General features: G+C 37.4%; 2 protein-coding genes across 2 annotated transcripts; both read right to left on the bottom strand.

Moving 5' to 3' along the window:
• Positions 1 to 56,744: 56,744 nt before the first annotated feature.
• On the bottom strand, positions 56,745 to 58,671 carry Pou4f1 (POU class 4 homeobox 1). Its single transcript, XM_076872563.1, has 2 exons — positions 58,549 to 58,671; positions 56,745 to 57,887 (listed from the first exon to the last, which is right to left on the bottom strand). Exons 1-2 carry the CDS (start codon positions 58,669 to 58,671, stop codon positions 56,745 to 56,747), a joined length of 1,266 nt encoding a protein of 421 aa, XP_076728678.1.
• Positions 58,672 to 69,266: 10,595 nt separating this feature from the next.
• Positions 69,267 to 115,399, bottom strand: Obi1 (ORC ubiquitin ligase 1). The gene is made up of 6 exons (XM_076872334.1): positions 115,299 to 115,399; positions 99,929 to 100,064; positions 97,750 to 97,841; positions 92,747 to 92,995; positions 89,193 to 89,281; positions 69,267 to 70,893 (listed from the first exon to the last, which is right to left on the bottom strand). The coding sequence occupies exons 1-6, from the start codon at positions 115,368 to 115,370 to the stop codon at positions 69,351 to 69,353; spliced, it is 2,181 nt and encodes a 726-aa protein (XP_076728449.1). The 5' UTR covers positions 115,371 to 115,399; the 3' UTR covers positions 69,267 to 69,350.
• Between the last annotated feature and the right edge of the window lie 28,780 nt (positions 115,400 to 144,179).

Genomic DNA, 144,179 nt, shown 5'->3' with positions numbered 1-144,179 from the left:
GGGAAGCTACTGAACGGTTTGAGCAATGAGAAATTTTAACAATGCAAAGCGCAAATTGGATCCCTATTTATGTGGCTAAAATATTACGCTATGCTACTCTTCTTCCAGATTTATTTTCTCTTGTTTTCATCTTTGCAGAAGGCTTAGGCCCAGGGTTGGATCAATTTAGGGCAGACTTTGTGTCAGGACTTGGATGTGAAGTGTCCCCAAAAAGCTTACATGTGAGACAATGCAAGAATTTTTAGAGGGAAAAAAAGAGTCTCAACCCAATCAGTGAATTAATCCTCTGATGGGATTAACTGAGTGGTACCTGAAGGCAGATGGGGTGTGGCTGGAGGAGGTTGGCATTGGGGGGGTGTGCCTTTGGGGTATATATTTGCATTTGGAAAGTGGCAATCTCTGTCTGCTTTCTAATCATCCTGTGAGCTGCCTCCTTCTGCCACACTCTTCCACCATGATGTTCTAGCCCCGCGGAATGAAGCCAGCTGTTTATGGATTGAGACTTTTGAAACCAGGAACCCCCAAATAATAAAGTTTTCCTCCTCTACAATTGTTCTGGTCTGGTCTTTTAGTAATGGCAGTGAAAAAAAAAAAAGCTGTCTAAAACACTTTGGAATGACTTTTGCATGTCCATGTAAGATTCATTTTGCCATTCCCCTGGTATTTGAAACAGCTTTTGTGAAAGTTGTTCAAGTGACAATGGTGGAAATGTTGACCATTTGGAAATATTTATCTGTTACAGAATGCACAATGAGAAAAGTGAAGTTGTCTAGGCCCGAGTTCCTGTGCAGCCACTTCCTATGTATAAAACCATGAGAAATATCATTTAAAATCTTCCCTCTGCAGATACCTCCTCTTTAGTATGAAGACAGAACAATGGCCAGCCTACTTTCTGCCCTTTGGATTCTGTTTGACAAATAATGAAGGCAGGCAATTCTTATTTCATACCACTATATGTTTCCACAGGCAAAGAAATATATGTTGACACAATAATGTTCATGCCTCTAGATTCTACATTAGAGCAAACAGACATAAACTCTAAAACCTAATGCATCTGACTTTTATTATTAACCTAATATTTAAAATTGAACTTTATAAGCAGAACTAAACATGCACACATATTTCCTTCCCTCATTTATTAGCTAGTATAAATACTTTTAAATTTGAGGATGGAGGCACTTAAGTATACTGTTTCCTTTTCATGTAAACCAGGTATACAAATGATTAACAGACAGAATTTTTGGTAATTTTTTTCCCCCATCTCAAATCTGTAAGGAATATGTAGCTAATTTAAGCTTCATTGTATTAAACTATGGAATAGGCCATAAAATACTGATACTACAACTTGCATCAAACAAGTAAACATTTGTTATGGGGACAGTAAAATTTACTTTTCACAAAAGGAGCCTACAGTAATAATGCATTCAATTCTATTTCCCAGAATGCTTCTTAAGTATGTTAATAAAGTCTTTATTGTGTCTGCTTATAAAAGTCGCCACCATTTCCCATTAGAAAGTCTCTGTTTATTCATCAAACATTTACTGACAGTGACTGCTGGGAGCAGCCTCAGATTTCCACTCCATTACACGTTTGTGGCATAAAGCACATTAATTATAGATATATTACAATATTCAACTCATTGAGGAAAAATTAGATGATCAAGGCTCATTTTCCTTGACAATAAGCAAGTTAATGAAAATACTAATTACCTGATGATGAAGTGGAGCCTTCAGGATTGAATGCTTAGCATCTGTAAAAGAGTTCTGTGAATCTAGCACAGAATATTAAAGCCAGAAGCATCGGGAGCCTATGAGGTGGCCCTTGCAATTGTCCAGTGCCCTTCAGTCAGAGGAAAAAAGATAGTTGGTGGGGAGGCAGAGTTCTATCAATCATCTGGGGGAATTCATTGAAAAGTCATTTACCTGAATTCTTTTTAGTGCATTATTGTTACACATGTAGTGAGAATCATTTTGATGTATTCATAACCCACTTAACATAGTTATCCATTTCCATCCTCACTCCTTCCACTTTCCCTCCTGTGTTCCCTCCCACTCACCCCCGCTTCCTCTACTCTAATGGTTTTCCTTCTATTTATTTATTATTGATTGGTGCATTATAGTCATACATAAAATTGAAAAGTACTGTGATATATCCATATATGCACATGGCATAATTTGGAAGTATCATTCTTTAGTTCTTCCCCTATTTTAATTAAAAATTTTTTTTGGTTGTATTTTTGGTTGTAGTTGAACACAATACCTTTATTTTATTTATTTATTTTTATGTGGTGCTGAGGATGGAACCCAGTGTCTCACACATGCTAGGCAAGCGCTGTACCACTGAGCTACAACTGCAGCCCCTTACCTAAATTTTTAAAATCAATATTATCTGGAACATAAATCAACTTCATTGAAAATATTTATACAAAGAATAGATTCTTTGTCAGTAAGCACATTGGCATCTCACTTTGTAATAATGTCAGAACAATTTCAGTTATTTTAAAATTACAAGGGAGAAAGCATCCATTAAAAATTCCATTCTCTCAGGGCTGGGGCTGTAGCTCAGTGATCAAGTGCTTGCCTCGTGTGAAGACTGGGTTCAATCCTCAGCACCACATAAAAATAAATAAAAATACTGTGTGTTCATCTAAAACTAAATAAATATTTTTTTAAAAAATTCATTCTCTCAATTTCTACAAGTTTGGACTGAATAGTAATAATCTCTTGGCACAAGAAACCCAGTTTACATCAGATGAGATTATGTGGACCCTTAAAAATATGCTCTTTCTAAATAAAAATATGAAAAGATGATCAACATTATTCATTATTGGGAAAATGTGAATTAAAATTACAATGAGATACCACTACATACCTTTTGGAATTACCAAAAAAAAAAATTGACAATACCAATTGCTAACTAGGATGTGATACAACAGGAATTCTCATTTGTTGTTGGTGGGAGTACAAAGTCTACAGCCACTCTGGAAGAAAACCTGACAGATATGTTACAAAATTAAACATAGTCTTAATAAACAATCCAGCAATCAAACTTGTTGGTGTTTTCTTAATTGATCATTCTACTGTCATATATAACTAATTAGAACAAATTTTAAAAATACAAATTACTTAAGGATAAACCAGAAAAGAAAACATGTTTACACAAAAACCTACACACAGACAGGCACAGTGGTGCATGCCTGTAATCCCAGTAGCTCTGGAGACTGAGACAGGAGGATCATGAGTTCAAAGCTAGCCTCAGCAAGAGAGAGGCACTAAGCAACTCAGTGAGACCCTTTCTCTAAATGAAATACAAAATATGACTCAGTGGTTGAGTGCCCCTAAGTTCAATAGTTCAATCCCCAGTACAAAAAAGAAAAAAAAATACACAAATACTTGTATCGACTTTTTCACAATCACCCACCCAAAACTGGAAGCAACCAAGGTGTGTGTGTGTGTGTGTGTGTGTGTGTGTGTGTGTGTGTATGTGTGTTTTCTTTTATTTGGGGGTGGGGACAGCTCAAACCCGGACTAGCCTCATGCATGCTAGGAAAGCACTCTACCACTGAGCCACATTTCCAGCTCCAAGATGTCTTTCAATAGATGAACAAGTAAACAAGCTGTGGTATATCTATTCATTAGTAATACAAATAATATGCTATCAAGCCACAGAAAGATCTGACCAAAGTTAAATGATATTGCTAACTAAAACAAGCCAGACTGAAAAGGCTACATGCTACATGATCACAGTTATATGACAGTCTGGAAAAGACGAAAGTGTAGAGATGGTGAAGTGGCCACGGGGTGCCAGGAGTTGGGGACAAATGAGGATTGACTAGGTGAAGCTGTTCAATTATTAGGGCTGTAAAACTATTCTGTATGATACTGTAATTATGAATCAATGACACTGTGCACTTCTCAAAACCCAAAGAACTTTACAGCACTAAGAATGGACTTTAATTATTCAACACTTTTAAAAGTCATATAGGAGGTTGTGGGATGCCAGGATGAAATGCAGAATGTGACGAAAGAATCAGAGAGTAAACATGTGAATCAACCTAACTGAAGGGATTGACAAACAAAAGAGCTGCTAATCTAAGTCATTTTGGAAATGACTAGAGTCTGTAAGACTAAAGTCAAAACACACTATGTGTTAACACCATGCCTTAACTGATCGAGTTGCTTCCCAGGAGAATATGGACTTAAAACCCTGAAATCACAATGGAATTTAAAATGTAAATGATAAGTGATGAAAGACAAATTCTCATCTTTGAAATAAAAGTTTACAGATAGGCCAGAAGAGGAGTTTGGAATGACCTATATGGCAAGATAGTTAGATTCATCATATATCTTTTTTTTTTTAAAGAGAGAGTGGGAGAGAGAGAGAATGGGGGAGGGAGAAAGAGAGAGAGAGAATCTTTTTAATATTTATTTTTTAGTTCTCAGCGGACACAACATCTTTGTTTGTATGTGGTGCTGAGGATCGAACCCGGGCCGCACGCATGCCAGGCGAGCGCGCTACCGCTTGAGCCACATCCCCAGCCCCCATCATATATCTTTTGCTTAAATAAATAATCAGAGAGTCCATGCATAAATAAATATATATAACATACAAAATTGTGTTATGTGCATGATATTATGCTTATAAAAACAGAAACACAATGATGAAGGTATGTTATAGGGGCAAAGGAGCCAATGAAGAACTCCCAAGGGCCAAGACTGGAATAATTTGAGTAAAAAAAAAAAAATACAGCAGTATTAGATCATAGCCTAATATATAAAATAATTTTGTATAAGTCCATACTGAAATAATTAATAAGTGAATAAATAAGGGAGAAAAGGCAAATCTCCCATGCAGAAGAATTCCACTTTTTTACAGGAGATGGAATTTCACTCCCTTCTACTTAACTGGGGATGCATGTAAAAACATCCTTCAGAAGAGCATAGTATGGAAAGAGGGAGAAAAGAATGACTACAGTAAAGAGAAACCTGACAAGCATCCCCTCAGCCAGATGATTAAGGTCAACATCAACAGTTACGTCACATGGACCATATTACCTTTGATATATGATGAGAGAACTCTGCTTCTACAGTCTTTCTTTCAAAAACATGTTATTCCAATCTAGTCATTAAAAATCCCAATCAAAGGACATTCCACAAAATACGTGACAGCAATCCTCAAAACTGTCAAGGTTATAGAAAAAAAAAAAGAAACAATAAGGAAAATCTGAGACACTGTCCCATCCAAGAGGAAGCCAAGAAGACATGACAACTAAATGTAACGTGATGTCCTGGAGGGGCAAAAGAAAATGACATTAGACAAAAACTAAAAAAAAAAAAAAAAAAAAAAAAAAAAAAAAGTATGCATTAGTTAATAATAATGGGTTTCTATTATCTCACTAATTGTGACAAATGACATACCATATAAATGAAGGATAATAATGGGGAGGTCAGTGAGAGGTAAAGAGGTAAAGGAGAACTCTACATAGCATCTTTGTAATATTTCTGTGGCTCAAAAAGGGTTTTTTAAAATGTAGACCCTTTCCACACTTGAATTATTTCTCCTATTTCTCAAACTGGTAGTCTAACTCAGAGTAAGCAAACTGCTGAGTATATTTTTCTGGTTTAGTTCCAGCATCAATATATATTTTCCATGTTCTTTTGATTCAACTAACAGCTCTGCACAGCCTCTCCCTTTTCTTGTGCATTATCCATTGAAAGAATTCCAAGTCACTCTGCTGTGGAGTGGCCAAAGATCCCATTTGATGGATGGCCACTTCACACACCTGTTTGGGGGTCTTTGATTGATGTGCTAGCATACCTCTATATAACTTCTTCTAATAAGGAAGTGAGGAAAACATACATTTGTGCAAGCTGCAGTCCAGTTTGCTGCTCATCCAAAAGACTCAATTTAGAAATAGTTTCTTAATAATTCAACATGAACAATTCCTTGATTCCCATTGACTTTCAATTTAATCAGCAAAACTGCCTCTTGGATTTTCCATTATTATGAAGACTGATGTATTTTATAAGAGCAAACAGCTGTTCTGGAAGATTAATGTTCCTTCTCGTCACCCTGCAGTGGAAACTTAACGTGGAATTCTTCTCTTATGAAAAGCAGTTTGGATCCAAAGAATTCAATCAGACAACCATCCATGAATTTAACATGCTCCTCTGCCCCTGGACCAGTTCCTACAGCCCTTGCCTAACAAAGTTCATCAAGATCTGTGGAGGGATGGCTTCTCCTGAGTTAAACATCACATGTAAGAAATATGCAAGCACTTGGAGTCAAGAGAATTGGGCTCTCTCTTTTCAGACTTTCATTTGCTCTGGACAAGTTACCTAAGTTCTAAAGGCTTTACTCTCCTTCCCAAATAACACTTGCCTTGCCTGATTAATAGACATATAGGAATATCATACATTTATTCAACAAATATGTCTTGAGGATCTACTATGTTGTGGGCAATGTGGAAGACACTGGGGATATAATGGTGGAAAAAATATTACTGATCTTAAGGAACTTGCATCCTAATACAAAGAAACAGAATAAAATATGTGGTACTTTGATGGTTATGAGTACAAGTTTTAAAAAATAAGCACAAGGGTAGGGACTCTCAGGGAGGAGGAAAGAAATTTTAGGTATGATCAAAATAGACCTCACTGAGGAGTGACATTTGAGCAAAGGAACTGAGGAGCCAGTTATGAGGAGAGTTGAAGAAAGAGCCCTTCAGGAAAGGGAAACAGAGAGTTTTAAGGCTGATGCTGAAGTAGGATGGAATATCCAAGAACAACTGGAAGGTTAGTGTGGCTGGAACAGAGGAGGGGGTCATGTGAAGCATAGGAAGAAAAGAGATAAGTAATGGAGAGGACAGTCTGACCATGTAAACTTTTTGTGCCATTGCCTGGACTTTCATTTATACTCTGTGTGAGATGGGGAGCCATTCTGAACAGGGTGCTAACGTATTTGTTTTGTGCTTTAGCAGGATCACCATAGGTAGAGAATAGATGAGGAGCAAAGGCAGAAGCAAGATCAGCGAGATGACTCTAATCTACAGAAGAGATCATGGTGACTTGAACTAGAGTCTCGGCGGAGATGTTAATGAAAAGCAACCACACTCTAGATGTATTTTTACGCATCACCAATAGAATATTTCTGAGAGATTAGATATGAGACATGAGAAAGAGAGAGAGAGAGAGAGAGAGAGAGAGAGAGAGAGAGAGAGAGAACTCTTTCCAAAGAGTTCTTTGTTCTTCTTGAACAAAGTTGCCATTACTTGACACAGGGAATACACTGTGAGTGATCTGGTGGGCTAGGAAAGAGCAGAAGTTCAGTTACAGAAATGTTATGCTTAACTTGCCTGTTAAATATCCAAATAAAGACTAAAAGTAGACAACTGAGCATTTGTCCACTGTTTGCAGGACAAATCAAAACTAGAGTTAGAAAATATGTAAATCAGCTAGGCATAGTAGTGCACAGCTGTAATCTCAACTAGTCCAGAGGCTGAGGCAGGATCACCAGTTTGAAGTCAACCTGGGTAACTTAGTGAGACCCTGTCTCAAACCAAAGAATTTGAAAGAGATGGGAATTTAGCTCAATGGCAGAGCTGCATTACCGAGCTTGCACAAAGCCCTGGGTGCTATAACAATAACAACAAAGATAACAAAGGTAGAAGTCATCCGAGTATAGATGGTATTTAAAGTAATGAAAGTTTATTGGTCACCCAGTCAAATCAGGTAGGAAAAAAAAAAGAGGACCTCCTAGGATTCAGCTCTAGAGGACTCCAATGTTAAGAGGTTAAAAGGTTAAAAAAGAAGCAGCAGAGAGCATTGGGAAGTTGCACTGACTACAAATGAAGCAAAAGCAGGGTGTGGTATTGAAGACCCAAAATCCAAGGGAAGAAATTGTGCTAAGGGTAGGGGAATTGTCAGCCAGGTAAAATGCTGTTGATAGGTCAAATAAGGTCAGAAAATTGACCTTTGGATTTAGTGATGTGGAGACCATTGTGACCTTACTTGGAAGCAAGAAAGAGAATAACCGCTGCAGTTCAAGAGTAAATGGGAGTTCTTGGTTTTGATCACTGCACCATGGTTGCGTAAAATGTTAACATTAGAAGCAGATAAGTGAAGGACGTACAGGAATTCTCCATACTATCTTTGCAATTTTTCTGTAAATCTAAAATTGTTTCACAATAAAAAGTTAGAAAAAGTACATGGGAAGAAGTTTTCTTGAAAAGGTAAGAAAAAAATGGACAAAGCAGGAGGAAATGGGGTCAGAAAAGGTTTTTGCTTGTTTGGCTTGGTTTTATGTTTGTTTCAAGCTAGAAGAAGCAACACTGGGTCTACATGCCAAAGGGAATCATCAGGAAGAAAGATAAAAACTGGTGATGCAGGAAAGAGACTGAAACAATGTCCTTGAGAAGGAAAGAAGGATGCAACCTACTGCCCCGTGGAAGGCACAGGCCACAGCCAAGGAGGGTGGGTGCTGGATACAGGTAGATGTGCAAATCCCCCTGTCTGACTCTTCATGTTTCCCACCCAAAGGGGAAGAAGTGGAGGGTGAATGTAGCTAAAGTTCAAGAATGTTGAAATTTTAAAGAAGGAAAAGGAGCAAAACTCTCTCCTCCAGAGAGTGAAAACGAGTTTCAGTGACAACATTTGAGATGCTTGAAAGTGATTAGCATTGGGGCTGGGGATGTGGCTCAAGCGGTAATGCGCTCTCTTGGCATGTGCGGGGCGCTGGGTTCGATCCTCAGCACCACATGAAAATAAAGATGTTGTGTCCACCGAAAAACTGAAAAATAAATATTAAAAATTTCTCTCTCTCCCTCCCTCCCTCTCTCTCTCTCTCTCTCTCTCTCTTAAAAAAAAAAGAAAGTGATTAGCATGCATGTAAACAAGAAAGACTAGAACTTGGGAATGCTAAAGGTGAACTGGATGAGGATCCCCTCTTCTCCCATCTGATGATTGACAACAGTGGGAACTTGAATTGAGACACACCATGCCAAGGACAGTTCCTGAGGCAATGACAAAACCCACCTCCACAGTCTCACTGACACTTTCCTTTTACCTGCTATGAGGCAGATGTCAGATTATGCTGCACATTCCCCTACAGGAACTGACCAAGGTACCTCACAGATATACACATTTAATACTGTACCTTTAATAGACATAAATTTTTGAAGCAGTGGCTTTTCTCATGAATAGAAAATCTAAGAAGAGAGCCTAAAATAAGTGAAAAAGTTCCACCTTTGGCAGATCAAGTGCTGCCCTGTGACATTAAGTGCCCCTGCTAATTTCAGAGAAAGGGCATATTTCCCCCAGTTACCAGGTCTCACCTCACAAGTAGGGCTGGGAAGAGAGGTGTCCCAGGAGGATTATGTCTGCACTGAGAAGTCCAGGGGAGGATCCTAATTGAGTGACATTTCAACCAAGACTCAGAGAGATTGTTACCACCTACCGAATAAATAAAGCTCCTTGTGCTTCAAGCTGGTTCCTGATCCTGGGTGGGGTCCTGGAGGGCAGGTAGTGTTTGTCTCAAGTTCCTTGTGCTAGTGGTTACATTTGTCTCCTACGGAAGTGAACAGAGGCTAAAACCTAACAGGATGAGATGGAGAAGGTAAACAATTTTTCTTTTTTTAATAATTTGGACTAAATGCACCTTTAATGAAGAAAAAAGAGAAGTGTAGGAGTTCTATGGAGCTCCGGAAGGAAAATCAGATTTCCAGGTAATTAAAAAATTGCCCATTCCACTGCCATTGAAATAACTCTGAATAGATCCCTCTCTCCTCAGAAATCCAAATTAAATTGGGAGTCATTTTACCCTAGAGAGTCCTCACACATCTCCCACCTGCTCTGGCAGCTAACAGTCTATAGGAGCCTGGCTTCTTTCTGTCCGCAGTACAAAGTAAGTGTGTTTCTCACAAATGTAATCACAAGAAAGACACTGTTTTTCTCAGTTGTTTCATTTCTAACTCCTATCAAACCCTATCAGGTCCAATGCCTGGCCCTAGATCTTTCTTAGTATCTTGCTTTTGACCTGAGCACTTTTCTATAATTTTACCCCTCCAGCCTGGCATGTTGCAGTTAAGTTTAAAAAAGACCATGGGACTATTAGAAGGAAATTACGGAGCTGGAATCTCAAGTACAATTCCAACAGTTATCAAGAACGAGCTGGCCAGGAAGCCCTAATGCCTCCATTAATAAAGCTATTAATTTTGAAAAGCTTTGACAGCTATAACATCTTTTTTTTAAAAAAAAAAAAAAAAAGCAAAAACACTTTTCCTTTATCTCCAAAATGCCTTCTTCTTTGTATGTAGCAGCTGCCTCAAGCTCCCTTCCACTGCCTGTTTTAATTTGTCTTTAATATCAGATGTGCCTTATCGATTTCTTCTGTGTATATTTTCATTCTGAATAATTCAGAGGCACGAATTTTTTTTTCCCCATTATGGTCAATAGCAGGAGCAAATTTTGAGGATAATCAATTGAGCCCTGACTGACGATTCCTGCTGTTGATATCCCCAGAAGTGAAGGAGGGGGAACAGCAGGGGATAATACGACCCAACAGTCAATCACAGCTATCAGCAAACGAGCCAACACGGGTTTGTGTGAGGGATGGAGATCCATACGGCAGGCCCAAAAGGCCGGCTAATAGTTTGCTCTTTTTACTTTTCATCATGCAGCATTCCAGCTGTGCCGGGGAGAGTTATGGTCGGTTTTCATATACATTTTCCTCTCCACTAATGTTTTTTAAAAATCATGTTTTAAAGGCGTCATATTTTATATGAATATGTACACCATTCATGCATCAATTCTTAATGATTTGTTCATATTTTAGCCAACCTTTTTCCAAAAAAATAGGATAGGAAAATTGGAACGCTTCCAGGAAACCAGTCCAGGGAATAAATAATTGTCACATTTTAATTCAGATAATATGGCAGAAATTAATTATCATAGAGATGACAGAAACAATACAAGTTTGTCTAGTCTCCTCTCACCTGCAGTAAGAACACGTTTTCTGTGCCTGTTTTGACGCTGGCGCTCATCCAAGTCTTTGACACACTCAATTTACTACAAAATTGGCAGCCCTCTGTCTCATAAAGGACTCCAAGTGTGACGATAAATATTGGTCCCTACGCTCAATAAGACTAATGTAAGTCTGAGTAGACCTAATAAGTATCAGATCATTGGGTTCAATGATTACGGTACTTTTATATTTTCCTTCTCTTTAAAATATTTTTATAAGATCCTGAATTAACGGGATGTGCTAGAGGCAGGCAGACTTTTACATTCTCTTAGCCATGTTGAGATCAGAACTAAGCGAGGAAAAGAGGCTGGAGGTTAACACAAGCAGTTCAATTTCAATTACGTGGAGTAAATGGTGTTTTTCAGGTCTGATGATTTCTGAAAACTATTTGAAGGTCTTGTGTCATTTACATACAGTTTGCCTTTATCTGTAAAAATAAGGGCTTTCACACTACTCGATTCAAGAATTTGAATGTAATTATTATATGTCTGCTTGTCATAAACAAAAATTCCGAAAGTAATATTTTAGCAACAAACCAAGAAATTCCTCACAAATTATTGGTTATAAAATAAAGGCTACAGAATTAGTATCTTCTGCAACAGATATCTGGATTTGTGTATCTCCAGAGGAGACTCATAAAATTTAGAAAACATCTGTAGTTAATTGCTAAATAGCTTATAGTTAAATAAAATTCCAATGTATGCAAAGTGAAAGAGGAAATTAGAAGTCTTGGTTTAGTTTACCATAGATAACTTATTTATAAATCCCTGTAATTTATTATTAATATCCTTATACAATAATCGCTCATGCATATAAACACAGTTAACCTTAAAATTTCATTCTGATTCCTGTTTCTTTACAAAAGAGGCATTTTGGTTTTAGAGCTCATTAGTCTTAAAGGTTTTTGAAAATATTAAAGAAGTATGTTACCATTATGTTTTAACGGGGAAAATAATGGTACTTTTCATAATCTTATTTTAATTTCATCAAGAAAATATTACTCTCAGTAAAAACTTGATTTTCTTGGAATTAATTTTAGGATTAAATCTTGTACCTCAAAAAAAGAAAATAATAACTTATTTGTAATTTAGGATTTATTTTATTTGCTTTTCAAATGCAAATTACAACAGTTCTCATATGCTCCAAAGGTTTCTTCAGAACAGGTGATTTTCTGTCTTTTTCTGATTCTCAAAGGGAAAAATACAATTTGAGGTTGACAACTCTTAATGAGTCAAGTGTTATATCAAGCTAACATGTTGCATGAAAATGGAGATGGTAATATATCTGGCAACAGACATTTGCTAAAGTTGATTGAACATTGATGTAAATTTGAGATATGTAATTGATGGCAAATGGCAATCACAGACTATTATAAAGCAAAAACAGGAAAAATTTAACAAAACAAAAATAATGCTTTCAGCTTGTTTTTCCTGGTCAGTTCTTAATATTATATAGACTAATATTAAAAGTCTATATATCCGTTGGTTGATTGTATATCCTCCTCTGAGAAGTGTCTGTTCAGATCCTTGGCCCATTTATTGATTGGGTTATTTGTCTTCTTGTTGTTTAATTTTTTGAGTTCTTTGTATACTCTGGAGATTAGAGCTCTATTTGAAATGTGAGGGGTAAAATTTGTTCCCAGGATGTAGGCTTCCTATTTACCTCTCTTATTGTTTCTCTTGCTGAGAAAAAACTTTTTAGTTTGAATATGTCCCATTTGTTGATTCTTGATTTTAACTCTTGTGCTATAGGTGTCTTATAAAGGAATTTGGAGCTGGACCCCACAAGATGGAGATTAGGGCCAACTTTTTCTTCTATTAGATGCAGAGTTTCTGGTTTGATTCCTAGCAAATGTATGATATGTCAAGATCATTGTAATGTTTTGAGCAACTAATAAAAATTTTTTTTAAAAAGTCTATATATCCATTTTAAAACTGAGACATCAAAAGTCTTTAATTCTTTTTTTATTTTTTTATTCTAATTTTTTATATATGACAGCAGATGCATTACAATTCATATTACACATATAGAGCCCAATTTTTCATATCTCTGGTTGTATACAAAGTGTATTCATATCATTCATGTCTTCATACATATACTTATGGTAATGATGTCCATCTCATTCCACCATCTTTTTTACCCCCTTGCTCCCTCCTTTCCCTTTGCCCTATCTAGAGTTCATCTAATCTTCCCGTGCTTCCCCTCCCAACCCCACTATGAATCAGCCTCCTTATATCAGAGAATACACTCAGTATTTTGTTTGTTCTTTTGTTTTGTTTGCAATTGTCTAACTTCAGTTAGCATTGTATTCTCCAACTCCATCCATTTACCTGCAAATGCCATAATTTTATTCTCTTTTATTGCAGAGTAATATTCCATTGTGTATATATACCACATTTTCTTTATCCATTCATCTACTGAAGGACATCTAGGTTGGTTCCACAGTTTAGCTATTGTGAACTGTGCTGCAAAACACTGATGTGGCTGTGTCCCTGTGGTATGCTGTTTTTAAGACCTTTGGGTATAGACCAAGGAGTGGGATAGCTGGGTTAAAAAGAACTGTAAAAAGCTAAATAACAAAAAAGTCCAAATAACTAAATCAGTAAATGGGCCAAGGAACTGAACAGACACTTCTCAAAAGATGATATAAAATCAATCAACAAATGTATGAAAAGATGTTCAACATCTCTGGCAATTAGAGAAATTCAAATTAAAACTACTCTAAGATTTCATCTCACTCCAGTCAGAATGGCAGCTATTAAGAATACAAACAACAATAAGTGTTGGCAAGGATGTGGGGGGAAAAGCACACTCATACATTTCTGGTAGGACTGCAAATGGTGCAGCCAAAATGGAAAGCAGTATGGAGATTCCTTGGAAAAGTCTTTATATTCTAATATGATCTTGTCAGCAAAACTATAAACTAAAAAATATTTCTCATATAATTCTAAACTAGAAAGACACGACTTGTAATTGAAAAAAAAGAAGTCAATATCAAAAATATGGATGTTTGGGGATGAAATAAGCAGGAAAGAGAAGTGGACTGAGTCAGAAGACCTTATTTCTAACACTAGTCTTAGAAATGCTGTGAACTCATTGTTAGGTATTAGTTGGACCAGTAAATAATAACAATAAGAGCCATAATTAGTCAGAAATTTTCTTTGAGTCATAGATAATTTCAGCTAATCCTCGTAAGAACTATGTGAGATAGGTACCATTATAATTATTCCTATTTTGCAGATGAGGAATTAGGGCACATGGAGGTAAATAATTTGTCTGAAATTGCACATTTAAGTAGTAAAATCCAGAGCACTAAGTCTCAGGTACAAATATTGAGAGTGAAGCAAATGGTTGACTTCTACTACTAGAATCTTCATTGTTCATTTCTACATCATTCCCAAGCAGAGAATTTCCTGACTTCTTTTTTTTTTTTCTTCTCCTTCTTTTTTTAAATTTTAAAGTAGGAGCTACTTTTTTTGTTGTTGTTTGTTTCTAGATTCTTCCAGTCACCATGGGGGGGGGGGCGGTGTGTGTGTGGATGAGCCCTCATAAGAAAGTCATTGAAAGGAATGTGGAATGGTCACCATGGCCAGCTCAAAGCCCTCCCTTCAGGAATGTTTGAAAGATACAGAAAAGCTGTGGTAGCAGTAGTTCTTTTCTCTGACTCCTTTTTTATACTGTACCCTGCTACAGCTAGAATATCCTACCCACTACAAATGACCTTGAAAAGGAGAGGCAGCACTATGGCAAGGGATGATAGTATGTGGTGAATGAATAGATGGAGGACCTGCTTCCTTTCTGGCAATGTCCTCAGGTCATGCTTCCTAACTCAAAGCCAGGTGGTACCCTGGCATTATAAGACAAAGCTAATACATTGCCCCACTTTGTATTAGACAAAGCTAATACAAAAAGTGTACGTCTGTTCAAAGAACACGCGAAGCTTCAGAGAGTGAATTGGGAGAGCTCAAGAGACCTCAATCTCAGGTAGAATTGTAGGGGCAAGAGATAAATATGGTAGAATAAACATATGTTTCTGTCAAACCCCTTCTGCCATGTCCTATGTGGTTTGGGCCAATTTATATGATTTCTTTGAGCTCTGGTTTCCTTATCTAGAAAAAATATTTTAGCAAACTCTCCCTCATAGGTACATCATCCAAATGTATACAATATATTTTGATACATAGGGTGTTGTGAAGAATTAGCAAAATAATGGGTACACAGCACCTGTTATAAAGCAAGAGCTCAATAACTATCAGTTCTCTTGCCTCAAATTCCCATAACAAAGCTGTGTCTATCAATGCTACCTTGCAAATTTACTCAAAAATTGAATATCCCTTACAGAGGAGGAAGTTACTACTCCAGGTCCTGGATTAAAAGATGCTAAAAAAGGGGAAAACAAGAAGATCAAAGTACCATTAAGGCCTCTTAGTTTTCTATCCACTTTTCCAAACCAATTCTGAAAAACCAAGCTCATTATAAACTGTGCTCTAAGAAAAACATGGTGCCATGATCATGTACTGAGGTCCAGACAAGGTAACTTCTTACAGGCCCCATGGATCCCCATATAACCAATAAGACACATCTGTGTGTATATGTTTCAGTTTATAGTCATTGAGTTGCATAGAAATATATTGAAGCATTATGGATAAAATTTCAGCAAAGTAAACGACAGATTTTTATATGTGCATTCAAGAAAGAAAAATGTGTCTCTTATGCAGGCCATAATTGTGGAACTTATGCTAATGGAAATCATTGTAACACTTTATTCATAAGGGTCATTTATAAATGATGTATGAATGTCCATAAATGTCTCTCTTATTTGCTATTAATAGTTAGGAATGCTATTATTTTTACATAAGCCAAGTGTGAGGCCTTTCAAATGGAAGCAACAATAGGTATAATGTGTTGGAACGAGTCTACAGATAGAATAAGCATATTTTTGCTTGGTTATTAACTACAATAAAGTATTTCCACATGGGTTATTTAAGGTTTTATTTAGATTTCATCTTTAATTTGGAAAAACCTCAGGGTGCTATTTTCAATGAAATGTATCAATCATAACACTTGGAACCCAATTATTACACTTCAGCTAAATTACTTACTGTGATCTTACCATTTAAAGCACGCTTCAAAACCACAAGTGAGTTGTCATAAAAAGATTTTCTTTTCTCTGACTCCTTTTTTATACTGATAAAATTCTTTAGTCAAATTTGTTTGAGGAAAAGGCATCCTCATACACTGACATCACCTGGCACAGTGAGGGGAATATAAAACCCACAGTTATTGGTCTGTTAGTTTGCCCTTTCCATCAGAAGGAAAGAGTCAAATACCATCTTGCCCTTCTTCCCAACATAGAGGAAGGATTGTTTGAGTGTAGAAGTAGAAGTTCTTGAATGATCTTTTGGGATTTGGCATATCTTGGTAATTGTTAAGTTGACGGTCTTTCATGAAGTGGTTTGTTCCAGATATAGAGGAAAAGGTAAATGCTCTCCAGGGTCAGTTATCTAAAGATTATTCAGTCGGTATTTTGCTTGGTGAGCCATTCAGAAGTAGCGTGAACAACATTCATTCTGCTCTTCTAATTCACTATATCCCACAATGTGAAAGCTCTGGCTACGGAGTTCAGGGATTGCACCCACCCCTGTTTGAAAATTGGTGGATGAGCCCCAAAGGGAGGAACAACCATCAATATCCTAGCTCAGAATTAAACGGTGCCATGCCACATGAGATGGGAGAGGGGAGGGAAGGGGAGAGCATGGCTTCCTCATTTGTCAACTGATCCTGATCTCTATGACACTTTATCATTTCCCTCTGTATCCAAAGTCAGACCTAAGGTAAGTCCAGAATAGAGGCTGCCCTGAGCTGAAAACCATTTCCAAAACTATGGAGAGAATGAAAAATATCATGGATACCAGGGTTTAAAGGTGTGGGGGGAGGGTGAAATAAGAAAAACACAGAGGACTTTCAGGGCAGTAAAATGATCTTGTATGAAACTACAATGTTAGATACCTATGGGAGATACAACACCAACGTGAACCCAGTGTAAACTATGGACTTCAGATGATTGTTATGGTCCATAACATAAGTTCATCAACAGAAACAAATATGTCAGTCCGGTGGAGGACATTGATAATGGGCAAGGCTATGCATGTTGGAAGAAGGTGTATTGGAGGTTTCTGTAACTTCTTAGCTGCTGTTGAACCTCAAATTGATCTGAAAATGTAGTTTATTTTAAGTCATATGGTACCTGAAAGAGCACTTTTAGTTTCTTATGGGCGACACAAAGGATGGTGAGCAGCATATTGTGAGAGTAGGAAGTAGGAGTGGATAATACAGAAGGAAGGATCCCAGGCTGCCAGGCTGCTGTGTAGAAGATGATCTTAGTCAAATTCACATTTTTGCCCTGGGCCAGATGTGTCTAAAAGCTTCACACTTTTGCACAGCTCCTCCCCCAGGAGTATCAACTCACCAAGGGGTCATGTACTCACTTCCCCAGTTTCACCCCTGGGAAAATGGCAGAAGATCTGCTGATGGACCATTCAATTTCACTTCCATCTTTTGCTTCATATGGATGATGGCTACAGTGGGGGTGACAGAGTTTTAATAACACATAAACGTTTCAATTCCTGTGAAGACTTGTCAACACTTCCCAGGGCTGTCAAAGACAGTGGGCCAGGCAGACAAGCAAAGACTCTCGATGGAACTTTGTTTCTTCTTTTAGGGACAGAAGCTTTCTTTCTCTTGCTAAACTTCATTTCTTTGACCTTTAATCACAGAAATGCAATACCAGGTAAAAGGAAACTGTACTGACCATCTGTCATTCTCTACATTAGGATGCCCTACCCAGTGCCTGACACATAGTAGATTCACACAAATATTGAATGCATAAGTAGAAGGTAAATGGATGAATAAATGGACTCAGTGTACCTGTACATTCTCTTATTTAACACAATCCTATGAGGCAAGTGCTATTGCATCAATATTTCTTCCCTATCCCAAACCATCATTCACAAGAGGAGAAGGATGTAAGAAAAAAGATGAGGAAATGGAAATCAATTACAAAGGAGTTAATACCAATACACAGGTGTTAATATGCACCCCCCAGTCTTTCATATTCCAACATCCATTTTTGTTGATGTTATGCTTACTCTACTGGCATCTCTCGTACACATCAGTATGTCACCTCAGAAAACTGGAGTAAGTCAAACCCTAATGGGCCAGACTCTAATCCTGATAGTGCTGCAGGTGTGAGGATAGGAGGTAAGAGAAGGCTCTTTCTCTCTGATCACCCAGGAGACACAGTACTTCCAGTAATAGAGAGAGCAGAGCATCTTGGCCCATTCATTGCTCTGGTGTACATGATGCAACTAAAAACAGACTAAGGAAACATGGTACTTGTGTTGTGTTGTACCTTTAACATCTTTGATTTTTTTTCCCTTGCTCATGAAGAAACCCACTTTAGACTTGACCTCATTTAAAGCACTGTGCTTAGGATCCTTCCTTACCTTGGGAGTTACTCAAATATCTAGAATTCTAGTGTCTTCATCTGGAGAAGAAGATTGTGAGAGGGGAAAAGCAGCAAAATGGGAGAGAATAACAGGATTGCTGAGAAAATTGGACAAAAAAAAATTTAATATGGAGGGAAAAACTGAAAAAAAAAACAACCTATGGAGAATTAATGATAAGAAAGACATGATCAAACAGTTTCTTCACTTTTCTATCTGAATAAGAGCATGAGATTAAGCTGTCCTGAGAGGAATGCAGATAACTTTATGCTTTTATCCCTTGGCTACCTGGAAAATTCCTACCTAGGTGTCAAGTTTCTGAGCTACTAGAACGATCTAAATCGAGCAGTTGTCTCCAGTGGACTCTCCTTTTCTAGAGGAAGTATTAATAGAAGGTCTTCATCAATTCACCCAAGTCAGACCCAGGAAAGGGAAGCACTGGTCAGCTGTAAGCCCTTGGCAAGATATTAGCGTCCAGTGAAAAGGGAAACAGGACAAGGACACACTAAATCTACCAAATTCTACCATGATCATTGAGAAGAACGAGAGTAATGGCTACTACTTATTGACAAAACCCAGCCACAGCCTCAAGGAATTTAATCTTTGTAAGGAACCAATTGGTAGGCAACATTTTTATCCCCATTTCAACAATAAGAGAACTTTCAGTCATTATTGTATACTTCAAATATATACAATAAAAATAAACTTTTTAAAAATAGAAGGCTCAGAGAGGTTAAGTAACTTACTCAAGCTTATATCAAGTGTGGCAAATCTATAACTCAAATGAGGTCATTATGACTTCACTAATGTCTGGATTTGAGCCCAAGTCAGTCTAATTTGACGTTCTTTGCTGTTTGTTTGATGGTACTGAGGTCTTTTCTTGTCCTGTTCTTCCCTTTCAGATATTTTGGCTCTAATCTTAGGTTATTTTCTTCTAAGTCCAAATAACCAACTACCCAAATGAACTTAATTAAAACGAAAACCAAATAATGAGATAGTCAGGATTTAACCTTAAAAAACAAATGCAAACATATTTAAGATGTGTTCTCGGAGTCAGCCGTATTATTACTTCTGTTTTTTACTTAGTAAGTCACTAAATAGGACTTTATTAAGAATTTATGTTTAGTATAATGTGTCAAAATACACCCTACTGTCATGTATATCTAAAAACAACAAATAAAAAATATATGTTTAGAACAAAGATCCTGAATATATTTTATATTATTAAGAACAAAGATCCTGAATAGACAATCTATTATATTTATTATACTATAATATATGCAATGTATGCATATGTAAATCTATATGTAGATCTACTATAAATTTACTATATTCATCACTAATGGGAAAGTTATACAAAATATTTTAAAACAATGTTAAGTCACCAAATAAGCATATTCTAAAAGTGAGGGTTTCTGATTTTTCACACAGGTGAAATCAATTACCCAGTCCCTGAAAATTATAGCTTACTGCGGTTGTAACGTAGTGGTTCATGTATACTTAGATAATTTGCTAATAACAACTAAGAAAATGTCCAAAAAGTTACTAGGGAAGTTCAACTATCTCTAAGCTTCTAATTAGTAAAATCCTGTAATATGTCAATCAATACCAAGATAGAGAGGAAGGAAAGGAAAAAAGTCCCACATGAACAGAAAATACAGCTTCTCTTATGATGATAGACAACTAGTTTCAACTTACTTTGTAGCTAATTGGAAAAATGCTTTTGAGCTGAAGGAAGTTGAGGAGATATGACTGGCCACTATCCAACTACAGTACGGTTTCCCAAAAGGGCTCACCCATCAAACTAGAATACTGAACCCCTTCTGAGGAACCTAGGGAGGAATTGCTGGAAATGGCAAAGCATATTAGATTTCACATTATCCAACAACATAAAATGATGTATTAACATTCTCCTTGAATTCAAAATGTTTATTGATTTTTTTAAATCTTAGATAATTTAACTAGGTTACATTTGCATTACGTAGTATGAAATAAATGCTTTAAGTTATTTCTGCTCGCATCTCAGATTGAGCATTTAGTCCAAAATATTTCTTCTTTGCCTAAATTGATAGAATGAACTGAGGCAATACAAGTAAACCAAAGTTAATCATCAAATATTTATGTGTATTAAACACTGCATTAATTCATAGTCAGAATCCAAAATAATTTTAATGGAATAGCATGTCTGATAGTAATATGAAATTGATTGACAGCAATTTGTGAATTGTGTGGCATCTAATAATTAGATGAAATCCAATGTTATGTAAAAGAAACAATTTTTTTAAGTGAGATTGACAATGTAAGTATACCAATATCCAGTAGCATAACACATACCTAAAGGTCATGTAACCTGGAGCCCAAATATCTGAAAGGGAAGAACCAGGCAAGAAAAAGATCTCAGTACCATCAAACAAACATCAGTTAGACTGACCTGGGCCCAAATCCAGGCATTGCTACATAGGTATGCTTTGTATTCCAGTCATTCCCTCACCTTCGGCACATCTTCAACCTATAAGGCTGATGTTGGGATTAATGGAAGTGTCTTAAAAGTGCAAGCAGGCCTTCCGTGGAAACTCATCAGTACAGTGTTATTGGCTAAATTATTTTCCCTCAGATTCACACATCAAAGCCTTAACCACCAGTAACTGTGAAAGTGACTCTATTTGAAGATAGGGCCTTGAGAGAAGTAATTAAGGTAATATGAGTTCATGCAGGTGGGACCTATCCAACATGACTGATATCATTAATAGAAGAGAAAATTTGGACATAAAGAGACACAAGGAGTACACATAGAGGAATGTCCTTGTGTAGAAATAGCAAGAAGGTGGCCATCTGCAAGCTAAATAGAGCAGCCTCAACAAGAACCAGGTCTGTACTACCTTGATCTTCAGAAGTCCAGTCTCTAGAACTATGAGAAAATAAATTCTGTTGCTTTAGCCCAATATGGAAGTGTTTTTTGATGGCAGTCCAAGTAAACTAATAGGTATAGTCTTTGCCATCTTTGAAATATGCTTGAGGGAAAAAGAAAAGGCTAGCAACTTGAGTGACCGTTTGATTGATGTAAGTTTCTAGACTTTTCTATGTGTTCAGCATGTACCAAATCTGGTACAACGGTATACATTCTCAATAAGTATTTATGGAATGTATCAGTGATGGAATGTGTGAATGAGTGAGTGAATATTAATTAATAAAAGGGTAAGTTCTAGTGCCAGGTATGCTACAATAGTCACTGACAGTTCACAGGAACAATAGCTAAGTGCATATTATATGGCAGGTGCTTTGCAGTAAGTACCATAAAAAGCAAATTCAAAAATCCTTAGGAGTCTGAGGGCTTTCAGAGTAAGAAAGAATGCTCCATATTACCCCTTCTTAATGTTTTCAAGCACACTGAGTAATCACCGATCTAGGGAGGCAGTATTGTTTATTGGGAAGAAACACCAGGCTGGAAGCCAGAAAAATGGCTTACCTTCTTGTATTTTAATAGTATCAATGAGCATGTTCCAGTGAAAAATAGAACGTATTCTATTGAGCAATAGTGATGTAGGGGGGAAAAAAGACATCTGTGCAAATAGCCGTGTATTTAGATTTGTCTGTCATTTATTTTTAATGTGTTTATATTTTACTTTCCACTTCTAAAAATCTAACACAGAAACATAAATTATTCCATAGACATAACTACAATACATTTTTACTTAATTATACACAACTAATAGGAAAACAAAAAAATAAAAAATAAAAGAGAAGGAAGAAGGAAAACAGAGTAAACTATAAGAGAAAAAAACTCAATGTTTAGCAAAACCCGAAGGTGTAATAACCTCATTCATTTTTAAAGTATTGGTAATCCTTTAACCTTTTAATAAATGGTAGCAAAAACTTTAACAAATGTTTGGATTTCTACTTTAATATGTGCAACATAATCTTGACTTCTTTATTTTCAATAGAAATAATATCTGCTTCATTCTGAAGCTGTGATATCAGAATCATGTGGCCTATTATGAAATCATAGCTGATAACTAAATTCAGGCTGCCTTTCACAATTATGGGCATAAACAATTTAAGATATCTAACAATAACATAGAAGGTTGGATTACTTTATCCAGGGTTTTTGTTGTTGTTGTTGTTGTTGTTGTTTGGAAACCAGGGGCACTTAACCACTGAGCCACACAACTTCATCCCTTTTTATTTTGAGACAGGGTCTCACTAAGTTTCTGAGTCCAGGGTATTTTTGTCAAGTAATTTTCTCCCATCCTGGAAAGGTTGATTGACAGGTACTAAGTTACAATTGGGCAGGAAAAATAAATTATGGTATTCTATGGCACAGCAGGGTGACTATAGATAGTAATAATGTACAGTCTAGGTCTGGGGATGTGGCTCAAGCGGTAGCGCGCTAGCCTGGCATGCGTGCGGCCCGGGTTCCATCCTCAACACCACATACAAACAAAGATGTTGTGTCCACCGAAAACTAAAAATTAAATATTAAAAAATTCTCTCTCTCTCTCTCCCTTTCTCACTCTCTCTTTAAAAAAAAAATAATAATGTACAGTCTATTTCCAAAAAGCTGCAAGAAGAGATTTTGAATATTTTCACCCCCCAAAAAGGATAAATGTTTGAGTAGACAGATATGTTTGCCCTTATACGAACATTACAAAATATCGACGTATATTGAGAGATCACATTGGTACTCCATAAAGATATAGTTTAGTGTACCAAATAAATAAATAAAGTTCCCCCAATTCACTTTATTAGGCTCGGAGTGATTGTTGGTTTTAGTTCCACATTTGTAAACTATGCACCATCAGGGTTGTAAATCAATGAAATTTCTCCATTGATAAATGGAGAGAGAAACTCTTGACTTTTTTGCCTTTCATAAATAATATGTCAATAGAGTTAGATGATTGGACATATTGGCAGGTAGACCTATTTAACTAGGGGTGCATTCAAATTAAGAAAACAAAGAATGTTTTGCAAATACAATGTGATATTAATATAATTTTCCTGAGATCTCTCAAAGCATCATTCTGTAGACTTGTCTTCAAACCAGGAGGATGACAGTCTATTTTGGAAATCTAATAAAATTTGATTTATTTAGTAAAATTTGATTAAGGAATATCAAGAAAAAGTCTTAACTTTCCTATGTTCTGACAATCTTTGAACTGCTCCTTTTATTATGTTAATTTCATTTCCTTTTGAGATAAATTTGTTCCTGTCCTTCCCAATGTCAACAAATCAGTCAAAAATTTTATGCTACTATTGATATAGTATAGATAATTCTTCTACATTATCAGTAGCTTATACTTTTCATAAATATAGAATTTGAGTATCCTGCATACATTTCCTTTATTAAATGTTTTTAACTAATGAAAAGTTTCAAACACAATTACTTGAAAAAACACAATGAATACTCTCATACTTTCCATTTTGATGGTCAAATGAGGTTAGTTTTTTCATATTTACTTTATGTTTTCCTGCGTATATATGTGCATAAGGACATCATCAAATATAACACAACGTTATTATACCTAAGAAATTTTTATAATTATTACAGAATTTTTGTGGGAAAAGTTATTCCATAAATATCACCTAATGTCCAGTCAATATTCATGTTTTCCCCATAGTCTTTGATCTCCCAAAAATGTTTTATAGCTCATTTGCCTTTGCTCTTGCTGTTGCTATTTTATATATTTCTTAGGCTTTTTATGGTTGTCTATTCTCTTTTAACCCACAGTAGTTTTCTATACCTCTTTGTTTTTTAAAAAATAATATTGGACTTTTTAAAGAATTCAATCCAATTGTCTTTTATGGTGTTTGCTACATTATAAAATAAAACCTGCTATTTTATCATGGTGCATGTCAACTCCAACCTCCACCTCCTGTATTTCCTTAAACTAGAAGTTAAGTTGGAGACTTGGATTTAGATTAAACATTTTCTTCAGGTATAGCTCACAGGTGATGTTAGATAGTTCACATTTTATTATATAGCAGTATATAATGTCAGGTTACCCATCTAAGAGTTGTGCTACATATGACCACTTGGTAAGGGAGAAACCATTTGACCTCTTTATTGAAAACTCACATTTTTTCAGTTAGAACATGAATATACTATTCCTCAGCACCTTTTCATCCAGTGGCTGATCATATTCACCTGAATCAATTATACATTCAGGACTCTAAAATGGTGATTTTTTAAATATATTTTATATTTGTTCTAATTAGTTAGACATAACAGAATGCATTTTGACACATCATTCATAAATGGAGTATAACTTCTCATTCGTCTGACTATATGTGATGTAGAGTTACACAGGTCGTGTAATCATATGTGAACATAAGATAATAATGTCCAATTCATTCTACTATCATTCTTACTCCCATGCACCCTCCTCTTCCTTCACTCCCCCCTGTCTAGTCCAAAATACTTCTGTTCTCCACCCTGCCTGGCTTTTTGTGAATTGGCATTCACATATCAAAGAAAATATTTGGCCTCTGGTTCTTTGGGTTTGGCTTATTTCACTTAGCATAATATTCTCCAGTTGCATCTGTTTACCAGCAAATGCCACAATTTAATTCTTCTTTAAGGCTGAGTAATATTCCATTATGTATGTACACCACAGCTTCTTTATCTAAAATGGTGATTTTTTTGATGTTATAATTCCTTCTACATCTATTAGTTGGTATTTTTCTCTAAATAGTTTTCCTTTGCCTTATTTCCCACCTTTCCATATTTCAATGGTTATTTTTTAGATTTTATTTTGTAATCCTCATAATTTCTCTAATGTAAATAATCTCATAACTATTTTTAAAACGAAGTAACAGAGCCACAAAGAAATTCAATAACTTGTGCAGCATAGCTAGTAAGTAGCAGATGCAAACCTGGAATTCAGATCTCTGACTTGCATAATGGCAAACATTACAATTACCTCAGATGACATGAGGCATCTGCTTAACCCCTCAGTACCCAAAGTTTCTCTCCAAAAGTACCTCAGCTACATAACTGTAATTTTAAGCCTGCCCTTAGAGAGTTCCAAGAAAAGATGTCTAAATGTTCCCATTGTAGGCTTGTAGCATTATAGGATATTATAAATGAAAAATAGAGAATAGGAGATGTGCTAGTCAAAAACTGGAATGATATTATTCACCTCACACTCTAGTACCTAAAAGTCATACTGAGTCTCTGGAAAACTCTTATAGCATGGGAAATGAGCTATTAACTCATCCCATTTGGGGCCAAACCTTGAAAACAACAGTCACATCATTTCCAGATAATTTTCTTATTGGTATTCTCAGTGTGTGACTAGGAAGAGGTGATTTTTTTTTCAACATGGGCTTGTTTTGTTCTATTATAATTAAACCTAGAAATGGCAGACATATTCCTACCTGGGCAACCAGTAGATTTCCTTCCCCTCTTTTTCTCTGACTCTCCTTATTTCTTTATCTACAATAAGTTATTATTATGTATGAGGTTATGAAAGATAATAATACATTGTCTTCCAGATGGCATGCTGACTCTACTCCTCTTTGATTCTTTTTTCCTTTTCTCTTTTCCTCCTTTTCACTCTGCTTCTATTATTCTCTCCTGAGAAGAAGGAAAAAGTTTGATCATTTTTTTTTTAAAAGTAACAAATTTATTCCTTTATTAACGAAGCACTCAATACTAAATGCTTATGACTAGACAGATATGATACAAGATCTTAAAGACACCAAGTAGTGGAATTTTTCTTAAGACAGTATCCATTATAATGCTGCAAAGTCAGAAATAAAGGTACACCCAATGGCTTGGGCAGCTCAGCGGAAGAAATATCCTTAGCAACATGACTCAAAGAGATTTTGAAGACCTATTTCTCCTATAAGCACTTATGGGGGATGAACAGTTGCTTCATTTCCTTGTAACAAGTTTAAAAAAAAGTTTCTGGTAGTCTGTTTATTTTAATTAAATAAGAACCTAAAGCAAGGATTATTATAAACAAGCTGAGCTCAAAGAGTAGGCCTGTAGGAGAAGAGATATCCTGGCAGATTTGTTCAACAGTGAGAGCAAAGACCTTGGGACCCTATAAATAATCTTTCTGAGGATAATTTGCAAAATCACAGCCCAGCACAGGCTATAGTACTGAGTTTCCAAAATAATTCTTCCTGTCATAAGTGCTCCATTTACCTGACTTCCTTTAGCAGCAGGAATATTTGAGCTTATTTCATTGAAAGATCTCAGACCTACATCAAGCCACATTTAGACAACAGAGCACCAGGATGAATGAACACTCCTTAGAAAATATCCCTAGTCCCCTGGTCCCCACCACAGAAAGCCATCTTCAAAAGTTCAACTAAAACCACCTCCTCCTCCGTGAACTTGCTATGCAACCTTGAGTGAGTCACTTAACATCCCTTGTCTCAATTTCTTCATTTGTACAATGAGGACCACTGAGGCTGATCTTCCTCCTAGGTCCACTTGGAAAAATAGCTCCTTAGCTATTGAAAAGTACTTTGAACCAGGTGTACTTCCTGTAATTACAGTGGCTCAGAAGACTGAGGCAGGAGGATCAAGAGTTCAAACCCAGCTTCAGCAATTTAGTGAGGTCCTAATCAACTTAGTGAGACCAGTCTCTAAATAAAATACAAAAAAAAAAAAAAAAAGGCTGAGGATGTGGCTCAATGGTTAAGTACCCTGAGTTCAATCCCCAGTACCAAAAAAGTACATTGAAAATGTAAATGCTAAATTATAATTTTTACCAAGAAATCAACCTTGGGGCTTCCCACTCACTCCTTCCTGAACCTCTGGCAGACTCAGGCACTTCTGAGCTCAGATTTTACCCCTTGTTCAGAAAGGGATTCCCCCAGTTATCCATGGGATCCCTTTTAAATCCCTGTCCCCAACATTTCAGATAATTTTCAACTACTGATCAGAAAACAGAAACCCCAAATGGGAAAAGTATTCAATCCCATGTTTAATAGGTCCCAAGGAATTTTCCCCAAGGAAATTCTTATAAAGAAAATAGCAGGTGTGCCCCTAGTGATCTAAGAACCACATTTTCTCTGGGTTTGTGAAGGTTTTGAGTTATGGAAGTATATATTCATTAATCGTTCTAACAAATATTTGCCAAACACCTAAAACATGCATATTAGAATGAAATTCTTTACAGCTCGGAATCCTGCAGGAATAGCACCTATGTCCACTGGGCCAGGCATCCTTGCTAGAGGACTGAATCATACTCTGAAAACCAGGAAGTCGTTTACAGACATATTCAATTCCTAACAAGAACTGAGTGACAGCCAGGATGAGACTGCACAAACATACAAACATCTAAATCCTCAAAGTACCTGACTTTGCCTGCCATCAGATCTCTCAGAGCAGCTAGTGGCAAGCATGTCTTTGTGAAAATGACTCTTCAATGTAAGTAAGGCAATCAGTTGGGTCCTGGATTGTATTTTAACTAGAAACTCCCCAGTTTAGAATAGTATATTTGCCAGTTCCTCCAAAATCAAATATACTTTGAGCTGAAACCAGAGATATTTCATTTATCATCTGTTGAATAAGTTGAGCCATAAATCTAAGATGAAATATGTGCCAATAAAGTATCCTATTAATAGGACATGTGTTTTACTAGGCTTTATAAATAGCTTCAGATGGAGCAATATTTAGACTCAAAGTAGTTGTATTTTCTTTCAAAATTTATCGGAGCCAGTTTAAAATTAATCCACTTACTGAGTCACTCAATGCTTCAAAGCCTATTATTAGTATAAAAAAAAAGTATGATTGCATCTGTCATGAATTTTGTAAAATAAAAACAGTACATAGACTGGGCTAGGAGTTAGTTGATGAATTAGGGACTCAGGCATAACACTCTCTAACCTTGTGATCCTCAGAACCTGAATCTCCTCCTGTGTGAATGAGAATAGTAACAAATGCTCTTCCTACATGGGGGCATAGTGAAGCACTAATGGATGAGCTACGTGAAAATATTGTGTAAAACCGTAAAGCACTCCACAAATTTAATAGATGATGATGATAATCACTTCTTCTCTCTTCATGGAATAGGTGGATTTGGAAACCTCTCAGTGAATGAATAAAAAAGGTACACAGATATTAGCACAGTGCCTGTGGGTAGTAATAAAAATGCATTGATTATCATGAGGAGAAAGATATGAAAAAGTATTTTCTTCAGATTCTGTCTTTGATTAAAAAGATATAACTGGCTTCAGTGTGCTTTGCTCAGCTATCACAGTTATGATCCTTGCAATTAACTTCTAAAATATTCATATTTAAATGGCATGCTATAAAAATAACGGATTCAGAAAAATCACCATATGTAGCAAGAATAAAGATAAAAACAAAACATTTCTCTCTATCCCAAGAATTTTCAGAAGTTTCAGAGTTATAGTTAATAAAATTGAATATGCTCTCAAACAGAATATACTTACAAATAGAATATCATTTTGAAGATAATTTAACTCCCTACTATTACCAAAGCCCACAGAATCTTGCTACTTGCTCTGATTAGACACCTGACAAAAATAAATGAATGAATGAACTGGCAGGTAAATGAAATGTGGATTTCCAAAGAGTCAGGAAACAAATTCATATATGTTGGCAAATATCTACAACTGTTGGTATAAATAAATTAAGAGATTAAAATTACATTTTAGATGAAATCACATAATACATTTTATAACAATGTAAACTTAGCCTTTTACTTTCTTTTAAAAAATATTTTTCACAGTTTACTAAATAATCATGAAAATATTCATGTGCCATCTATTGTTGATTTAGAATACTAAATTTTTGTTTTATAAGCCTACCAGAAGATTCTCCTATTCTGTATACAGAGAAGATGTAGATTAAGTTTAATAATTTTCTCTAAAAACAGCCTTTATATATTTAAAGACATGTTTGGAAGCAAATATGAAGTCAAGTCAGCTCTAAGACTGTGATTTTAGAAGGCAAGGAAGATACAAAATTAGGGTCGTTGGTAGAGTAGAAGGAAAAAGACTCCATCTGTGTGTCTCTCCCCCTCCTCTCTTTCTCTCCTTTCTCCCTTCTCTCTCTCCCTCTTCTTTCCCCACTCTTGCTCTTGCTCCCTTCTTTCTGTCTGTCTTTAACAACAGCAACAAAAAACATTTTACCTGAGTGTTTTTTTCCTCTCTCTCTCTTTTAACTTAACAATATACTGGTTATCTATTGTTACATAACAAATCACCCACAAACTTAGCCACTTAGGACAAAACAATTATTATCCCATAGTTTTTATGGTTCAGGGATTTAAGATATGGTTTAGCTAGGGTCCTCTAACTCAAGATCTTTCATGATGTTGCTATCAAGCTGCTGGTTGGGGTCATGATCATCTCAAGGCAACTAGAGCTAAGAATCAGCTTATAAATTTGCTCCTATTATTGTTCACTGCCAGGCTGAAAATCTTCATAGGCTGTTGAACAAAGGGCTTCCTCACCATGCCACATGGGTCTCTCCCTAAGACGGCTCACAACATGGAAGCCTGCCTCCCTTGGGGCAAATGATTCAAGAGAGTGTTCAAAAGAGCACCACTAAGCAAGTCTGTCTTTTTATAACCTAGTGGCATAAATAATGTGCCATACTCTTGCTGTATTCTATTATTAGAAACAAGTCTCTAGGTTCAGAATCCCTTCTCTTCTCAAGGGGATAAGACTACCTAAGGCATGAATACCAGGAGGCGGAAATCATCTGTGACCCTCTCATAGCCTGCCTATCATACATAATATTACATATCATTTAGATCACCCAAGAAATGCAAAACAATGATGAGTTGATTTATTTGTGGTGAGAATGAAACAGAATTAATAGAATTGGCATGACTGTTTTAATCAGCTTTTTCACCTTTGTGACCAAAAGACCTGAAAAGAAAAACAGAGGAGGACAAGTTTATATGACATTCATAGTTTCAGAGGTCTCAGTCCTTGAATGGCCAACTCCATTGCTCTGGGCTCACAGTGAGGCAGAACATCATGGCAGAAGTGTGAGGCGGAGGAAAGCAGCTCAGGGCAGGAAGCAGAGAAAGTTCTGCACATCAGGGACAAAATAGATGACCCCAAGGCATGCCGCCCACCCCACCCCCGTGACCCACCTCCTCCAGTCACACCCTACCTTCCTACAGTTACCACCTAGTTCATCCATTCAACTGGATTAATGCACTGATTAGGTTAAGGCTCTCATAGCCCAATTATTATACCTCTAAACTTTCTTGCATTGTCTCACACACAACTTTTAGGGGGACACCTTATATCTAAACCATAACAATGACTTACTACATTCATAAAATGCATTTGATGAATCCATTTTTCCAAAAATAACCTAATTTAGTCATGCTCAAAATTGTTTTATATTAAGCACTAAACACTAGAGAGTGTCTAAGAGGTACCAGGCTCTGGGCTGAGAGCTGATGGCACAAAAAGCAAGTGAGACTTCCTTTAAGGGGCATTTAGTTTTGAACTTCACAAATTCTTTTTAATTTTTCAGTTATTTGATCCTTATTTTATTGAGATAAGGAACAATGACTCTACTAAATGAATGTGGACTTTAGTGTGACTTTTCAAAAAACTTAAGTACGCAACTATACTTAACTGAACCTCAAACTTCCTTAATAAACTAATGGGGACTGAGTTTGTAGTTATACAGACTGATGTATAAAGAAATTATATTCCTGACCTATGCCCCGGCAAGAAACAAGATGGAATAAAGAACACAATATGTCTATCTATTTAGTTTCCTATTCTCTAGGTAGTATTGCATTTTTCTGAATTCAATGTGTGTAGAATCATCACTAAAAAACAACAACAACAACAACAAAAAACTACTGGTGCAGTTCATTCTATCTTTTTAACCTCTTTTATCCCCTCATTTACTATAAGCAGCACTCCTCAACTCTCTGTGTCAGCATTAACACAGTCAGCTTTTTCCAGCCTTTGTCCTTGCCCTCAATGTTTAACCATGGCACCCATAATTGTCCATACTTCTTCTCTCTTCAAAATAGACCATGCTTTACCATAAGTATTTGAGCCCATTTTCAAAAAACCTCCTCAGATATACTTTTGTTCCTTGGAATTCTTATTTTTAAGGGACTTGTAATTGGTTCAGCTTTGATTAAGTCTCTCTTAGATGACAACAGCCTACAGAACTGAATTTCCATTGTAAAGGACCTTGATCTTCCTCTTCATGCAGTTAACCAAGTCATGCCTATTCCAGTAGTTTATATTATAAATTCCAGTATTTCAAGAATTTGTTTCCCCTTCTGAAATCAAATAAAGGGATGGTCTACAGATGAAGTACAGTCAGTAAGGCTAAATACCTGTTTCTTAATTCAAAGTTGGCACTTTGTCTACAATAATTTAAGGAGAAGCATAATATGGTATGCTGGCAGTCCAGTTACATGAAAGTAAATTCAATTATGTTTCTTATGTTTAGTATGACAAGGTGAGGGTTACAAGAAATAGTTAAAGAGTTCTGGTCTGTTCATGTTGCTTTTGAGTCAACATTTCCATGGCAATATAAAATGTTGTGCAGGATACATTTATGGTTTTTGACACCACATCTGCCTAAACTTGTGGCCTTGAAGTCTACTTCATATGAATAAGCAGGCATGATGAGCAATATGATTTCCAGGGACCTGGAACTCTTAAAAACTCAGAGGAAAATACTTCTTTAATAAAAACGCTATAAAGCAAAGACAGTTACTCATATAAATGAACTATACAAACATCACGGGATCCATGAGTTGATACCATAAAATCTGAAGGCATACAGTAGTGAGTAAGTCATGAGAGCATAAGTTGCTGTCACTGACAATTAGGAAATCTGGGACCTGTAGGGAAACTAGGTGTGTTGGTGGTTTCTACTGAGGTTAGTAATAAAAAATAAAGAGCAAAACTGAGTCTCTGGAGGAATTCTGCAAAAGGTTGTAGACAGATGTTCTGAATCTTAGAGTCCAACTGGAGTGTATTTAGGTCAAAGAAGAAGGTTGAACAAGGAAAAAAGAGCAGAAACATAATTTGTGTGTTACTTCTAGAAGAGGTTTTGGTAGAAAATTGTCTTGATCAAAAGAAAATTGTCTCTCTGAAAAGAAATGAGATTAGCTCTGAACTACAGTTAAACTAACATTAGAAACTGGGATTTAACTGGAGCTACATTTTAAAAATGTTATGTCTTTGAGTGTTTTATACATGGTCTATAGAACGTGGACTATTTTAATAAAAACAGGATTCAAGGCCCCAAACAGCAATGTGATTTTCTTAAAGGAGGTTTGTTTTCTATCAGTTATTTAAACTTAAGTTAAAACTTTCTTTGAAAAATGATTTTAATTCTTCTACATAGCCTTCATCTTAATAGTATCCATTAAAAATACAGGTACTGATGTAGTAAATAAAAACAAAAGTCACCTAGCAGTGACTGGGATTTTCAAAGTTATCTTTGATTCTTCCATGATAATAAGAGAGAGGAGTAGACTCATGTGAACTCTGTATCTTAGATGTAATGTTACTACCTCTATACAGAAGGACACCTTTTGGCTTCTAAAATTCCACCAAGAACTACAAGATAATTATATTTGGAGACTACATGACCCTACTCTCAAATTTCTCCATTTCTGTCACAGAGAATATGTCATCAGTTGTCCCCACTTGGGAAAGGATCCATTAAACTTCTTAGCATTATACAAGGAAGATCAGTTCATATTTTCAATCACGTTCTCCTCCACTTAGAAGAATGAACATGGCAAAGAGTTTTTTTTTTTTTTTTTTTTTTTTTTTTTGCTATTGGTCAGGTATGAACTCCACAGGATTGGATTTCTTTCACAAAGAAACCCATGTACTAGCTGCAGCCTTGATTGTTTTTTTCTCTTTCTGGAAAAAAACACCAGAGTATCATCAGAATGTCAAAACTATTGCCACAATGTGCTCTGTTATGAAAATAATAAAAATAAATAAATTTGTGCATGTAAACTATGTTTCTACTCCCACCTTTGGAGCGTAAAATTTAGGAATACAAAGAATCATTTAATAAAACATAAAAGTGACAAAATAAAATTAGTAACCAAGAAAGGTAGCTTGTACTTTGTTGGAATGACGATTTCAATTTAGTTTTGATTCAAAATTTTTTAAAAGATTAGCAATCAAGAATACAACATATCATTGCCAACGGGTTTTAAGTGTGGAATTTTTATAAATGAGACAAAGCTAAGAACCACAAACTCCTCAAATATGTAAGGAAAATTGAAAGAAATGGCTCCTATCAGACACCAAAACTGAGTTTTTTCTACTTTTACTTAAACTCCTTTTTGCAGTTCTAGTTTACTCCTTTTGTTGACTTAATGTAAAAGTTACTTTTTTTCTTTAATAGTAAGAAGGAAACCCAAACATAAAATCAGAGTTAATTGCATGTTGATCATGTACCTGGTGGTAGCAGACAAAAGACAAAAGCCCACAAAATTCTTCCACCACCTAATGATGCTGAGTATATCATTATCTCCACATCACTGGAAGGAAAAGTGATGCATAGAGAATTTACATAATTTACTTAGTTACACAGCAAATAAATATTGAGTCAGGATTCAAACTCAGGCATTCTGGTTCTCCTGTCTATGCCACTACCTAGCATATTATATTGATGTCCAAAATAGTTAAAAGTTATATGAATTTACAGAAAAAGAAAAAAATGTAGGGCTGGCCAAATTACAATAGGCTTCATGAAGAAAGTCAACTCAACATGGAACTTGACAAGACAAGTTCCATAGTCAGACAAGGAGCAAGGAATCCTGGCAAGAAGAACAATGAACATCACTATCCCCAGGGGAGTGAAGAATCCAATCTTGCCAGAATAGATAAGAATGAGGAAAAATTAAATAAAATAATTAGAATAGAGACAATTATGAAAATTCAGAAAATTTGTAGCAAAAATTGAATTCCTAAAAGGATAAAATCAAAATTGGATTAAAAGATGTTATCTCGTTGGATGTGGTGACACATGCCTGGAATCCCAGTGGCTTGGGAGACTGAGGCAGGAGGATCTCAAGTTCAAAGCCAGCACCAGCATCTTATCGAGGCCCTATGCAACTTAGCAAGACCCTGTCTCAAAATTTAAAAAATAAAATAAAAAAGAGCTCAGTGGTTAAGTGCCCCTTGGTACCAAAAAAAAAAAAAAAAAAAGACATCTCAAAAATGTATTTTGCTACATTCCAGCAGAAACAAAGCTTCTTTTGAGGTGTAGAGATCGCTAAATGCTTGTTTCATTATTAGCAAAATTGCACAGGAGAAAATACAGCAGGGTAAGGATCAAAAGTTTTATTTTTGAGGAAATGTGAGAGAGTAGCACCCCAAAGAACCAGAATTTCAGTTTTGAATATCAGTCCACTTTGATTTGTACTCCGTCTTTGTGATCACCACCCACTAGAGATATAGCAAATTTGCTTTTAAGCTGAAATGTTTTTAAAACCATGAAGCCTGCTTGGAGGAAAAGCAGACTGAGGGAAATTTTCTCAATGCTAAATTCTTTTTGGAAGATCATTATTAAAGGAAAATCAACTGTGAGGCATTATAAAATGTGTCCTATCCACAAAAAGTGGGAAGGAAAGTGAGGAGAAAGAGAAACACATCTAAATTACATCTAGGGGCTAGGGATGTGGCTCATATGGTAGCGCGCTCGCCTGGCATGCGTGCGGCCCGGGTTCGATCCTCAGCACCACATACAAACAAAGATGCTGTGTCCGCCGATAACTAAAATAAAATAAAATATTAAAAAAAATAAAAATAAAAATAAATTACATCTAGAGAAAAGGTGACTCTAAGTACAACCTGGCCAAAAACATAGCTGAAGAAGGCAAGAGTGTCTAAATGCATCCTCAGAAAAGTTTAAAAAGAAGGTGAAATAGGCTAGCTCAGGAACACTGCCAGAATACTGGCAGGAGAACAGGGAGCAATTTCACAACCTCTCAGTTGTTTCCAACTTCTTACAGTGTTCTAGAAAAGAAAAAGTGTGCTGGATTAGAATGATTTATGGAGCAATTATCTCTTTCCGCCCTCAGCTCTGTGGAGCTGGACAGCAGACAAGTCTGTGAATTACATTTGTGGAGTTCTCTGGAAGAGCTTCTTCTCAAGGATATGGGCGCAGACTTCCAGTTAGTCATGAGGCAGAGTAGGACTCCCTCTTTGTGCAATAGGGTCTACTTTCTACACACAGTTTCTGAAATTTCCATTTCCTTTATCTTTTTCCTACTGCATGACCCACTGATTTCGGATTGTTCACTGCCACACATACACTACAACCTGCTTGCTCCCCTCCCACATCTCCCATCCTTCCTTCATACACTCCAGTGTAATGGACTGTTTGCTCCCAAGCAAATTTTATCTCTCCACGGGCAGTTGTGTCTCCCTTCTCTCCTCCTCCACCCATGCTCTCTTGGTTTCCCCATCCACCTGCTGGCAAACACCTTACAGATGTGGGATTTTCTGGGCTCTTCTCCTCTACTATATAGCTTCATGGCCCAGCTTCCTGAATCTCCCCTCTCTTGGCCTCTGGTTTGGGTGATTGCTGTGGTTAGGGCTGATGAGCACAGGAGGAAGTATATGGAAGAAATGGTGCTTTTTTGGTTGGGAAATTACTTACATTTGATTTGGTCACCTGAGTGCTAAAAAGTATGTTTCATCTGAACAGACTAAAGCCTTAAATGTGGTAAGCTAGTCTCAATTTTCATCTGCTTGTCATGGTTAGCTGGCAACTCCTGGGCTCAGATGACTCTCTGACATGTCAGGCACACAGGTGAAGAGGACTTCGAGAAGAAAGCCAACAGATGGCAGATCACCAGGTTGTGTATAAGCTGAGTCCACATAGCAGGGAGTACAGACCAGCATCATAGATCACTTCTGGAACATTGTTTATTTTAGAAGTTCTGTTCCTGAGCTGCTTGGCACCTGTCATTCTCTGCATTACAAAACTGTTAGGAAAACAGGTTTGGGGATGAGTATTTTCAATCACCAGTGACTTGGTAACAGGTACCAAACTCATTCCACTTAAGATTGCAGGCTGAACTCATATTGGGGTCCCTGAAGAGAAAGACCAGTCCTTTCTCTAGTAGGTTAAAGAAAGCATTTCTTATTTCTATTAAACAACTAAGGAAGGAAAGATCATGCAACTGCTGGAAGAGCACTGCAAATACCAGGGTTACCAGGAGTCACCCAGAAACCTTTAAAATAATTTAAAGTTGTGATAGAACAAGTGACACACTGTGCTTCTACTGATGCAGTAATCCTTAACCCTTGAACCTAACTCAGACTTGCACTAAGAAGTCAGAAAGACCATTCCTCCTCGATCCACCAAGACAATTTCCCAGAGTTTGATTGAGAACAGTGTGATTATTTTCTCATTTCAATTATCTACCAAGTGTTAAAAGATGTAACTCTTTTTAGAATTTTCCTCCAAATAAGAAAAAAATAAGAAAAACTTTTTTAGAACTAGAACTTTAGAACTAGAATTTTACAATAGATGACATTGCACTGTGAGATCATCAAAGATATGTGAAGGTACCAGATTTACTTCATTCTTCACAAGATAACCAAAATAATTTCAAGAAGTCTTACTTCACTAGAAATGAGATTTCTTCAGTATTATCTCCCCAAGATCATAGTAAGCAGACAATTACCTTGGAAGTGGGGTTAAGAGAAGGTTTGAAAGTAAAGGAGAAGCAAGATGCTTTGAATCATTAACTGCACTACATATGCATCCAGAGATACAAAAACAGCTAAAAAGGCAAGGACAAAATTAAACAGTAATGATGATTTATAGAAAGATACTCTGAGACATGACAGAAGTCTCAATACACCAAAAGGAAAATCTTGTTTGCTCAAATTATTTGTTTCTTCTGTCTAATGAATGTAATTCTAATATACAAGTGATAACACTGGCATTTCTTTGAAATGTTGATTCAGTTTAATTATGAAAATCACCAAGGTATTTTCTAGCTGCTGCATCACTCCCTGTACTAAGATTAATCACATCAACATCATTCATTTAATCTTCAAAGAGGAAGCAGTTGTCCACAAAAGCCTTCAAATAGCTTCATTAGTGCAATTTTTCAGTCTCAAATACTTAGCTGGCAGCACATGATTGAGAGTAAGGTCATTATATTCATCTATTTCCTAATCTAATTTTTTAATGTTTCTACATTTAAAGTAGAAATGTGTAAGTGTAGAGTTTTTGCCTTCTCTTTGTTTGGCAAACAGCTCAAAACATGAAGAAAATATGGATTTTGATTAACAAGATGTTTGGTCACTATAGCTGCAAGTCATGAAATTTAATGTACCGGCCCATAACTGTTCATTTCCCCTTTTGGGGTTTATTTAATGCAAAAAGAATTGGACCCAGAAACATTGTGTTTTCCTGTCTCTTGTAGACAAAGAAAAATTTGGAGCATGAAGAAACATCCCCTCAGTGCTGGATCTAGAATTTTAGCAGGCATTACAAATAACATTTCTCTGATGTTTAAAAATGCAAGATGGATTTTATATTTAGAAACAGAAATGATCAACGTCATTTATGTTTCTCTACAAAGACCCACTTAAAGCATCCTTTGTTAAGAGCTTTAATAGTCCTTTCCCTTATTGGAAACCAATAGGTATCACAGTTCTATAAAATAACATTGTAATATTTGATGCACTGGCTAAATCATAGTATCAATCATTAAAAATTATTCAGTTGCAATCAAAAACATTCTCATAGAGACTTGGAGCAGAACCTTGTACCTGTGAAGTGTAATGGTAGAGTCATTTGTAATTACTGTACCTACTCAGAAGGGCTATAAAATGTGTCATAAAGTAAAATTTGCTGAGTCCCATTACCAAGAAGCAAAACTTGCTAACTGGCGCTTTAAACTTTGCGTCTTATAAAGGAATGATTTATCTGGCATTTGACTGGTCCACTTGCAGAAATCATTACATTGCAATATTCAGTGACTGTGCAAAGGGGAAAGAAAGAATAAATCATGCAGAGACATTCTCAAGTTAATATCTGGTGACCACATAATGCCAAATTTTAAGGCAATATATGCTCATAGTGGCATAAATAATGGGGTAAGTTTGCAGTTCAAGGGGTCAGGGCTTTTGCTCATAAAAATAGTCTACAACTAATTGCAATAACGTGATTGCAATTACACGAATTTAATTTCAACAAATTATATAAATAAAATTAGAACATTTATAATATTAACTTCACTAAAATTGCCTTAAAATAAAACTGTGGGTTTTGTTGGAACTGAATTCTAATTGGCAGAATATAATTTTAAAAGAAAATAAAAATATGAGAAAAACTACAGCTTGAAAAGGTCAGTGCTGCCATTTTTCCAACTACATGTGAAACCAGCAGGGTAAAATGGAACTATTTGAAAGAGGAGCCAGAAACTGCATTATTTACATGTGTTCAATATGATAATAAGAAAAAACTGTGTGTCCCTTCACATTTTCATGAAATTGTATTATATACTTCATGTAACATATTCATATTCCAGCATGTTAGTCATGTTAGTCATGCTGTAATATATAAACAAGAAAAAATAAGAATCTCTTCTCCCGAGAAGAAAGCAGTATGGAGTAGGTGAGAAAAGACAGGAAGTTCATGCCCAAGAGTTCAATCATACATTCTTCCTAGCTGCAAGACCAGGGAAGCCTCATGGCAATGCAACATCTGAACATGGAAGGATGGACGATATGCTGAAAGGTTGAGATTAGGGAAGATAAGGTTAACTTGTACAGTGCAAAATATTATATCTGTTCTTTCCGCCACTTAATGCATTTGTGTCTTCTGCAGAGACAATGAACATTCTTTTATGTTAGAAATATTGAGAATTTTTTATAAAAATAAATTCAAACAGACTCGATGCTCATTGTAGTTGGCATTTTTGAAGCTGAACCTAAAACATTTATTTTAATCATTCATGCCAGACAGCCCACATAATTCAAAGATGAAATAATAACATTATAATACATAATAATAATAAACTTGAGTAAGTACCATCAAATGGTCCTTAATTATATCCTGAAAAAAAGATGTGACTACTTTTCAAATAACAAAATAAGTTTACTCCTAGTCATATTAAATCTAACAAAAAATTGTTATAATTTAATGAAAATGTTTAAAACTATGAATCATGTGGTTTTGTGGACTGTTTATTGTTTCTTTCTCTGAGATATATATATATATTTTTTTTTTCCAATACCTGCCTGGATTTGAAAGTAGAAATTTAGTGGTGGATAAAGGTGAATCCATCAAAACCTGTAGTAATATAGGAATTCAAATTTTATTTAATATAAGATAAAAAATAAATAGTACAACTTCCTGAGTTTATCTCATTTGCGATTACTTCTAATATGCTTCTGGTGATTTCGAAAATCATCTTAAAAGTAAAGAATCTATTTTGCCATACCAGAATATATTGGGAAATGAACAAACTAAAATAGTTCCAGGCATTACGAATGTTTACTACTGTTTGCAAGCATATAAAGGATAAATACTTCATATTGATAAAATATGTAGAGTTTGGGAAACAAAAATGATCTTATACAAACTAATGCCTAACCAGGGTCTCATTCTGAACCTCTCAAATGTGTCTTGTTAATATAAGAATATGCAGGTGTCTCTTTTAACTCCGTGAGTAACAGAGAAGCCTCCTTCGCAGAACTCTGAGGAGCTTAGAGTCACCTTTCTGACCATCTTTCCTGTCTTCTATATATCCTCATAAAATATTTACTGTTCTTCTGAATGACCACTCTGATTATCCTTAGTCTCCTTTCAGATTCCCTGATGATGTCATGGAAATGTTAAACCCATTATGCTAAGTTAGGCCCTCCATCTGCAGTGACCTCTTGGCACAAGCTCCGAGGACAGCATGATATTTTTACATAAAAGTTAGTCTTCATTCAAATCCTCGAGGTCTGATCCTGAAAAAAAACACTGACAGCTCAATCAACCCTAATAAATACTTAACTAGGTCCATGGAAAAAATAATAATACAATTTGCCCAAAAAAAATCCATTACACATTTACAATTGAGTCATAAAAATGTCTATTAAATGTACAATTATTTCACCACATTTTTATTGGAAAATAAGCATTTATCCTAATTTACAGGTTTAACCCAAAGGTGATACATGACATTCCTTTTCATTAAGCTATTAGGGGAGTGAAGAGTGATGGTGCCCCTCTCTAATTATCTTTAATGTAGTGTTTCAAATTGATCATGCATAATGCAATTACAAATCACAATTAAATTAATTTATATTGATTTAAGATTTTATAAGTTGTTAATAACTACAGTACAGTACATCTATTTCCACAAGCTAACATAAATGTTTTTTAAACTGCCAAGGGACCTCCTCCTTTTTACTCGTTTTGCTCCTATTAAAAAGTTTACAAACTTTCATCTACTTTTTGCAGATAAAAGCTAACTTCTAAACCCTGTAGGTAGGAGTTGTGGATGTAGTTGAGAAGCACAGAATGTGCTTTGAGAAGGAGAGGCCCTAGATTCAATCCATTCCTGGCACCCTCCACAAAATGAAACACTATAGATAAAAGTTTTTAGTACTTAAATAAGGTCCCTCCAAGAAATGCCATCTAATGAATTTGTACATTTAGGAGGTCTGAGTTTTAAAATATGTGTATCTTGTAAATACCTTATCTTGCTCTATCTCTCCTCCTCTATTTCCCAATGATCATTCTTTCTGCCACAACTTCAGGAGGCATAGTCCCCGTTCATGATAAGGACAGCAGTTTTTTTGTACTGTTCTGATTGAATCCATAACTCAGAAAACCAAAGGAAAACAGTGTTGAGTGAAAAAGTCCTTTCCTCCTGTTTACTGAGGTTGGAGAAGAATCTAGAAAACAACTGGAGGCCCAGGCAAACTCTGCACCACACAACAAAGCCTGGGGGAGTCGGGACTTCCCAGCTATTTCCCTGATCTCCTCATCAACCATAGTCAGAATAAAATTCCTTCGGAAATCTCCACATCTGAAGGCAGAGTGGACAACAAGCAGTTCAGGAAATCTAAGAACCCCTGGATCCCCTTGTTTCTCTCTAGAACTAAAGGGGAGGTTGAGGCAAAAATGAGTTAATGATTCTGAAAACCTCATCATGATGTTTTTGTAAAAGAAACAAATATTAGACAAATTTGTCGCTTTATTTTGACCGGTTTTGTTACATGCTAAAGAATTAGTCCCTCACCTCCTCCTGCTTCCATGCTCCACAAGCCTTAGAACTGGGAGTGGGTCCTACTGGTTGTTGCTCTTACACACAAGGGTGGGCCTAGGCTGGATTATATTTTCTTCAGGATCTTTCTCTGCATCTGCTAAATACCTTAAGGTCCTACGAGAGGGAAATGAAAATCAAGTTAATCAGATTCAGGAGGACCAGCTTGGAAACGTAAGTGACATATTTTAAGAAAGGTTCAGAAACGAATATAATAGGAATTGTATGGGATCTTAGTGGACTCTCCATGAGACTTGTTATTAACAAGCACCTACTAAGCTTGGGGCATGCATGCTCAACGCAAATTGAGGTAGGAAGTCCAGGAACACCCGAGGCTGCTGGGCTGCGTGCAGCTTGCTGCTCACTAGCGACCCCTCTAGGCCTTAGGGGGAAGCAAGCGGACATAGGAGCGCACCTGGGGCTCTCGCTCCGGGCCGGAGCTGAGCTCCCTTGGAAGAACCCCCTAGGCAGGCGGCTTCATCTGGGGGCGTCAGTAAGCCTCGGAAGCGAAAGCTTCTCCGCCTCCAGCCAGCCCTGTCCTGCGTAGACGCGGCGCCAGAGCCTGGAGCAGGGATCGAGCTTCCGGCGACCCTAACCCGGGAGCGCGGAGACGCGCGGGAAGAGTACCCACCCAAAACCCCAGGTCTCACTCAGAGCTTCAGAACGCGCACTGAACAAGAGGAAAATTCCAAGGAAAATGTACCAACGCCGAACTCAGCCAGAGCTCGCGCAGGGGCTGCGAAGAGCAGGAAATTCAGTGCAGAGAAGGGGCCAGAGATGGGGCGGAGGCATTGGGGTCAGGGTCCCTCCCCCTTTATTGACCACCTTTGGCCTAAAATCTCTTCTATATGGAGTCGAACCATCGCGATGATTTCAGATACACACACACACACACACACACACACACACGCTAAAGCAACACTTTCTCTACAATCTCCCCCTAGTTTTTGAATAGTACACAACACAAACACGCACTCACGTACACGGCCTGCCAAGGGTGTGTAAAACTCGATCGGGTCACCAGGCCCTGGACCTCTCTGCTGAGGTGATCGGCCTGCACCCCCCCACACCCTACCCGGAGGCGCGGGCCCGACTGCATCCCTAAGACTACTAGCCGGAACCGCAGCACCCATTGAGTTGCCTCAGGTTTTCGAGACCCCTGTTCTCCCAGCCTTATCACCAACTGGCAAAGTCAGTTTTCCAGTCTGATTTCGGAAGACATGTCTTTTTACGCAAGCTCATCGCCACAACAGATGTGGTGGTATCTCATTTCCCCCAACACTGCACAAGAAAACTCTTGAATGTGGCGTGATCAAAGATTTCGGAAAGGTTCTTAAGTTGTAAAGAGGTCTTTGTACTAAAAGGTTCTGCAAAGAAGAGTGATAGGAAAGGGTCATTTGAATATTTTCAAGCACTTTCTAAGCAGGTTGCGGACTAGAGAAGAAAACTACTAATTCGATCCACTGTAACACTTTATTTTCCTTAACTAATACTACCCAGAGATGGTGCTGTGGGTTTCCTTGGACTTGAGTTACAGTTTGGCAGTAGACTCAAGACTGCAGTCCTGAGATTGGAAATGCCAGTCATGAATTCTGTGTGTGTGCTGTCTCTGGGGTTGGGGTAATGAAGCCTTGTCCTCCGTAAATTAGTGCATTTTTCAGGCATGTGGGGGATCAGGCAATTAATAAATATTTTAGATTTTTAAAACATAACTTTCATAGAGTATCCCAATTGAAACTCAATTTGAGCGATTGCTGAAGAAAAAAGGCTTGGTACATTGTAGAGGATGGTTGGCTTGCTTTTTTTTTTTTTTTTTTTTTTTTTTTTTTTTTGGCATCGGTATGTGTGAGTAGTAGTCCAGGTTGTTAAGTTTCCAAGCAGGAATCAGCTTAAAATGCATGGATTTTATTATATGTACAATTTAATCACAAGGTATTTAAAATAGACATTTCCATCTAAAATCCAATCAGAAATCAACACAGTTCCTCTAGGCATTAGATGATCATCTCGATTTTGCATTTGTAAACTGGGAGAAATAAATGTGACTTGTGGATACCAAGAGGTCAAGTACGGCTGCTCAAATATTTTTCTTACAAAATGACGGATTTATTAGACAAATAAGTAGCCCGGCTGATGCAAAACCCCCAGTGATTGAATTTTGACGTTAAGTCAACAACAACTCGAACTACATCAGTGCTTCAAGATTTAGTTATGATGGTAGAGATTACTGAACAAATAAGAGCCAGAAATGAATACAGATTTCTGAGGATCTGCCCCTGGCACCCTCTTCTTGACATTCTCCTCCATATGCTCCCCCTATTCATACTGTATTATAATTAAAGGACTTGTCTATGCCTTGCAATTGGAAAGGAACTTTAAAATAATTAGGCATATTTTTTTCTGTTTTAAAAAAAAAAGAAAGAAAGAAAGGACAGGCTCAGGGAGAAAGCCATTTGATTTTCATAATAAATTCCTCCGCGGCCTGAAAGCCACCCACAATTAGAATGAAGGGAGAATGCAATGAGTGTTTTTCTTTTCTCTTTTTTAAAGATCTTATGTTCATTAGGAGTTTTGTTAACCTATTTGCCCCTGCATCCCACTATTCTATAAAACACAGCTTTCTGAAAGGTTTGAGGACTTGGGCCACGTTGATATCACACTTTCAGACCAGAATCGACTGCTAAATAATCAAATTGCCCCTAGAACTTCAGAAGTATTCCGAGTTCACCTTCTGGGGTCAAGGACCCTTGCTCCTCCTGGATCTGGCCATGGTACTGAAATCTTACTTGAATTTTGTGGGAAGGAACCACTGGCTGAGACTTTGGAGGAATTACTTACCTTTGCTCCTCATGAAAGGAGTCTTAAATCATTAAGACTACATTTAAACATAAAACAGTTCATGGAGAAAGGGACTAATCTGCTCCTAGTGTGAAAATCTGTCTTTCATTTATTCTATGTGTGGTTTCTTCATTGTAGTAGAAAATTGACTCAGTTTCCATTTGAGTCCTGTTGAGTCAGGCAAAAATTCATTCCTCTACTTTCTCCTTCCTTTCCTCCTTCTCATTCCTCTTATTCCACTATTTTAAGCTATAGTGTGACTTCCCCCTAGTTTATAGAACTGCTTATTTTGCAGAGGCAAATCTATATTTGATTTTAAGGTTTTGTCTGATCAAGGGCTTGAGATAATTTCGCTTTAATGCTTAGAATTTGCTTTCTGGGTACTCAGGCACAGACCACTAGAGGCAATAACTGCTACCAGATCTTTATTTAAACACAATAATTCCACTCTGTAAAATAAGTTGCCCATCCAGTCTTCTCTCCAAGTTTGTCATATTGACTTCCCAAATTAGTTTGTTACCCTAATTTGAATGGATGTTTTCATTATGCTGGATTTTAAATCTTGTATTAAGTATTTTCTGGAAATTCAAAATGTTAACCCTAAAATAGCAATAGAATTCACTAAGTAGAAATTCTTTATAATTATTTTGCTCCTCCATTAAATAATAAGTTATGCAAATAAAATCCTTCTATTAGGGAGGGGAATGTGGTTCTCTCTCTCTCTCTCTCTCCCTCCCTCCCTCCCTCCCTCCCTCCCTCCCTCCACCCTTCTTTAAAATATTGAATAATACTTTCAGTCCAACAATAGTTCTGTTTACAGTATCCCAGAACTTCTTTCTGGATTTATGTTTCAATATGCTCTTTAGGATGCAAAATTCCTGTCAAATTAAAGAGTGCTCTTGTCCTGCCCGCTTCCAGCAAATCACTTGCAGCACCTAATAAATCCAGCTGGGGTTCCTTCCATGGCTGATGCTGCTGAAATCATTATTGTCCTGCCTTGTTTCATGTCAGAGGCCTCTTCGCCTCATCTGTCATGAAACCAATTTCACTTTATTTACATCCATTTGCTAGTTTAATTACTGTGCTGATGAATAGCCTGAAGGAATTAAGTTACGAGTCTTTGGAAACCCAAAGCGACAGATATATGGGCTACCTTTCAACTACAAGGAAAGAAATGAAGGCTAGTGGCATGCTCCAAAATTTAAAGATAATAAGTGTTTCTCCCTTCCCTGATACTCTTGAAATTCAGGATGATTCTTTCTTTATGTATTCATCATCTCCTGGATGAAATACAGTGCTTTGGAATCTTCCATATTTACAGATTTACTGCAGTTTTCTATAATACAATTCTCTATTTTCTAAATGCCTTCTTTTAAGTGAGCCTCGCATGATTTTCCAGTCAAACCAAATAATGTAAAGTGGTGGTGTTTTTTAATTAAAGGCAGCTATCAATGTTAGCCATTCCCTGTAACTGAGAACTCACTTCTACATAAAGATAGATAGAGTACCTTTATGAAAAAAAAATAAATAAAGCATTTAATACCTTGAATCCAATATATAGTGAAAGGCTACACTTTAATACTATAAATAATAGCACTCATTGTATAATTTTTGTTTCTTATCATTGAGCACAATTTTACAATCATCTTTAATGTATTTTTAAATCATAAGTAACAACATTCTGCTGCCTCCCTCTTTTATAGTTCCAATATAATGGGGTACTGTGAGTGTATGTTAATGATGTGGGTTTGTGATATAGGCAAACAATCTGTGCTTTCCAATATATATAAATAGTCAATCATTTGCATATATATTTTTAAAACCTAAGATCAATAAACTTTTCAGTTATTCCATTATCTTCTAAATTAACTTCTGCAGTATAAGCCTTCTAATCAGGATAATATTTAAAAAACATTTTCAGGGATATTTCTTCTTAAGTTCTGTCACTAATTATAGATTTTAAAGCTTAAAATTGATCCAAAAATTAAGCCTTCGTGTGTCTATTATTATTGACTGTAATTTAAAACAACTAGTAAATATCCCCAAATTGACTTTTGATTTTTATATTTTCTCTATTGCCAGATAGCATCACACATGAAAAGAATGCAAATTTTAGATTTAAGTACTACAGTGTTCTCCTTTCATTGTTTTGTTTCTGATACAGTTTGTTGATAACTTAAAATCTGCACATTAATTTGATTTGCCTAAGAATGATGTTTTAGTCATATGATAAATATATTAAGCATTTCAAAAGGAATTTAAATATTTTTCTTTTGGACTTAGTATTCTTACTCATTTATAATTACTTCATCCTGAGTACATAGTTACTTCTAAGGTTGTACAAACTTTCTAAAGTAGATATCTAACCAAAAATTATTTTTGACATTCAAAAGCAAGAGATACTTCTAAACAAAGCAAAAACAAGAAAGATGAGTGTTTTAGGTGCTTTCTCACTTAACAATTTTTGCTACCCTGTATATTCTGCAATTCCATTTATCATAAGTCAACTTAAAGGAAGGAACAAAATGTATATGTGTTACATTTACTATCAGAAGAACTAAAGGTGATGAAAACTCTACTGATCATGCAGATAACATATTAATAAATTACATATTCATTACAAATCCCCTAGGCACCTGCTTCCATGCCCCCCTTACATCTCCTAAACACACATTTTCCCTATTTCCCACCACCACTTTAAATAAAGCTTATCTGCCAAACATGAATAACAAAAACAACTCTTTTTTTGGTACTCAGAGTCCTGCCTATAAAAGTTTTGCAATAAAGGAACACTAAACAGGACCCTCCAGGTAATTTTTTTTTCAGTAGAACCAGATACTATGTTGATTATCTGATAGACATTTGTGAATAGTTTGTAACTTGACAAAAAAATTATATTGGTTTAATTTTTATACACTTTTACTCATTTTTTTTTCAAAGAAAAAATAAAGGAAATGGACTGTCAGGAGTTTTAAATGTTCTCTTCCCTCTCCCCTCCCCCATGTCTCTCATTCTCCCCCTTTCCAAGACCTTCTCCTCCCTCTCCAGCTCCTTTTGATTAATAGATCCATGTGGCTAACGGCCTGACATATGGTGTGCGAAGCAGCTTGAGATAGTACCTTAGGCATCCCCTACGGCCATTAACATATTAGGGGCTTATGTGCAGTCAGACAGTCAGACCTCATCCAGAGCCAGCATTTGCAGAAAGGCTACACCCCAGAGCTGTTTGATAGAGAGTTTCAATAATGCACCACTCTTCCATTTTAAGGGAGTTGCTTCTGGTGCTGAAACACTGAGACAGAATTGAATAAAGTTTAGAAATAAGACTCAGTTACATTCAAACAACAGAAAAAAAAATGTGCTTACATCTGTTTGTATATGGATATGCACGTGGAGGCACAGCTTCAAGCTCACAAACACTCACCAGCTCCGGAGTATTATCAGTAAACAGGCAACATCGGCTGCCTGGATTTATTTTGTTTAAAGACTTATTTTATTTAAAGTCTTATTTATACCCAGAACACCAACAATACAGTTACTGACAGAAATGATTCAAAAGCAAAAACAAAACACAGCATGTTTAAGAAAGCTACTGCTCTGACTCATGTAGCTTAATTTTTCTCTAGTAGAAGAAATCAAGTGCACTTTTACATCTGAGGCCCTAGAAGAAGAAGAAGAAGAAGAAGAAGAAGAAGAAGAAGAAGAAGAAGAAGAAGAAGAAGAAGAAAATAATTAAAGTTTAACTTTAAAGGATATGATCATATTTTTAAAACATTTGCAGTTACCCTGGAGGGGTAACCAATCTGACTCTACAAAATGTAAAAGTTAACTAAAAAAGGTCTTGACAACTCTGAAAGGTGGGGAAAGCCTCTAGGATGTGTGTGTGTGTGTGTGTGTGTGTGTGTGTGTGTGTGTGTGTGGTGTATTACATATAAATTTTGGACACGGGAGATGATGTTCAAAATCAAAGCGTACATCTCACTTGAAGCTTATTTAATTCACTTTAACCTGGCAACTGAAGCTTAAAATTCACTTTGCCCCACATTCTTCTTTTTCCAGCCTCCTGCTGATAAGCCACTGTACCCCTTTTGAACTGTACTCTGGCTGTTTGCTTGGCAAATAAATGCTGTTCCGCCCTATTAAACCTTTTAGGTAGTTTCATCTTCAGATTTCTCAAATACAGAGCTAATAAGGAGTTGCTTTGATGCTGTTTTACTTTCAAACTATAGCCCTGAGGCGTTAAAACGCGCAAAAGGTAACTGGAAAAGTAAATTGCCACAAGCAAGGCACACCCTCCCTTTCAAAACCATCCTAACCCTCCTCAGTGCACTGGGTGGCAGGGAAAATCGTTCTGTTCCTGTGTGGATCTAGGTTTCCTTTGGCAGTCCCTGGGGTCCTGAAGTGGTGCCACTTTACCAAGAGTGTGAGGAAAGCAGAACCACTTTTAAGTTTTAAAACCTTGGAATCCCTTGGAGTGCAGGGAAGACAGAGGTAGAGACAGAAAAGCTTTCCAAAAGTTGTTTCTAGGCAAAACATAAAAATAAATAAAATAAAATCAGGTAGAAAGTAAAGATTAGGAATCTAGAAACCCCGACTTGTTTAACCAACCAATAATAACCAAAACTTTTGCATTAGACGTGTCAGCAGTGCTTCTGAGTCCCTTCACAGGAAAAACTACTTTCAAATCTCGGATTCAGATTACATTTTGGAGAAAAGAATCCGGGAGCACTCACGCTTGGATTATACTTGTTCCCCGACGCCCCAAATAGGCGTGTGCGCACACACACACACACACACACACACACATACACATACACACACGCGCGCGACCTTAGTTTAATGTAAGCAAATAAAACAATTGAAACAAATCTGTTTTATTTAAAATTGGGACGAAATCGCCTGTCGCTCAAAGACTGCCTGTCACACCGTCCTCATTTAGGTATGTTTTAGGAAGAAATGCAAGCCTCCGGGACATACCTCAGCACAGCGTCAAATGCACACTACCTGCTCTTTTAAATGCTTGCATTTCCATTGCTAACCCATAAAACACGTTTTTAACGTTGCGCAAAGCACAGGACACTTGAGCTCAGATGCCAGCCTCAGAGCCCCTGGTCGAATCCAGCTTCTCTTTCTTTCTCTTTCTTTCATCACGATTTGGTAAAGTCGCATAAGTGATCAAAATTAACATAAATCATTATTAGTTATTAGGATTTGCTCTAAATTACACTGTGAATCTCGCACCAGCCCCATCTGCCGCCCCTGCTCTCGCAGCAATAGATTGCAGATAAAATAAATGTCCTTACCCCATTAGAAGGTTCCTGTCTCTGTAGCCAAAAGCCAAACAAAAGCAATAAATACCGGGCTTTTCCTCTCCACTATTCAGCTGTGACTCTTTTCATCAGCTCTTCCTCTAGAAAAGCTCAATAGCTGCCTGAAAATATTGCATTTTATATCACCAAAGGGCGATTAATATTGCATTAACTGTATTTAACATTTTTTAAGCGCGAGTAATCTACAATGAGTTAGTTTCTGTTAGTAAGTATAGGGGGTATCAAAACTACTCCAAACCACTTAAGATATCTAATGAACGTATTATTTGTCTCACACGTTGTATTTTTTTTTTTTTTAATAATGTTAGAGTGTACCGCGCGATGTTTGAATTGGAAGAAGTGGGAGAAGCCGTGCTAATGGTCTGCTTAAAGTATTCTGACACTGTCTGGAGACAGCCAGGTCTCTGCCTTCATTAAATGTTTATTGTCAACACTTGGCGGGGGCGGAGAGTGGGAGAAAGAGACTGGCGTAAGTGAATTTTCCACGGCTGGAAATTGTCAACACTTTGTTTTATTCTGATCCACGTCTACAAAAGTTTGTATACATTATGCTGCACCGAGGCCAGGCGTTAGAGTTATCAAACAAACTTTTGTTTGTAATTCGTTTTACTTTCTCTGTGCAAGAAGTCTCTTCCCCCTCCATCCCTCTTTTTGCCAAGTCTCCTTCCAGGCTCTCGGTTAACCCCTCCCGTTTCCCTTCACCTGTTCCTATCCTCTTCCTCTTCTAAAATCTGATAGAAGTGACCTGCCGCGAGTGCCGGTGGAAAAGAGAGCGATTTTCTGCCCCACCCTAGTGTTAGCGGAGGAAAGACACGGGTCTCCACACTTTTGCTGGCCATCTTCTCTCAGACCCGAGATTTCAACCTTCGCTTTGAGATTTAAAATTCCACTAAATTCCCTGGACGAAAACCTATCAGCCAGCCAGCCAGCCAGCCCCTTCACCCCCGATCTAAATCCTTGCCTGATAAATTCAAATCTGTAGCAGGGCTTTGGTGTTGTTGAATCTTAGCAACAAAACAAAACCAAGATTGTAATTCCTCTCAAATCTAAAACGTGTAAACCAGTTTTGAAAGTTTTACTGCGTTTAAGGTGACTGTTGATTTAGGCAACCTGGGGATGTGGGAACTATTTTTAAACTCTGTGATATTTCGATCTGTTCCCTTCTCTCTCAGAACGTCCTCAGAGGCACTTAGGAGTGGGAGGAGACCTCCGGCAGCGCCTAATTTTGAGCTGGGGAACTGCAACGCTCTCTCCTAAGGGACTTGGATCGCTCAACGCGCATGTGCAGACTGGGCGCGCTCCCAGCGCGCTGGGTGCGCGCCAAGCCCGTCGCAGCTCGCGGTGGTCGGCACCCGCGGACTACCCCTGCGCACGCGCGCGGGACGGCTCGGGCCATTAACCCACTTGGGTACTTCTGGACCTGGCCCAATCCTGATCAGGGCCAACAGGCCTTTGGCTATCCAGCCCTCTGAGCTAAGAAGCGACCTCAGGCAACTAGAAGCCACTGGGTTGCGAATTTCCCGACCGGCGGCAGAGGGGTGCAAACTGGGCACGCCACAGTGGCTTAGCCGCAGACCCAAGAGCCGCGCACACGGTGGCGCTGGGACCCACGGGTGGGTAGGTGTTTCGGTGGGAGAGCGAGAACCTTGCATGGGTGGTCCCCTCCTGGCTGCAGATTGGACCCAATCAGCTCTGCCTGTGGTTTAAAACGGTACACGCCAACCCAACCACCCCGAAGCCCAAAAGTTATGTGGGGGAGACCAGTTAGTTGCAGACAGCAGCTGCGGAGGACGAAGCAACCTAGCGAAGTCGCCTGCTAAATAACTCCGGAGGAGCGCTTGGCAGTTAACGTCCGGACCAGTGCCCCGCCCTACGGATCCACCAGTTTTCAGCGAGGGAATCTGGGAGGGCTGTCTGACTCCCATCAAGCTGACTTGACAACAATTACGAAAGTTTTTAATTAGCTTCTTGTTATCATTCATTTTATTAATTTCCAGAACTCTCAGGCCATGAATTATTCAAAGGGCAAGCCAACCCTAGTGAGGCGGCCGCGCGTCCCCACCGCACGTGCCCGGCTGGACTCTGGTCGCGCGGCTCGCCAGCTGCCCTGTGAGTCAGCCCCGCACTTGAAGCAGTAGTGGCGTGAAGGTTTGATCAAATATTAAATAACGTAATTATTGCGACAAGGCTTATCTCGCAGGTGGAAAAGAGGTCCCCGTGAGAATTAGATTTCGGCTGCTATTTAAAAAAAAAAAAAAAAAATCAATTAAGCTTGTGGTCTCCTTTGAAACAGCCGGCAAGGATTGTGCGGTTCTCACGGTGGGGCTGAGACTGCGGCTGCAATAACACCAATGCAGAACCATGTCAATAACAATCGTAATCATCATCTTTATTATCCCTCTGGCCACCAAAGTCCTTAGAATGGGATGAAGAACGCTGGTTTAAGGCAGAATCAGAAAGTCCAATTGCAACTTTAGGGGCACTGAAAGCCCCTCAAATCTGAAAGATGTTTCACGCAGGTGAGACGAAGAGAGGCCCTGTCGGTGCAGCAAGGGCCAGGGCTGAAGGACTGACAAGTGAGTCCTCCCAGCTTACAGTGTTCTGTCCTCTCCCGGTGAGTCCCCATGTAGGACCTGGACCCAAGTAGTCTTAATATCACAAGAAAGCAAAAATCGATACAATCACCGCAGTGGGTGCCTACGGTTTATTTATGAGTATAATCGAAATTGAGAGCAATTTCAGAACACGCATTAAACAAATATCTATTCAGAAGTTAGTGGATGGATCTTGAGGACATCATTTGTTAGACCGACAGAAGAAGCAGGACCCCGTGCTTGGACTGGGGAAAAGACACAATTTAAGATGCATGGATTGCATTAATGAGACAGATGGACTTAATGCTCCTGTTTCGTGTTTCTTTTGCCTTTCCTACTCTGCCGGCTGGATTTCCGGAGAAACTGAAATAAACGAAGCTCAGTTCTCCTACTCTGTTAAACTTATTTTGAAATTATTCTTTAAAAGAACTCAGCATCACACATTTTATTTCCACCCACTGACAGGTGTGGAAACTACTTAAGGAGAAGTTCCTTTCTACCAGAACCAGAGAACTTTGAAAGGCCAAACTATCTCTGAATGGCAAGCCTTTGCATTCTCATTAGGAGGATTTTTTGTTTCTTCATTGGTTAACTGTGAAAGAATAGTCTTAGTATTTCTTCCAGTGGTACACAGGTTCATTCAACAGAAAACAAAACATGTTTTTTTTTTTTTTTTTTTTTTTTGTTGTTGTTTTGCACAGTTTCCTACTGAATAAAATAGGAAACTCTGCAAAGCATGTGTTTTCATGATGTTTTATTAACATAATAGTCTTCTTTTTACTTTGTAAGGATTTTACTTTATACAAAACAAATGCTTAAATTCTTAATGCATACATTACCAATTATCATTTAATACAAATGTATTTGCCTGCAACATTTTCATTTGGGCAGATTTAAAAAAAAAAAAACTCGTAAATCTTTTGTTCATTCCTGGCTCTCCAACAATGAAATCTGGTCATATTTTTCTATAAAATAATGTGATTTTCTTTACAAATGCATTTTATTAGAAACTTTGTTGATATTCATGTCAATAACAACAGAAACAAATGAATCTTGATGGAAGAGATCTATTTTTAAAAATATCTCTAGTGCTTTTTTTTAAACATTAACAATTGTTTAAAATTACAATTTTTAAAATGTACTATTCTTTTTTGAACATCACGTGTTTTGTTTCACAGATTTGCCGGTGAAATTAAAAGATTTAGCTAAAATAGAATGACTTCAGAAGATATAATCCCAGATATTAAGAAGCTTTGTACATTTGGCATCTGATCTTGTCCCAGATCACCAAGAAATAGATATATTTCTGGTCATTCTGGAGCAGTAGGTGGCACACTAAATTTTCCCAATGAACAGAAGCATTAAAAGGGTATTTGGACAGATCAGTGAATGGTTTTTAAATTTATTAACCTCCAAAGAAAAGTCACTCAGTTACAACAATTTTAGAAGTGTTTTTTAGGCAAGAACAACAAATACAAAATCCAAATGCAGCTGTTCCTGACCCTCAATTTAAATGTTTTTGAGTGCCTGGTCATTTATTACCTTCCACCACTCTGATAGAGTAATGTAGTTTAAGAGTTTCTTCAGTTGAAAGAAAAACTTTGATAAACACAGGCAATTAATATAGAATTCATTTTATTCAGAGCACCACTTTTCACATGAATTATCTGAAAGTGAATTCTCATTCCGGGGCGGGGTGGGGGGGAGAGAAAAAAGGGGGAAAAAAGAAAGAAAAATGCAAACATCATTTTCACCCTTTCTCTTCTTTTGATCCCCCTTTTGATATCCTCCCCTTCACCCCACTTTTATTTCTTTATTTGTTGTTGGTTGAATTTTTTGGTTGAATTATTTGTTGAACGACTGCCAGGACTTGGCTCAATATAAACACAAAAATGCACCCAAATCATAAAACTGCTCTTCTTTCAGTTATGTTTTATTTGTAAGTGTACTAGGACACATCCCCCTGTTGTATTTTGGCGCACAAAAATGGTTCTGATAGAAGTGGGGGAAGAGGCAGGTAGGAGAGCAATGACATAACCAAGGAGAAAGCTCAGCAGACATACATGGACAGTTAGATCAATCCGTGAGACATTTCAGGATTAACACTGGCAGTTTGTAACCACTGTGTGTGTGTGTGTGTGTGTGTGTGTGTGTGTGTGCATTAAATAAAATATTTACAATAATCTTCCTTTTTTCCTTTTCCTCTAAATACAAGAATATGACAAGAATGTTGTGTTTTCAGTGGAAACAGGCAGTAGACTGTGAAATCACACTATCCACAAAACGGTCTACCAGAAAGCTAGCCCAGTTTAGTGCTCAGTTTCAAATGCATAGAATGTTTGCGCTGCAAACAATGATATACAACGTAATTAAATAAATAATACCTAATCAGAGTGAGACCTAATTGTGTTTCTTTCTGCACCTTTCAGATCATGCATGATTTCAGTATTGTTAAATGGCAGGGGTTTTTTCTTCCTTTTCTCATTTGTTCTGTAATTTTTAGTTATGGTTTAAGGATGGTAATAAACCATCTCCACATGAGATCCAAAGAGTATTTTGTACACAAAGGCATTTTACCTAACCACCTTTAACTGTCTCATTTTCCCCCCAATCCATCAGCAGCTTGGAAGGTACCTTGATTATTACTATGAAATACTATACATGATTTTCTATTTGAGCAACTGATAGTGCAAATTAAAGTTCTTGCTATCCAACATTTATCCCCAGTAATAAATGACTCTTGGTTAATAGTAACAAAAAGGAAACAGTTGTTCTGCTTTCCCCCAGGGGAACATGCAGACTTTTTGGAAACAAATGAGTTGGGGGAAGACCTTTAAATCTGTTTTCCTCTCTTCTGGGATTTAGGTGATTTTCTCACAGCCAAGTCCTGCCCCAACTGAAAGCAGAAACTTCTCAACATTTCAACGACTTCAGGTTCTCCAAGAGAGGAAGAAAGGGGACCTAGAAGAGCAAGATGAGCCTTATTCAGTGACGAAAATGGAAAATGAAAGTATCTTTCCTAATATTTTCCACCCCCGCAGGCTATTTAAATAAATAGGAGGGGGACCTCCCCCGCCCCAAAAAAGCTTATAGTTTGAAATAAAGCACACTCTGAAAAATAAAAGGGCAAGCTAAAGTATCCTAAGTGTGTGTGTTGGGGGAGCTTATTTTGAAATAGTCTGTTTTCTAGATCTTAGGAACAAAAATTAAGAGAAAAATCTTGCTATAATTTTACTTTACTAGAATAAAATATTTACTTCAGAGACCCTAAATTCTGCCTTTTAGACAGCTCAAAGACAGTAATTCTCACTTTCTAAGACTTTCACCAGACTGGGATAGACCACAGGAATGTAGCCACTGTGTGGAAACTTGGATTCCACCTAAACAGCCTCTGGACCTCAACCCTCTTTGAGCTGTGCTCCCACTCTCTTCCCTGGAGTGCAGCCTTTGGAGTCTCCTTCGAACAGGGAAAATAAAGAAGATATGGACAGGCTGGAGGTGAGACTTAAAGGGAAAAATTAAACACGCAGACAGAATAACTAGCTTCCCTACCCCAAATTTCACCTTTCCTTTCGTTTGGTTTTCTTTTTTGACTCAGTTCACGTGTGTAGGGTTGGGGCGGTGGTAATATTGGTAGTGCTCTTTTTCTCTTCCTTGGGGGTAAATGAAGCTGCAGGTTATGGCTCTTGGACGTAAATTTTTAAAGCATTTTCTTTGCTTTTGTTTTTGTTTTCTTTTATTTGTCTAATTTTTGGTGGTTGGTAGGGGTTTTTTTGTTTTTAGTTTTTTTTTTTTTTTCTTTTTTGTACATAGTTCCTTGGTCCCCAGGAGATTTTGATAAGTATCTCTGGTCAAAAACAGTCCATTTCCCAACCCTTCCCGTGTCGCCCCCCCCCCCCATCCCCCAGAACCATCCTGCTTCTTAAAACTCCCCTGCTCCAGCCTCACTTTTTTTTAACCCCCATTCCCTTGCTCATCTAAATGCTCCCTCCTCCCCCGCTGTCTTCTTTCTCTACACCCAGCACTCTTGTTTTCTAGGCTGGGGGAAGGTAAGGGCAGGGAGAGTAGATTGGGGCCCAGGAAAGAGCAGGGAGGGACTCCCCAATTGCAAGCAGGATAACGGACACTTCAAAAGTGATAGGAAGCAGGTCAGAGGAAAGCCCCCTGAAACGCCCCCTCAGCTTCTCGTTCTGCCCCACCCGGCACCACCCAACCCCCTCAGTAAGTGGCGGAGAATTTCATCCGCTTCTGCTTCTGTCTCTGGTTGCAAAACCACACCCGCACCACGTTCTTTTTGAGGTCCAGTTTCTCAGCGATGGCTGCAATCTTCTCTGACGAGGGCCGGGGTTGTACAGCGAAGTAGGCCTCGAGGGAGCGCTTCTCTGGCGCGGCGATGGAAGTCCGCTTGCGCTTCTTCTCCCCGCCGTTGAACAGCTCAGGCTTGTTCATTTTCTCGCGCTGGGCACCCTCGGCTTCCTCTAGCCAAGCCTGAAGGATGGGCTTGAGCGCAATCATGTTGTTGTGCGAGAGCGTGAGCGACTCGAACCTGCAGATGGTGCTCTGGCTGAGCGATCCCACGCCCGGGATCTTGAGGTTGGCCAGCGCGGAGCCCACGTCGGCCTGCGTCACGCCCAGCTTGATGCGCCTCTGCTTGAAGCGTTCAGCAAACGCTTCGAGCTCGCGCGGGTCCGTGTCCGAGTCGCAGATCGACGCCAGGCCCGCCGCGCCCACCACTGCCGCCGCTGCGGACGCTGCAGCCACCTGCCCAGCCGCTGCCGCTGCCGCTGCCGCTGCAGCACCATGGTGCGCAGCTGCTGCCACCAGCCCGGGGTGAGGCAGCCCGGACGGCATGTTCATGGCAGCCGCCGCTGCCGGGTGCGACAGGTGGCCCAGGCCGTGCATGTGCGGATGAGGGTGTGCTGAGCCGCCTAGGAGCCCGCCACCCGGGCCGCCGCCACCGCCCCCTGGGCCACCACCGCCGCCGCCGCCCCCGGGGCCGCCGCCACCTGGGCCACCACCGCCCCCGGGGCCGCCACCGCCCCCGGGGCCGTCGTGGGCGCCTCCACCACCACCCGCAGCGCCCGCGCCGCCAGCTCCAGCCATGAGCGCGAGCGAAGGGGACGAGATGTGGTCCAGCAGATCTCCTGGCTCTAATGCCTGGTGGTGGTGGTGATGGTGGTGGTGGTGCGCCAGCGGCACGGTGGATGTGGACGTGCATGGCACGCTGTTCATCGTGTGGTAGGTGGCATCCGGCTTGAAAGGGTGGCTCTTGCCCTGGGACACCGCGATGTCCACGGCCGCCAGCGCCTCGGCCCGCGCCAGCAGTGTCTCGTCCAGGCTGGCGAAGAGGTTGCTCTGCAGCTGCAGGCGACACAAACCAAACCAAAAAAAACCACAAAACCAAAAAAGCAAAAACAAAACACACACACATACACACACACACACAAGCCGGAAAGCACAACAAGCAAAAGGCAAACACAAAGCAACCAAAATAACGACGGGGGTGGGAAGAGTGGAGAACGGGAAAGACGGAATGGGGGACACAAGCAGGGGAACAGACGAGAAGGGAAAGGAGCGTAAAGAGGGGTACGGAAGCAGGGAGAAAGGGTGACACAGGAGCACATTCCGGGAACGGGCGTGGGAGACGAAAAAAGGAAGGGGGAAAGAAGAAGAAGAAATGGAAATGTAACTCGCAGCTGGGGACCAGTGTCACACACCCGGGCACGCATAGAGACCGCCTTTCTGAGGCGTGAAATTAGCAGAGAAAGTGGAGGGAAGTCGAGAGTCACGGCCCCAGAACTCCCCACTGGTCGCAGGCGCTCGATATAGAGGCAGAGGCAGACCGGAACACAACCTTAAGCACCGCTGAACAAAACGTGCCTCACAGCGGGATTTCTCTAAAAACCCCTGCCCCGCGATCGCCCGCACCCGGACCTGCACACACCAGCACCCGACATGCAGAGTCTCCGAGAGGGGGAGGGGGCGGGCGCGCGGGCCGGGGCCACGGGCGCGGGGCGCTTACCGGCGGCGTGGGCAGGCAGGCCCGCCGGATGGCCTCCGAGCTGGAGTGCAGCGACGGATACTTGTGCTCAGGGAGGGTGGGATGCATGGCAAAGTGTGGCTGCTTGCTGTTCATGGACATCATCTTGACGGCTGGGCATGTAATCCACAAACACTCCGAAAGTCCGCGGGAAAGTGTGCTCGCCGGCTCCCCCGGCCTCCCCTCAGAGGCTGCAGCCGCGGCGGTAGCGGCGGCTGGCGGCGGCCGCGCCGCAGGCTACTGCTGCTCCTGCTGCCGCCCGGCGCTCCCCTGACCGCGCAGAGCGCCGCGCGCCGGCCTCGCGGTGCCGCTTCTCCAAGAGCTCTAGCCTGGCGCGCCGACGGGATGCACTCTTCTTACACCTGAGCCCCACTTCTCGCGACCGGCCCGGGGAGCTCTCGCGAGAGCTTGCGGCCCCGCCGCGTTGACAGGCATCAGCTGTCTGTCTAGCGCGCGCTCTCCCTTTCGGCGGCGCCGTGCGTCTGCACGAGCGCGCGCTCGTCGAAACGAGATCGACGCGTGGGAGCCGCTCTTATAGTGACCACCAGCAAGGACAGCGCAGGTGATGCACCTGTAGCTGCCGGGGCATGCGCACTGCACACCTCACCTTTCCATCGCGGGTCTGGAAAGATCCGAAAGGCTATTGTCTAAGGATAGCCACCTTTTAGGAGGAAGAGGAGATGCACGCACGCCCCTCTGTGGGTTTTTCCTCTCCCCTTGCAAGTCCTGAATATATGCGCATTACTTAGGTACACCTCTCCAGGATGCCTAACAAGCTGTTATATAATGTATACAGCTGGGCATTTGTATGTTAAATTATGCCCGCGCATTCTTCTGTACACAGGGAAAAATAACAGCACAGAAATGTGGAAGGTGCTGTCTTTTGCTGCAAGAAACTGTTTCTTTCAAGGTTTATAAATAGGTTCCTGCAGAACAGTCGCGGTGACAGACATTTGTTTGAAGCAGTCAGACGCTATTGATTTTCACATAATTTAATTTCCTCCGCATACTTTGTTGTTGTTGTTGTTGTTGTGAATATAACTGTGTCAGGCACCACCAGTGACAGCCACTTAGCCACTAGGAGCATGTGCTTTCTACTCGGAAAGGCTGTTGAAATTGTGCGTTTCTCTTATTGTTTGTCTCCTTTAACCGTGTACAAACCTACGTTTCAAACGAGCTCCTAGTGATCTGAGGCTCCTAGTAATCAAAAGGAGAAAGTAGTTAACAGGGTGTACTTGGGATCTTTTCCTCTTCTCTTTCCCCCCTTCTCTCTCTCTCTCTTTCTCTCTCTCTCTCTCTCTCTCTCACACACACTCCCCCCCCCTCTCTCTCACATTTTATGCTGGAAACTCCTAGAAAAGAAAAGTGCTTCAGAGAAAAGGGACTATAATGTGAAAAAAAGAACTTTCTTTTCTCTTCCATCCTTTTGTTTCTTTGCCTCTTATATATTTTTCTTCAATAGGAGATCGAAGAAAGCTAACTTATAGGAAAACATGATTCAAACTATTAATTCAAATCAATCTGAAAGAAAAGACGCAATCTCTAGTGCAGCTTTTCTTCTTCTTACTGCAAAATCAAGATCTAAGAAGAATAAATCAATTAGCCAACCTGTTATATGGCCCTCATGTGGCAGGCAGATCAAGAGGAGCTGCAGTTCAGGTGTCCAAGTCCCTAGGGACACAGCACTTGCCGGAGGTGATAATAACTGCCCAGATGTTATCATATCTGCCACAAGAGAACTGGAAGCAGCAAGGGGCTACTTATGGGAAACTAGATGAGATAAATAATCTTTCAAGTCTCTCACACACCAAGGAGATCTGTATTTCCACCAAAGAGCAGATCTCATTTCTGTAGAGCTAAATTAGCATTCTGTGGATTTTCTTTCCTTGCATTAGCATACCCACTCACCTATTCAGAGTCCAAGAAGAGCCCACAGAAGTTACCATGGCTTTTTCTTTCTTTTCTTTTCCGTCCTCCCACCCCCTACCTTCCTTCTAGCCCGCAAGGGAAGTAAGAAGAATGTTCACTTGCTGGTGTGAGAAGGAGCCACTGCTCCATCCATTATGCAGTCCCCTAGGAACGCTAAATGCAACTTTATCTCAACAGGGAATGGACAATGAGCAGACGTCGCTGGAGGGAAAAAGTGAGTCCAATGGTCATAGTCACTCCAGGTGTCCAGACTTTAACCTAATCCTTCCTGACATCCGCCCTGATAGATCCCAGTACTTTCCTGTGGTGGGTAAGAAAGGGCCCCTCCCTACCCCTGACTGGGGGCTGGTTCCTGCAGCACCCCACATTCATCCCCCCTGCCCCAACCCCACCCCTCACCCCACCCCAGAAAAGTTGGCCTTTAGGGACCCTGAAGGGTGCAGGGCAGACAGAAAAGCAAACAAGCATGGGTTTGTGGCCAGGTGGGTCCACAGATAGGGAGTCCCCAAATACCCCCAGGTGAACCTTGATTTACCCCTCTGACCCTGGGAGGCCTTTAGTAAACCCAGCTGAAGTATAGTCTGCCTGATGAAGTCAGGAGTTTACCATCCCACTACCACTCCTTTCCTAACTCACCTCCCTCTGGACAACTGGAGTACCTTCCCACCTTTGGGTGAGGCCAGACCTATCCCCTCTTTTTGAGGGGAAATATGAGGACTGGGTACAATCCTTTCTTTTCCTTCTCCTATGGATCGGAAGCCCACCTGGCCACATGTGTTTTTCCACCAAGGCAGCTGTAAAAGAGTTCTATCAAGCAATAAACATGTTTAGGAAGGAAGACAGGTCAGTTGGGGAAAACGAGGAAGAAAAGGCAGGGAGAGTTCAACAAGCAAGGGCTGATTGGGGTTTGTGAGAAGCTCCTTGATTGGGTCTCTTTCAAAAGGAGTTGGAGCAGTGGCTCAGTGTCCTTGAGTTCAATCCCCAGTATACCCCACCAAAATAAAGGAGCTGGAGACTGGGCAGGAGAGGTGTGCCCCAGAGATGTAAATTTTTATTCCAGCCTGTTGTTTTTCTGAGACCAATTGTTTCACCTTCCCTCATTTACCTGCGACCTTATCTTCCTCAAATTCTTGCTGAACCTTAGTCTAGGCAAGACATTAGAGATAAGAGGAAATTAAGGGTACCTGTCCTCCAGGAGGTGACAGTCCATGAGCATGAGGAAGCTACAGAAGAAAGGCATTTAAGGTACAAGTTAATAGATGTAATGAGAGGGAGTTGAACAGAAATGCAAAGTGATGCTTGAAAAGTTATCTGGCATATTCCTGGACCTCAACTCCAGTTTAAAGAGTGAGGCACACTGGTGGACTTTTACTTATAATGGGTAAAAGGAAAGGGTTTCCGGCCTGGACTCATCTCACCCATATGTCACTGCTTTGTTTTCCTGGCTTGGCAACTGCTGTAACTAGTTGGCCCCTGCCTGTGCTAATGATGCCCACATGGGGTCTAAGCCTTGGCATAGATTCCTGGGCAATTTCCCCCCACCTTCTTGTTTAATGACCCACACAGATTTCCCTCCCCCACACACCATCTCATAGCTTTGCATTTTATCAAGAGAGGGATAATGAATGCACAGCTATTGATTTCCAAGGAATTTCCGCCCCCAGGGACAGGGAGTCTATCATCTGGATCAGAGACACATTTCTTTCCCTCATTAATTAATTTTCTCCTCCTCTTTTGGCAGGCCTCACTTTACATTTCCTCTAGTAGCTCCCCTATCCCAAGCTCAGGAAGTGAACTCATTGGCTGGAGTGAGGAAAAGTGGGAGAGGCTCTATGAAAGAGCCGGCACTGTACCTGTCCCGGGTGTACCAGTCCCAGGCGAGGACGAGCCTGACAGCAGCTGCCCATTTGGGCTGCCTTTCTCTTTCCAGTGGGGCGCAGGGAAAAGTTAGTGTTTGACACGACAGTGGGCTACCTCCCGGGTTTAGGGAATGGGGTTTCGTCCCGGAAAATGTCGACGTAAGTGCACGGTGGTTGTATACATACAGGTGGAGGGAGTCGGACCCCACACTTGTCAGAACCTGAGGGTCTGATCCCACCTGTAGGCCCTGCTACCTGGGTCCTGGAGGCTGAAGCCTGGCCTCTGCTCTTCGCAGACTCAGAGTGTCACGTATTTCTTAGATATTGGCAATTTTGAAACAAGGCACTTTTCACCACTCAAGCGAGTGCCCACCGTTCAGAGGAAGCCCCAGAGCCCAAATACCACGGACTTCAGAAGCCGCCCAGCACTGTTGGGGCAAAGGGAGGAGCAGCCCGATGGGAGGGGTTTCGGATCAAAACAGTGGCCGCACTTGGGCTGTCCTGGCGACCTCCTGCAGGGACACTCTCTCGGAAGTGTGTAACAGAGGAGGAGCAGGTGCGGTGCTTTCTCTTAGCTTCTGCACCGCCTTCCTAGGGTCAAGCCGGGGCTGCTTTCATCGTTCGTCTCCCTCATTGCAACTCTTTGCGCATCCTGGCCCGGTAGCTCCCCCAGTGATTGCCACTGAGTTCCTCGCGGATCTCTATAGTGGCCCTCTGACCACCTCTGGCAGCCCCCAAGGCCGCTAGCGCCAACCCCACCGGGTGCCCAGCGGTGGTCTTGCCCTTCCTGGCCAACGTAGCCCCTAGCTATAGACTGGAGTTGCTCTCTCGATTGCTACCGGCTCTGAGATTTCCTGGAGGCCACAGTCCTACTTCTTTACCCGGCTCTGCCTAGCACCCGCAGCCTCTCGCCTCCCTGGATCCCCAGTCCCGGTGGGTGAGGTATTGGGCCTCTCCGGACCTTCTCTCCTAATGACTCCCAATTCGGCTGGCAGACTAGGCTCCAGCTGGGACCCGCAGGCGACATTCTCAACTACAGCAGTGGAAAATCCATTGTTTTCTTTCCTCTGGCTCTTTTTTTTTTTTTTTTTTTTTTTTTTTTTTTTTTTTTTTTGGAACTGGGGGTCGAACCCAGGGCTTTGCTAATGCAATGCAGACGCTTTGCCACTGAGCTACATCCCAGCCCTCCTCTGGCTCTTAAACTCAAGTGTAATTTCCGTTGGGGACATTTTCCTGGATGTGGAACACCCCACCCGGAGATGTCGCTGATGACCTTGCGACCCTGAGGATACCTCTCAGTCAAGTTCATTGCCATTCATTCTCTCTGCATTCCTTATATAGAGATCTATATTTATATATCTCCACCTGGTCTCTCTGTGCCTATAAAACCCACCTACCTTGTGAAAGCCCTACCAGTGATGCCTGACAACTACGTCTCTGTCCTATCAGGGATCGGCCTCCCCTGCCTGCCAGTTGCCGGAAACACTTTCGCAGCTCAAGTGAACAACGTTATATCACTTAACAAGGCCACAGGCCCCTACGATTTAGGTCCCGCGAGGAGCAAGGACTCCCCTGCCCCATCCGCGCCGGCCCTTTCAAAACTGGAAGTGCGCGCAGATCAGAAAAACAGCTGCCAGCCACCGCCCACCCCGGGTTAAAACAACAAGCAAATCTCTACAACAGCCAGCCAGCCCGTGACCCCACGCGACCAGATGTTGTCTTCCTTCTCCCAGACAGCCGCCTGTGGGTCGCTCGGACCTGGACACTTGCACGCCTTGACTGTAGGGAGCTCTATTGGAGGAGATAGAAAGCAGAGGACCCCCCACCCAGTCCCGCTGGAGTGAGGTCCCGAGGACCCAGAGGCGGGCGTCGGTCGCCCTCCGCAGGCTCTCTTCTGCCTGCAGAAAGATCCTCAAGAGGGTCTGGAAGCCGCGGAGGAAACCGCGAGGCAGCGAGTCCAAGCCCGAGAGTGCGGAGCTGAGTCCTGTCGCCCGGCTCTAACGCTGGCCGGTGCCGCCGCTTGCCGCCCCTCCTCCCCGCCGCCCGCACAAATCAAAGCCCCTTGCGAGGGACTGGGAAATAGTTGCCTTGTCATGTAACACATTGCCCTGATTTATTATAAAATTTTAACGAAATCATGCATATTTTAACAGCCTTTAATCACTGCATGAAAATTTAATTCATGGACTGTAGCGCGTTTAAATAAATGAAGTGTTAATTCATTAGGATTAATTAATTTGTTAAAGGATTGTGTGCAAGGTTAAGGTGGAAAGAAAACTCTTTGTTGGCTTCGCGTCTTAATCGTCAGGTTTCTAGAGTGATAATAAAATGAAAGGAAACCGCAGAACACGCGGTAGGAGTAGGGCTGGAGAGGGACCAGCTGAGAGCACCCTCAAAAGCGCGGGAAACTCCGGCTGGAGAAGCCAGGAACGGTTTGTGCTCAGAAGTGACTGGGGAGGAGGGGGCGGAGGTTGGGGTTGGGGGAGACCATAATGGTGACGGGAATCGGGGAAGGCTGAGTTCTTTAGGGTCCGAGGGAGAAAGAGAAGCTCAGAGATAAGCTGGCGGGACAGATCCCACCTTTTCACCAAGTTGACCCCATGGGTGAGGCAAGGTTGCCCCTTCCAGCCCTCAGAGGGCCAAGCCTCGACTTAATGGACAGTTGATGGACCAGCCCCGCCACCTGCTAAGATTTTTCAGCGCCAGGGGAGTCACTGTCTCGCCATCAGGCCGCCGGTCCTGGCGACTAGGGCAAGACCCAGAGCCTCAGGGGATTATGACTGGAGGAGGAGCAAAGCCCAATTTGCAAAGCTCAGGCAAGTAGCAATGCGGGAAACCTCATTCAGTCAGGAACCCAGATTTTAGGATGGGGTTCCTTCAGCGCTTCTGAAACTGCTGATAAAAGGTGCCCCCTCCTGCATAAGACAAAAGTCTTATGTGCCCAATTCTTTACTCAACCTTCAGAGACTTAGTAAGAACAGCACCTCTATGAAGCCACCAGATTTCCTCACAGTTCAAGTTCTCTGCAACGTGAACACTCTTCTATTCACCAATGTTAAGAATCAACATGGACTAGACTTACAGGTTCCCTTCTCATAAGTCTCAGTAAATGTCTAAGTCAGATCCTTACCCTTTGTGGAAAGCCCTTACACCCACAGATTATAAACACAAAAAGCCTACCTACACACTTGGCTTAACCCAACTAATATTATTAGAGAGGGTCTCCTCCCTATTAACACAGCAAACCTAAGAATCTACCTTGTTTCAAAAAGTGGACTTGGCAACTCAAAGTATTCTAGACTGTTTCAGCCACATAAAACTGAAGATCACCCTAGCCTGTGCTCTAGATGGATTCTTAAATATGCATCTTAATAAATGCTTCCTCGCTATGAGTGGGGTTCCGAGAATTAGGCAATAAATGTTCACTATGCACTCTGAGATCATTGCTTAAAAGGTTTTCTCTCTGCCAAGTATTATTAAAGGGATCAGGTTACATTGTGACAGGCAAAGGCTGTATTGCAGGACTCCCACAAATAGGAAAGACAGACCTTCTTATGAGGTTTTGGAAACTCTTCTAACAGGCCACACACCATAAACTGTTAATTTGATGCTCTCTACAAATACCATCCACAGGCACAAAAGTGGAAAAAAAAATCTCTTGTGCAGATTATTACTTTGAATAATTGCAAACCATTCAAGTATATGGAGACAAGTTCCTGAAACATATAGTTCAACATCAGGTGCTCTTGTTTAGTGGTACCTTTGTTTCAAACTAATGTAGATACCAAAGAGATGACAGGAAAGCCAAGCAGGTTTGAAATTAAGAGACTTGAGTCTACCATTTTCAGTTTTTTTTTTTTTTTGGTCAGCTGACTAAACAAACAAAAAGGACATAATTTTTAGATGTTTTTAAAATTAAAAATACTAAAGGTCATGACAACAAAACCCTAGCATCTAGTTATATTGCTATAGTCAGCAATTTAGAAAAATTAGCCTCAAAAGCTATTTTTATAAAAACATGAAGTGATATCACTAATATACTGTTTTCTAGCATAACTTTAGTGATATTAACCAATAGCAAAAGAAAATTTAAATTTATAAAAATGTCAGAGTCATTGTGAATCTTTAAAAGTATATAGTTCCTATATGGAAGCCGAGCCAAACATAGTTTTTATATGGAAGCAGAGCCCAGACCAAGGGACACAGGCCAGGCAGGAAATAAATGTCACTTGTAAAGAATACATGAACACTCTCAAAATAATTTTAAAGGAACTCTTGGGAAATTCAAACCATTCATCCTTTGTTTCCAAATATGAACTCACACACAGGAATGGAAGAGCATAAACTCTGGAACCAGAGACCCATTTTTAAAATATGGTTCTATCCAATTTCAACTGTGGTAACTAATCCTCAAGTTGCTTTTCTGTAAATTAGGGAGAACTACATCTCTGTCCTATCAGGGATCAGCCTCCCATGCCTGCCAGATGTCTTCCAGGATTTAAGAAAAAGGTTTAGATGAGATATAGGGGAGTAAATATTTGGGCTCAATGTTGTCTTATGTATATATAGAAGACATATTTGAAAACCTGCGAGACTTCCTTATTTGTCATGACATTAGATTATGGTAAAGACATAAAAAGTAAGCATATGTGACCAAATTCAAATTCTGTACAAACAGGAACAGCATGGGCTGATGTATGAAATATTGCTTTAGGAAGGATGAAGAGCCTCGTGAAGGTAAGCAACTGGGAAGCACTCTAGACCAACAGATTAGTAAATACACATTCTTAGTTATAGACAGAGTGAAGCCCCTTTTTCTTAGTTCATTTGAGCTGTTATAATAAAATACCTTAGATCAGCTAATTTATTAATAGAAATTTATTTTTCACAGTTCTGAGGCAGGGGAATCCAAAGATCAAGGCCACGTGGTAGAAGGGGGCAAAAAAGCTCTTCCAGGCCTGAGTATTAACCCCATTCACAAGGGCAGAGCCCTCATGACCTAATCGCTTCCCAAAGGCCCACCTCTTAATACACTACCTTGTAGGTTAGTTTTCAATACATTAATTGGGGACGGGGTAGGGGGTGGGGTGGACATACACATACACTTAGACCATACCATCCCTACATTTACTGACAAAATTTTTAGATTTCTTCATTTGAGTTCCTAATGGATAACCATATTATCAAAGATATTTAAACTGCTAATAGCTCTGAAAGTATCCATTAGCTTTAACATATTATATATTAGCTTTTTCTGGTTGTTACTTCTGAAATTAGAAAGCATAATTCTCCAAATCATAGAAGTGATTTTGTTATATTTTTATGATTTCATTGAATCTTGAGTCTATTACAACAAGGATCAGCATTTTTTTCTGTAAAACAAGGCAGACTGTACATATTTCAAACTTTCTAATCTATATGGTCTCTGTTGTAGCTTCTCAACTCTACCGCTGTATTGCAAAAGCAGCCATAGATAGTAGGTAATCAAGTGAGTATAGCCGTGTTACAGTAAGACTTTATTTTAGAAACTTTGAAATGTGAATTTCATGTAATTTTCTTGTGTCATGAAATATTAATTCTTTGGATTAAAAAAAACACTTAAAAAACTAAAATCCATTTTTTGCTTATAAGCCTTTCTAAAATCTGGTATAGACCAGATTTAGTCCATGGGCCAGAGTTGAATGACCCTGTATTATAAAAAATAATTACAAATAAATTTCCCTGGTCTTTACAGGCTAATTCAATATCTGAGACATCAAGACATACAGTGCTTATGACATTCTTTATTCAATTCACATAGAAAAGCATGCAGTATTAATGTAAAACAATAAGGTATTAATGTAAAATGTTCAGTGCACATTAGATAAACAAGTCATTAGCATACAAACCCATTTTTAAAGACGTTTATAGGCATACCAAACATGTTCAGAATAATATACTTTTTCAGAGCCTAAATTAAAACTTGTGCTTAGCTCTTACCTATCCTTACCCCCTCAACTCTTCATTTAGAAAAGTTGCCCTACATACTAGCCAACTGAAACTTCTTTTTTAAAAGAAGTTTAAAGAAATATTTTTGTTAAGAAAATGGAGCAAGCAAAAATGCTGCCATGCATTTCCACAAAGAACAGTAACATGCAAAGAAGAACATTATCACTATGAAAATCCCTCCCCTATGATATAAGTGGATCAAGGAACTTGGTAAAGAGTGCTTCTGTACCTATACATCTGGAACAATGAAGCTGTGATGTTGAAGCTTCTTCAAACTCAACCATGCCTTCCTTCCAAATTATGCTCAATTTCTGATTTTATATAGACACACAAAAGATGAGCATATATAAGCTACCTGACATAGAATGAATACTTTCATAGAGAAAATATATTCTTTCACACTAGCAGAACATTTTCACAAAAACTGGACAAAGCACAATTGTAAAAAATGCAAACATATATGTAAAATTTAACAAAAAGTAAAAGAACATTGGACTGAAGTCAGAGTGCTATTTCTTCATTAAGGCCTTGCATAAAAGATAGGCCATCACAAAACATAAATAAAGAGGAACACACAAATAACCTACACCCTAGAAAAAGCTTTAAAGAAACTCTTATGAGCTAAATACTAAAAGTTTTACTTAAGAATAGAGTATTGAAGACAACTGAGCCTCATTAATAAGATACTGTATCTAACAGTTAAATAAAATTCAAGGAAACAAAACCCACCCAACCCAGATACACATAATATTCACTAAAAAGAAAAACAATCAAACAAAAACTTTCTCAGGTCCAAAAGATATCTAAATAAAAATAAAAAGACCATAAGTCTTTTTCAAAATGAAATAAGTACAGTGGATACAGGTTAAGTTACCATTCTGACCTGGCATCTGATTAAAGATCATCAATCCAAAACCGTCTAGGACTTTTATAAAAGGAAAAAAGTAACTTTAAAAAATTTTTATGTTCCTTTCAGGATAAAATCACAAATAACACCTCCCTAATCAGTCAACTTTTGGTTGCTTTTGATGGACTGGCATTGGAAAGGCTGCTCTGGATTTTTCTTTTTGTTGACTGATTCACATTTTTATTCCTCTTTTCAGGCACAAAAGAAGTAGACCAAGGAGACTGAAGGTGGTTATGAAGACTGTGCATTTCTGAAGATGTCTTAAATAATGATGACCCAAACCTTTGATCTTCAAATAGTCGATGTGAACTACTTAACAAAACACCCTGGGAAAATTCTGTCTGAAACAAACAGCTTGGGGGTTTGATATCATTAGTTCCTGGATTAGAAGTAGAATGGAGTGGAAAATCTTCATTCATTTCTTGGTCTGATGGAGAGAGGAGAAAAAAGGAAGTAGGTTTCCATTCATTTCCATTTTCTAACTGATCAGTAGTTAGAGAACTTTTGGAAAGGTTTAGCTTAGTTCTTTCTTCCAGCTTTTCAGATTCTTCAAGAAATTCACTGCCTTGAGAAGACTTTGATAACCCATCCAAATCCACGGACTTAAAACCATTATTACAAGGGCTCTTGCTATTGTCTGACTCTGACATCATTGAATCCAACTCAGAGATTTTGTCAAGGTAAGCAGCATCCATTGATGCTTCGCTGGATGTTCTTGTCCGGTTCATTTCAAAAGAGCGAATACAATTCAGCCTCTTGGATAAACATGAGCCTGACTTCTCACTCAATTTTAAAGATATTTCTCCGACAGAATTTGCTATTGTGTTCTCCTCTGAATTTTCAAAATCCAAGCTTTGGGCATAGCTTGTGGAGCAACAATCCCAAAATCCTGTCTTTGGGGAAGTAAAACATTCTGATTTCTTTTCATTTTCATTTCTACTTGTATCATCTTCTGAAGAATCTTTATTACAAACATTTTGAGAATCACAAAAATCATCAAACACCAATTTTCTGAGATGGTTTGAGTGCTTTTTAGAACTTCCTGCTTTGACCACAGAGCTTTCTCTATTTTCTGGTGTATTTAGCTGAAGGCAACTAAGGGACAAAGGAGTACAAGGGGCTGGAAGATCATAAAGCTCTTCATCTTTAAAGGGTACACAGTCATTTGGTTTATTACTCCACTCTCCTTCCAAATAAGTATCCATACTTGTATCTGTCACATCTAACATTATTTCTACTTGTTTTTGGTACATATCTTTGTTCTTAGGACAGTTTGATTCTGTTTTGCTAGTGTTTTCCTGTCGGGCAGAACTGGTGTCAGAGATTCGGCCACTGGAGGGCTTTGCCAGGTGGACAGTAATGGAGGCAGATGAGCCAGGTTGCTTTCTGGCACTATCACCTTGATTCTTCGATGCCACATCCTCCTCACTACTTTTGCTCCCATTGCTATCTGCAGAAAGTGCTCTCTGGCAAATGGAATCCATTGTTTCCTTCTCTTCACTTGAATTTTTTAGTTGTGCAACTTGAGATTCTAGTTCCTCTATATACTTATCACTCCGTTCCAGGGCTTTCTTGAGGCGATTGGTTTCACGTTCATACTGTTCTACTTTGGACTGCAGAGCAGCAACTGTAAACCTTCCAAACCTAGAAGGAATGGAAGGATAATTAATCTCATAGGTTAAGCTGTTTTCTTTTCAAAGTTTAAAAGTGCAAATTGTCCCAGCACATTCTAATTTCACATAACAATGACATTTCAAGTCACTTAGTGAATAGAACAAAGCTATACCAGATATTATATCTTCAAAAATCGTTTCCCTACCTATGTACTAATAACCATATGATTATAGCAAAGATCTAAAAGGACACTGTAGTGGTAGAATCAGACTACTGGTAAGCAAGAGGCAGAAACTCACTGATGTTTTCCTTTCCAAGAACTAGTTCTATCAATTCAGTTCATATATGCATGAAGAGTTATCCCCTAAAACAATGGCAAAGATTTATGATAACATTTGAACAGTGGTCCACATCTTGAAATATTTACATTCAATCATTTTCCTATTGTAGAGCAATGTTTTACAATACATTTCTTATACAATGTCACCTTGTCAAACATAAAACACCAATTTGAAATTCAGAAACTCAGAAGTCTGAGGAGGGGTGGTTTTAAATACTTATTTGGATCCTTTCAATTACAGCCACCCTCTGTATGAAGATTTTCTGTGGCCTTTTTGAGCAGTAGGCTTTAATTCATTTCAGCTTTACTTATTTTTGGCATTTTACAATTTAGGATATCAATTTCATTTCTTCCAACTCTGAAATACAAAGTCAGTCCTTATGGTTCCAAAATAGTATGCATAAAAACATTTTTACATTTTCTGAACAGGAACATTGTGGACACAGACTAGAAAGAACATATCAAAAATTTACTCTTTTTACCTGGTATTTTTTCCCATTGTTCTGTCAAGAACAGGTACTGAGTTCAGCTCAGAAAATAACTTTTGAGCACCTACTATAGGTTAAGAGGTATATTTAAGGCGGACACACACATGAATGAAACTATTCCAACTCCAAGGAAGAGAAAATATCCAGCTTAAATTCTATCTGACCACTAAGGAAAATTCTTTCAGGAAACTGCAAGAAATGAGTAAAAAAACATAAGCCCATAAAAAGTATTTTTCCTCTACCAAGATTCTTGTCAAGAGCTTCAATCAACTTTTTGATGACATATATTGATCCACCTCTAAGAATTCCGAGATGACCTGTTTGCCGGAAGGTATTTGAAAAGGTAACTTCTAAATTTGTTTTTATCTTTGGGTTTATCTTTGTATCCCCCCGCCATTATAAAAATAATTACAATTAAGAAAATTTATTAAGTATTAAAAAAAACTATAAAGGAACTGCACCTCCTAGAATCAACCACACATTTTAGACAGTCCATCACCATCTATAACCCCTGGCCCAATTTACTCCCCGTTCAGCAACAACATGATCCTTGCTCTCTTGTTACTAAGGGAAAAAAGCAGAGGCAAAAGTAAATATAGAATCATAAAATCTCAGGATTAGAAAGGGCTTTAAAAGACATGATTGCTTAATATTGATCTATTCACTACAATTAACTGTGAACTCCCAGGGAGAGTGTACTCCCTTCAACTTTTAAAACACAAAGCAAAACCACGGGCATAACTAAAACAAAAACAACTACTAAAACAAGTCTCTCCATCTTAAAAGACAAAGTTTACTACTATGAGTATCTGGTTAAGTAAATGATAGTTTTTCCTCTTTGTTTAAAATGTGTTAGCCTGTAAATGTACTTTACAGGTGTAGTTTTGTGAGAGAAGTATTAAAAAGTGGACAAAGATTAAGTGTATTTCACAAAAATGTTTGTCAGTTATTGACTTTTTCTGGCATAATCAAATAACCTACATGTTTTAAATGGAAAAACCATGTAGCATGTTTATTTAATGCAAACAGCAAAAGTGACAGCCTTACATTTGCTTACCAAGATCAAATTTGTTCTTTTTCTCAAAGTGCCGTGTTTTAATAAAGGTATCCTCATATGAAAAAAAAAAGAAAGAAATCAAATGATTTAAAATTAAATCATGCTACTAGATAGTAAGTCAGATGTTACCAAAAGATATAGCTGGGAACTCACAGACCTACATAAGGAATGACAAATAAGAATATTTTTCAATAGCAATGTCTTGTTCCAGGTTTTAGCTTGAAATGTCAAACGTATTAAGACATATTTTCCCCTACATTGTTTCTTTTCTTCTCTCCCTATGGTATTGGGAATAAAACTCAGGACCCTGAGCATGCTAGGCAGGTGCTCCATTACTGATCCACATCGCCAGCCTTATTTTTGTTTTTAAGACATAACAAAGAATTCTGAGTTTGAAATTATTGATATCCCTAACCAAATTTTTTGTTACTTCAGACAGAAAGCTAAAGTGCTATGAGAACTAACAACAAAGGCCAGCAGCAGAATACACTCAAGAGGGACAAGCAAGTAGGAGTCACTGATGAAGTTAGAAATGTTTTTTCAAAGCTCACTGTCCCTAATTCTCCGAAGCTCCACTTCAACACTTTACAAGTCTATAATACTTAGTGATCAGATCTTTTTACCATGCTAATAAGAGACCCAGGCTGGTAGTCAAACTGACAGAAATATGTAATGAAAGCAATGGAATCAATCAATTAATTAATCAGTCTATGTAATTTATCTGTTTTCAAGCTCCATAAGAGTAGAAGTTTTAAGAGAGCAGGGAGTTTGACTGTCTTACATTCACTGTTAGATCCCTAGAATAATTCCAATTACACAGCTGTCCCTTATTAAATACTTCTTCAATAAATGCTGTTCTCTTACTTTCACATACATGAGTGCCTTACATGAAGATGGTCAACACCAAAGAATAAGTAAGCCTAAATAAAGGTCCTTGGTCCTCTTTTTACATAAGTATTATGAGAGTCACTATATTACTAAACCACATGTGCTTCATACATTTGACTGTTTACTTTCTTTTATTATTGACACCAGGGAAATCACCCCAGACTAACATATACACAGTATCTGCTTTTTAATTGTAGGCTTAACATTCTATAAAGGTCCATCCAAAAAACTTCTTTCTGTTTTTACCTTAATAAAAGAATACCAGAGGAGACTATTTTTTAAATATATTTATTTTATTTTTTTATGTGGTGCTGAGAATCAAACCTAGTGCCTTGTAAATGCTAGGCAAGCACTCTACCACTGATCCAGAACTCCAGCCCCTCTCACAGACTTTGTTTTTTTGACAGCACTGGGGATTGAACCCAAGGCCTTGTGCATGCAAGGCAAGCAATCTACCAACTGAGCTACATCCTCAGTCCCCAGATGAGACTTTTGACAATACCTGTATTAAATTTGACAAAGGGAAATTTATCACATAGAAATAACATTTAGGGATATATACATGATGTTGTACCTCCATGGAATAAGACAGGATAAAAGCTTATCTTTGGAGCCAGGCATGGTCACACAACTGTAATCCCAGAGGCTCAGGAGGCTGAGGCAGGAGGATTAAGAGTGCAAAGCCAGCCTCAGCAATGGTGAGGCACGAAGCAACTCAGTGAGACCCTGTCTCTAAATAAAATTAAAAAATAGGGCTGGGGAATGTGGCTCAGTGGTTGAGTACCCCTGAATTCAATGCCCAGTACCTCCTCTTTCCAAAAAAGATTATCTTTGAGTTTTAAAAAATACTCATTTATTCATGTTAATTCCAGATATTTCCAGAGTACATAATATTAAATGAAACAATGCCAAAGCAAGCCAGAGGCATGGTGCTGGGGATCAAACCTAGGGCCTTGTGCGTACAAGGCAAGCACTCTACCAACTGAGCTACAACCCCAACCCAGCCAGAGGGATTCCTAAGACCATTTACCATAATTCCTTTTCCTGAGCAAGTTTCAAAATGGGGTATTTTTATAAACATTTCATTAGAGATCCAAAGGCTTTGATTTTCAAAGTAGCATGATGGCCAAAGACTTCACTGTGCCACAGAAACACTGTAGAGCAGTTTGGGGAAAGCAACTGATATTGGAAGCATATTCTGCCAGAATCTACAAGTATCAAGGATTTTTTCAGCTAGCAATGTTAACTGAGGCATACATTCTGGATGAGAAACAAAGGATGAGAGTTTGTCCTTGTTCAAACAACTACAGAGGCACAAGATTGTTCCTTCCCTGCTAGAAGTAAAAGAAATTACAAGTCCTACTTATTTGAACTTTGAAACACTGTAACTACAGTAAGAGCATCTCTAAAAAAATATGCTTAAGACCACATTTTTTTTAATAGCTCATTACATAGAAGGAACAAGATATGATTAAGAGGGGTTAGGGGCTGGGGATATGGCTCAAGCGGTATCACGCTCGCCTGCCATGTGTGCGGCCTGGGTTCGATCCTCAGCACCACATACAAACAAAGATGTTGTGTCCGTTGAAAACTAAAAAAAAAATAATAATAATAAATATTAAAAAAATTTTCTCTCTCTCTCTCTTAAAAAAAAAAAAGAGGGGTTAGAACAAATGAAATAAAAGAGTAAATGTCAGAACTGGGCAATTTATCTGCTTTTTGACTCCCCCATTTGAACTGAAGCTCCAGGAGTGCAGGAAGTTTGATTATAATATTCATTGCTAGATATCTAGAATAATTCCAAGTATACAGCAGTCCTTTGTAAATGTCTTGAATAAATATCATTCTCATACTTTTAAAGATACAATGCTGCTATTTACTAGTTGTGAAAGTGTTGCCTCTCTGATTCTTAACCCCAGCAAATTCATTAATCCCAGTGACTGCCCAAACTACCAAACTTCAGAAAGTAAATGGCAGCATAATATTCACATAGTTCTGCACCTTGCTCTTTTCATGAAATTAGTATATCACGGTCATTTTCCATATTAGTTCAAAAAGAACCCTAAAGAGTTTATTCATTTATTATTACTTATTACTATTTTAATTGGTCCATTGTACTTACACATAATCACAGGATTCACTCTGATATATTCATATGTTAACAATGCGTAATTTGATCTGATTCATTCTCCAAATCCCCTTCTCTCTGTCCGCCTCCCTAGGAATCCTTCTAGATTACTGGTTTCTCTTCTATTTTCATGCCATTTTCTTTCATTCTTTTTTTACTTCCACACATGAGAGAGGGAGGGGAAAAAAGTACAATTCTTGACTTTCTGAGTCTGGCTAATCTCAATAAGCATATGCAATGGAGTTCCAGTCAGCTCTAAACAAGAACAAAATTAGGTCATTTGCAGAAAGACCTTCTTGAGGAACAAGAGGGACACAGGAGAAGTGAACCCATTTATTCAATTTCATATCTTTTCCTTACTTGTTAGCTGAGGTAATAGTAAAGCAAAGTAAAATCAATCTTTGGATCTGAAACAGCTTTTGTGATATGATCTATCAGACAGGTTTTCAGTGCTTATACCCTTGTTTAAAATGGTTATAAAATGCAGATTTTATTCACCCTGGTTCAGTTAATAATACCAGTCACCAAACAACATGGGTCAATTTTTAGTTGTTACCTTATATTAACTGGGAGTATTATATTAGGTGAAATCTTCACTTCTGAATTTTCAGTTCATAAAAGAGTTCAGAAATAACAGATGTGGATCATGGTTAGTAACCAATCAAAGTCTAACAGTTTTGGTTACTGGCATCTACTATGCAGTTAACAGCAAATAATATAGTTGTGCTACTTTCTTGTCTTCTACTGAGAACCCATATGACATTAAAAATAGACATGCAAAAGACACTATTGGCCAACAAGATGAAGGTGTAGCAGAGAAAAAAAAAGTGTTAAAGCTGGAAGTGAAATTAGAATTGAACATAAATGTAGTTATGAAGAAACTGCTGATGGTTGGAATGTTATGACAATGATAGCCCATTGTCTCCTTAACCCATTCAAGAGATTTCAGACATGCCAGAGAAACTTAAAAGAGCCAAACTTATTGACAGAGATGAGAAAAATAGTTGTGGTAAAAGGATAAAGATGTCTAGAGGAAATGCAGACAGACAAAAACAAAAAAAAAAAAATCACATTAAGCTTGAAGAGATATTTTACTACATTGAGAGCAGAGAGGATAAAATGTTGGAAGTTGAGGGCTGGGGTTGTGGCTCAGTGGCAGAACGCTTGCCATGTGAATCACTGGGTTGGATCCTCAGCACCACATAAAAATAAATAAACAAAATAAAGATGTTGTATTCATCTATAACTAAAAAATATTTTTTAAAAATGTTGGAAGTTAGTGCAAATGTAGGAGTGAAAATTCATCAAAGTATCCAAAAAACTGCCATCATATCATAAGTTATATATATGATGACAAGGCAGATCCTACTGAAATATTCTCTGTAAGTTTTATACAAAGAAATAACATTTTAATTCTCAATGTTACAAATTGTACTACATAAATATTAGTGCCCTACATACTAATTTTACTGTATTTTCATGTCCATATACATTTATAATTGACAGTAAGAGCTAAAATTTTGACAGATACTATTAAAGACCATCAAACAATTGTAATTTTACTCATTAAGATCTCTTTGCATGGTTTTAGCTTGCATTAATCATTTTGCATTAACCATGCAAAGTAACAATTACTTATATTATAACAATTGTTAATATGAATGAAAACCAATTACATTTATGTGAGCCTCAAAATTTTTTTCTTTAAAGAGTTACCAAATTACTCTAAGAAAGAATGACCCATCCATAGAGTAGATGTTATAGTACAGTTGCCTGTCTTCAGAACTATAATTGTGTATTATCATCTGACTTTCAGAGTAAGTCAATCAAGTGTCTTATTTTAAACATACAGAGAAGTAAAATTTCAGAGAAAGGAGCTTTCCATTGTTCCTTTCCCTTTCCTAAGTTATCCTCTGGAAACACAATCTCCCAATTAAGGAGATTCAATGAGTTCACAAACTCCTCTTTTTGATTACAAATAACTTGGGTGAGTAGCCTATGCCATGAGCTCATTAAGAAATGATTGGAGTGGAAACAAAATGAGAAGTTTTGGTACTAGTCTCTGCCTTGTGTGTATGTGCATAGAGTGGGGGTAAGTAGGCATATTTTATGTAAAGGGAGAACTAGGATTGTATGAAACTCAAAACCATATTTGGTGGTCGGGGAGAGGGCTCAAATGCCCTGGCATCCTTTTTATCTCATCTGCTTCGTATGAGTTGTTTGCACATTACCCATATCTATTTCATGCTAGTATATGTGTTGGCAGGGTTGGGGAGAAGCACTATCTTTTAAACTACTAGTGAAGCTCTGGGAAGTATCCCATGTATTTTGATCTGCTGCTGAGTTTTATGACTAGACAATAATTCCTCAAGAGTTTTCTCTTATAAAAATTAAGCATTCAGTTACAAAAATATTACATTCCTAGAGAATTTATTGATCATATGTTGGTTCCACAAAAATGTTACATAATGAGGCATACTGAGAGAAAACAGAAAAACATATTTTCCTCCTGGAAATTCAAGACAGAAAATTTCTGTTCCTTGGCCCATCATTCAAAAAAACAAATGAAGGGCTGGGGCTGTGGCTCAGTGGTAAAGTGCTTGCCCCATGTGTATGAGGCACTGAGTTCAATCCTCAGCACCACATATAAATAAATGAATAAAATAAAGGTCCATCAACAACTAAAAGATATATTTAATAAAAAAGTGAAATTTTAGCTGGAATTTACCAAGAATAATTATAACGAATCTTTAACAGTAATATAAAGACTACTATTGACAATGATATTGACACTAAGAATAGCAGCAGCTACAATTTATTGTATATATACTTGGGGTCAAATACATTGCTATAATCTTAATGCTTATTATCCCATTTAATCAACATGACAACTTTATAAAGCAAAACCCATTATTATTTTAAATATAAGAAATGAGAAGCTTACAAAGATTAAAGCTCTTGTTCAAAGTTATATAATAGGTCAAGTAGCAGGAATCCAAGTCTCTTACACTAAATGTCACCTCCAAAACCATGTAACCTTGAGATCCCTTTTTAAGTAAAATCAGCACCTATTTATACCTGATTTAACTTTGTATCACTCTGTATCAAAAGTATCACACTTTGTATCAAGTTTTATTGAGCATGAAGTCTACTACATGCACAGTCAATAAAATAACAGGTTGTACTATTTATTGGTAACATAGAAAACAAATAAGAAAACTGTAGGAATACATACAGATAGGTGTGTATGAGATCAATAAACATCTATCTACTATTTATGTTCTAGGCACAAACTCAAGAATATTTTGAAACTTTCACTGATCATTTATTAAAGTGGCCTTTCAGGAAAGTATAGCATTGACAGATCTCCCTGGTACATACCAACCCATATATTTTAACCAGAGATATGAAGACAATGAAACAAAACCATGAACTAAAAACAATGTACTTAAATGTGCTAAGTATAAGATCCTGCCTGCCTATCTCAGGGCTATGGTTATAGCTCAGTGGTAAAGTACTCGCCTTGCATGTGGAAAGCACTGGGTTCAATCCTCAGCACCACATAAAAATAAAGTAAAGGTATTGTGTCAATCTACAACTATTTTCTTTTTTTAAAAAAAGAACCTGCCTATCACATAAATAATCAGTATGTATCATTAACTATAAGAAAAAGATACTTCTCATATGAAATGTACAAAATCATAAATAAAAATTGCAAGGCCTAAACATATCATAGGTTACTTGTCTCAGGATCTAATTTGGGAGAATAAAAAAGCACAAGCTATGTTATATTGCATGTTGGTTTTATCACAAAAAAAAAGAAAGCATTTCAATATTTGTAAGAATAACAAAATGCAATTTCTTCCTTAAAGACAAAGCTGACATAAACAAGGAAAACAGAGTCAGGCCCTTTAAGTAGTTCTTCCCTCCACCCTCCAAAAGTCCTGTTTAAAAAGCAAGGTAGAGTCTGTTTTCAAATGGAAAGCAGCATTTAAAAATAACAGGTCATATTAATAATACAATTTTAAATTTTAAATCTTTTGTTTATTTTATTAAGTCAACCATGCATTTGTAGTTAAGGATTTGGTGTTGAAACTAGCAATCCTTAAAATAAATGATCTGAATGGTGGGTGGCAAATGTGAACTGAAAAGGAACAGACTAGTCCCATTTGTGCTAAGTCTTTAATAAGGACTGACCTGCACACAAAGGACTTAAGAAAGAGAACTAAACTGTTGTTTCATGCTAACTACTCCTCTTCCCTGCTTCTGGGTTGACTGAGACTTGGTCTCTGTCTCTTTGGAAACTGTAACTGGTTAGTCTCTATTTCCAAGGCTTCTTTCTTTTCTTCTCTCTGCCCAGCACACTGGAGAAAGCTGCCAAAAATAGGATGCCTAAATCTAAGTACTATTTTCTTCACACTGCCTGTGAGATAGACTACTATTCATTCTGTTTGGTAAATATATTTCATTTCTATTCCATGCAGATATATCCTAATTTTTCTGTCTCTCCTCCAAAAAAAGATTGGCCTTGAAGTCTGTATGACATCAACGGTATCCTAATCTTTCAACAGGACAGAATATTAAAATATTCTATTTATTATTCTTTTACATCGCTACCAGGAGTAAAGGACATATCTTTTCCCAAAATATAATAACAAAAAATCTCAATAGTGTAAAAGAGTTTGACTATTATTGAGTAACAAAATCACACACAAAAATCCTCTGGACTGTTTGTTTATGCATTTTCCACTATCTAAATATACACATTCTATCTCATATGATGAGCAATCTAAAATAAAATAAAACAAGAAAATTGTGATGCAGCTTTCCTGTAATTATTACTCAGGTGAGTTATAGAGGACTAATGTGTGCTGAGGGAGACTATAAGGAAGGAAAACAAAAGAAACAGAAGTCATCCCTATTCTCAAACAGTTCAAAATCTGACAATCATATGCTTCATTATTGGCATGCATTGTAGGTTCCTAAAATATTTTATCAATACAATAAAGACAAGTTGACAGAAAACTGTAGTAACTGTCTATCCCCAATTAGCTGAAAATCCAGAGAAGGGCCCCTCAGGTGGCTGGGGGGCCTGAGCACAACTGGCTGTCACAGTCTGGCCCCAGGGTATCATCAGGCTCATGGACAATCTACAAGTTCCCCTTCCGGGAAAACCAAAGGGCATAGCTAAATCAGTCATCAGATCAGGCTGGGGTCAAATACCAGAAATCATCATATTTGTCAAAGTAAAATCATGAGAAACAAAAAAAGGCCAGATAGGTCAAGAAGGGGCAATAGCCATAGTCAGACCAGCAGTGCTGATGACAGAGAAGGCTGGAGAGGCACTGGCATGTCTTGAGACACAGTTTAGAGAGAACAGACCTATGAACTAGAACTAGGCCACAGTTTAGAGTCAGCATAGAGAAAGGTAGGCCAGAAAATCTAGTAAAGGAAAGAGACTCACACAAGACCAGAGCTGTTCGAGCTCTTAAATTGCCTCCTCTGTTCCCTTTTCTATCTCTGGTACAATTTAGAGAGAAAAACTTCAGAAAATTTCTTGTCTTCTTTATTTGGAGAGAATGCTAGGAATCTCTGATTTTTTCCCCTCTTAAAACTTTTGTATTTTAAGCTTCAAGGAAACTCAAAATCTTAACAACCTGGTTAGTTCCCTGAAAGTGCTAATACAGACCATTAGAGTATAAGGGCTCCTTCCTTCTGCCAGGCCCCAGAGAAGGAATACACACACATAATATATATATGCACATATGTATTTTGTGTAAAAAGAAACATATGTGCATTTAAAAAATATGCCTCAGTGGCAGTGAGCTGGCAGATTACTTCGGCATGACAGTCATAAAACTGATCAGTATACAACATAAATGTTAAAACAAAGGTTATGAGAATAATCAGAAGAATAAAGTGTTCCCTCTGGAAAATCATAGAGGATCTCACAGATAAATGACAACTGGGCTAGATTTTAAAGGATGTTTATGAATGAAACAGGAAGAATGAAAAAAGAAAGGCACTGGAGAACACCAAAGAAAGCAAGGGAAAGGCAAGAACAAAGATAGAAAAGTACAGCATGATATGGGAAATGTAGGCCCAGTAGAAATTCATCATGGCCTGATCAGAGAAAAGAAGGGGAAAGCTAAAAAGAGGCAAGAAGGTTAAGCTGAAAGTGATTTAGTCAAGAGCCTTGTTTACTATACTAAGAAATTGGGCTTTAATATGCAGTCAAAGGAGGGAATCACCACAGGTTATTTAATAGATGAGGGAGATGACCAGATTCATATTATAGAATTCAGGCAACAATAAACTACATGCTCAAGGCTTACCATGAAAAAGAAGGGTAAGCAGTCAGAGGTTATTAAGAAATGCTAAGCATGAAATAATGTAAATCTAAATTAGTGAGAATAAGAAGAAATGGATGACAAAAGCTTTAAAAGAAGTACATTTCAAAGAACAAACAAAACCAGCTGTGGGTGAGGGAAAATGGTGGAAAAACATAAGACTGAAGTTTTTATTTCTGGGGCTTGGCAGAAGGAAGGAGTCCTTATACTCTTTACTAGATGAGTAGTAAAGTCAATAAGCAGGAAAAATAAGCAAGAAATAAATAATAAGCAAGATAATAAATAATCAATAAGCAAAAAAATAAATAACTTTTTTTGGGGGAAATAATGGACACAATTATTTAGAGACAGACAGACAGACACACACACACACATACACACACAATTACCCCCTCCTACCTCCATCTCCTTTATTTTATAGATTGTGATAAGACATAGGATTTTCTTATATAGTATTTCCTCTCAAGAATATATTGTCCACATTTAACATAAAGAAAATTATGGCTCTAAGAGGATAAGTAGTATATCTAAAGTCAAATGGCCCCCTTTCACAGAACTTAGATAAGAAAAGTTGAAATACTTTTCCCCCAAATGACAGAGACAGTAGGTAGACAGAGCAATGTTCAATCCTAGGGTGTCTGGCTCCAGAGTCAGTGTTCAAAATCAACACAATCTACTTATTAACCACACCATGATTTTATTATTTTGGCATAATAATAAGACAAAGTAAGTAAGTAGAAATCCTGAAGGATAGACTGTTTTCAAGTGAATGATTAGGAAAGGTTTCTCTCAACCTGGTAACTAAAGATCTAGAAGCAGAACATGCTAAAACAAAGTGTTCTTCCTCTGTTTAGTCCAGTATGTTTTAGACACAGAAGAAGGCCAGTAGAGCTGGACAGAGATAAGCCAGGTGGGTGAGAATGAGATGAAAAAGAAAAGGCAGATATAGATTAGCTTGTCAACAGTCTAGATTTCATTTTAGGAAAATGAGCAATTTTATGCAAGAAGTTTAAATAACTTGATTTAAATTTTCCTAAAATATGGTGAAAAAATGAATTGGGTAGAGCTAAGACAGAGTGGAAGCAGCAAAATTCGAATCCAGGCAGTCTATTTCTAGAGCTAAGCTATTTACCACTATGCTTTGTGATGAATTTAAGGCACAGGATATCTGGTGACAGTACAAAATAGAAATATGTATCTGTAGTTCAGAAGAGAAGGTACAGCCAATGATTTAGTTTTATTTTACAGTTCTGATATACAGATATACAGGTAGGTGAGCACTACGGCCATGAGAGTAGCTGAGATAGTTCAAGAAACAAATACAGCAGAAAGGGAAGAAAGCTCATGTCATAATCTATGAAGTCTAATCTTAAAAAGAAATAGTACTACTGTCTCAAGAATATCTAGAACCTTTATTATTCCTTAAAAGAAGTTAGCCCACTGATTAAGACTGGTTTAAAATGACAAGCCTTGGGACTGCTATGTAGTAAAATGAGCTGGAAGCATGAAGACATTATCAAATCCAAAGATCTCACTAAAGACAAAATAACAGAATACATAGCATTCTTAAATATATATTAATAGAAAGAGAAGCCTTTAATTCAATTAAACTAATTTTGATAAAAATGACCTGTAGAGTTTTGTACATGAAACTTTACATACCATACTATTAAGGTGACTTAGCAGCTGAGGGCAAAAACAGCTCCTCTGCTAAAGACTCACACCTGGTGACATGGGCCAATCCCTGCCTGGAGTGGCTAGTGAAAATATAAATAAATAAACGAATGAATAAAAATGGCATAACTAATAGGGAAACCTGGGAAATAAGGTACAACATTTTCAAATGCTTTCTAAGTAAATTCCTTATACCTCTTTGACCTAAAAAAAAAAATCACTAACAAATGCCTAACCCCATCAAGGACAGATATATCCATGTTTCCTGATTCAGTCTGGGGGCAGTAACTGAAGTCTAGGTAATATAGGAATATGAGAAATTCAATACCAAACTGTTGTCCCTTCAGTTTCTTTTCATTATTGACATTTCCTACCATGAGAAGGTGTGATACTCTTTTGACATTCCCTACAATGTTTAGAGAAGATGATGGTGGATGTAGTGAGTCCTGCTAGCTGCCATGTTAAGTGGGGCGATGACGGTCACAATGGAGAGAGATGAAAATTACAGCATTTCTTCTCTGATAAATTTGAGGAGAAAGCCTCTGTTTCCTGAGCAGTAACATGATGCATGTCTACTACTGAAGAGCTATAAAGACCACTTAATACTCCTTTCAGGCAGAAGTTGTTTCCTCTCTTTCAGATTGCTTCCTCCTCACTGAAATCTCCATGCTTCAAAGCTAGTCTTAAGTCCTGCCTTTTTGATGAAAAAGGCATCCCATTTGCCATTTTCTAAAGTCATATCACTGTCTTCTATTTGGCTTAGTATTTGTTTCATGGCTTTTTTTTTTTTTTTTTTTTTTGAGGGCAGGGATTGAACTCAGGGGCACTCTACCACTAAGCCTATTTTGTATTTCATTTAGAGACTTCTGAGTTACATAGTGCCTCACTTTTGCTAAGGCTGGCTTTGAACTCTCAATCCTCCTGCCTCAGCCTCCCAAGCCACTGGGATTATAGGCTTGTGCCACCATGCCTGGCTTATTGCATGTATTTTTTATCTCTTGCTTTCATTACACTACAAGTTTCCTGGACCATATTTTGGTGGTTTTAATTTTTAATTATAAAAATTTTTAAACCTTCACAGAAATAGAGAGAACAGTATAATTAACGACCATATACTCATCTCCAACATTCAACCATGATCAAGATTTTTGCCTCATTACCCTTATACATACATCTTTTTTTCTTTTGCTAAAAGTATTCTATTGTACATTTTTTTTTCAGTAGGCATTTCTAAAACAAAATATGGTGCCACAGACCGAATGTTTGTATCCCTCCTCCAAATCCTATGTTATATTATATCCCTAAGATGATGGTATGTGGAGTTACGGCTTTTGCGGGGAAGAGCCATTGGGGGCCTTCAGGTCATAAGAATGAATTCCTGAAGAATGGGATTAGTGCCCTTGAAAGAGGCTCCAGGTATGTGAAAACAAAGCCAAAATATAGCCATCTATGAACCAGGTTGCTGGTCCTTATAATACCTCAATTCTGCCAGCACTTTGATCTTAGACTTCCAGGACGCTGAAAGTGTAAGAAATAAATTTCTATTGTTATAAGCCACATAGTGTGTGAGTATTTTGTTACAGCAGCCTAAATGGACTAAGATCAAAGTATATTTTCTTAAGTAGTCATGTTAACTAAACCAAATTAACACTTAATTCCTTGATACCATTCAATATCTGTTCCATAGTCAAATTTATGAAATTGCCTCAAAAATGTTTGACAATCAGTTTGTTATTAATCAGTATCCTAATAAGATGGGTTAAGATGTCTCTTCACACTTTTTGGGGGGAGGTACTAAGGATTGAATCCAGGAGCACTTAACCATGAGATATATCTCCAGCCCCTTTTGAATTTTTATTTTGAGACAGTGTTTTGCTAAGTTGCTTAGGGCCTTACTAAATCAATGAGGTTGGCCCCAAGTCCCTACTGATTTAATAAAGAAATTTACTTATTTTTTCTATTGGATGTACCACATTCTGGATTGATCTGTATGTTTCTTCATTGTCTTAGGAGCTATATTTTTCTTTCACTTAGCTAATATGTACTAGGTCCAGCTCATGAGCCACAACTGTATAAAATGCAGTAGATACAACAATGAATACAATAACTATAGTCCTGTTTCAAACAGTTCAAGAAAGTAATAAAAACAAATGTTAATTACTATCAGTTGTGATATATGCTAAGAAGGGAAAGTATATAACAATAAGAGAAATTATAGCAAGAGAACCTAACCTACTTTAGATGTCAGGAGGAGTATTTATTTTATATAGTTTAAAGCCCCTTGTACACTGTTAAGTAAAAAACAATAAGGAAAACAGTATTTCTGGGTTGGCTGGTGAGTTTTCTTCATATTATTAGCTTTGTAAACTAAAAGATATATCACCATCCCTTGAGTTTTAAACATCAGACCCTATTTTCTAAGAGTCTACATCTTCAGCACTTTTCATTTTTTATTTTGAGACATGGTCTTGCTAAGTTGCTGAGACTGGCTTTGAACTTCTAATCCTCCTGCCTCAGTCTCCCAAGATTACAGGTATGTGCCACTGTATCTGGTCAGACAATCAATTTCTAAGAAAGAACAGATGGATGTTATTGAAACCTAGAGGCATATGCTCATTAGGCTATCTATTACACTTTCCTAATAGGGTTTTTAATTTAAAGTTGAGGAAGGAAAAATGCCCAGACACATTTTAAGATTTCATATAATGGAAGGAATAATACAGAAAAGACAGTAGCAGAGGAGTTAAATGACAATCCAGACCTTCATTTTAAAGGATTATAATACAGTTTTTTAAGATATTAAAAACAATACCATCTACTTAAGACCAATATACATGTTGAAGTCCCCCTTAATTTATACTAGATTTAAGTCTACCTGTTTGGGAAATAGCATCATAGTTGTTTGAGTGTCTTGAAAAAAAAAATACATTCTGCTATGGACTGTGGACTGAAGTGAATACTTCCAAAATTCATACATTGAAGTCCTAAACCCCAAAATGACTGTACTTGGGAACAGTTAAGATCAGTGTCCTTATAGGAAGATAAGAGATTAGAGTGTTTTCATTCTTCTATCCCTACTGTAGAGTATTTTTTATCCCTGTGTAGGGTATTTTTTATTAATGGAAGCCTAAGCTGACTAACATAACTTCCTAATTTTTTCCCTCTCTACAGTATCTAAGTCTTAAAGCTCTCTCTTCTGTAATGATTTGTGGAATACATCTGTTCAACTTGTAGGATACATTAGAGACTAAGACCATGTGTATAAAAAGTATTCCTTTATATATAACCAAGCAGACAAGAGAAAAAATAAGGAGTTAAAGCATTTTCTAACCTGAGGGAATGAAATGGAAGAGTGATTTTTGTTTGCATTTACTCTCAAATTCTTGAAATTTCATATTCTTTTCTGTAAAACTAGGAGCTCTCCTAAGGTGAACCATATCTGGATATTTTCAGCTGTGGTCAGTTTCTCTCCGAATCCCACTAGGGTTTGGTGATGCAAAGTAAACAAGGCTATAAATCAAATGTAATGCATTTAATACCTCAATGCATTTCAAATTGATCTGGAATAGGGGTCAGCTTAAATCATTTTTCGAGGGAAACTGTTCCTTCCCATGAAGGAAGTTAAAGATGGCAAATCTGAAAGTTATAGTGGATTCAGATGTGAGGCTGCTTATTTGAGAATGGAGGCAAGGTTGCCTCAGGTGAGATTCTTCGGTTATTTATCTGGTTGAAGACATGGATATTTAAAAACACATCCTTGTGGCTGGCATTACATCTGAAATCTGGTGGGCAAATTTTCAAGAAATAAAAGCTACAAACAAATAGCTTCTGTTCCATTCAGCATGCTGTGGGAAATGGCTAATGGACAAGCATTACTATGACTGGCAAGGCGAGCTGCCAATAAATGATAGGAGCAGAGATTCAAACCACTACATAGCAACACTTCCTACACTTATTTCACTAATTTGTCAAAGTAGGACATTATCTGAAGTGAAAAGAAAAATGGGATTGGCAAGCACAGGGAAAGGAATTATTTAAAAGTAAAACCACGCTTCTTTCTCTACTGGTTAGTGATCTCTGCTTTGCGTAATTATGATTTACTTCAACTATTTTCTGTTACCACATTAGACTTTACTGAGGGTAACTTTTCCTCCTATGTAAATAAAAAGCAAAGAGTTATTTCTTGTAGGGTAAATGCCCATTCTTTCCTTATTCCTGTCTTGTCCTTTTCAGAAGAAATGAAGTTCAGTCTCACAATAGGCAGGGGGTGAGGGAAGTGAGAGGTATTAAGATTCCCTAGATTGGGCAGGGGAAATGGGGGGATGGGAGGAGGGATGGGAATAGGAAAGACAGTAGAATTTTCATATATGAAAACACAACCAGTGTAACTTCACATCATGTATAACCCAACCACAAGAATGGGAAGTTATACTCCATGTATGTATGATATGTCAAAATACGTTCTATTGTCATGTATGATTAAAAAGAACGAATAAAACAAGAACAACAAAATATTTGAAGTTCAGTGGTTGGATGAGAAGAAAGGGCACAGTTATGAGACGCTGCATCAGAGAAGCTGCCAGACCTTTCAGGCCTTATTGTTTTCTAATTTGCCATTTTTTTGCCCTAGAAAAGAACCACAAATACTAATACGATCTGCTATCTTTCTACTCAATCTTCAACTCTTAACTCCTCTAACTCCAATAATTTTAACAGACTGTTAAACAGGTCAATATGTGCAATCTTATATCTTCTAAAATGGGATAAAAACTATTCCATCATAAAGGAAAAATAAATTCACATTTATTAGCTTCAAATCAGTCCAAAATTTCAAGAAAAATGCCATATGTTCTATTTCACATAAGCATTTTTGTGTAATGATCGAGAGTATAGACTCTGGGGATAAACCACCTGAGTTCAAATGCTCACTAGCTGAACAGATTTAAACTAATCTCTATATCTCTATGTCTCTATTCTCTCATCTGTAAATACAAAATAATAATAGTTCTACATTATATTCTGTTGTACCTGGTAAGGAGAATACACTATATGAACACTTACTATTACTAAGATTATTTCAGAAAACAACTGAAGGGCATTACTTTAATCTCATTATTTATTAGTACTATTAAACAGTTATCTGTAAAATCAAGTGAAAACTCAAATAAAATAAGTGTTCTATTATTAATCAGATAAGAAAAAAAGGTAAGTATAAAATCCTTTCTTCAAAATTAGCCTTAACAAAATTAACCTTAACTTAGATTTTACTAACAAAAGCATGAACTTGAGTTTTGGAAGCAAGACATTCTTAAAGAGAGTAGATTGAAAACCATGTACTAACATATAAGACTAGTCTGAAAGACTGACATAATCTGAAATATTGCTCTCTGAACAAAATACATACTTCTGGGGTGATCTGTTGTCAACTTCCGCCTTCAGTCGCAAATTCTCCCTCACCAGGCCACCGTTTTCCAACTTCAATTTTTTATTTGCCTTAAAAAAAAAAAAAAAGAGTTGAAAATAACTATGCACAAGCTAAAACAAAAGTTTCTTGTAAAATTTATGACATGAGCCATCTGTATTTTTTAGAGCAATAATATCAGAAAACTGAATACTAGAACATGGTCTTTGGAAACTGAAAATTACCACTGAGAATAACATCTGAAATGGTGAACACAACTAAGCATTTTTAATCCATATTCCCCAAGCACTCTGCCCATCTATTATCCAGGAAAATAAACAAAACTATATTTAAGCTAGATTAAAGTCATTAAGGAACTATACTAATGGCAAAAATGTGGGGTTTTTTTTCTTTTTTGCATAACTGAACATTCTAAGCAAAGTAACATTACAACACATGCAAGTATTTGCAAACAAATGCTGAAGAGTTAATTCTTGAGCTATGAGACTGATTTCTTCATTGCTACTTAAACACATTTTTCTAGGGATAAATAAAATATGACTGAACTATTTGCTTGCTTTCTTCAAAAAGGCTTTACCAATTCTCTGGCTGACAACTTCTGATATCCTTTTTAAAAAATGGGTCAATATTTTCTGATTCCATGAATTCTAGACCTTGATTAAAAAGAAAAAAAAAACCTCCCAAGTATGATTTCTTTTCCTGAATTATAATTATATTTAATTTTTATTAAATATAAAAATTACCTAAGAAGATAATAATTACTAGAAAAATCTAGAGGTTCAATATTGACTATGGACAGCCTGAAAAATAGTGCTCTTAATTTTAGAATCTTCTTAAAGCCACTTCCTTTGTGTATTCCAAACAAAAATAAGATTGCCTAGACTAGCAACCAAACTCAATTCACATGGCAAGGGAAATTCTCTGCCTAGAACATTTATATTCACAGTTAATGGATCACAAGAACAAAATTAAATCAAGAAGTCCTAAAAACATATTTCAAAAATTTTACCTATGCCTTTGATTAATTTCCAAAACTTCTGTATTACCTACCCATCTATATACAAATGTGCATTTGAATGTGCATTCTCACAAAAGAAGTAGGGCAAAAGACATTTGCGGAGTATAAAACCTAATACCCTTACTTAAAGTCATCCAGGTTCCTTTTGAGATCTGAGCACTTGCTTATCTTCATGACTACACGCCAACCAGGACTGTGGAAGGTTAATTCTTTAAGTGACTGATAAACACCATTATTGCCCCTCTGAAGATATAAGAAAAGCCATTTACTTCCTCATACATATAGACAATGAATTAAGCTTTCAAGTATAACACCATAAGGGGAGGCACTTAGTGAATGCTTTCTGATGATGACTACAGCTTAAATTAGAAACTCATTTGATTTTCTTTCCTCATATCCAAATCCCCCTACTGTATCACTATCATTGTTTCAAGGTCTCTCACCAATTCTGCAACTCTCTTAATATTTTTCATTATGGACAGGCTAGGATTTTCAATTATCAGAGAGTAATGAAGACTAATAATGCAGCTAACTATTCTGCATTATCAACACTGGTTGGGTAATGATACTGCTCTCATAATTCAAAACTTATGCAGTTCAGGAAACATCAAGAAAAAGTCCACTTTGCTCATTCTATGTAGTATTTTATTTTGACTCTCTTATATTCCATATTTGATCTGTAGTATTTTATTACTTTATAATTTTACATTTTTGTCTCTGCACTCCATATTTTCTTATTCATTTTGCTCTGGAGATCCTCCTGCCTCAGTCTCCTGAGTTGCTGGAGCAGGCATGAACCACTGTGCCCAGATGATTTATGTATTTTTTAAAAACAATCCCCACCCCATTCTGAGCTCAGAGTAGTTCCCAATCAGAGATTCATGCTCTAAGAAGCATTTGTTGCAAAATTTAAAAATTATGAAAGAGATCCTACAGATCACACTGATGGCTCAAGAAAAGGTATGGAAGTTAAAGGAAAAATTGCAGATTGAAATATATAATTTCTCAGCTATAATTCCTCTTGTCTTTTTTTCTTTTTCTTTCTTTCTTTTCTTTTTTTTTTTTTTTTTTTGTTTTTTTAATGGCAGCATGAATTGAACCCAGGAGCACTTAAACACTGAGCCATATCCATGGCCATTTTATTTTTTATTTTGAGACAGGGTCTCACTAAATTGCTTAGGTTCTTGCTAATTTGCTGAGGCTGGTTTTGAACTTGCAATCCTCCTGCCTCAGCCTACAGAGTCGCTGGGATTTCAGGCATGCACTACCACACCTGGCTTCCTCTTGTCTTCTAACAATCCAACATAACTAAGGTTGGCCAACAACACACAAAGAAACTATATATATCCCCTAAACTTGCAAAAAAAAAAAAAAAATCAGTGCAATTATATTAGTTATTTATTTTTTTTATCTGTAGCACTAAGTTTCCTTTTTTCTCTTATCTTGACCTTTTCTCAGCCCAAACAGTATTTATTTTATATGTGGAAGATGGCTTACACTTAGTTGCAGATAATTCTCTGCTAACAGGATACGCTGGTAATACTTTAAAATATCATATGGCCTCCATCAATTACTGTACAGGTAGTACTCAGTAATTCAACACAACACTAGTATTTTAAGTGAATGCAGATAGCTGAATGGGTGGTTGGAGACCTGAGTATAACAAAATTTCCATTTAGCACAACCAGACTCCAGGGCAGATAAATCTTTTTTTTAAATATATATTGTTAGTTGTAGTTGGATACAATATCTTTATTTTATTTTTATGTGGTACTGAGGATTGAACCCAGGGCCCCGCACATGCTAGGCAAGTGCTCTACCACTGAGCCACAATCCCAGCCCTGAAAAATCTTAAAGGCTGGTCTTTGGTCAAGAAAGCACTACCACACCTGACTATCACAGATAGTGCTGATGACAGGGAGAGTCTCTCCCTTCCTAGATTGGAAAATCCTAGAAGTTTACCCTTTTCACTTATGTTCTCTCTACTTTGTTGGGTGGGTGGGAAAATAATTGAAAAAAGAGTGAATCACAATCTTCTTTTTCATGGAGTACTCTTAAGCAGCTCCTCACAGGTCTCTTATAATTTATTATTCATCCTTTAACTATCTATTGATAATCAGGGAATCATGGTGCTAGAAAAGAGATGGTCAAAACCTTTCCTTTTATGGGCAAGAAATTGGGTATGCTTTTGTTTTCATACACATAAGGCATAAGCTTAAGCAAACCACAAAGAGGGGAAAATAGAAATACATCCTTTAAATTGATGTTACTCTTCCAGAAGATGCAGTTTCATATAGAAGCATTACAGAGTCTCCACTTACAGTCACAAATGGAACCACCTGATATTTCTTGGCAGCTAATGATATTTAATGAGAAAAAGTCTTCCTATTGCATATAAATGCTCATCCAGCGATTCTGTCTTTCTCAAGTCATCTATTGATAAGTCAAGGTAATATTGCTATTTATACTTTTGAAGGCACTTAAAATATTAAAGAATTTTGAAAACCACCTAACTTACCTCTTTTAATTTATCCACATCATCTTTTACTTTTTCATAGATTTCATTAGCTGTTCTAAGTTTTTTCTTCCATTCTGCTACAGTTTCTGGATCAATTTTACTTGGATTATCTACAACTGGATGTTTATCTTCATTTTGGCTGCCCTGCATCAAGGTTAAAGGATCCAGAATAGTCTTGATCTGTGATTCCAAGCTGAGATTTTTACTTTTAAGCTCTTCTACCTCTTTCTGCAAACAATCTATTTCATCCTGAAAAAGCAACACATAGTCGTTAGGCAGAAATAGGAATTAAACACGAAGAGATGCTAAACTAAAGCCAATATACTTTTGGATTTTATATTCAAATATCTGTAGATACACAGATTCTTAAGATACATCATAATAGCTTTGTAGGAAGACAGTTACATATGGTTTAAATTCTCAAAATGTATCATGATTCAATAAAATTTGACATTTATGTACTTGTACTTTAATTCAATAATAGTTCCAGTTTTAAAAAATAAAAATATTAACTTTTATTTAAGATGTTACGCAGAAAATAAGAAAAGACACATGAATTTCAATAGGGAAGCAGATTTCATTTCAGAAGAAAAATCCGAGGCATATTTAATTTGCTTTAATGAGGCTAATTAAGTATAGATCAAGGTGATTCATTAGGGGTTTTGTTTAACGTTTATATTTTTGCTTCTACATTTGAAGTAGGAATAATATCATATAGCCTTCCATTTTTCATTTCAGAATAATACCTGTAGTTAACTTTCAGCTTTTCTAGTTTTCTTCAATTACTACTATGACTATTGCCAAGAATTAGTTTTCTGACTCTGAAACTGCTTGGTATCTTAACTGCAGTCACTGAATATTTGGATTAGAAAACTTTTCTGTGATGCCATTTATTTATCCATAATAAACATGTCACCTTAAAATGAGGTTGTTAAAAATTCTGTTGTTAGAAAATAAGCTCCAAGTAGCCCCATATGCTGCTGCTATAATTTGAATGTCCTCTCCCAAACTCATGCTGAGATTTAATTGATATTGTGACACTACTAAAAGGTAGATTGTTAAAAGGTGGGTTGCTAAAAGGTGATTAGGCCATTAGACAATACTTTCATGAATGGAATAATGCTGTTATTATAGGAGTGGGTTAGTAATTGAGAGAGTAGGTTCTGATAAAAAGGGATGAATTCAAGTAGTCTTCCCACTCTTCCTCTTGTCCTCTCTTGCTCCTTCTGTTTTCCACTATGGGATCATGCACCACAAAGGTCCTGACCAGATGCTGATACTGTGCTCCAAGAATTCCCAGCCTTAAGAATCATGACCAAAGAAATTTCTGTTCATTATAAATTACTCAGTCTCAGGTAATATCAGCAAAACACAGACTAAGACAGTCAGCGATCTTTCAAAAGTTACTCTAGTTAGTATTTTCATATGATAAATATAAATTTGTAAAAATATAAAGTGTGTAAGAATTAAGAGTTACCATAGTACTAGTTACTATTTTAAATTGTAATAAATAAATTTCTTTGCCTAATTTAATGTTAATTAATAAACAAATATAAATATAGGCATTTATATGTTCATGTATGTGTAAAAACATGGAGTCAGGCATGCTCTCATTACATCATGATAGCAATGGAAAATGAATATCTAAATAAATATTTATTTAGTCATTTATTTATGCCCCATTACTTTAAAAAAAAAAATTGAGGCAGCTGAGATAGTTTAACTTAAAGATATTTTATGTCAAGCCCAGCAGGAGCTTACAGCTATAATCCCAGTGACTCAGGAGGCTGAAGCAGGAGGATCTCAAGTTTGAGGCCAGCCTAGGCAAGCAAGTTAGTGAGATACTGTTGCAAAATAAAAAATACAAAGCACTGGGGATGCAGCTCCGTGGTCAAGCACCCCTAGGTTCAATCCCCAAACCCCAGTACCAAACCAAACCAAACCAAACCAAACCAAAAAACACTCAATAGGTATCAAAAGAGATTAATAACATCTCCCCCTCTTTAATCAACATAAACAACAAGTTGACTTAATGGCTACTACTCAAAAGTATGTGTATTTCTGACTGAAGTGAGATCAAATCTTAAAGTAGTTTTAATTTGCATTTCTCTACTTATTAGAAATGTTGAACATTTTTTCATATTTTTGTTAATTAATTATATATCTTCTTCTGAGAAGTGTCTGTTCAGTTCCTTAGCCCATTTATTGATTGTGTTATTTGTTTGTCTGGTATTAAGTATTTTGAGTTATTTATATATCCTAGAGATTAGTGCTCTATCTAATGTACATGTGGTAAAAATTTGCTCCCATTTTGTAGCCTCTCTCTTCACCTCACTGATTGTTTATTTTGCTGAGAAGAAGCTTTTTAGTTTGAATCCACCTCATTTATTGATTCTTTATTTTATTTCTTGTGCTTTAGTAGTCTTGTTAAAGAAATCGGGGCCTAATCTGACATGGCAAAGATTTGGGCCTACTTTTTCTTCTATTAGGTGCAGGGTCTCTGGTCTAATTACTAGGTCCTTGATCCACTTTGAGTTGAGTTTTGTGCAGGGGGAAAGATAGGAGCTTAATTTCATTTTATTATATATGAACTTCAATTTTCCCAGCATCATTTGTTAAAGAGGCTATCTTTTTACCAATATATGTTTTTGGCCCCTTTGTCTAATAAGAGATAACTGTATTTATGTGGATTTGTCTCTGTGTCCTCTATTCTCTACCATTGATCTGTAAGTCTATTTTGGTGCCAATACCATGCCATTTTTGTTACTATTGCTCTATAGTATAGTATAAGGTTTGGTAATAGCAGTTATCAAAAATACAAGCAACAATAAGTGTTGACAAGGATGTGGGGGAAAAGGCACATTCTTACATTGCTGGTGGGACTGCAAATTGGTGTAACCAATATGAAAAGCAGTATGGGGATTCCTCAGAAAACTTGAAATGGAACCACCATTTGACCCAGCTATTCCACTCCTTGGTCTATACCCAAAGGACTTAAAAATAGCATACTACAGTGACACAGCCACATTAATGTTTATAGCAGCACAATTCACAATAGCTAAACTGTGGCATCAACCTAGATGCCCTTATATAGATGAATGGATAAAGAAACTGTGGTATATATACACAATGGAATAATACTCATCATTAAAAGAGAATAAACAATGGCATTTGCAGATAAATGGATGGATTTGAAGAATATAATGCTAACTGAAATTAGCCAATCACAAAAAAATAAAGGCCGAATGTTTTCTCTGATATGTGGATGCTGATCACATAGGGGTTGGGGGAAAGAGAGGAACTTTGGATAGGGCAAAGGGGAGGAAGGGGAAGGGAGGGGGCAAGGGGGTAGGAAAGATGGTGGAATGAGGTAGGCATCATTACCCTAAGTATGGGTATGAAGACATGAATGTCTTCATGTACAACTTGAAGAATACTTCATGTACAACCAGAGAAATGAAAATTTGTGCTCCATTTGTGTACTATGAATTGAAATGCATTCTGCTGTCATGTATAATTAGAACAAATAAATAAATATTTTTAAAAATCCAGGAAAAGCGACACTATATCTTCTATGCCCCTTCCCACCAACCACCACCTCCCCCTACACACACACCCCTATATACTGTTTTAGTCCATTTGGAATGATGAATAAAATATAAAAATATCAGACTGGGTGGATTATTAAAAAAATTATTTTCACTGTTTTGGAGCTGAGAAGTTTAGGATCAAAGCACAGGCACATTCACTATTGAATGAGAGCCCATTTCCTTGTTCAAATATTATGGTTTGGATATGGGATGTCCTCCAAAAGCTCCTATGCTAATGCATGACAGGAAATGATTAGATTATGTGTGTTGTGACAAAACTGGTTGATAGGCCTGTTTGATGGATTCATAATTTGAATGTATTACTGGGTGGTAACTCTGGTGTGGCTGGAGGAAGTGAAGTGAATCATTGGGATGTGTTTTGAGGATTTTCTATTTTGCTACTGCCTCCTCATGCTGGTTGTCTGTTTGGTGGCTGCCATGAGCCAAGGAGCTCTCCTTTCTAGGTGCTTCTGCCATATTTAGCCTCAACTTGGGCCCAGAGCAAGGGAGGCAGTCAACCATGAAATGAACCTGTGAAACCATGAGCCAAAATAAACTTTTCCTGCTCTAAAAAAAAAAAACTATGTGTACTTCGTTAGCAATGAATTTCTTTGGAAATTCTCCACTACTGTGGTAAATCAGAATGCTCATTCACCTTTACACAAGAATCAGAAAATAACATTTCACACTAAAATTTCTGTGCTAATAGTTGCCATAAAGCATGGTGATAAAAATTGGTTGAGCTTGTAATCATCAGTGAATTTATAGGCAAAAATAAATGTTAATTGTAAATTCAGGAGGATTTTCAAATGATGGTTTCTTTTTCTCCCAACTTCTTAAGGGAAATAGAAGTTTTAATTTTAACTTGTTTATAGAGATATAAATTTTAAATTAAAAAATGGTGGGGGAATGTTTCTGCTTTCATATCTTCCTTTCCCCTGGAATCCTTTTCTTCTCCTTTCTTCCCTTACTTGGTACTTACATAAAATTAAAAAAAAATTTTTTTATATCTTCCTTATTTAAAATAGAAAAGGGAAAAAGAAAAAGAATTTGCCATAAAGTTATTATTACTATTATTTTTTCGGTACCAGGGATTGAACTCAGGACACTTAACCACTAAGCCCTATCCTTCACTCTTTTTATTTTTTTGAGACAGGGTCTCGCTAAATTGCTTAGGGCCTCACTAAGTTGCTGAGGCTGGTTTTAAATTTGCAATCTTCCTGCCTCAGCCTCCTAAGCCACTGAGATACAGGCATGCACCACTTTGCCTAGCTAAATAAAGTATATTTTTCTAACTGGAATTCAAAAGAACGGTTCACTGGATATTTATTCTAAGAAGTCTAAGGACTGAGGTAGTTCAATTTTACTTCAAATTCACTGCTGACATAATTTTAAAATTCAATTAATGTTTACCTCATATTCTTTATGGAGTAATTCAAGTCTAGTTTTCCGAAGGTGCTTCCTCACTGTATGAGTTAGCATAGGTTCACTTTCACTTGTTCCTCCTATAAGGAAAAAAAAAAAAAAGAAAAAGTCCTTTTTTAAAAAAATTCTGATTTTGGCAAAATGAAAATGAACCTTTTTCTTATTTTATATAGTTCACCAGTTTAATATCTACATTTTCTCTTTCACACCAATTTTGGGCTGCCATCTAGGCCTATTCTCTATCTTAATTCTGGGAAAAACAAATAATCAAATAACACCATAATAAATGCCTTCAGTAAAATATCATATTGTGTTTGTTTATCTATATGTCATACTAGAAAAAACTCAGTAGGGAAAAGGACCAGGTGTTATTAATTTTCACATTTGGACTACTGAAAACCTGAAAGCTAGTCAACTGTTAAATAATAATAAAACCAATTACTATACTTTAATCAACGATTAAATATATGTATGTATAAATAATTATAACCAAGGTATTCAAACATGCTTGGTTACTGGTAACACAACTGAAAAAATTAATGCATATTTTTCACTGATTCTAATAATGTACTTACAATGGATTATGAGTCACAGCATTAATTATATGCATGACTTGTTAGAAATATATACAATATGAATTCTCAGAGTTTTTCATTTCTGCTGTGGTTACCATCCTTGCTTTTTAGTGTCATGATAGTGAAGGCATTTTACAGATGTTCTTTTTCAAGACATCTATTAAATCAATGGTGGATCAACTATTTTACTTGAGAAAATTTACAGACTATCACTGAGATATGAATGAATGAAGGAAGGAGGAGGCCTGTGTAGAAAAGCTGAGGGTTAAAAACATTCAGATTATTTTAATTATCAAAACTCATATTCTGGGTCTGTAGTTCAGTGGCAGAGCACTTCCCTAGCATGTGTGAGGCACTGGATTGGATCCTTAGCACTACATAAAAATGAAAAAAATGAAGGCATTCTGTCTGTCTACAACTACAAAAAAATTTAAAAAACACAACTTATATTCTGTAAGAAAAGACCTGATTCCTCGGTGAAGTTCAATAGGTAAATACATAGAGAAGGAAAAATTTAACCCCACAAAATGCTACACAGCAGAGAATTAGTCATCTGCCATGTTTTATAAGGTAGGAAAGAAATCTTGGAGCCAACTTTGATTCTTTCTTTGGATCTTTATTGCCAAAGTCCTACCAGTTCTTCTCTTGCTGTCCAGCATATATATCTTCCTTTCCATTTTCACTGTAAAAATCTTATTTAAAGTCAATTTTCCCTAACTTAGGACTATTACAATGACTTAAGCTTTCTGAAAAATGCTTTCTAGATGTGGATAATTATAGATTGACTTTAAATGTTTCCTAAAGCAAACAAAAATTATTTTAATTTTTATTATTTAAAAGAAATAACATATATGGGGAAAAAAAACTACCAAACACCAAAAGGCCCTTTAAATTATTTCTCTCTCTTCTCTTCTCTTTCACACTCTCTCTTTTTCTCTTTCTCCCTACTTCTCCTTCCTTCCTATTTTAATGGGGACTGAACTCAGGGGTGTTTTGCCCTCTTCACCCTTCTTCCCACCCATAGAAAGGGTCCCTGATTTAGCTGTCATTTGAGTTCCTCTACACTAGTCTCAATTTACCTTTTCAATCTTATTTCACTAGTCAGATCCAAACTAAATTACTGATCATTTCCCAAAACAGGCTTATATTGTTCATGTCACTGCATGAAATGCTCTCTTATGCCTCACTTAATTTTTAATAGTTAAAATTTTACACATCCTTAAATGTCCAACTACTTCATGAAGCCTTCTTCAATGTTGCTAACTGAATGTTCCTGCCAAAACTCTTCAGGCCTTATATTATTTTTTGGACCTTAGCATCTGCTTTGCTGCTTTAAATGGTTAATATTTTGGTCCACATGCACAGTCTTTACTGATAAGTCCCATGAAGCTCCAAGAGTTATTTCTCCTAGCATCTCTCATAGTACTTTTTGCCCTTCAGTTGCTCCACATATACATTATACAAATTACTAATTAATCTAGTATGATGTTGGCTAAATAACACCACTGAAAACTATTTCAATCTTCTCCCAAATATACATAACTTGGAAAACATTTCAAATCTATTCCTCGGTGTATAAAATAGGTCCTTACCGATAATCTCCTTGCAAGGATTTTCAGGAGTAATAGGGACTCGGCAAGCTGGACACTGGCTATTATTCTTCAACCACAAATCAATACAAATAGAACAAAACACATGGTTGTTGATGCAAATGACAGGCTGGCGTACCTTTGAAAAAAGAGACATTACTTTTAGTATAGGCAACAGTCATAACTAGATTCCCAATATAGTTTAGTGCAGAGCAAACAAATTACTTCTTTAGAGTACAGAACAGTGAGTGTTTAGCAGGGAATATCTAGGACTTCAAAATGCTGATTATCTTGACCATATCATTTCTTATATATGCATAACAGATGCTAGCTAAAATAGTTGGTTATAGCAGCTGAAATTCTTGACATATTTATGAGATGCATTATTCTATATTTAACCATATTCATGGTAAGACAAAAAAAAAATGAATATTTTTTGTTTTTTGGTTCCAATAAGGTTAGGACATTTTTTCCTCAGACTATTTTATTTTACACGTGTATTTACACGAAATACTCAAATTTCTGACTCCATTTAAATGTGGACAAATAACAATACCTTACATTTACATAGTCATATTTTATGAAGGGCTTCCACGCGTACATTCTGTCTCTTTCTGTCTTTTACAAACCACAGCTGTATGAACTAAATATAGTAAATATATGTTACAAGTAAGGAAGACAAAGTATGAAGAAATTAGGTAGCTTGTGCTGAGTTACTGGAGTGTTTTGAATGTTGCAGTTTTGTCAAAGGAAAAAGAGAAAAGAAGAGTATATTCTTGCAACAGATGGCTGCTTTTTGTGTGCCACTTCCTTTTCTCTAGTAATGAACTGTATATAGCCTTATACACGATGGAGCAGGACATTCTAAACCAACTCGGGTCCAGAATGCTGCCTGTTCTAGAACCATTTTCTTACTCAAATAAACTTTGTTAACTCAAATAAACTTTTTTTTTTTTTAAAAATCAGTGATCTTTGAGCATCATTTTACTCACTTTTTTTTTAAGAAAGAGAGAGAAGAGAGAGAGAGAATTTTTTAATATTTATTTTTCAGTTTTCGGTGGACACACATCTTTATTTTATGTGGTGCTGAGGATGGAACCCAGTGCCCCCGTGTTACCGCTTGAGCCACATCCCTTTTTTAACTTTACTCATATCAGATTTTTCTTTACCAGTCTCATTCATCCCTAAATTGCTGGTACCTATAAGTTAGATAAGTACTTAGTAGGTACTCAATAAAGATTGGTTTAATTGATTTATTTAATGAATTAATTACTATTAAGGCAGTAATTTTATTAGTTGATGAACTCACCACAAGGGAATCATGACTTAATATTTTTCAAATAGCATTAATTTAACAATAAAAACAAAAACAGCACAGAAAGACTTAGGCTTTCATTTGATCAACATGATATTTCCACTATAGGATTCAAAATATTCTGCAGCCATTTTCAATATTTTCCTGTTCTAATATTAACAATACCAGTAATAAGGCCTTCTGTACTGGGGAGGAGACTAGAAGATCAAGGGAAAGCAGAATTAGAGGGAGAATGAAGATAGAGTGTTACCACAAACCACTTTCCTTGTGCCTCTGTGTCTGCCCTAAAAGACTACTGAGTATTTATTCATTTGGAATGGGTCTACACAGCCAAAACAAAATCACGGGCAGGCAGGTAATCATTTTAGTCTCATTGCAAAGATCTGTCTGGTTTCAGTCTGGCTTTCCAAATCTCTTGCTACTCCCTTGATTATAAACGCTAATCCAAGAAAACTAAATAGAGAAGATTATTAAAGATGAATTTAAACTTGCTCTTGCAGAAATCTAACTAATTCATTCAATTCAAAGGGTTTGAAAAGATTCCTTTAAAAACAACAAACAAACAAACAAACCATGAAGTACCATGTCTAAAACTCTTGTTTCGAAAATGCTCCTAGCAGCAGCCACGCATAAAATCTGTGAGGCATTCTCTGGTTAATATGAAGTGGCTGGCAAATCTGAACTTTGGTTGCATTTTTTTTTCCTTAAAAATTCAGGTGATTTTAAAGTCTACATTATAATATGTTCATGCATGTTTTAGTTTCATTTGCATATCATGAAATTTTCTGGAAATACAAAAGCCCAAACTAAATACCAGGAAGGTAATGTCATATCTATTCTGTCACCCTTCCTGGACCTATAATATTCCTAGTAGTACCTATAATATTCCTAGTAGTACCCTATATTATTCCTAGTAGTACCTTATTCCCCCCAAATTACGAAGCTCAGTTAAGGAAGAAAGAGTTATCTCCTTGAACTGGTAGCTGCTTTTATAATGGTGACTTAATTTATTTTTATGTCATAAACTCATCTAAAAATGGATGAAATCCGATGTTTAAGATATAAAATTACACATTATAAAAAGGGCTTTAAAATGCTATTCCATACGAGAAATATGTTTAAAAGCAATCAGTATTTTTATATGTATTTGTTCCCCTCAAAAATTCCAGTGGCTCACCAATCTTAAAAATGGTTTTAAGCCCCTCAGTGGTTGGTGTTATCATTTACTAAGGTTCCAAAGATGAAGGAGCAAATTTCACACATGGTAAAAATCAAGAATTCGGTTTCAGTCATGTGAAATTTGTGATGCCAACCCCATACTTTAGTGCATAAGTCTCAGCTGGGTGTGATGATGCATGCCTGTAATCCCAGAAGCTCAGGAGGCTGAGGCAGGAGGATCAAGAGTTCAAAGTCACCTTAGCAATGGTGAGGCACTAAGTAACTCAGTGAAACCCTGTCTCTAAATAAAATACAAAATATGGCTGGGAATGTGGCTCAGTGGTCAAATGCCCCTGAGTTCAATCCCCTGTACACCCCCCAACCTGAAAAAAAAAATTAAGTGCATAAGTTTAGTCTTGCCTTGGTAAGTTTTGAGAGTCAATGGTATAAAAGATAATGGCATTTAAAGTCACTGGAGCAGGTGCCCAATATAGACAAAACAGCAGGGATGGGAGGCATTTCACTAACTAGAGAAAAAGGAGGAATAAGGAGCAAAAGAAACTGGGAGAAGGGGACCCTGTCATATCAGAAACAGAAAACAGTATCATAGAAGTTAAGAGAAGAATGTGTTAAGAGGGAGACAGTGTCCAAATATGTAAATATTGATGAGATATTGAGTTTGATGTGAACTGAGATGAGACTATAGGATTTAACTGCATGGAAGTCACTGTGACCTGTTACTAAAAAGCCCTGTTTCAGCAACTGGTGGGGATGGAAATCTGGATGTTAAGAGACAATGATAAGATGGATATAGACAAGTCTTTCATATTCTGATGCAAAGGAAAGAGCAAACTAATTCATTAGACCACAGTCAGGAAAGTCAAAGGGAATGATACAGTAAAAAGGGAATATCAGTAGTGAAGGGGAGGAGTCTTGAAGTGGAGACAGAAAAATTTCTGTGTAAAGGAGAATGGAATTCAAAGCACAAGAGGAGATTTTGTCTTTTTAGGAGTGAGCTACTGTCTTGCTTTTTAACAGAAGGGAAAGCAGGAAGTGTGAGAACAAATAGTAAGGGACTAAAGATCTGTTAATGGGAAAGACAAGGGAATTTATTCATATTCCAACTGTCCCAGTTGCTTATATTTTGTCATTAAATGTGAAGTGAGGATATCAGCTGAATGTGAGAAGGGAAATAGGATATAGATTTGAAAAAAAAAAAAAAGAATAAAGCAGTTATTTTGAAAATGATAAAGTTTTTAGAGACATGTAGCAGGACTTCTTTACATTGTTGAGTTCCTATTTAAGGTCTGTGGTTTTGAATGCAAAGTAAGACTAATTAGCACAGGTGTTTATTTTTCTTAGCAATATTTAGCTGCTTAGTTCAGGCAGGAAATTAGGTAATTAGTTCAGTTTACCCAGAGTTGAGATTTTGCCAAGGAGAAAGGGAGAGAAAAAGGACTAATAATAATAGATGACCACAAATAATAAGTGAAATGAGTACTTAAGTGGTAATGATGATAGTGAAAAGTGATAGAGTTAATGGATACATTTCAATAAGGCTGGAGTAATGCTGGAGAGTATAATGGAAACAGAATCAGAGAGTAAAATGCATACAGTCAAGATACTGAGGTGGCACAATTACTTTTCCTAACATTTTTCCCAGGCCATCTTATCTGATATTCATGCATGCCTGCCCCTCCCTCCCTCCCTCCTCTCCTCCCCCCTCTTGTTTTTCTTAATCTCATGTGCCACATGACATTAATATCAGCTTTATGTAACAACTCAACTTCTCTATAAGTGGACCTTGATAAGAAACAGAGCTTAGGCTTCTACAAACAAACCTGGAGACAACTCCAGCTCTCTCATTTACTGAGTTATGCTATCTTGGGTAAGCACTTGTATTATTCTGAGCATCAATTTTTGCCTCTGAAAATTAGGTACCCTGTTCATTTAGGTGTGGTTTAAAAATAAATAATGGATGGTAGCCCAGATACTTTCACACAGCAATCCCTCCTCCCTGAATACAGACAAAATAGCAAGTCTATTAACTATATAACTCAGGAGCCAAATCATTATGAGGATCCTACAGCTGCCTCCACCATTACATGTTCAAAATAAACCTTGATCTCCTCCACACACTCTTCTTCCTGCACCTGCACTACTTCCTAAGTTGATGGCATCACCACTTTTTTACTTGGGCTAAAAAAGAGCTGCCTTTTACTAACCTCTTTTACCTATCCTCATTATCCAATTGGTCACCAAATTCTGTATGATATATTAGGTGTAAGAAGTTATACATTCTTAAGTTTCACCAATATTTTATGTACCACTAAGAGAAAAGAATGAAAAACATTGCCGATTACAATTACAAGATACAATCACTCACTTGTAAGATGCAACTAGATTTCAGATATGTTAGAATAAGAGGAAAATGTACACCTCAGAATAGCGGTTGCATGGCAAATTTATACCCAAACGTTCTTCACCCCAATAATGAGTTTAGGTTCTCATTCTTTTTTACCTGATCTAAAACAATGATCTTCTCCCACAAATGTTCACGTCTGTCCACCTTTCACACTGATTCCAGAGCTACCTTTCTAAGTATAAATCAATAGCTTTCACTGCTCTCTAGCAAGATAGCAATGAGTTTTCCCTACTTATAATATTAAGTATAGCATATGAAGAATATATCTAGTTCTTAAAAAGACATTTCCCTTGATCTGCCATTTCAGTATTTGATATAAGGTACATTTCAACAACACAGATCTACTTGATGTTCACAAAAATAGACAGTAGAGGCTCCTATTTATGGAACTCTCCTTTTTTAGCTTGTTATGTCTTATTGGCCTCTCCATCCTCCCGAGAAAACCAAAATAAAATCCCTCTCACTTTTTAAATATAAATCAAATGATAACTCCTCTGCAAAGCCTTCACTAATGATTTTTAGGATTAACCATAACTACAGTTTAGAAAAGTGTCCCCCAAAAGGTCCATATGTTAAAAGTTTGGTCACCAGTCTGGAAATACTGGAAGGTGCTAAAACCTTTAAGAAGTAGGCACTAGGGGGAATTAGATCACTTTAATGGGACCTGAAGGAGAAATTGGGACCCCAGACCCTTCTTCTCTCTCTGCTTCCCAACTGCTATTAGGAGTGCAGCTTGCTCCACTAAGCACAACATACAATATGTTGCCTTGCCCAAGCAACACAGCCAACCAACCATGAACAGAAACTTCCATAACTATACACCAAAATAAACCCTCCCTCCTTTTAAGAAGATTATCTCACATATTTTGTTACAGTAATGGAAAGCTGACTAACACATAAAGTCAGTACCAAATGTGGGTTCATTGCTGTGACTATATATGTTGATGATGTGGTTCAGAAATCTTTGGAACTGGTTTGTATAAGGAGTTTGGAAAAGTTTGAAGGAGCAGGCTAGAAAAAGCATAGAAAGCTGTAAGTGAAGCTTACTGTGAGATTCAGAAGACCAGAATGCTGATAGAAATGTACAAGTAAAGAACTGTGATAGTAAAGGTTATGCTTATGAGCTTTCAGAGAGAAATAAAAACTTTATTAGGAATTGGACTAAAGGCTACTTTTTTTACTTTGTAGCAAAGAATTTGGCTATACTGTGTATGTACAGACTTTGTAGGAGGTGGAGTTTAAAGATGATGGTGTAGACGTGCTCAATGGTTCATGCCTGTAATCCCAGCGGTTTCAGAGGCTAAGGCAAGAGGATCATGACTTCAAAGCCAACCTCAATGTAATTCATCACATCAACAGACTTAAAGATAAGACTCTCATGATCATCTCAATACATGCAGAAAAAGCATTCAACGAAATACAGCAGCCCTTCATGTTCAAAACACTAGAAAAACTAGGGATAACAGGAACATATCTCAACATTGTAAAAGCTATCTATGCTAGGCCCCACCACAACATCATTCTAAATGGAGAAAAAGTGAAAGCATTCCCTCTAAAATCTGGAACAAGACAGGGATGCCCTCTTTCACCACTTCTATTTAACATAGTTCTTGAAACTCTAGCCAGAGCAATTAGACAGATGAAAGAAATTAAAAGGATACAGATAGGAAAGAAGAGCTCAAACTATCACTATCTGCCGATGACATGATTCTACACCTAGAGGATCCAAAAAAAAAAAAAAAAAATGCCACCCAAAACTTCTAGAACTAATAAATAAATTCAGCAAAATAGCAGGATATAAAACCAATACCCATAAATCAAAGGCATTTGTGTACATCAGTGACAAATCCTCTGAAAGAGAAACTAGGAAAACCACCCCATTTACAATAGCCTCAAAAAAATGCAAATACTTTGGAGTCAATGCAAGAGTGAAAGACCTCTACAATAAAAAACTATAGAACGCTAAAGAAAGAAATTAAAGAAGATCTTAGAAGATAGAAAAGTCTCCCTTGTTCTTTGATAGGCAGAATTAATATTGTCAAAATGACCATACTACCAAAAGATTTTGATTTAATGCAATCCCAATGACATTCCTCATAGAAACAGAAAAAAACAGTCATGAAATTCACCTGGAAAAATAAGAGACCCAGAATAGGCAAAGCAATCCTTAGCCGAAGAGTGAAGTGGGTAGCATCACTATAACAGACCTTAAGCTATACTACAGAGCAATAGTAACAAAAAGGGCATGGTATTAGCACCAAAATAGACCTATAGATCAATGGTACAGAATAAAAAACACAGAGACAAACCCACATAAATACAGTTATCTCATATTAGACAAAGGCGTCAAAAACATATATTGGAGAAAACATAGCCTCTTCAACAAATGGTGCTGGGAAAACTGGAAATCCATATATAGAAAATGAAATTAAGTACCTATCTCTCCCCTGCACAAAACTCAACTCAATGTGGATCAAGGACCTAGGAATCAGACCCAGACCCTGCACCTAATAGAAGAAAAAGTAGGCCCAAATCTTTGTCATGTTAGATTAGGCCCTAATTTCCTTAACAAGACTACTAAAGCGCAAGAAATAAAGAATCAAAAAACGAGGTGGGTTCAAACTAAAAGCTTCTTCTCAGAAAAAGGAACAATGGGTGAGGTGAATAGAGAGCCTACAGAATGGGAGCAAATTTTTACCACATGCACGTCAGAAAGAGCACTAATCTCTAGCATATATAAAGAACTCAAAAATCTTAACACCAAAAAAAAAAAAAAAACAAATAACTCAATCAATAAACGGGCCAAGAAACTGAACAGACCCTTCTCAGAAGTTGATATATAATCAATCGACAAACATATTAAAAAATAGTCAATCTCTAGCAATTAGAGAAATGCAAATCAAACTACTCTAAGATTTAATCTCACTCCAGTCAGAATGATAGCTATTAAGAGTACAAACAATAAGTGTTGGCGAGGATGTGAGGGGAAAGGCATACTCATACATTGCTGGTAGGACTGCAAACTAGTGCAGCCAATATGGAGAACAGTATGGGGATTCCTCAGAAAACTTTGAATGGAACCACCATTTGATCCAGCTATCCCACACCGTGGTCTAAACCCAAAGGACGTAAAAATACTATAGGGGCTGGGGTTGTGGCTCAGTGGCAGAGCACTTGCCTAGCAATGTGTAAGGCACTGGCTTCAATCCTCAGCACCACATATAAATAAATAAATAAATAAATAATAAAGGTACATCAACAACTAAAAAATATTAAGAAAAAAACCAGCATACTACAGTGACAGAGCCACATCAATCAAGTTTATAGCAGCACAATTCACAGTAGCTAAGTTGTGGAACCAACCTAGATGCCTTTCAGTAGATGAATGGATAAAGAAACTGTGGTATATACACACAATGGAATATTACTCAGCACTAAAAAGGAATAAAATCATGGCATTTGCAGGTAAATGGATGGAGTTGGAGAATACTATGCTAAGTGAAGTATGCCAATCCCATAAAGCCAAAGGCCAAATGTTTTCTCTGATACGTGGATGCTAATTCATAATGGGGATGGAGAGGGGAGCATGAGAGGAATGGAGGAACTTTAGATAGGGCAAGTGGGGGGAGAGAAAGGGAGGGGGTAGGAAAGATGGTGGAATGAGGTGGACATCATTAACTTAAGTATGGGTATGAAGACACAAATGGTATGACTCTACTTTGTGAACAACCAGAGATATGAAAAATTGTGTTCTATATGTGTACTATGTATTAAAATGCAATCTGCTGCTATGAATAACAAATTAGAATAAATACAATTTTTTTAAAAAGCCAGCATCAGCAAAAAAGCAAGATGCTAAGCAACTCAGTGAGACCCTGTCTCTAAGTAAAATACAAAATAGGGCTGAGGATGTGACTCAGTGGACGAATGCCCCTGAGTTCAAACCCCAGTAACCCCCCCCCCCCAAAAGATGATGGTCTAGTTTATTTGGCAGAGGAAATTTTTAAGGCAGTACAGCATTCAGGCGGCAGCATAGGTGTTACCATCTGCTTTTAGGCAAATATCGTGGGAATCAAGAGGAAAGAACAGAACCAAAGAATTTGGAAGATGTAGTTTGCCCAGAAAAAGAGCACTTTTAAAGGTGCTGCCAAGTAAGGTACAGTTGCTAAAAGATAAACACCATTAAAAAGTAGTCCAGTATTTCACACTGAGAATATGAAAGATACCATGAAGGCATCTCAGGCATCAGCAAGATGCCACCCATCATGGGCTAAAAGGCATAAATGTGCAAACTTGTTTCAACGACTCTTAAGAGGGTTAGGGTGCCCTGCTCACACAGAGCCACCTATAGAATTGTTTTACCAGAATTTGTTTCCCCTTTTTCAGCTGTCAAAGCACTCTGACACTACTGCAGCTGTGTTTGAAGCAGCAACAAATCCTAGCATCATCCAAATGATATTAGTTTTTTAGGTATGCAGAATTTAAGAGTAAGCATGTCTGTAGAGGATTCTACAAAGATTTCAAAGGAAAGCCTAGGAAGCCAGGCAGTGTTTTAGCCCCATACACGTAGGACCTGAAAGGGAGATGTGTGAAGCTGCAATAATGATCCTGGAAAATTAGAGATGCCAGGAACAAGAAATACCTGCCCAGGAAAGCTATAGGCAGTGAGCAGAACCAGCCCAAGAGAATGATTATATGGGCTACACCCAGCAAGGTCATAAGAACTGGGCTGCCCAAGCCTTTTGGAGCTCATACTCTACCATAGTGTGCCCAGAATGTCAGACGTGGACAATTAGGACTTAATGTGAAATATGGAGCATTAGAACTTTACTAGGTTTTGTGTCGCTTTAATCAAATCCTTCCTTTCTATGACCCTATTCCTTGCTTTTGGAATGGTAGTGTTCCCCATGCCATTGTATCTTGGAAGTATGCAATCTTTAATTTTTTTTTTTCTTTAGAGGGGCTCATAGATGAGTCTGCCTTGAGCTTAGGAGGAGACTTTGGATTTGAAAGGTTTGGAACATTTAAGTAACGCTGTAACAATTAAGATTCTGGAGACTCTTAGAGATAGGTTGAATGCATTTTACACTGAGACAGACATGCACCTTGGGAACCAAGGATGGAATGCTACAGTTTGGATCATGCATAGCTCCCAAATACCCACATATTAAAGGCTTAGTCCCAAGCCCATAGTGCTACTGGGAGGTGGCAAAACCTATAGGAGGTGGGATGCAGTGAAAGGAAGTTAGTTCAGTAGGATAATGCCCTTGAAAGGGATATTGGGACCCCAGCTCTTCCTCCTTCTCTCTTTGCTTACTGGATGCCATGGGGTTAGCAACTTCCTCTATCATAAGCTTCTCTCATGATGTACTGTGCTGCCTGTCATAGGTTCAAAGCAACGAGGCCAGTCATAGACTGAATTCTCTAAAACTGTAGGAGCAAAATAAGTTTTTCTTACTTATAAGTTTATTATTTCAGGTATTTTGTCATAGTAACAGAAAGAAGCTAATATAACTGTGTCTAATAGGGTACTCACTAACTTACTTAATGTTTCCTTCTTTCTGCATTGTGCCTTGCTTAGAAAATTGTTTATATTCTGCCTTCCCCACTAGATTTCAGACTCCTCGGGGACAGTGGCAATGTCCTACTCTATCTACATGGAGCATCTGGTACAATGCTTTGCAAACTGTAAGACTAATAAAAGTGAATTATGATGTACTAAAATGAAAAGCTAAGATAATATTCCCAAAAAATATCCCAAGAAGCAAAAAAATCAATGGCCACTGATAAACTGTGCAAAGAGAAGGGAGTTTAATTTCTCCATTTAACATGCTAAAATGATACAGAAGAACAACCATAGACAAGACTAGTTGGCTCTGTATACTATAGGCCATTAACAATGTCACTCATAAGATAATCATTTGCACTGTTGGATACCTAGTATTATCACTGTCATTGTGCTGGATTTTTGAAACAGTTTACTAGTTGATTTCCTTGCATGGGGTATTTATCATATGATGATTTCTAGACAATGGTATAAATTTAGCTTAGAACTGAAAGAAAGCATAATGAACTATTAAAACAAGTTACTAGTCATTTATTTGACTGTAGCTTGCATAGCAAAATACAAAGAATGTATCCCTCCCTTAATTCTCCTCCAATAAAATACTCTCAATTGAAATAATCATTATATCTATCCAATTTACTCTTAAATGGGATCTGTGGGAAAAAACTGTTAGGAAATAAAAATGCAAGACCACATTTCATTTTTATTTATACCTGCATGCAAGTGACATATATAATCCCAAATTCATCTAGAGAAAGCATGTTGAAATGATATTTTAAGGTAATGTTTCATAAGACTGGTGAGAAAGAAGAAGAGGAAGAGTTAAAACAGCAAGGTATAAAACGTGGACTCTTCACACGGAAGTGGACCAGAGGGTGCTGTCCTTGGTGCAAAAAAAAAAAAAAAAAATTAAGCCTATAATCTGTTTTCCTATTATGTCATTTTATTTTTATATGAATATTTTCCATCTTAAGAGAGATTATGACCAAAACCTTTCTTAGAACATCAAATATACTTGGAGAAGTCACAATTAAAGCTGTTGTCGATTAATATCCATGTCATCCTAGGCTCAGCTACTAGGAATTATACAGTCATTTAAGACAGGCTTTCTCATCTTGGGCACCACTGACTAAAGAATTTTTTGTTGTAGGAGGAAGTCCTGTATATATTGTAGGATGTTTAGATAGCAGAATCCCTGGGTTTCACCAAGTAGATACCAGTAGCAGCCTCCTATGAACAATAAGAAATGTCTTCAGACATTAACAAATGTCAGAGATAGGTCAAAATCTCCCTCCACCCTACTGAGAACTATTGGTCTAGAATATCCAAATCAATCTTCCTAACAAGTTAATGGGGTTGTAAACTGAGACTTAAAGAAATAATGATTCATGTTATGATGACAGATCCTGAATTTGCATTAAGCGTTATTCCACTTTAAAATCACATACTCTTTTTAGTTAAAAAACAGTTCTTCCTTCCTTGCAGCAAGGTTCACAAACAATAATCTGAGAATAAAAAATAGGGGATATGTGCCTGAAAGAAGAGACTGTGCACTAATAAGAGATGATGAGAGTAAAGAAATTGTAGATCAGCTTGATCAACTAGTCTGGCGATTATACTTAATATCAATTCCTCTGCCCCTTTGGCATCCTTGCTAGGGAGGAGAGTCAACCTAATCTCCTGAAATACTATTGTTCTTGTCACATCTTGTTTCCCTAACAAAGACCTAGAATGATAAGGCTGTGGTGTAGCAATGACTATGGTAGGGGCCCCACTACTTTAACCCTGAGAATTTGGAAACTTCAAAATAAAGTTCCTGCATTGTTCTTGCTATGTTGTAAGAAACCTCTGGGTCTGAGCCAGAATTTATATTCTAGAACTTTAAAACCACATGAAATAAGTCAGTTAATAATACGTACTTATTGAGGTCCTCATTCCTACCTACCCTCTTTCCCCTTTCCTATCTTCATTCCTAACAGAAATGCTTTATAGATAAACTGGAATCCTATTAATAAATACCTCAGCTGTTATATACCAACCCTGATAATTATTGGGCTCTATCAACGCTTTTTGAGTTTATCTTTTTATTATACTATAAGTATCTAAAAACAATATTATCAAATGACTATATTCTTCAAACTTAATTTGGAAAAGAGAAAAAAATGTAGAACTTGTATTCCAGATGGCAAATTACTTGTGACAATAATACACAAGGCTCATAAACCCACTCTTGGGAGCTTTGAGGCAATTAGGATTCAAACATGGGCTCAATGTACTAAGGTGGATGAATGACTTACTCGCCAATCAGCAATCCCCAGTGAACAATGATAAATAAATTTTTGCAACCCAAAGTGAAGACTCCAAGTTGCATTAGATTCTTGTCCCTAGTCCTATCTTTTCAAAAATTTAAATCAACAATATGGATGAAGAGCAAAGCATGCAGTCCTTGATGAAACAGGATCTTTTTGATAGTATTCCTAGCAAAAAAGTTCATACTATTATTGGACACTGTGAGAAGCTGGAACCCCCTCATTGTAGGTAAGTCGGTTTCATTTCTGGTTACTTCAGTCAAAAAATTTGCCCTTCACACTAAGCAGAACTTTTAATACTACGGAACTAGACCAAAATAGATTTCTTTCCAAATGAAAAATACTTTATTTATTTAGTACCCCAGAAATATTATATGTGTGGAAGAATGGGTGGCACAAGCAGATTGGATTAGAAAAGTCAACAGTCACATGAAACCAGTTAAAATCCCTGTATGTACTGTGGCAATTTCCAGAAGTGCAATGGATTCAAAAAGCAACTGGAAGGAATAGTCACCAGAAAAGAATGATTTTTCTCAGTTTGAGGGCATGTTTCAATGCCCAGAATAAAAGTTAATAGTTACTGAATATTACTATGTACCAGATTTTATAACAACATTTATGTTTGATTTTATCCTTCCCAAAACATAAGGATGAGAGTTGATACTATTACCATTCCCATTTTACAGATAAGGAAACTGAGGCCAGAGAGTAATTTTTACAAGACCATATAACCGTTAAGTGGCAGAACCTAGACTAGAACCCAACTAGTCTGAAGAACTCAGTCACTCAGGCCCACACCTTTCTGCTTCCGTAACAGAAAATATGCCTGTTTACAAATTGCTAATCCTTTAATTTTTATTATCCGATTCTTATTTTAGAATAAAACTAACCACTCCTGGGTGGGAGTTGGGGAAAACCCATCTAAAGTGTTTGGTGGCATGGATGAGGTCAGGTGTTCTTGTATTCTACTGAAGACAGAAGTTCCACTACTAGAGATTCTAAGCTTTTGTTTCCTTATTAAAAAAAAAAAAAAGAGAAAACCAACCCTCATCTATCTGATAGCATTAGTGTGAGAAGTAAACAAAATAAATATATTCAAAGCACTCTATAATCTGCAAAGAACTATTCTATTTGATATCAATTTGGTTAAACACAAAAAGCATAGATTTGGTAAGTGTAAACCAGGCAACTCAATGTAATTTTAAAAGTCAGCTTACTAACAGAAACTAGGTATAGCATGTACAATGAAGAGAAAGTTACCTCCCTATATTTTTCTGGGTCAGTTTTAAGACTACGATTGGAAATTCATTCAGAATTTAACAGGTACTTCTGGGAAATTTATCAGAAATCAAATATACAGGACTGAAGCAAATAGAAAAATCACTTCCTCCTTTCACCAGCCTGGCAAGCTGGCAGTGGTGGCAAATGCCAGCTCAAACACCATCGGTGCCCAGGTCAGCCTTGATTTCTCTAATCAGAATCGATCAAGCCATCCATTAGGTCTTCTCACAGCACGTCTGCTGCTTCTCTGGCATTTCTTTCTGATTGGTATCAAGAGTTATCAGTTGCTTCCAATCCTGACTTCCTTCTACTTCCTGAACTCAGCACAATGAACCTCAAACGAGTACTGGCTGGCACTCAAATCTTTGCTTCATTAAGTTCGCAGAGTCAATTCTAAGCCTGGGGGTGTAGTCTGTCTACAGTGAGGGGAGAAATTCAACCCAGCCATGCTACAAACATCAAAAACCATTCAGGGTGGAAAAAACTCATTGTGTCAGTATCTTCCCCCTTCTTGATCCACGAGATTAAAAAAAATAAAGGTTCTTTAAAAATCCGAATGGGATGCAAAAACGAAAAAGAGAGGGGAGACCAAGGCCTGAGAACATTCAAAACTCCGTTTCTAATTCGTAAGTACTTTCTCCCAGTTTCACAAATACATTAGGCACCTACTGCATGACAAAGAGAGAGGATTCTATCTGGCCAAGGATCCCCCGTTGGAGTTAAAGGCCATCCCTCTTATTTTAAATACCACCCAGGGACATCAACTATTTACTTTTCATATTCTGACCCCGGAGCAAAGACCAACCTGGAGGCCAGAATAAGAAAAGGACCTTAAAATGGACCACATTCTCCAAAGAGCACAGCAGGCCCCGGAGCACAGACACTCTGGTTGTACAGGGGTCTCAGGAACCTGAGGTGAGGCTACGAGGAAATGTGCTTTCACGGGTCATTCTCCACTTGGGGTTGCAAAAGGGGCTAAAATGCCACAGCGGAGCAATTCCGCTGCGGCCCCTCCGAGGCCGGCGTCGGCCCCAGTGAGGCCTCAGGCCGTGGCAACAAGCGCAGTGCAGTCTCACTGCCTGGCCCCGGGACGCTGTCATCCCCCTTTACAAGGCTTCCAGATGAACCCACTAATCACCGCAAGCTCCGCTGGGCCCCGGGTCACGGCCTCCCGCCGCGTGAGGAGAACGCGGGTGAGCGTCTTCTCCCGGCGCGGCGCCTCACGCCCCATCCCCGCCCGGCATCGAGACCGCTCTCGGCGCCGTAGGGCACTTCATACCCAACCGCGTTTCGTAGCTGTGCCCGGAATCAACCTTTACCTTCCCCAAGCAAATGTGGCACGTGATGGGCAGAGTGAGAGACAATGTAACGTTCTGCACGGTCTGAGCCATGGCAGCGTTCAGAATCCCGCCAACACGGAAGTCCCGCCGACAGCGGCTCCTCACCACCACCAAGGACGCGCGAGGCCGGCTACGGCGGCCCGGCAGGGCCTGCCCGGGAGAGGAAACGAAAACGCGCTTTCGCCCGGGCTTTTTCCGTTTCATTAAAAGGTAAAGAAAAACTTCCCCCAGTTCAGGTGCTGCAAGATTCCTAAGAATGAGAAGAAAAGTGTGTTTCTACACATATCGACGATCTTGAAAATTTAAGGGCAAGTGTAATAGTAGAAGGCAGTATATGGATCAACGATTTTTAACTCCCCAGATTTTTCCCCGGGAGAGTTTTACTGGGATGGGGGAAATTGCTTGAAGATGAAACTCCTCACAATAAACTGGACGCAATCGAGACTCGAATAAAAAAGACGATATCTGTACATTTTAAGTTTCCCAAACAACTTTTCCACCCTTTTCAGTTCCTTTTCCATTCTGAAGTGATACCATGTGCTTGCTTCCAAGGGGGCATGATAATTTGCTTTAAAAACAGTAATTTTTCTCCTTATCTTCTGTATCCAGAAATAATCTGGATACATTAATCTCAGCTCTCCTTGAAGACAAGACTCTCACTGTGATTTCTATCAAAAGTAGATTTAAGGAGTCCATCCAGGAGCCTCATTCACATCCATAAGTGAGAAAGCTGCAAATGGTGTGAGCCATGATCTTGTGCAATGCATTTTAACTCTTTCAAGTGCATCCTTGGATGTGAAGTGTACCACCTTCTTGTGGAACTCCATGGAAGAATTTCTGTGGTTATAAATTAGCATTTCCCAACTGTGAAAAAGAAAAAAAAATAAAAGTTTCTCAATGAATCTTAAATATTAACAGATTTGGAATTTAACTGCACCTGATTTAAGTGAAGAAGAGCTGATGTGCTGTATTATGCAAACAAATATAATCTGTGATTTGGGAGATTTAGAAACATTTTTTTTTTTACAGATGCCTTTATTTTATTTGTTTATTTGTATGTGGTGCTGAGGATCAAACCAAGTGCCTCACTCATGCTAGGCAAGTGTTCTCCCCCTGAGCTACAGCCCCAGCCCTAGAAACAATATGAAAGGAACATATTTTATTAATCTTTCTGAAAAGGAGACAATACATGGCAAAAAGCAGCCTCCAGGTTAAGAGTAAGGATTTCTAGAACTAGACAACTGAAATAGAAATCTCTGCCCTCAACAACCCCTGTGATCTCAGGCAACTTATTTAATCTTTGCCTCTTAGTGTTTTACCTGTGTGTGTGTGTGTGTGTGTGTGTGTGTGTGTGTGTGTGTGTTTTAAATGAGGGCAATTTATGCTTAGTATGATGTGTATAAAAAGGACCAGGCAATAATGCAATGGGAACAGATAGTAGTTCACTTGAAGAATCCCAAATCTATCTCAAAATGGCTTACAAGTGGCAGTGAGAGTTCTTTCAAATAGTTTAGCAACTTTATTCTCTAGCAGTCAGAGGCCGTAATATGCTTGCAATTGGAGAGCTGAGCAAAATAATCATACTGATTCTGTTTAATGTAAACTTTTTCAGAATGTCTGGCATAAGTCATCCAATTTGGTGATTTCCTTAAAATGTCAAATTTATATGAGGTCCAGAATTCTCCTGTTCTGCTAATTTATCTTTCAAGTTCCTGTCTGTGAAGCTCCAGATCATCACCTACTGTCATTCTGGTTTCATCTTTTCCCATCTTAATGTTTTCTGTTGCCTAGGCTTGTTAACATGATATTTCAGGGCCTCCTTCTATAGCTTCTGAATGGGGCGTAGGAGTAAGAATGTTAAGTCTCTGACATCCATCCCTGGAAACAGTGTATCAGAAAGACACATTGAAGACACTTCTTTTTAAAAAGACTTTTCCTTCACTTACCAGGCAAGCTAATTTCTTATATATTATCCCTGTGATTGGTGTCAATATCTAGTAACAAAGATCAATTTAACACATTATTGCTTCCATTTTAAGTAGAAAATTAAAATCTAGACTTATTTCCAACATCTTCTTTCACATTTATTACTGTTATCATAGTTTCTGAGTGCTGTTTTAGTACTCTGACCATACAACTATTTCTATGCTGATCACATTCTATTATAGTTGATTATGTATTTACCACAACAACAGACTATGTTTCTCGAGGCTAGGAATTGCATCTAATTTATCCAGTATCTGGTACTAAGTGAATATTCCACAAATGGCCTTAGCCATTGCCTACTTTTTTTTTATAAGCCCAAGCTGTTTTATTTTAAACATGTTTACTTGTTTTTACCTCAAAACAGAAGACCATATTACTCTTGAGAATTATAAAAATAATACAGACGAATTTTTTAAAAATTAAGATTTTAAAATATATATCAAATATTAAGCAAAATTTCCTCTATTCTTTTGCCATATCTCTCTAAATCTTTGTGGTGTTCACTATTAACATTGTAGCACATGTCCTTGCAAACATTTTAGTTAATATGTTACTATATGCATTAGCACAAATATAATCATACTGCAACATAGACACTTTGTATATTTATGCTTTGTGGCTAGATATCAAAACACACACACACACACACATACACACAAATAATATTGTTAGCAATACATGTTGATCAGGACTCTCTCAAGGTCCAAACTGATTCCAGGTTATTTTCCTTTTTTTTAAATATTTATTTTTTAGTTGTAGTTGGACATAATACCTTTATTTATTCATTTTTATATGGTGCTGAGGATCAAACCCAGTGCCTCACATGCGTTAGGTGAATGCTCTACTGCTGAGCCACAACCCCAACCCCATTCCAGGTCATTTTCTAGGCTTTGCTTTTAATAATGCAAGTGAGTCAAAATCAAGAACTGTCTCTTCTCTCTATTCTATGAAGGGGATTTCCTAGTTTTTTGATAAATCGTATTCTAAATAGACATTGTTTAGCTCAAATAGTGTGATGATGCTATAATTACTCTAAAAGGAAGATAAAGATCACATGGCTCATTGACTTTCTGCTTGATTTCTATTTCACCTTCTTAAAAGCCTCATATGAGAAATCCTGTGACTGGAGGAATTCAGTTACCTATGACATCCAGAATAGGCTAAGGTCTCCTAAACTATTTTTTATACATCTGTAGACCTACAGAGTCTTTGGGGGGTCATCATGAAGTCCTTTCCTTTTATATATGAGGAAATTGAGGCAAGGAAAAGGTAAACCACTGGATAATAGTTAGAATTGAAGTTGAATCCTAGATCACACTTGATGGATTCTCTCAGATTGTTGGCCCAATGCCTTCATGTAAGTGCAAGATGTATTATTATTAATAAAGTAGTTCAGTAATAAAAAGTCAGTCATAATTGAATTTCTTTGCTAAGAAAACCATCAAATAGCTGTGGAACACCTTTTACCCCTTGTTTAAATCAGATTCATTTTAATGATAAATTATTTAAAAGCAAGTTTAAAAAAATATAAAATCTTAAGTGCTATTAAAAATTGATTAGGAATGCATTATTCTTTCATTGACCCAGTTCAGATTGTTTTTTAATTTTTTTGGTCAAAGCTAATAAATTTGAGTAGATGTTTCAGACAGACGTTTTGTAATCATTTGGTCATCAGTCAATTAATCACAACTTCATAAATATTGATTTCAGATTACATTTATTTTTCATTCCTGAATGACAATTTTTTGTTTGTTTTAAATTTATACACCCCCACGTGGATTGTGGTTAAAACTGAGAAAACTCATAAAAATTGCATTAAAAATTTATGAGAGGTGCTAGCCTAGTTGCACAGACGTCAGGTGTGGTACCATCCTCTCAAAAGCTTGGGAATCCTGAGTTAAAATATACCAAGATGGTGGTAGCAAAGATGTTTTACTACAGTAGAAAAACTTTACTACAGTAGAAAAGCTTTTGTTTTTATTTATTTTTAGAATATATGGTACCTGTTTTCCATGCTCATTGCAAAACAATTCACTCTTTTAATGCATGTTTATTAAGTGTTAAGAAACAACTCACTCAAAGTTCTACTTAATGGAGTTTACATTCCAATGGGTAAGTCACACTGCCCTAGCTTGAAACTAAACCTGTCTTCTCAAGTAGCAATAGAGGGTTTAATATTAAACCTGCACATCAAATTGAAATGTAATTACAAGATAGTTATTGTGGAATAAATAAATGTAATTTGTTATTTATTTCTTCATCCCACAACATTTAAATACTTTTTATGTGCCACACATCACTCTAAGGGCTGGGTATATAGATGTGAATCAAACAAACAAGATCCCTGCCTTAATTTATTCATTCAACAAATATTTTAATGACTAACAGTAATGTGCCAGCCACTCTACTATTAATGAGCTACTTTAGAAACGGAATAACAGAGTCCAACTATTCTATTTCATCCAAAAAATGCTAATTTTTACAGTAATTTTTGTTCTGGATGCTCTTGTTATTGGTTCACCCCAGTCATTGTGACATAGCAAGTTATAATTTTAAATATATTAAAATGTTACAAGTTGGGCAATAGTTTTAAATTAAGTCATCTTTAAGAGAATAGGTTAGTTCCACCCAAGGCTAAGTATTGCTTCACAAATGTTTGTTGAATACTAGAGAATAAATGAAGAGGGCTGGGGATATAGTTCATTTGGTAGAGTGCTTCCCTTGCAGGCACAAGGCCCTGGGTTCAATCCCCAGCAACACACACACACACACACACACACACACACACACACACACACATGAATAAGTGAAGAAAATACTATCTCCAGAAAGATTGTAACACAACCACCAGGGCAGAGAGGTTATAGGACTTGCCAAAGTAACAGAACAGAGAATTCAACTTAAAGATTCAGACTGCTTTTGATTTTAAATTGCCCATAGGAGAACATGTGTTTCCTTTTTGCACTCATTTTAGGTGTGAGCAAAATCTCCAAGGGATGCTCCTCCATAGGGAACTCAAAGCCAGGGCCCTTAAAGTAAAACTAATGTTTCTATACTATTTACCAATGATCCATAAATAATTGCATTTTGTTTGAGGGTATCTACCCCACAATGGCATCTTGAACTTGGTCATGGTGTCCTTATCAGCTGGCCAGGACTTGCCAGGATGTTTTTTCTGAAAATAGGGCCCAACGCCTCTTTTACACACTCAAATGTTCTCAGTTATTGTTTAAGCAATCATTTATTTTAAGTGTTATTTATGATATGACTTCATTTCCCTAGATCAGAATCTCTTTCAACTCTGGCTTCACTTTCTTTGTCCCCTCCCACCATTCATTTTGGCCACTGCATATACATTTAATACATGGTAATCTCAACAACAAATGCTTTGGACATCAAGGTAGGTAGAAGATAATTCTGACACTGCAGTTTACCTGCCTGTGTGATGGAGGGCAAACCACTGCACCTCTGCAGATATCAGACCTCTCATCTTCATGTTAGGAGGATCAGGCAAAATGACCTCAGAAGAGGTTGCTTAAATAATGTCTAAAATGTTATTTAATTATAGTATAAAATAGCTATCAAATACAGAACTTCCATATATGGTTCTAGGGAAGCATAAGTGGTTGCTGCATTCCCAGGGACCAGGGACCAGTTAGCCACCTAGGAGATCCATGAAATGGACAGAGACACCTGGAGAAGCTATGAACTGTGCCATAGAGCTTCACAGGTGGTATTATTTTGATGAACTTAGTTTGCTTTGGGTTTTGCTCCAATGGAATGTCCCAGGGGAATCAGTACTCATCAGATTCACCTGAATCAGACTCACCTATATGATAAACATGAAGAAGAATGCAAATTCATGAATTCACAAAGAGGGAATTTGTGATTGTATCTTTCACTGGGCAACCATTACTTTGAAGCAATGGAAAGTGGAGGGTCGTGGCTCCTTGGCCATGTGAATGCTAGAGAGAGATCTCTGAAAAAGCTTCTCTCTGCTCTTCGTAGTCAGGCTCTCAGTTGGAGAGAGTTTGTTGCATGTTTGCTATGGGCTTCTGTGCCTAGGTGTATCCCCATCTTCTCATTTTCCTCTTTCGGTGGCCTTTTTGTTTTTGAGATATGCCAATATTATTAATAATACTGCCAATCTCTGCTCTTATGGGCCTCAAAAATTACCTATATTCTTCCAGTAGATGTGTTATATATATATAAGTTTAACTTTAAGATGAATAAACATGGTTTCTTTGTTGAAAGGCAATGAAGAGAAGTTTGTTGTTGTTGTTGTTGTTTTGTTTTGCTTCTTCTTTTTTTTTTCATTATTTTTTCAGCTTTGGGGATCCATCCCAGACCTCAAGCACATTAGGCCAGTACCTCTACCTCTGAACTACATCCTCAACTGTTAGGAGAAACTCCTTATCAGCTACAGCTATAAAAAGGAACTTTCATAGGTCAATAGGCTGGTACTCATTTTTCTTTATTTTTTAAAGATTCTCAATGTATTTTTAAGAATAAAAGAAAATGCCAATATAGTATTAGGAATATTATAATGTATTTTGAAGATTTACATTTAATAGATGAATTTCTTTAACATAAAACAAAATGCAATAAAATTGCTTTTATCACTTGTCTTAGATGATTGTAGGATTCATCATAACAAGTCCTGGGGCACTACAGGCAAATGTTGTGTTATGAAGATTTTTGTTTTTAAATCCATGGATCACATCCCTATTGACAGGTTATGAAATGTTTTAGTAAGTGAGGATCAGGCCAATCAAGAGCAGATTCAGGTACAAAAAAAAACCTTAATTTTCTCTCCAACCTGCCAGAGTGGATACACTAAAAGTTTTACCTGAAATGTGTGTTTAACCCTTTCTATCCTGCAGGGCCTTAGTAATTTATACTGACTCTCTCTGCTTTTCCCATCCCCTCACTTTCATATCCAACTGTTTGCATTGCAACCAACAATTTACTGAAACTTTTCATAGAAGATGATGGAGAATACAATGCATTACATGTGGTGATTATAAGTATCGTTTGTTTGTGTGCTGATTGTAATGTACAACAGATTTCTTTTTCTTGCTCTACTGGGAATTGAACACAGGGGCACTCTAGCTCAGCCTTTTAATTTAATTAAATTAATTTATTTATTTGAGACAAATTCTTACTAAGTTCCCCAGGCTGGCTTTAAACTTGCAATCCTCCTGCCTCAGCCTCAAGAATAGCCACTATGCCGGGCTTACTATATAAGTTCTGATTGAATACTAGATTTTTCCTTTTCCTCTCATTGGTGTGTCTCTACACTGAAGTATTTATATTCTTTTTGAGATAGCAGTTAAAAGGAAAAATTTGGTTCTTTTAATAAATATGAGATTTGAGCGAAGTGAAATCTAGTATTCCCTTACCTATTTACTCTAAACAAGATGGTATTTTTACCAACCCAAAAGTCATTTGATCAACACTTGCCTTTCTTCAGTTTTCTCCTCTCCTTAGCTTTCTATCAAAGCATAAGGTTAAACATACGTTTTCAAGAACTAGCCTGAACCTCATTATGCTAGCTTTGCAAAAATTGAGAGGAAGTAAAAATCTGACTCTTATTGTAATTTATTTCCTAGACACATTAACTCTGCCAAAGCTGCAAAAAGTAGTCCAGTGAAAATAGTGAGAGGTTCAGCCTGGCAGATATTTCTGCAATGCCTACTATGCTTCCCTTACAACGATCCTAATAAGGGGATGTCCTGCCATACTTTCTGTTTTATAATTCAGAGAACTGAGGTTCAGAGAGGAAGCAGAGAATGCATAGCTATAAGTGCCATTAATGGAATTTCTGACTTGTATTCCAGTGGCTGGTCAGTCAACAATCCTTTGTCAAAGATGCACTATGTTACAGAAATCATTTGTTACGCCTGGATATGACATGATGTCTGCCTTCCAGAACTTGAGTCACTCAATATAAAACTTAATGAAATATATTAGGATAGTATAGACATAACAGCTACTACCTAGGGAGAAGTTACTTTGGGATAGGCATGAAATCTGCACAGTGGTATGGGGACACTAAGGATTAAGTCTCTTTCAGGGTAGGGATCAAGTAAGTTTTTCCATCTCTGGAAAAGGATGATCAGGATATTCAGTAGCAACCAAGGATAGCAAGGCTCTTAAAACCCAGAGAAACTGGCTGGGTGAGACAGTATCTTTTGTCCATCATCAAGATGTATTCAAAGGGAAAGAAATTTGGGACTATATCCAGATTTCTAGCAACAACAAAGCGGGCAGGTGTGGAACATAGGCAATTACTGAGTTTATGGATTCACTCAAGAGTCAGTATTGTGATGCATGATCTCACTTATGTGAAATCTAACAATGTTAAATTCAAAGAGTAGAGAATAGAATGGTATTTACCATGGCTGGAGGTGAGGCAATGTTGGCTGAAGGGTGTATCACTTCAGATAGAAGGAATGAGTTTTTGACATCTATTTCAAAGTATGGTGATTACAGTTAATAACAAGGTAATGTGGTAATGTGCATTTTCAAATGTTTAAGAGAGTAGATTTTACATATTTACATTGTGACAAAACACATATGAGGTTATGAATATGTTAATTAGCTGATTTAATCATTCCAGAGTGTATACATATATCAAACATAACATTGTTTCCCACCATATATACAATTACTTTTTGCCAACTTAAAAATTAATAATAAAAGATTCAGTATTGTGGCCTTCAGTTGAGTACTCATTGCCTGAAAGAATTAACATTTTCCATACTGTTAGGTTGATATTTATCATAAGTAACTAAGTTGTGGGAAAAGCTGATTGAATTAAATCCACTTCTTTTGTTCTAAAAATTTATTTTAGGAAAACAGATTATGTCATACATATTGAATAATATGCAAATCTATCAATAAAGGGGATTCTTTTCTTTTGATTTAAACCCATACCAAAGGATTAATGAGATAGGAAAGCTCAGTTTAAGAGTGTTTATGTGGATATGACAACCTAATGAAGTAGTTAAATAATGGACAGGTGAACACCAGTAGATACATTCTGGTTGAATGATAACAGACTACAATTAAAAATATACTTTTCTGCAGTGCTGGAGATGAAATCCAGGTTTAAGGCATGCTGGGTAAGCTCCTACCAATGAGTTAAACTCCACCCACTAAATAAATTTTGAATTTGTTGATGTTTATATAGCTGCTATTATTTTGAATTCTTAATCATTATTTAATCAGGGATCTTTAAGGAATAAAACTTCATTTAAAATTTTTTTTAGAAATAAAAATGAACAAGCTTCTAGGATTTAAATAAAGCATGTGCTGAATAGAAAATTTAAAATTTTAAAACTGCCTAGAGCTCTGTTTTTTGGTGGGAGGTGGGGTACTGGGAATTGAACTCAGGGGCACTCAACCACTGAGCCATATCCCCAGACCCCTATTTTGTAATTTATTTAGAGACAGGGTCTCACTGAGTTGCTTAGTGCCTCGCTTTTTCTGAGGCTGGCTTTAAACTCACAATCCTCCTGCCTTAGACGGCAGAGCTGCTAGGATTAACCCTATTTTAAACTGGTAAATATGTCTTATTTAGGATATGTTGTGTTCTTGGTGGCTGGGGGAGGAGACAATGTTTTAGAAAAGAAATACAAGGCAGGAGATGCCTCAGGGTCAAGGACAATAGTATTGTTACTTATATTTTATTGTATTATTTGAATATTGGTTATTCCTCTGTGTTATACATTGCTGTTCTAACTTAAATATTTAAGTACCTATATCACAATTTTCAATGTATAAATATTAGTTTAAAAATGACTTAACATTTAAAAAAATGACTTAACATGCACATTTGATTTCATAAGTGGTTTTCAGCTACATTTAATAGAACATCCCTTCAATGTATGTTACATTTAGTAGAACATCCCTTCAGTATAAAAGAATTGTTACCTAGATTCCTATGAATGCCCTATTAGTATGTTTGCTGCTATATTAAAATTTTTGTAGAAAAAAGATGGTTTTAAAAAATCTGCATATGATGTTGGTATATGGCATCAGCGAGTTCTTTTTGTTTAGTCATTACATGTTCTAAACTTCAGTGTTAACTCTTGCTTTCACATGTACCTTTGTGCAATCAATGTTCATCAGAATGTACTTTCTAATTGTTTCTAAAGTTGCAATTCCTACTAACCAAGATTAGGTGGTTAGGTTAGAGAATCCATCCTTTCATGCCTTCTCTCTATTCAGTCCCAATTCAAAGAAATGACTATAGGTTTGTTACAGTAATAACGAACAGTTTACTGAAAAATGACTTGCTGAATTCCAGTCTTTGTAATGAGCTCTAAGTGATACTTTTCTTAATTCACAGGACCTTCCTGTGAGATTGTTACCATTCATTCAACAAATATATTTGAACATGTACTATGTGCCAAGCACTAACCTAATTTTGTGTACACAGAAATGAACATAGTAGATAAAAAATCCCCACCTTCTTAAACATTATATTCTAGTGGAAACTCATAGAGGTTCTGAGCCATTGCCTAGGATAGTACAGATATTATGTGATAGGGCATACAACATGTGCTCCTAATCAATGCTCTTCAAATGAGATTTTTTCAGTCAGGCAGTTTCTAAATTCTTTTGAACTTCCAGTCAAAATGTCACAGAATCCATTTGGTTCAGAAAGTATTTTTAGTGTCTGTTATAAATTGCTTAGTGGAAATTACACAAGACTAAGTCAGGCACTATATCTCCTACACTAGTGTTTAGAGACTATATACCAGAAGATAAGGTATATCTGGCCATTCCCAATCTTCTCTGGCCTGAAAGGTACTATACAAGTCACTGAGTGTGACACAGACACATCAATGTTAATAACAGTTCAACTCAAAATAGCCAAGCTATGGAAACACCCTAGGTGTCCTTCAACAGATGAATGGATAAAGAAAATGTGGTACATATACACAAGGGAATATTACTCAGCTATAAAGAATGAAATAATGGCATTTGCTGGTAAATGGATGGAACTGGAGAATATAATACTAAGTGAAATAAGCCAATCTCCCCAAAAAACAAAGGCCAAATATTTTATCTGATTTATGGATGCTAACCCAAAACAAGGGAGGTAATACAGGAGAATAATAGAAATCCATTGGATTAGACAAAGGGAAATGAAGGGAAGGGAAGGGGAGGGGAGAATTAATTGGACATAACTTTACTAGCTTTCTATTTGAATACATGACTAGGTTAACTTCACATCATGTACAACCACAAGAGTGGAATCCCAACTAGAATAAGCTATGTTCTATGTATGTATAATTCACCAAACTATGTTCTACTGTTATGTATAACTAAAAAGAAAAAAATAGAAGAAATTTAAAAAAAGAGTCACTGAGCTACTTTAACTTCATGTGGTTTTATGTACCTAACATCATTAGTTGCAATGTATAAAATATATGTGTTGTGAAAGTATGTGCAGATACTGACTTTACCTTGTGTGAGCCATGGTGGCTGTTAAGGCATTTTCAACATACTATCTGAAAGTGTCATTGGCTGATCAATGATTCTATGAATAGATTGGAAAGATTGAGGGGATGCTCTCATTTCAGTTTTACAAGTGAGGAAACTAAGGCTAAGCATGATGCAGAACTAACAAATATTAGGACAAAAACTGCAGTTCTTCCCTTCACTAAATTCTAACCCAGCTGCCTCTGTTCATAGAATACTACTGAGCTTGAAAGAACTGTTAAGTTTTTACTATATTTAAGACACTATGAAGGAAGATAATTGAATATGGACTTCACCTTATCCTTATAGTTCTTATAGCACTGCCAGGGCAAGGGATACTTACTTATACATAAATAACTCCTTAAAAAAGGAATAAGGCAATTAAGAGTCTTAAGAGAATTAAAATATGTGGCAATGGGAATTGGAAAGTGGGAAGGTTAAGGGTGCGTAAAAAAAGACTATAGAAAAAACATCATTTGAGCATGTCAGATATAGACATATGGGGGCGGCAAAGGTGTTATTGGTGGAGGTAATAGCATTTGCTAAATTATGAAAATAGCAAAGCATTAAAAAGACAATCCATGGTTCATTTTAGTCAGAGCATAAACTGGAAAAAGGCCCACAGTAGAAAGACCGAGGAGAGAGGTGGATGTTAGCAGTGGAGGTCTCCTACTTTGTTTTTAGACTTTGCTTTGTGAGCTCTTGGGAGTCAATGAAAATTTCTGAGCAAGGGAGTGTTAGTGTCAAAAAGAAAAAAAACAAAACAAAACTAACTTATTGGTAGTTGGTGGTGTATAAAATAGATGGGACTATGGAATAAAAAGGCAGATTACTATATGTGATATATTTAATAAAATCAAATCAATGTGTATAGCGGTGAGTGTGATGATAATCAGGCATAAAAGAGATGGACCTTGTAGGCTAGAATACTGAAAAATTTCCTGGAGCAGGAATGATGATCTAGGCTTAGAATAATGGTCAGATTAACTGAGAGGAGGTCTTCGTGGATGAAGATAAGGGTAAAGATGAGTGAGATGATATCACTCATTTCTATGAGGACTCTAGCCATTTTAGAAATAAAAAAGAGATATGCCTTTTAAATAGCAAAGTGAGAAAACAGGAGAGTCCACTGAGTGAGTACACAAGTTCACAAAGCTCTGGAATCAGCCCAGAAGATAGAGAGAATGGCCAGATATATCTTCTGATATTACCTAATCTGAGGGTAAGTTCAGGTCAAGGGGAAGGCCTTGGACCATTCTGGAGTTCATTAAAGTATAACTCCAATCCAATGAGAAGAACAGACTTTGTGGTACTTCCAACAGCACTTAAGCCATCATCAGTAGATTTTTAGAGGATGGATGGAAGAAAACAGACCAGGTGGCTGGACAAACCACATACTCTCAGCCTGAAGCAATGTAGCTCTGCTATAAACAGCTGGGAAACAGCTTCAGCTGACAACCCCTGCTGGCATACTGCTCTAGGTGACAGGCACACTCAGTGCCTGGAGAAGTGATGCAGAATCTTCAAGGCTCCACACTGGAATATTGGGCCTTACATCCCAGGCTTTAGACAGACATGAGAAAACAGGCCCCTTTCTGCTAGTTGACTGATAGTAATTCAGTCTCCTACCCAGGAAAAACCACCAACAGATAGATTATTCTTCTTAGTTCCCAAAGGAGATTAGGAGGCTCCATTTCTAGTTTCTTCAGTCTTATGCCCCATTATTATCTACACAGCAAACCTCCTATAATTGGCAGACTTTATTAGAGTGTTTATGTTTTAAGAAAAATCATCAAAGTGTCATCAAGAGTGGTTTATCATTTTGCATTTCCACTAGAAGTGTATGGGAATTCCATATGCTCCATATTCTTATTAATAATTGGTACAGTCAGCCTTTCATGTATTTAGCCATTATAATAGATACATAATGGTATCTATTATTATATTAATTTGAATTTCCCTAAAGGATCTTTTCATATGCTCTTTGTCATCTATATATCTTCTTTGGTGAAGTGTTTTAAATCTTGCTTGCCTATTTAAAGTTGATTGTCTTCTTTTTCACTTATAAGGGTTCTTTATATATTCTCAACACAAGTCCTTTGCCGTAGATATGTTTTGTGAATATTTTCTCTTAGATTTTTGCCTGTCTTTTCATTTTTATAGTCATTTATTTTGAAGAGTAAAAATATTTAATTTTGATGAAGTTGTTTCTTTCTTCTTCTTATCTCTTTGATGTTTCAAGCCTAGGAGTCAGCCCCACCTTGGCTAATGTTAGATTAGAGCCACATCACATTGTTTCCCAGTTTAATTCAGGCATTCCTCTCTCTATGTGTTTGCTTCTATGACAAAGAATTGAGACCCAAGGTGAAGCATCAAGCAAACTAGAGGTTTTATGGCTGTTATCATCAGGTCTTAAGTTCACCCAAGAAATGACATTCAACCTATAACAATGGATTTTGAGATAGTTTCTCTTCTGTTTAATGGATGGAGATTCCTTGAGATGAATATCTTCAAAGCCTTGTATTCCTTATAAAATATGAGTTATGAAAGAAGCCAGGCAATATTTGAGTCTGAGCCATGTGAAATGAGATAGGAGATTCCCTTTGAGAACTCCTGAGATGATATTGAAGTATTGAATATGACTGAGCCTTTTTGGGTCATCACCCAAATTTTCATAGTTAACAAGTTTGTTCTTTGATTAATCATTTCATCCATTCATTTGCAGAAAAAGTAAAGGCAAGTCTAATCTTCAGCCAGATGTTTAAAATATTCTCTAAAAATTATATCTTGTGTTCCTCTAAAATTTGTTTCTAAAAATGTGTCCCCATGTAAGAATCATCTAAATAAAAGTAGAGATTTGTTTCCAACTCTATATGTGCTAAATTTCCAGAGTGAAAATATTCATATGATTCTTATGTAAATCCCAATTTGAGAACCATAGGCAGAAATTTATTTCCATATATATATATATATATATATATATATATATATATATATATATATATATATAAATATATATATATATATTTTTTTCAGTTTTATAATATAGTTTCTGATCTCTTTCCTGGAGGAAGGGGTAATAGGAAGGCAAAGTGTATATTCAGTGTAATGCCTTTTATAATGAAAATTTTGTTCTTCTAAAGAAAATGCAAGAAAAAAAGAGATTACTGCACTTGCCTCTGGAAAAGAAAGAGTTAACTTGCAGGATGCTAACTAGCTGGACTGGATTATTACCTGCTCTAGGCAGGAATGTACCTAAGTCTATTGGCTGCAGGCAACAGAGTCCCTAAGGGGTGTGGGGCAGAAACATCTGTGGTCAGAGGCATTATTTACTGCCTGCTCTATGGGGATGAGAACAGTGAATGTCATTTTTTTGAAGTCAGGAATGGAGGAGAATGGCACAAGTCATTTCCTAGAGGTTTGACATTTGCACAGGTATAATATATGATAAGAAATGGCTTTTAAATTTTTTCCAACAAAATAAAATCCTTCCAATAATTGTTTATGGTGAGCATTATGTAAGAACAATGCTAAAATATGTGGTGTTTATCATAAAATGCTAAATATTCCAGGGAAATTCAATATTTCCTTCATTTACTATTAAGACCATCTAAAAATCATCATAATTTCATTTGCTATTAAGACCATCTAAAACCAACAGAATTTCTGGCCATGTTAGAAATCTGCTGTCTTTTCCCACCTCCTTATCATTGTAGAAGTGTTTACTCCTATTATAAGATTCTATTCAATTTTCAAAGATAGACTTAAATACTGAGCACTGACTGACCATACCACACCACTTCACTCTCATCCTCCAGCTTAATGTTTTTTTGCATCTTGCTACTATCTTCTTTCTTGCAGGAACTCACTGATTTCATCAAGATTGTCTCCTGATCTCTCTCACAATGACAGGCAAAGTATTATAGATTCATTGGTCCTCAATGGAGTAATGTTCAGAGGTGGGGATTTGAGGAAATGATTGGCTCATTATGGCTCTGACCTCATCAGTGGGTCAATCCATTGATGGATTCATAATTGAATAGACTATTGGGAAACTGCAAGACAGTAGGGCATGGTTAGAGGAAGTAAGTCAAGGGGTTTGTGCCCTGAGAGGGTATATCTTGTTCCCAGCCCCATCTTCTTCCTCTTTTTGTCTGTCTCTCTCTCTCTTTCTCCTTTCTGGCAGCCATGAGGTAAGCATCTTTCTTCTCTCATGCCCCTCTGTTATAATGTTCCGCCTCACCACAGACCCAGAAACAACAGAAACAAGTAACCATGGACTGAAACCTCTGAAACCATGAACCAAAATTAATCTTTCCCTCTTTAAGTTGAGTTTCTCTGATATTTGTTAGAGGGACGAAAAGCTGTCTACCACAGTGAGCATCTACATGGCCAGGACACAGCTCTTTGTATTCCTATTTCATAATCAATATTTGTAGAACTAATGATTAGGAAGAACTTTCTTATAAAATAAAAAAAAAAACATACTCCACTCCTAACTCATAGTGGTTTTTTTTCTTGTTTTCAAAAATTTTATGTGCTTTAAAAAACTGTAGTATCAGTAGAGTGAACCACTTAGAACTGAATTCAGTACCTCATGCATACCTCATGTTGTAAATCTCAAAGTTTTTGCCTAAGCTGTTTCCTATGTCTGGAATGTGCTTTCCATCTTTCTTTAGTTGGTCAATTTTAACTCTTGTTCAAGTTCTAACTCAGAGTTACCTCCTCCAGGAGTTGTCATCCCACTTCTATATGTCCAAAGCATCCTGTGCACATCTCTATTTTAGCCCTTATCACACAGTGTTGATGTGTATGTATGTGTCTCCCTTGTTAAATAACACACTCATCCAGGTCAGAACTGTGTCATGGTTTGACTGTTATTTCTCAATCTATTGCTTACTCATTCTCTATCTTGCAGAGTCTGATATAATATCACAGGAATTCAATAAGTGTGGTTCTAAACTGGCAGTGATTTTTGTTCCCCAGGGTCATTCTGTAATGCCTGGAAATATTTTTGGTTGTTACAACTGGGAAAGAGCAGAGATTGTTAATGACATGTGAAAAGTAGAGGTGAGGGATGTTGCATTTTATAATGCTCAGGACCATCCCCCTGTGGATCCCTGGGAACACAGTCCAAACTATCAGTGATGTTAAGCTGAGAAATCCTGGATTCAATTGTGATGTGTAAAAGCTTTGTTTTCAATAGGCTGGAAATTTTAGAGGCACTGCTCCCATCTCTATATTATTTGTTTTTCAGAAAGTCTTTTAGATAGACCTTAAAGTTGGGAATGAACTTGTAATAACAGCTACTTCAGATATGCTGGTGAAACAGCTTGGTTTCTAAGTGTGATCAATGTTGGAAATTAGAAGTTAAAAGCTTTTGTTCATGCAGGGTTCTGTAGGTTTACTAAAAACCTCTCGCCACAACTCTATGAATTAGTTTCAGGTGAATTTAAAAAGAGCAGATCTTTGTATGTGAAAGATCAATCCCGCAGGGATTTGGAATAGCTTCTCCTGGTCATTTATGAACTGAACTGGGGAACTTTGTGAGTTTTATGTACTAAATGTAGCCATACTCCCACATAAAACTGCAGGGGGAACTGTACTTACACAGGAGAGACTCTGGTATGTAACTGCACGAAAACACAGCTTTCAAATGACTTCAACTCACCTACTTAGACCAAAGAGGCTGTCAGTTAATTTAACAAACTATCCCTGTTCCCTGATCTTTGGGCCATAAAAATTGTTCATCTGCTCAGTCACAGGCCATTTAATTTTGGATGCATCGTTGCCAGTTGGTTACAGTAATTAGCATTCCCTGTATTGTGGCAGCTTCCCCGAAGCTATGCTAAGTAGGGTTGCACTTTTGTGTAGAAACATAAGCTGGGTTGTGCAAATGAGCCTGGCCACCCATCTTAGAGACAGAAGCCCTAACTGCCGTCTTCTTGGCTCGGGGTGCCTTCCAGGCCCACCTGCAGATCTTATTTACTGATTATTAATGACAGAAACTGTAGGCAGCTGTGAAAGGCACAGCATGGCAACTCAAAGCTGCAACTCAAAACTGTCCTCTGTGGGACTGTAATTTTCTTGAATGACACCTGACTTCATTTTAATTTCTTTCTTTGCTCCAAATGCACTTGTGCTGGAGAAATGCAATAGAAATTCAATGAGCTCCATGTTTAATAGGCAGACTTGCAACATTTGTTGGTGCATCTGTTAGTTTCCTGGCAGAAGTGGTGCATTTGGAGAGGAAATATACGTTTGTGTTTGTTCCAGAGTTGGCACAGGACTTGTAAGGCGATGATTCAGCAGAGCCCCTGGAGAGATACCAAAGAACAAGGTTACCTGGCGGTTCACTAGTTGCCAGTCTTTAGAGAACATATAGTATATGGGTTTAAACATCAAATTTAATTGAAAAAATGTTCATCCTCACACAGCACTCATGTTTATGCTTGGGAGATCAGATTTTAATTTCAATTTAGAAGAATATGGCATTCTGTATAAAAGTCTGGAAATGAATTGGCCTCATTCGGAATGAAAACTGGATTTGGTTATTTGAAATAACCCACATCTGCATTTTAGTTTGTACATCTGCAGTTTTGGTTTCCTGGGAAACCACCATGCAAGTTTGTAAGATGGGTTTACCACATTTTGCTTTATCTCCAGGGTAGTTTTATTTCTTTTTCCAATACACAGAGAGTAGTATTTCATCAGTGGAATCTATTTTTGCATGGGTAATTTTCAGATTAATAGGACAAACACCTTGAATGTAATTAAAATAGGTTATGTTGTTTTCTTCTATTTGACTGATGCTAATGCAAATATGGGGCTTTAGCTCACATTAGTTGCCTTCCTGTCTTTTACTGCAAGGCTGAACTGTTCCAATGACTAAAAGCATCTTAAGTTGAAATTTTTTGAGGTGAGGAACTTATAAATTTTATGATGGATTAGCCATTTTGCTGTCCTATTTAATCATCACATTCTCTAAGCACAGTGAACTCTGTTAATTAAAAAATGATCTACAAAGTCTGGGTACAATTAATCTTTATTTGCATATGTTTTGAGGTAAAATAAAGTAAACATTACAAATAAGGAGAAGAGCCAGTTTCAATATTTAGTGACTGTGCAAGCAGCAGGTGATTATGATCGACAAGATGAAGAAAAGGAACAAGCTCATTACTGTTGTTGCTTTACTATTTTACTTTATATTTATTAATAGACATCTACAAAGAATCATTTTCATAAGAACCCAATAAGAACAGTGAATGTTAGGGAAGGAGGCAGAAAAGGGGGAAAATGGGCCCAAGTCTAAAAATTTCTCATATCATTTGCTACCAAACAAGAAGAATAAAAGTAGGGAGGAAAGTGGCAGTGTGTAACAGAACAGTCACAGCAGGAGAAGCAGGGAGCAAAAAGACTTCAGGACCCCATTTGAGAAATTCCTTTACACCACATCACAAGAGCTAAAGCCAGAGAAGAGGGGGACAAGCTCTCATTGTCTGTGATTTATTTTGTTACAGTAGGTACCTTTTAAAACCATATCAGGATAGAAAAGCTAAGGTCTGTTTCCAGTTGCCAGATACTACTATTCATTTTTTTTTTTTTTAAGGTAACAAAAAATAGTCTTGCTGTTGATAGGGGAGGAGGAAAGAATGTAAATACTTGTCTAAGAGTACTGTGGTGAATGGCCTTTGGAAGGGTTTATTGACACGCTCAACCTCAATTATAAATGAAGGGAAAGGCAAAGTGTTTGTTAAGGCGGCCTTTTTATTGGGGTCTCCCAGCAGGTTGTTCTGGTCAATGTCCAGAATGAATCAAAGTGAGGAATTCAGTCACCATTTTACCCTCCTCAATGGCTGCAGAAGGTGGGGGATAGGACTCTCTGGAGAGTTGGTAGAAATTTCTTAGATGATTGCAAGAAACTCTTATTTTGGTCAAGAAGATTTTTTTTCTAGGGGAATCAGTGGGATAGGAAGAAATAAAACTCTTTTAAGTTTTTGAACTTCCGAGGGTTATTTCTTTGAATGGAACAAATACATTAATTTTGTTCAGTGTCATCTGTTGTCTGTAACAATTCACACCTCCTAATAGTATCTCAGCAAACTGTATCAAAAGTGGGGAGAAAATTAAAAGATGGTAATAACATAAAATCATATAATGTAAGAATTGAAAGGAATATTTAACACCATCTAACACAGAAAGTAAATTAATAAGAAATGAGTGTCTTCACAGGAAATGACTAAGAGTGGCCAGGCTGCCTGTCAATTCCTTGTATGATTCTTGTTCTGTATTGCTATTGACTCCAAAGAAATGAAGAAATGATTGTAAGATCACTGGATCTGGTTTAAAGAATTCTCTGAAGTTAATATCTAACACTGTAATTCAGATGGGGCCAGAGTGGGATCTAAATCTGTGCCATCTTCTCATGAAGATGATATTCGAATCTGAAAGTTATCCTTGAGAAGCCAATCAATTTTCTAATCATTCTGGATATAGTAAACCCCTTATCTGTGGTTATGCTTTCTGCTACCTGCAGAAAATATGACCATATGTCTTAAGAAAGATAGAGACTGCAGTTACACAACTTTTATTTTAGCGCATCATTATAATTGTTCTACTTTCTTATTGTTGTTAATATTTTAGGGTGCTTAATTTATAAATGAAACTTTATCATATGTATGTATGTGTAGGAAGTACGTTGTGCATTTGTGTGCATGCACACAAACATGTGTCTATACAATAACTATATAGAGAGATTGATACTTAGTTTCAGAATTAGTTTTGGGCATCCACCAGGGGCTTGGAATATATTCCCCACAAATAAGGTGGGACTAGTCTTTATTCATATCTAGTACACAGTAGATTTGGAGTGGAGGTGGAGAGGTGTTTATCATTATTGAATGCATTTGCATGCTCCTAGTAGTACTTTGATGCAAATTTAAGGGAGAAGTTAGCCAAAGGAATAGGAAGGAAGGAAGGATTGAAGGAAGGAAGGAAGGAAGGAAGGAAGGAAGGAAGGAAGGAAGGAAGGAAGGGAGGGAGGGAGGGAGGGAGGAAGGAAGGAAGGATTAATTCTAGGACAGGTCTGTTTTGCTGACTCGATTAAAATACACTGTTTTTTTTTTGTTGTTGTTGTTGTTGTTGTTTTGTTTTTTGGCCAGCTCTAGTGATGCCAACAGATCAAGAGATAACTGCCAAGAAGGAAAACTTTCTACTGATAATTTCTTAGAATCAGGAACACATGAGCAGCACTCTGTCAGTGAGGAGGCAGAAAGAGGGGAAGACATGGTCACAAACTTCTTTTGTGGTTTCTGGGAGAAAGGTAAAGTTGGATAAGCTAGGTTGAATAATTTTGGTGGACTCAGGGCCATAGTTTGTTGGTTAGTTTTACAGTACCTGCCCCTCAGGTAATTAAGGGCAAGAGGAATACAGGTTTAGTGCGTGAGAATGAACTAAAGAAAATGGATGGGAGTAAGCTCTTTGGATTTGTTGGATTGAGTATAAAAGATGTGTTAGTCGGTAAATTGTCTGCCATTTCTAGGAATTAGCTAACCCTGGGAGAGTCCATCTCTTGCCTGATCTTCAAGGCCTTCAAGATATCAGAGCATCATGGAATATAAAAAATGAGAAACACAGCTAATATACTGCTTGAATCATGCAGTGCTCACTGGTGGGGCTGAACTACAATTAAAGGTGAGGTTTTGACATTGAAAGGATGTTGATCTTTCACTCAGAGAAAGTGGTACCTTGATAACAGATGGGAGCTTATTTTAAATGTTTAGCCAAATAATACTCAAGGGAACATGATAATCATCACAATTATTTATTGATTCATTGCTTTGTGCCAGGTACTCTGCTATGCACTTTGCATATATTTTCTGACAACTTCATAATGTAGGTACTCATACTCCATTGTAATATGAATGAACAAAAGCCTAGAGAGGTTTAACAACTTATCTATCTATGGGTACTTCACACACACACATACACACACACACACACACACACACACACACACACACAAGAATACCAAGGATTTCAATCCATTCCTGACCACAGAGGTAAAGGTGTGTGCTCTTAACCTTCATATCCAGACTTTAAGATTTCTGAGAGCAGTAAAGAAGAAATAAAAACAAAGATAAAGACACTAATGGAGGGCTGCTAGTATTTTAGTTTTGTTAAGACTCTTTAATAAAGGAGCAATGTTAATATCCTATTCCAATGAAAGAAAGAACAAAAGAAAAAAGTAAGAAAGAAAAAAGTAAGAAAGAATGTCAGAAAAAAAGACAACATGTTCTTATGGAAATAAAGACAGTTTTATTAAAATGTATTACAGTGCCCTTATTTTTCACCTTGCACTGGGGATGGTCTCTAACAGTCATGGCTCTAGAATTGGTGTCATACAGCACAGAAGTACTGAATGGTGTTGAAGAGACCTGTGGCCTGTATCAGACGGTACAGAAAAACCCATCCTCACTGTGAAGTTAGACATGAGGTTAGAGCAGCAGATGAGAGCTATATAGCTATTTCTAGAAACACCATTTTCAGAAGTCCAGAGGGGAGAAAAAAAGCCCCAACAGGGAGTTAAAGGAAAATAGGAGGAGAAAGGGATGAATTTGGTATCTCATCTGAGTGAAAAGCAACAAGAAAAATGGTTTGTTCATAAGATAAAATTTAGCAAAGCTGAGGAGGAAAAAGGTGAAGGATGATAGAATAAGGACGTGAGAACATGACTGGTGACCAAATGTTCTATATCCTCATTAAGGACAAAAAGGGGACATTGGCTAAAATAGCAGCAGGAAGGTAATAAATCAGACATAAAAAGCACATGATGACGATTAGGCTTCTGAAATATTGGAGTTAAGAGTAAGAAGCCCATTCTGACTCCTTAGCTCCATTAACTCTTTGCTGTTGACCAATATGAATGATGGAATTCATTTTTCTGTTCCTTTCCTTGCTATTTAGAGCTAAAGTCAAGTTCTAGGACAGTTTTTTTCCCTACTTGACATCTTGCATTTTTACTATGATAAACTATTTTTTTAAATTTTGCTTTTAGAACTATCTACAAGATTGAAACAAGGAACTTTTTTTTTTTAATTTGAAAAGACAAATATTGGAGAGGGAGATATCATACCTAGGTCTCAATTTGGCCTTTAAAATGACAACAGTACACATAAACTAATTCTAATCTACCTATGGTTGTAATATTATGTCAGGAAATTACTAACTCAGCAATTCAGGAAGTGTCTTTGGGGTGAGGTGAATTTGAGCTTTATGATAAGAGCCTAGCCAACTCAAACATGGTGTGTCTGGCACTCAGGAGGCCTGAGTTCTTGTTTTTGCTTTTCCTCTATTAATACTTTTAGGAATGTTTTTTTCTCTATATGTTTACACTTATTATCCATGGCAAATTGTCATTATTATAAGTGTTAGGCTTCTTGGATGAAAACTTTACTAACACAGTGGCACATTTGGTAGCATGGATCTATCAGATACTTCATCTTTATCCTCATGGCAACCTGGCAAGGGAGATACCATCTCCCCTGTTTTTACAGATGAGGAATCAAAAATCCAGAGAGGTTAAATGACTTGCCCATTGCCGCATTATGGGAAGATGAGATTAAAATCCAAAGGTGTCTAGTTTTAAATCCTGTGCTGATCTTCTATACAAATATTTCTCCAAATGGTATATATATATATGGACTACCAGTGTGTTAAGCTACATGTACTGGTTTGGTAGGCCCAGGAGATGGTCTCATAATCTGAACTTCTAATGTGCTTCTAGATATGCCCAGGCTATGGTCTCTGGAATACAGTTGAGTAGCAAGTCAGTGACTATTATTAACATCTATGGTAGAAGTCCTAAATTGCTTTCTTCTTGAAAGTGTTTGGTTTTTCACATGAAGTATGTTTTTGTAAAATCCCTTTGTCAGGTTATAGAAGTTCTATTCATAATCTGCTGAGAATTTTTATCATGAAGAGATGTTGAATTTTGTTAAATACTTTTTCTTCAATAATTAATATAAGCATGTTTTTTTAATTGTTAGCACAGAAATTAGTTGATTTTCAGACATTGAACTAACCTGAGTAATAATTTTAACACTAAGATTTATTTTGTGTTTAATTTCTATACATGTTGTGTGCCTTTTGTAGGACATTCAGAAAATTAAAAAAATAAAAATGTAAATAAAAATCACCCAAAATTTTATACCCAGTGGTATTGTCAATACGTTGATTAATTTCCATATAGTTTTTTTCTCTTTCTTTCTTTCTTTCTTTCTTTCTTTCTTTCTTTCTTTCTTTTTCTTTCTTTCTTTCTAACTGTACTCAGCATTGAATTGCTGGGGCTCTATCCTGAGCTATATCCATAGCCCCACACCCACCTTTTAAAACAAAAATTTGAGATAGGTCTTGCTAAGTTAATGAGGCTGGCCTTGAACTTGTGGTCTTCCTATCTCAGCCTCCCTAATAGCTGGGATTATAGGTGTGCACAGTGGTGCACACCTATAATAATATTCATAATCAAAGTACCTTCCAACTTTCTTTCATATAAAGGATTTGCTGTCTTTCTTGAAAGGCATCATGATGAAGTGGGTAAAAACAAAGATCCGAAAATCTTTGCTTAGCATGGGGTATCAACAGTAGAGAAGGCTGTACATATATAGAGATAAGAGGCATATGAGAACCTTCTATACTTTCTGCTCAATTTTTCTATAAACCTAAAGATGGGCTAAAAAATTAAGTTCTCTAGTCAAAAATTAACAAAGAATTCTGAAAATATGAGTCTGACTCCTGGCTACAACACTTTTTAAATCTTTGATCTTGTGTAAGTTACCTAAACTTTCTGTATCACAAGTTTTGTTTCAAATGAAGGTGGACTGGTAAAGTTATCCACCACCTAATAGAGTACTTTGGAGAGTTAAATACCTGTTATATTTTTATTGTATATATAATGTTTATATGTAAATACATAAATACTTTTATGAATATATATTGTGTATGCACAGTATTTCAAACAGGTACATGGCACATAATAAATCATCATCATTGACATGAAACATGATTGCTCTCTCCTTATTGTTCTTAACCAAATTATTTGGAAATTTCCCCCAGTTACCAGCATAAACTGTCACTCAATAGTAGTATGAATTTTTGTTCTAAAAATACTTTCTATATTTTAATACAGATTAAATACTGGATAGATATTTTAGTATTAAATTAAGAGAGGCTATCCTGGTCTGATAGGCAAATGTCACTTAAAAACCTGCCTCTAATCTTGTAATTTGGGGATATTCATATATTGGTACAATAATAATTCAAAAAGTACTATGATTGACGTGTCACCACCTAATTCATACCTTTCCATTTATGATTACTCTCAGTAGCATTTTATTAGGTTCTACATAAAGTTTTGATGTAATAGATCTATGAGGTTAAACATCTATCTAATATCAAAATAAGTATTTGTGTATTTTATGTATAGAAGTACAGAATCAATGATACACCAGTGCCAGATTTAGTGACTACCAGTTATAATTCAGTATCTTCTTTAACTTCATGCAAATGTACATTTACATAATTTGCATACCTCATTATAGATCCTTCTGAAAAGGTTCTACTGAGATTAGAGCTAGCGACTTAGGTTATTGACAAAGGGAATTAATACCTCATGGCCTGAATTACCATTTTGTCTAAAGCCTTGCTGCATAAAATTGGGTCTGAACATCAGCAGCATGAGTATCACCAAGCAGCTTGTCATAACTGAACAGTTTCAGAACTCTACTAAGACCTAATGAATCAAATCTGCATTTTTGACAAGAACTGAGATGATTCATATACACATTTCATTTTGAGAATCACTGGCCTAGTGCAAAGAGGCTCTTGAACTTTTCTATAAAATTGAATCATCCAGTAAGTGTTTACCCAGACTGTGCCCCATAGCAAGGAAACTCCAATCTCTGAAGGCAGAAACCAAGGCCTCAACATTTTTTGAGAAGTCTCCAAATGATGCCAAACATGCAGCCAACACTGAGAACCAATGACCTGTTGAACCAATGGCCAACCAAGAGATCATCAAAAAGGGCTTCTTCTGTTTTAAACCTTCAGTTTCAAGTTGGGGTTTGTGAGCAAGAGCAATGTGTCTATTTTACCTGGAAGCCAGCAAGGCTAGAGAAAGTTCTTTATAGAAGGTAAAACCCAGCTCCCACAGAAGTTCATGCACCAGGTGGGTGCTCTACTGGGGGACTCTCCACTTCATGCATGATTATAGCTTTTATTGAACAAAAGATAAATGTAGATAACATGAATTAACCTGAGTTAGCCCTGGTCCAAGGAGACTCTTTGAAGAGGACATTACAAGCACCTTTCTTAAATGTTGTTATCATTTCTCTCCTTTATCTGATAGCATTACTGCTCTGTTTCTTGGTTCTTCTGCCTGGTAGAATCTTCATGCTAGTTTACTAACAAAGCTCAAGGTCTGTGGGTCTTGGATCAGCAATAGGTTGTGGGGCCACATCCCAAAGATCATCAGTGGCACTGTTTTGATAAAGACTATGCTCACAAAGTTTCCTAAGTTAATTTTGTTTTTACTGCTGGAGACACTTCCTGAACTGTTGAGTTACTCATTTCCTGACATAATATTACAACCATAGGTAGATTAGAATTAGTCTATGTGTGCTTTCCTCATTTGCATTGACTCTCAATGACCTACCTTCAGACAAATACCAGCCTGCAGTCAGAGGTGTGATCTAAAATAGAATTGTCCACAATTTTATAAACAACATGAGTTTTGTAGATAGTAACAGCATCTCCAGGCTTGTGTACCTGGATCAATCAGGCTGCAAGTGGGAGACTGGCCTAGGTTAACAGGTAGAAGAGGTTATATTAATGATAACAGAGCTACTATTCAAAGCCTTGTAGACTTTCTGTCTAAAATTTCGCTTGTTCATTTCATTAGTGTGATTACAGCCTTTTTATTTTTTTCTTTCATATACTCACTCGTGACTTAGATCATTAGCACATGCCCTTTGCAACAGGGGTGGGTGACTTGAGGTGAGAGAGAAGCAGCAGGAGAATATGAACTTGCAAAGGTTCAGCTTTCATGGCAGCCTTTCAGCTTGAAAACAGACATGGAAAAATAGAGTATCACAAATAAGCAAAGTAATTGTTGATTTGAGTTTTTGCAAATAATTGCCTGAATGCAGGCAATGCCTAATGTAGAAAAATGTTCTTGGGTTTTGGGAATGAAGGGGAGACACCTGAGAGACATACATTTAAGAAAAATAACTGTTTAGCATACATATTGTCTACATTTTCTTCTGTATTTCAATGTATGCAAATGTAGTTTATATTATAACAGTAATCTCATGGCAGGTCCGAAGGAAGCCAAATATAGATAGCACTTCTTTGCTCTTTTGATTTGAAGTTATGGTTAGAATACCATGAGTGTATCATGTGATGGCAGTGCACAAATAGTGCAGGGAAAGAATATTGATTTCTTTTACACTCATTTTAAAGTAGAGGAAAGGGTTGTATTCCAAATGATGTGATTAGACAAACTATTAACATCATAAACCTCTCTATAAGATTTGCTTTTTATGTGTTTCAGACAAAAAATCAATATTGAATTCCATTGTTAGTCTAACTGTATGCTTGTATGTTTGGGCATTAAGACATAAAGGCAAGAGGGAGAACTCTTGATCTATAAAACCAACTCAAAATTGTTTTTTCTAGAACCATTAAAATTTATTTCAACAGAAGCCATAAAAATCTGCTTCCCCTTAACTTTATCATCAATCCTTTTTGCAGATCTACAGTTGTAATTGTAGGGTAGAAATTCAGCTTACTTGGAAATAGTGATTAAAACTCATATATTAACAATTTTGTTAAGATATTTCAATGTAGTCATTCAAAATTATTGAGTGTTCATTGTATTTAGAATTCTTTGAGTTGTGGAGGAATCATAAAAGTTATAGAATTCTTGATTCCTACCCTGAACTGAAAAGAGATGGCCCTCCTATCTTTGGTCTTTTCTCTCCACCAAATATTTGGTTATTTACATGTTTTCTCAAATAATTTTTACAAAAAGTCCCCTAGCCAGATATCACTATCCCTGTTTACAAATGCGAAAACTGAACATCACAAATGACAGTCATTCAATATCACATAGCTTATTGGAAGCTAAATCAGACTTCAAACTCGTATCAAAACCTTGCCTTTTCCATTAAAAACAAAACAAAAACTACATTTAGAAATTTTGCATGATTGTAGCTTTTACAGAACAAAAGATAAATGTAGATAACATGAGTTAACCTGAGTTAGCACTGGTCCAAGGAGACTCTTTGAAGAGGGCAATACAAAGCACCTTTCTTAAATGTTGTTATCATTTCCCTCCTCTCCCCAATAGCATTACTGCTCTGTTGCCTGGGTCTTCTGCCTGGTAGAATCTTCATGCTAATTTACTAACAAAGCTCAAGGATAGCCATTTTCCTGAAATTATAAATATGAAAAAGCAGTTTCTATTTCCGGCAGTCCCTAGGTATCCATGTTTTCAAATTTCTATTATAACTATAAAAAATGTAGACTTTAAAAGCAGAAAATATCTAATAAGAAATAGATTATTCACTTTTAAGGGGAAATGGGTTATCACTGAACTAACTCACACCTATCACAGTGATACCCTGGTATAGTTCATTCCTTTCTTCCTAAGATACATCAACAACTTTGATGGGTCTATGTACTTGGTTGCTATTATGTGGATTCTTTGAAAATGTCAGCAAATCAAATTTGGGGTGATCATTCTTAGTAGTGACTACATTTACAGAAAAGAAAGAAAAGTAAGAACCCCCAGGGACTGATGAAATTCACTTGGGTAAGAAATTTCCAGGGAGTTACTTCTTCCATGGCATGCATATTTGTTTCAAAATTATGCCACTGCTGTTTCAGACTGGCTGTTTGCAGTGGACCAGAATTTTGTTTACTAATGTTAGTGGTAATGTTAGTGGTAATGTTGTCAGCATGAAAGCTGTGCTACTTTCCTGTATTCTTGTAGTATTTGTTTCCTGTTAAATTAAGTAATCCCATCTTTGGCTTATATGAAATATTGAGTTTATTAAGGCAAGCTTTCTGTCCCTATTTAGGGCATGGTCTCCTGCTGGGCAGGAACGAGTGGATTCTGAAGAAACTGACAGTTCGCCTCCTATAGAATGATTTGGGGGTCTCTAAGCTCTTTGGCTGATTATCTACAACAACTAATCCATAAATCAATACTGATACGATGATCTAAGAATGGCTTTATTGTATTTTACATATTAAAACATAAGTTTCTGATTTTTTCTTTGAAAAATAATATGCAGATTTGTCCTTTTTGAATTCATGGCA

Source organism: Callospermophilus lateralis, chromosome 12, assembly GCF_048772815.1.
Source record: "Callospermophilus lateralis isolate mCalLat2 chromosome 12, mCalLat2.hap1, whole genome shotgun sequence".
In the NCBI taxonomy this organism is placed as follows: domain Eukaryota; kingdom Metazoa; phylum Chordata; class Mammalia; order Rodentia; family Sciuridae; genus Callospermophilus; species Callospermophilus lateralis.
The sequence above is the reverse complement of the archived record's forward strand: the minus strand, read 5'-3'. Positions and strand labels throughout refer to the sequence as shown.

Coding starts and splice junctions, on each gene's coding strand:
- Pou4f1 (XM_076872563.1), bottom strand. CDS start 58,671: ATGATGTCCATGAACAGCAAGCAGCCACACTTTGCCATGCATCCCACC. Junction 57,888..58,548: donor CCTGCCTGCCCACGCCGCCG/GTAAGCGCCCCG, acceptor TGTCGCCTGCAG/CTGCAGAGCAACCTCTTCGC.
- Obi1 (XM_076872334.1), bottom strand. CDS start 115,370: ATGGCTCAGACCGTGCAGAACGTTACATTGTCTCTCACTCTGCCCATC. Junction 100,065..115,298: donor GCCACATTTGCTTGGGGAAG/GTAAAGGTTGAT, acceptor CTTTTTTCAAAG/GTACGCCAGCCTGTCATTTG. Junction 89,282..92,746: donor ATGTGGATAAATTAAAAGAG/GTAAGTTAGGTG, acceptor TTTTTTTTTAAG/GCAAATAAAAAATTGAAGTT.